The 138,038-nt window shown below is 46.2% G+C and overlaps 1 protein-coding gene and 1 long non-coding RNA gene across 6 annotated transcripts in view; one reads left to right on the top strand and one right to left on the bottom strand.

The window, feature by feature from the left end:
• Positions 1 to 20,018: 20,018 nt before the first annotated feature.
• Positions 20,019 to 102,773, bottom strand: LOC144138568 (multidrug resistance protein mrp-7-like). 5 transcript variants are annotated; one of them, XM_077670916.1, is made up of 27 exons: positions 102,524 to 102,773; positions 95,641 to 95,799; positions 91,855 to 91,956; positions 87,690 to 87,830; positions 86,389 to 86,523; positions 79,702 to 79,769; positions 77,850 to 77,969; positions 73,595 to 73,723; positions 60,144 to 60,306; positions 59,118 to 59,375; positions 54,266 to 54,469; positions 52,250 to 52,396; positions 50,485 to 50,578; positions 49,226 to 49,443; positions 47,999 to 48,175; positions 46,211 to 46,378; positions 44,901 to 45,085; positions 42,200 to 42,275; positions 39,190 to 39,397; positions 37,998 to 38,308; positions 36,522 to 36,848; positions 34,411 to 34,512; positions 32,957 to 33,151; positions 23,867 to 24,025; positions 22,284 to 22,450; positions 21,137 to 21,331; positions 20,026 to 20,657 (listed from the first exon to the last, which is right to left on the bottom strand). In XM_077670916.1, the coding sequence occupies exons 1-27, from the start codon at positions 102,539 to 102,541 to the stop codon at positions 20,507 to 20,509; spliced, it is 4,377 nt and encodes a 1,458-aa protein (XP_077527042.1). In that variant the 5' UTR covers positions 102,542 to 102,773; the 3' UTR covers positions 20,026 to 20,506. The 5 variants fall into 5 exon arrangements, with proteins under 5 accessions (XP_077527045.1, XP_077527044.1, XP_077527046.1 ...); XM_077670919.1 differs by lacking the exon at positions 47,999 to 48,175 and having other exon boundaries at positions 20,019 to 20,657; XM_077670918.1 differs by lacking the exon at positions 46,211 to 46,378 and having other exon boundaries at positions 20,021 to 20,657.
• A 34,147-nt stretch (positions 102,774 to 136,920) lies between these two features.
• Positions 136,921 to 138,038, top strand: part of LOC144139324 (uncharacterized) — a 13,594-nt gene continuing 12,476 nt past the window's right edge. Inside the window, exon 1 of the long non-coding RNA XR_013316151.1 lies at positions 136,921 to 137,076. This is a non-coding gene — a long non-coding RNA (uncharacterized LOC144139324). The remainder of the gene's footprint in view (positions 137,077 to 138,038) is intronic.

The raw sequence follows: 138,038 nt of genomic DNA, 5'->3' as shown, positions 1-138,038 counted from the left end.
GACGTCCAGGTTCCGGAGCATCTGGTACATCACCCCGTCTATGGCAGGGGCGCTCCACCGCTTGGGGCATCGAGCCAGGGGGCCCGCAGCTCCCGGAGTGTGATGCCGCCACCGCAAATGGAAACCACTGGTGGGTCCTGAGAGATCGCCGGCAGCACGTGCAGTTGGGCTGCAGTGGCAGGGGAAGCCGGAGTGAACTGGTCGGCTAGCCGCTCTGCCAAGGCCTCTTCGGTGATGCTCAAAGAAATGGCTGAGGCCAGCAGAGGACGCCGGTTGGTAATGGCAGGCTGGAACAAGGCCCAGAAGACTCTCCAGACTTTGGCTGCATCCCTACGCGTGTCCATGGGGTGGCAGAGCGACTCCCAGCTCTCCCTACGACGCTGGTTGGCGCTCCTTCTGCACTGCGCATCCACCTGCCGGTACGCTGTCCAGTCTTCCGGACGCCTGCACCGGATAGCCCGCCGTTGCAGCTGGTTCCACCTGGCCCGTAGTCTCAGTAGCTCCAGTTCCGGCAGTGCCGTGCAGAGGAGTACCTCTTCCTGTACCGTGGCTTTGTTGGCACTCCGCACGACTGCTGCCAGGAAATCAGGCTCTGGGACCTCCAGACACTTTTCCATCTCCTTGCGGTAGTTGTTCTAGTTGGTGACCGCATAGACACTGGTGTTTGCTCGCCTGCGGTCGCTCCAAGGCGTGACGCGGATGGGGTACTGGTCCGTTCCGAAGGTGCTGGTGGCGCTTTCCCAGGTGTAGGTGCAACTCTGGGACACAAGGATAACGTTCATTGGGACAGCGGAACAGTGCCTGAGGGACCAGGGCGGGTGAAGGTGGCGCTGCCTGTGTTGGCCAAGAGCAGGTCGCAGGCTGTGGTAGCATCCAGCAGCTCTCGTCCCCTGCAGGTGGTGCGTGGGCTGCCCCAGGCTGGAATGTGGGCCTTAAAATCTCCGCATATGACAACATCCGGGCCCACGCCGATGCCAGCCTCTTCTCCCATCTGGCAATTTAAAAACAGCGATATGTAAATGAAACTCAGGTTAGTTGGAAAAGAGCATCAGAACACTGCCTGGAATCCTGTTTCAGGTTAAGCTCGCGCTTACAAATGGATCCAGAATACTAGAGTGCGAAGGGTAGAGCAAAGTTTATTGATGCGGGCCTTAGGTACTGATTTCAGGGCACCCGCCTGGTGGGATAGTTTCTCTAGTCGGGAATACCCTGACCTGCGCTGACAAGGCTACGCTAATAGGAGAGGTAGTAGCTGGTCTGCTGTGACACCCACTACTTGTATGTGCATTGGTGATTAGGAATAATTGATGGGGAATCCAGCCAATACTGCGGTCGTGTGGCAATGCAACAGCACTACAACAGGGAATGAAACAGCAATTTCTTCGTTTTTCTTGTCTCCCCATTTTGAACACCTGCTTTCCTTCGCGCTGTATCCTTGTCATCGCTCGGAGATGTCCCGGCGGTGAAAACCCCGCGTAAAACGGCTTGCAGAGGCCAGCGAGGGCACCCTGCTGCTCGATAGGAAGCCGCCGTTGCCCGCGCTCTATGCGGGCGTGATGAACTCTCTAGGCCACAGCATGGTCGCACCCTCCGGACCAAACGAGCCACCTTCAGCCGTGTCTGACGACACACCTGCCTCAGCAACAACCCCATAGAACCCACCAGCCACCAAAATGCATGCGATCGACCGAACTCCAGGTGATGCTGCCGCTCCTGATGGCAACGTGCAAGAAATGGACCAGACATTCACTCTTCTATCATACAAAAAGGAGCGAACCACCGTAATTTCTGAATTGTTTCAACCGGCAGAAGCAGGATGCATTCTCTGGAAAGCCAACCCTAACGTCGTGGCGGCGGAGGTTATGGCCGCGGCACAAGAAAAAGTTCTAACTCATCGCTTGAACAAGGATGGTAGCCTAGTTGTTAGCGTACCTCCTTTCTCTACGGCTAATCGTCTCCTCCAGGTGTCAACTCTTTCTGGGATTGCTGTTCAAGCTCGGGTTCCGCAATCCTACATGGCTACCTACGGAAGGACTCAAATGGTCCCTCTCGAATATACAGATAAGGAACTTGGGATCTACCTATGTGACCAAGGCGTCCTATCTGCCCGCAGGCAAGTCTCCTACTCGCGTAACGAGGACAGTGTCGTTGCTGAAACACACCGGTGATCAGTTGTTTTTGAATTCAAGCGGGTTGCCACTTCCTGCACGACTATTTCTTGGCTTCTGTAGCTTTACCGTTACAGAATACAGTGGCTGCCACGCAGTGTTCGAATGCCAGAGGCATGGCCATATCGCTAAAAATTGCAGAGGGCCAAACCGATGCGAAGTTCGCTCTGGGCCTCACTCATACAAAGACTGCACCTCACAGGCCCAACCACGATGCGTAAACTGTAAGGGCGGACATCCAGCGTCGTTTGGAGCTTGCTCGAATAAAAAGGACACCACTCTAGCTCACAATGGGGAGCAAATTCAGGGCAACGTTCCTACTCGGGGCAAACCTTCGCCAAGCCCAGACCTTCACCAGACCCAACAAGTCTTATGCGCGAGTCGTCCTGGAACAGCCGTCTAGCAAAAATTCAAAAGTCTCTTCTGATGCGGGTTCTAAGGACGCATCCTCCCCCTCGAAACGGCGCTCTCATAATAACCATGATGAATCAACAAATCCGTCCGGCCTGACAGACATTGTGAAAATGCTTGTTCCGATGCTCTTTGCGACCATCAAGCAACTGTTACGTGCCCAATCTTCCTATCAGCGCTTCCCTGAAGTCGAGGCTGTTCTGCCCTTAGAACTTCTCATAGCACCTACATGAGGGTGCAACAGTGTGCCTGCCGATCGCAGCAATGATCGGCAGGCATCGGCAGCCCCCGCGAGGGCCTTGACAAGCCTGCGGCCGTCGCCATTGTACGAGTTGAGCACCTTGGTGAGGGTGCGGTTGGTCGCCGTTTTGCTGCTCGTCGGGTCGATGAGGTGGCGCAGGAGCTTCGACGTCTTTCCCACGGACAGCTCACCTTGCAGACCGCCGCACATCTAGAGCCAATTTTCCTTGCATAACTTAGCCGCGTATTCGGCGATTTGCTTGTTAAGCAAGGCGATGCGTCTGGCGATCTTTCTGTTGCGTCGTTGACGCTTCCACCTTCGAGTTAGCGAGTGACGGGCCGCCCACATATTGGACAGCCTGGCGTCGACGAACGGCGTCTGCGTCGTCGTCACTATTTCCTGCGTGAACTTCTGAAGGGCCTGCTTCTGGTTACGTGCCCATTCCTCGTAAGACTGTGTCTTGTACTCTCGCCCGGCGTTTTCGCCCGTGGCGTCTTCGTCTTCCTGAGTGAACTTTCTCATCTTGTCCCAGTCGGTGATCCGCGCCTTGCCCAGCTCTGCTCGGAAACGGGGACCGCGGACGGTGATGCTGATGATGCTGTGGTCCGACCCCAGGTCGACCTCTTCGCATCTCTACGACGCGTCAAGCGACCCGGCCAGCCACGACAGGTCCGGTGTGGTGTCCCTGGCCACGCTGTTGCCTCTTCTCGTGGTGACTCCCGGTTCGTTAAGTAGGACGAGGTCTTGGTCTTCCATGGTTCGTACCAGGGCTTTTCCTCTCTTGGACAAAAATTTGTAACCCCATAGCGTGTGTGGGGCGTTGAAATCACCGAGGATCAGGAGCGACGTGGTCCCCGCCAAACTCTTCGCCTCCTGCACTGCGCGGTCGAAGTCGTACTGCCTCTGTGACGGCCTGCAGTACGCACTCATCACGAATATATTTCTTGTGCTGCCAATTTCCCGTGCGTGGACTTCTACCAGCGTGTGCTCGCACCCGCTCTGCGCCGTGACGTGCTGGGTTGCCGCCACGTTGTTGCGGACGAGAACGGCTGTCCCCGTTCCCGAGGGGTCCGTGTAAGTGATGTATCTCGGGAGTCGCGGCTTCCCGTTCGTTTCTTGCAGTGCAATGATGGCAGGCGGATCATCCTGTCCGCTGATGTGCAAATTGAGCTCCATCTCCTTGTGACGAATGCCCCTACAGTTCCATTGATAGATGCCGGTGGACTCGCTGCCATCCACTCGCTTGCGACGCTGCTTACTTGGGTTCTGTACCATCCTTGTTGGTAATGTCCAGTCGACCGCGCCTCTTCGCGATCGCGTCTTTGATTCTCTCGGCGCGTTCCTTCTTCAGGGACGCAAAGCGGGTGCGAACCTTAATGGCAGCAACCCTCGTTGCTAGACGTTCGTGATTCACTTCCAGCGTGTTGAGACGATCTTCTATCCTTCCTAACGCTGCCAGAATGGCCGTCAGTGCATCCCCTTGAGGTAATTGCGTTTGCTCCTCCGCTTTCGGTGTTGCAACGGCCGCCTTGCTAACCGGGGCCTCTTCGGCGTCCATCGCCTCTTGGGTGCTTTTCTGTTTCGCGCTGCTCGCTACCGGCATCGCTGTCTTCGGGTTAATGGCGGGGGGAGATCCCCTCCGCGGCACCTTGCGCGGACCTTTAGCGACGTTAGCCATCAACGTCGGGCCCTCTTGTGGTCTCGCTTCGGTCGAGCCTGAGCTGCCCGCCAACTTCTCTATTTGGACATAAGTGCCCTGATTTGGGCATTCTGCTCCTGAATGTGTGCGTTCTGGCGCTCGATAATTTTCTTTAGTTCTGTTACCTCGCCACCGTCCTTTTGCGGGCTCGGGGTCGATTTGGGAGGGGGAAGGGACGGAAATTCGGAGTCGGGGACTCGAGCCCCGGGAGACCCACTAGCCCAGCCCACCTTGTTGCCGGTGTTCCCTCGCTGGTCTCCGGGTCCGTCCCTCGATCTCGAACGGCCACCTGGACTCGAACTGGTCCCGGACTCCGGTCCATTCCCGCCGGCTCGCCGTCTCGAACCACTCCTCTCCTTCGACGTCGCTCTGCCCGCCGTCTCCCAGCGCCGGTTGCCGCCAGCACCACCGCCGCCGCCGCTCCTTGCGGGCTTCGACTGGGAGCGGCCTTGACAGCCACCTGTGCAGCCCCGCAGCCGCCATTGCGACCGGAGCGGCTCTGATGGCGGCCGTCGCCGCTCCGGGCCGGCGTCTGCGATATTCCTGTGCGCCGCGACGAGCTGCTATGGTGGGGTCCGCCTGCAGGACCTCTCTTGTCTCGGCTTCTTCCTCTTTCGTAGCCTCCTTGATCGGAATGCTCCTTCTCTCACCGGCGTCGACGAACGACGTAGGGGGTCTTAAATCTTGCCTTGCAGGCTTTGTCTGCCGTGAGGGGATTGCCTCCACACAGGCTACACTTGGGATCGCACGTGTGGTCGGCCGTCGGCCCGGGGGTTCCACAACCCCGGCAGATCGTGTTCGAAGGGTCTGGGCACACGTCCATGCGGTGGCCCAGTCACCCACATGCGTAGCACACGTCTATCTGTTTTCTGTGCAACGTACACTCCATCAGTAGGTTGCCGTACCTGATGTAACGAGGCACCTTCTTTCCTGCGAAGGCAATTACCACCGACCGGGTCTTGCCAATGCGGTTGGCCTGCAGTGCCGTCGGGTTGAATTCGTGGACAACGTTCTCTTGGATTTCTTGAGGTGTGTCCTCTAGCGGGATATCTCTTACCACCCCCTTCACAGTGCCGTGAGGGGCTGCTTCGTAGGTATTGACCCGGTGGGTCGTGCCACGTACGTCGATCCGCTCCACGGCAGCATACCGGTCGGCGTTCTCCCTCTTGGAAGTGCTCACCACTACGATGTGCTGCTGCGCGTTCAGACAAATGACGTCTTTTCTCGATTCGATTGCGGGGATCTGGACCGCCGCCGTTAGAGCTCGGCTGAGCTCCACTCGGGTAACGTCGCTGACGCGGAGGCCTCCGCGCGGGCGCACGATGATCTTCATATCTTCGCGCGGCAGGTCTGGCATGCGCGCGCCTTTCAACAGCTTGCCCTTATTTATACGTTTCTCCTTGGGGTGACGTGTCCCACCGTCGCGGGCGCCCGCTCCCGAGCCACGGCTGCCGCTGTTGCTGAGGCCGGCGACGTCATCCGTGTCCTTAGCGCCTTCTCGACTGTTGCGAAGTGCGGGCGTAAGGCTGAGCTTGCCTTCGCCCGCCCGCCGGATTCTTTCACCGGCAGTCTTCCAGCCTTGCGATCGCGTGCACTGGGCCGGCAGAATTTCGATGCCATCCACTTTCACTCGCATGGCGGTAGCCATTTTAGGTCAATGTCCGCACACGTGAACACCGAAAAGCACTCGATATCCCGCCGGTGAACTTCTCGATCTCGGGCTAGGCCTAGCGCCGCCCCGAACGAAGCCGTAGTCGTTGTTAGGCTTAGCGGCGTGCTCTTCTCGTGGGTGCGAAAAAGTCTCTCAATATCGCCAAAAATGGGCCCCTACCTCAACATTTGGGTTCCCGTTGGTCCTCGCTACTTCATGTATCACGTCGATACACTCTCATAAGCGTGCGACTCAATTAACCGCCACAATGGGTGAGAAAAGAGCGGAGTGATGCGAACATGCGAACATGACAAGCACGCCCTTACGAGCGCTCGGCTCCGCCGTCGCCGAGGAAGCTGCAGTTCGCGCCGCACTCAAATTTGGCATTAGCGAGTATCGTAGTTGTCAGACATTTTTTTTTGTTTCCTCAAGAAAACTACTGGATATGAAACTGCGGGTTTCTGAGCCAAGGATAAAGTTAAAATAAGTTCTACAAACCAAATAAATAAAAATAGACCTGCGGCCATAAAGACTACTGATTTCCCCTGCACACACATATGCAGCCTTAAGTGTCCCAGCGAACCCTTTATTTCGTTTCAGTTAGTGCTTTAATCGATGACCTACCATAGAAAACAATTTGCAGTGGATTGTACAGTTATCAGGACTCTCCAACGCTTTCTATAAACGTTTTCACTCTTTACGTCACTTATGGAAGCGCTGAGAAATCTATACATTGCCAGCATGGGGCGGCACTGCGTGATTTGCACGTCACAGCGGATACGCCTTCGTTTCTGCTTTGATTTTGCGACCTTCTTTTTTAATTGGCTATCAAGTGCGTTCTTTGTTGTAATTTAGGGAAAGCCGGCAAATAGCTGGTACACCCCTGTAATGGCGTAATTCCAGCAGTCGAAGAACGCCGAGATTGGGAAGAAGAGATAAATATTTTGAGCAACTTTTTAAATTCTCTGATGGGCACAGAGCAGTAATTTTTGGCTGAGGTACTTCGCGACCCCGTAACATAAGTACAGGATGTGTTGGTTGTCTACGTTCTGCAAGCGTTCAAGATTTAGAAAAAAAGTTGATAAAAGTGTTTAGGGTCCCTTTAAGTTGGCCAAAGCAAAACATTTCCACAAACAAACCTACATTGTTACTTCATTTTTATACCGACCTCACAGAGAAATAAAAACCGAGCGCACAAAAAAAAAGCAAAAAAACTCATGCATTTTTTTTAACCCGTTTGAACCCGTTTAAACCGGTTCGAACCGGTTCGAACCGGAACGGAATGGTGCTCCGGAACAGAACCCGAACCGAACCCGAAAGGCTTGAACCCGAACCCGAACCGAACCCAAAAAAAAGCCGGTTCGACACCCTTATCGAAACCGAAACGCCCTGCAGGAAAGCTAACTATACACAATGGGAGGACGCGTGGTGATAACGATTATGATGATGATGATCGTTTTGAAACACAAGAAAACGCTTCCCGTGGTCGGTATCAAACCTGGATCCCTCGCGTTATGAAGCCGATGTCTACTGAGTTGCGCCATTCTGATACGGGGGAAGCAGTCTGGATTTTACACTTCGACCTTCTCCTTCTACTGAAACTACTAAATTAATGAAGTTAAAAGGATCAATCAAAAATGTCCACTTAATTCATTTTTTCCAGAGAAAGCTTCTCTCTTCAAGCATTTTCGTTGGACAAAGGAATACTTCGTTTTTTATCATATCATATCGTGGGCTTCTTGATACACTGAATTTTCGCATTTGGTCGCTTCATTCCTCATTCTGCAGCCCTTTGGTGAAGTGTCTATGGAGTGTCTAAAGAGAGCTCGAGGAGCATAGACGTGTCTAACCCTGAGATGGAGTCCTTAGTCCTTTGCCAATCACGTCGTGTCTATGTCTTTGCTCCAATTAATGAGCAGCTTGGTGAGCTGCGTAAACGTGCTGTTGTAATATTGTAATTAAAATACTCAGATTATTTCTGTATACCTTCAGTGGTTCGATTTTGTCCTCTTATTGCCCCCGTGATGATCGTTCCCTCTTTTCGTCCTTTTTTTTCTTGTCTGCTTTATCGCCCAATAGAGGCTATCAGTGTAAACGCGCTTTACTATGTATGTAATTACCATGCCCAAATAACGCATGTAGGCTCTACGTGAAACCTAATACCCGTTGGAATTCATAAGGCCACAACACATTCTCTAGGTGCTACTTGAGTGACCTACATGGTAAATGTTTTACGCTCATAAGTGTGCCAATCACTGTTTATATCTAAAACCCTGACGTCCAAGAAAAAAACAAAGGAAAACCCCCTAACGGTGTTTCATCTTTTATAAAATCATTGCACCCTTGCAGAAACACAGGAATACACTATTTTAAAGGATGTGTTATTGTTAAGTAGACACTATCAAGGGGTGTCTTTTGTTTTTGATAGACTGTAAGGGCATAAGTTATAGAGGAAAATGGAGCAAATTTGTTTACAATGTAGTGTCAGGGATCGTCCGTGGTGTAGAGGGTGCGTGCGGTACTCACATGTCCAAGTCCCTGGGTTTAAATTCGGCACAGAATTTTTTTCGTTGTTTTTATTTTAACTTGCTTACGTTTCCCTCATATGCTTCGTGGCAAGATGACCGAAGTCGACATTGCATATAGCCATAAGCGAACGTTTTTTTTATATTTACGGTAGTACAGATGTTAATCAGGATGCGTTAGGAAGCCACGCAAAGCTCCGCATGGGGACCGCGTTTCCGCCATCGCGTCCTCAGCATCTGGAAACTTTATACCTCAAAAACCGCGAAGGCGTAAGCGACCATATGCTGGAATCGCAGTCGGCAAATGGCTGTACCTTTTTCCCCCCACGCACGGAGCAAAAATTTATTAATGGTTCACACATGGTGTACAAAGGTGCTCCAAAACCAGAAAAAAATTTCAAAAGCTCTAAAAGCACTGTGCAGCCCTTTGTGTATGTTTTTGAAGGCGTTGTCTCTTTATTTGGGCATAGCTGTACATGAGGCACCCTTTGTGTGATTTCTTTGTCGCACCGGTGCTTCGTATCAGAGTTGCAAAGAATCAAGTAATGAATTTTGCACTAGATGTAAAAAGGATTCATGGCGGAACACACTACGACGCCATTTTATCTTCTTGGTTATAATGCTTGTACTTTGGGTGCAGGTAACTCACTCAAGCAGGGGAATAAAAAGGTGGAAAGCCCTCTTCTGTCTCGGATGGCAGCACCACAAAATTATCGAATACGTTCAGGCCTGATCAGAGGCATAAAGGGAGAGACAACTGATTTTAACCAGTATATTTTTTTTCCAGGTGAAACGGTATCACTTAAAACACCTTAACCCGAAATCATTTTGCTTCTAGTGTATTCGATGTTTTGAAATCGGAATTTTTACATCTACCAGACATACATGTTGCGCCAAAAGAATTGCTGGCAAACATCACAGCGCGCAGTGCGGCCACTTGCTTTTAACTGCCCATGGATATAAAAGACGTATCTAAATATTTCTCCGGCTAAAACAACAACAACGTGCAACACTTCCTATTTATTTATGCCGTTTTTGAATCACGCATTGAATCAACGGAATCGCTGGGATACGTAGTTTAGTGTCACGTGTAGACACTCCAAGAACCCACCTTTCATGCACTAAAAATGTCAGTGCAAAATTGCAATCCTTTGCAACTGTTTGATTGGAAAATCGTTGCGGTACCCCAGAACATGTGTTGGAAAACGTAATCTTGTTGGTAGCTTCAAATAAGGCACATACCTACGTGGAGATTGGACAACAGGTTTCCTAACAAAGTAGTCCAAACGGACCCATGACATTCATCTTCTTTTCTTTTGGCTACGTTTCAAATAAACACCTCAGGTTCGATGGGACTGTTTGACGGGTTCTGGACGCTGGTCTTTTCTCGAAGTTTGGTTCCGAAACCCCCTGAAGACTTGACGAAACCTCTCCTGAAGACCACTGAAGAAGCAGCCTGCACGACTGAAGCAACAAACGGCACTTCTACAATGTGTTTAGTCCCGACCCCACCCTTCCAGCTGCCCTCAAGCCTCATGCCACCGCCGCCTCAACGCAGTGGTGTGCTGCGCCGTTCCTAATTATGCGGAGTCGATTCCACGCCAAAGCCCTCCATAGAATGTATCGAGAGCAGGCATGACGAAGACCATTATTGACAACAAGGCTTTGTTGGACTTTCACTCAGCATCTATTGGTGAGCTGCAGAATCTTTTGAATGTTCTCGGGATGAAGGAATCAGCACTTCGAGACACAAAATAATTCGAGACACCGTTGATGAACAGAATTTAGAACAAAACTGGGAAGCTGATGAAGGGTATTACGCTTTGATGTGTGTGGCAAAATCCAAGCTATCCCAAAGAATCGAAGAAAATGAGCGCCAACACGCATCAAACGACCCAATGAACAACGTAGAGCCATTGAGTGCATTTCGTGTGCATTCAAGCGCCTCTATCAAGCTCCCTCGACGGGAACTAGACAAATTTGACGGAACCATTCAAGCCTGGCGTTCCTTTTGGGACCAATATGAGGCAACCATACACCGGAACTCGCAGCTGTCGACCTATGACAAGTTTAAATATATTAAAGGCTACCTTGTTACTAAGGCACAAGATACGATCAGTGGACTTTTTCTGACTGAATGTAACTACCAGATAGTTGTAGATCTACTGGAGGAATGCTTTAGACGGGAGGGCCTTGCGATCAACGACCACATGACTCGCCTCCTACAACTGCAGGCTGTTGATTCAGCGCAAGACGTTGAGGCGCTGCAACGTCTTTACAACGCCGTGGTGAAGAACGTCAGAAGCCTTGAAGCATTATGGGTGAAGCAGGAGCAGTACATTGCTCTTCTCAGGGTGGCTATCGTATCGAGAAGCGGCTAAGTACCTTCATTCGCCCGCCGCTTTTCAGCGATGAGCTGTAATGCGGAGACCACCCGTGGTGAGAAAGAATCCGGTCCGAGGAGCACCCTAGAGACCGGTCTGCCCAACCAAATGCCATGTACCGGTCATCTGGGATGAGTATGGCGGGAGCACAAGACTCTCGGTAAAAAGAAAATACGCTCACCTGATTGGAAATGGTGGAAACCTTACTGCCAACATCGTTGTTTGCGGTTCTGGGGTCAAGTCAATGGAGGTGGGGTGTGCCCGAAGCGCCAGCACTGCCCACCGGAGTCCCACCTGCCGAATCGCAGGGACAGGACGAACTCATCGTCTCCTACTCGGGACAGGCAAGATCGAACGCGCTCCTTGTATGGCTACGCAAAGGGCGACCTACAGCTGAGGACTAGCCTCCAGCGGAGGTTCCATTGCGCGCGCAGTAGTACCCGGACACCTCATGCGTCCACGGGGGTGTAGTGTGCAATAAAGGTAGCCACCCAAGCGGCAGGAGTCAGGGTCGAGTAAAACCACTCGCGAACTCGCGCATATAGATGGACAACCGGTCACGGGGAGCATTACCCCGAACGGAGACGTCCAGCCGATTGCTCACAGGGATCCCGGATGGGGTAGAGGTCAGCCCTGGCGCAGTTGGTGCACTAGCTTGTACTTCGGTACTGTCTTCAGAAGCCTGAGAAAGCTGAGACTCGTAGCACATATTCAGCGCTTCTAGACTTCCTGAAGAAGGAAGTTCGCAGCAGGGAGGAGGCCATAGAAATCGCATCGGACGGGTCAACAGTCCACAAGAAACTCCACGACAAAGCGCGACGCCACTATGTACTTTCAGCAGACACCTTTACCTCCACTTGCGGAACGGACAAAGAACCGTGTTATTTCTGCAGTTCTGAAGAACACTCCTTTACTGCGTGTGACAAAAGGTTAACCCTTGAGGAAAACAAGGACATACTCAAGCGAAGCGGCCGATGCTTTATGTGTTGCGAAAAATTCCACCGAGCCAAGGACTGTCGGAACGCGTTGTCAGAACTGCCAAGGCCGGCACTTCACGTTAATTATTCCTCTGCGACTCCAAATATGCCGGTGCTTCGGCAATTGACACCCTGAGGCAGTTCGTCGCGAAAGGATTTCAAGTGGCCAGTGCTGTGACTCAGGCCCAAGATATCATTCTTGTACAAACAGGTAAAGATTGGGCTCGTGGCTCCACTCAGCCGCGACTTGTTCGCTGCTTCTCGACGGCGGTAGTCAACGAACCTTCGTCACGGAAGCCACAGCAAAAAACCTTAGCTGCAAGGAAGTCGTAAAGGAGGCTCTGAATATGCAAACGTTCGGAGCAATGGGTGCATCTAAGCAAACTCTACGACGAGTGGACTGTGAATTATAAGCCGGCTCGACACCGAGGCCATTCTGTTCGAAGCCCTCGAGGTACCAACAATATGCAGTGGAACTCCGTTCTCAGTTCCTACTTCTTGCGTGGGAGAGGACGTTCGGGATCTTCGCCTCGCCGATGATGCTGATGCTCCAACAGATGACAGTATTCAGGTACTCATAGGATCCGACTATTACTGGAAAGTCACAACTGGAAAAATTCGGCGGCGTACAAGTGGCTTAACTGCCGTTGAGACGTCTTTCGGTTGGACGCTACAGGGCCCGGTAAAAAGCACGGAGAATATCCGAGGCGCGTTTTCCACTGGCGTCATGAAGTTATTAGCCCAGAATTGCAGTGACGACAACGAAAAACTGTCTCAACAGCTGCAAGCCTTTTTGGAGGTACAGCACATGGGTATCCTTAACCACAAGAATGAAGAATCTCTCGAGGATCTAGTTTTCACTGCATTCAAAAGAAAAATACGGAGAAAAATTGAGAAGTATGAAATTTGTCTTCCATGGAAGGATAATGCTCTGGAGCTTGATTGCAATCTAAAGGAAGCGAAAGATCGGCTTGCCAAGCTCACGCGACGTCTTCATAAAAACGGAGAGCTTCTCATTCGGTACGATGCGACGATACGCGAATATGTTGAGAACAACTTCGCCGAACCCGCAACCACACAAGAGGCAGCCGGTCCAGTCTACTACCTGCCGCACCGAGCAGTCATCCGCAACAACAGGAAAACCACCAAAACTCGAATTGTCATTGATGCGTGATCCAGTTCACCTGGAAAACTGTCGCTGAATGACCTGTTACACTCTGGTCCGAACCTGAATCCGTCGATACGTCTTTCTGCTCCTGAAGTTCTGGATGTACAGATTCGCCGTAACAGCCGACATAGAAAAAGCATTCTTGCAAATTTTGTTGTTCCAGAACGATAGCGGCGCACTTCGGTATTTTTTGTATGAACACCCGCCGACGTGTGGACAGGCCTTTCCGAAGCAACTTGTCTGGAGAATGAGCCGTGTTCCCTTCGTTGCTACCTGAAGTCATTTTCTAATGAGCGCCTTGCTACTTCAATGCACCCCATTGCGATTGACATACCCAACCTCAAAACCTCAAATGATCGATGACGTATGCTACATGAACACACTGATAATAGTAATTTAGCGCTACCAAATGATATATAACGTCCTGCACGCCGATGCACTCATCCCCGGATGCCGCCCTACTCACCCGAATTAACCTGGTGCCTTGGGAGTGGTGTGATATCTTGGAAGCGAGAGGCCGAATTCTGGGGCAGTGAACATCACCCTATAAGGCTTGGCATTGCCCGCGAACTCGAAGAGTCGGCCTCGCAGGCGCTACGTGCTTGTAAGCGTCGATAGCTTCCGTGGCAACTTCAATGCAACCATGACGGCGCCCAGCCCAGACCCCACAACTGTGAATAAACAAGCTGTGACCAGCGCCTCTCACATGCCATGGGTATCGCAGTCTCGGCCGAAGCCCCTTTAACGATATATGGAGGATTTTGCTGACCAGCCCCGGCCTGGGGGATCAGCTACGGCTTGGTACCAGCGGAGGGGCAGCGAAAGCCGCGTATGGGTTCTCGTAGATACGTCATCCAGTGTGGAGTTCACAATGAAGGTCCTCAAAATAAAAGTTGCCTCTCTAAACTCCCTCGCGTAATTTAGCCCGAATGCGTATGCAACCCCTTACTGCAGCTGTTCAAAAACACGAAAAACGATGCTTAATTGGTGTGAGTCTCTTGGCCCTTCGCCCACAACAGCATCTATTTGGCGCATATTCTGGGCACTGAAATCATGCGGCTGCCCTCCGGACGCCGCAGCCAATGCTTGCCTGGCATTGGGCAATAACTTCGGCTAATTTGGCTTCGGTGTGGTCTGCGCTTTGTGTTCTGCCTTTGACACCCTTCCTGCTAGCAACCCGTACCCGTTTCGTCGGCCGCACCACGTCCGTACGCCTCAGTTGAAAATATTATAGACGAAGGAGAGGTGGTCATTCGCAGCGTCCTCCTAGGTTCACCATCATTGTACAGTCCCATCCACCATTTAACAGACATTCACGACCCGGAGTCCGCGCCTTAGTTTGTAATACACTATAGTTCTGATGTCGCAATCAGTGGAATACAATCGCCTTAAACCATGACAGAGTTTCTGGCTGTGATTCATCAGGCAAAACTTCGGTCGCCCTCCAGCCAGAAGGCGCTACGTACGAGGTTTATACGAACCTCCACTATCAGCCCTTTCACCGACTCCTTGATTCCATGGAAGAAGCGTGGCTCTCCGCGCAAATACTGTAATCATGGCTGCGGCCATATATCGTCCCTATAGCGAAGCCAGGCAAATCGCTTGCCACTCCCAATTTCGCCCAATCGCATTAACGTGCACCTTCTGGGAACTGTTGGAGCGAATGCCGGCGACGCGACTTCAGTAGTGGAGGGACACTTTCCTGTGGTACCAGCCGACACAGATTGGATTCAGACCTCGTCTGGGGACTGAGGATGGAACTGACCACTTATTGCCAATGGTGCTACCTGGCAGCCGAACGCGGCTTGCTATGGATATTCACAAGGCATATACCAACGTCGGCCACCGAGCCATCCTGGAAGTTCTCCACGGCCTACTTGTTTTGGAAAAGATCCCCTTTCTCATCCCTACCTTCTCAATTAAAAGATCACTTGCAGTACAGATTGGTGAAGCCAGTAATATCTTTTACGACCGTCCATAGAGTGCATCCGCGTTCAGTAATTTCTTCCGTCCTTTTTAATGTAGCTATGATGCTGCTTGCCTGGCATCGGGACTACATGTCAGGCGTGCGCTTTCTCTTATACGCGGACAATATTACGGTATGGGCCATCCACCCAGCCCTGTTTCGCTAAAGCACGCGCCAGAAATAAGCGCTAATCGACACACAGAAATGGTATTAATACGCTGGTCTTGCGCTTTGTGTCAAAAAGAGCCATTCTATCCGTGGGCCGGTCTAAGGGCCGTCGTCGACTGGGAACATCTCCGATCACGCAACAACTCTCCGGCCAACCTGTGCGCATTGCCACCTCTCTTTGTATGGTAGGAGTTCATATTTTATCGTCTGTGTTTTCTGTCGCGTGGCTGCCATGCATCCCCCAACCAGCAGGTCAACTGCTACATCTTATCCGACGCATGTCGCAGAAGTAAGGAGGCTCCTGCTTCAAACGTCGTGGCTCTTGGTGCGGCCAATACTTTAGCCAAAATTTGTCTGTCAGGCTCAATTCGAGCACATGACCAAGGAGAAGTGGGCTCAACCTGAAACAATTATTACAGCTGTAATGAGTGCAATCACCTGACTCCTGAAATAACGCCAATACCATCTCTTCAGGACGAAGCTCAACTCAATACCCTGTATGAGCTTGTACATCAATGCCATTCCTCCCGTTTGCCCCAACGTAATTTTGTTGCTTAGACAGTGAACTAGAGATCTGCATGTGTCATTCACTACCCGCCTTACCGTCCCAGCCTAGGCCACCCTGGCTCTACCATCAAGTGATCGACAAAGGCGGCTGACTAGACTCACAATCGGTCGACCGGAAAAGCACGCGCGCACTCCGCAGTCATCCATGTACTGGCGGCTGTGAAGCAGCCCCAGGTGGTACAGCTATTTTAGACGCTGGTGCCGAAGACGGCATTTTAACTCAAGCGATGCAATGTCTATATCATAGAAAAGAGTCTATCTCTTGCAAACCTGCACGTATGAAATACTTCTAATCTTCCCTTCTTTGTCGGCAAAGCTTCTTGCAATCTGGACAAACTGCAGACCCTAATGCCGTTTCTCTTCAAGCCCCTGTTAGTTCTACAGAACACCTTTACACTCATTTTATGGCTGCCTTACAGGATTTGGAAAGCGTAGCCTCCATCTCGTCAGTCTTAAAAGATTCACAAAATACTCGAAACCTACACTGCCTTCTTCGAATGTTACAGATCCGGCGTAATACACTCACCGTTCATGTGGAAGAAGTGACAACTGGGCTAGTAGGTAGTCCATATGGCACATCTTGAAGGTAGCGCACTTAAACACGGACACTAGGGAAAAAAAGCCTTTCCTGACAACTGACCCCCTTGAACAAGTTGTCTAGCAAAAGGAAGATCTTTTCTCGCAACAGGCGCTCCTTCCCACCGTGTGAAACAGACCTCCCCATCGGGCTCGCTTTCCTGGAAGGAAGTCTTGCTGAGTAGACCTCTACTTGCGTTGGCCCTCTCTCCTACGGTGACCCGGGCGTAGCCACCAAGATACCATGCCCCGTTTACAAACAACTGCGCCTTCTGCACGGCTTCTACCGAAGACGCTGACAAAATTACTTCTTATGAAGGTGTCCTTAGCTGAATGCAGTGAGATCAAGGCACCTGTGCAGAACAGGCGTGCATCATGGGAGACCCCTCGATCTCTCTTGGGGGCTGGGGGGGGGGGGGGGGCAACCCCGCTTTGTTCTCGACTTCCTGAAAGAAATGGTTGCGAACTTGTACCTTAGAAGCTTTCTAAATTATATCGAAGGGGATAATATCGCAAATAAAAATACAATAAGCCACAGACCTCAGAAAAATCGCAGTGGCACCGCCAGATGAGTATTTCTCGGAGACCTTGTTATAGAAACCTCGTTTTGTTATTAGCGATTATACACTTTACTCCCACGTTGAGGTTACCTTAGCCACCAGTGCCTGGCCTTCTGTCACAAATGGGGTTCCGAAATTATCCGTGGCAGCACTACATCCACCGTGCAGATTTTAGCTCTGACTGCTAGAAAATTCCTGTGGAACTGAAGTCTGGTAACTTAGTTTCAAAGCAAAAAACTAACCATGATTTTATTCCTTACTAGGCGGCTAGTGCTTCTGAATATTTTTTATGTCGGCTGGTTCTGTAGCTTTTAGGTCGGTTTCTAGTGTCCCGTACCTACGCGACCGAAGGCTGGCAGCGCTAAGCGAATGCGCAATATTGATTTTTTTTAAATTCGAGGTTGTTTTGACTATTTTAGGTTGGTTCGACATTTTGCTATTTTACTTAGGATACTGTTTATCTGCTTTAAGTACGTTTCTGCTATCGAAAGTTCCCCAAGCAAGCGCGGGCCATTACGGGATAGGGATTGTGAATACGCCACCGGGCGGTTTGGTGGCGAGCTGTGGTGGCTCACATTTGTCAGGTCCTGCTCGCTGCCATCGCAGTTTTACTCTCCCAGAGCTAACCTTCGTATTATTTCTCTTCAAGAACTCCAGACGTGGGGTCCTTTTTTATCAAAACTTTCTGACAGCAACAAAACAACAACAACAGCATCACTAACAATAACAACAATCACACGCGCGTTTTTGGTGCTTGCACTTTCCTAAGTAGAAAGTCTGGGAGCGCTTGGTTAGCAGACGGCGTCGCATGCAGGCAGTGGGAGGGTTGCTTGAACAGCTCCAAAACGGATCACCAGCAACATCTGGTAGACCGGACGGGACAGGCTGCTAAGACCCAGGGCTACCTGGACTAAGGAGTTCCCCCACCTGGCGGTCAACCCAACAAAATTGACTGCTCCAATTATGTTTATTCCCCCTTCTTCGAAGTGCTGGTGCATAGGTGATAGTCTTCTGTCTCCCCTGGCACGTAGTTACATTTCTCCCGTCTCATCCGCCCGCCTCTCACACTGTTCCGATCCTGCCTGGGTACATCCAGTGGAGGTTTGCGGAGTTCAATTTCACGGAGTTTGCACTGCTGCGCAATCTCTGAGGACTGCTGGGTCATAGCGCTCGATCCGCGAGCACGAGGGTCGGACGTCAGCCTTGTTTGTACTTCGTTGTTAAAACATTATTTTAAGATTTTTTTTTTAAAATTGGCTCACGCAAAAATTGAGTACACGTGTACATTTTTGTTGCGAGAACACTGCAATCACCAGTTATGTAGTGACATTATTTCTCAAATACGCCTAACATTATCCTTCTGTGGAAAGCTGTTGGTGAGTATGGATCGTATTCCACGATTTATTAGAATAAACATATTCTGACTATATAAATATCTTGCCCAATACTCCATTTTAACTTTTGGCTGGGTGCCTGAATCGAGACATACATACATACATACATACATACATACACACATACATACATACATACATGCAGGCCAAAAATTTTTGAGTTTGAGTAGCCAAAGATAGGCTATAGGCTAAGATAGCCTATCTCCAATGTTTGGCTACTCGCCGAAGCTCCTTTCCTCGTTGCTCTAATGCAGTTATCAGTAAGTGCCGTTTTGTTGAGGTACCATAAAATAGGAACTAAAGCAGTAGAGTACAGGACAAAAAATTAATACAAATACAAACCCAAGTTCAAAATGGTTTTAAGCCGTTCACGGCGCAATGCTAGTGCCACATAGATATGAAAACAAAAACACACTTTTGAATAATGAAACCACAAAGAGAAATGTAACACTAACTTTCGGTAGAATAAATCTAGGTAAGTGCCAGATTCTGTGTCATCGTTATCAGGAAGATCGTTATAGAGCCTGATGGCACATGGAAATTTGTTAATTAATTTGTTTTGCCATAGATAAGCGAAAAACTAAATGGTTTACGGTTTGATAAGTAGAGGGGTCATTCAATGGGTAGTCTTGTTTTTTTTATTGGTTAAGTACATATTTGTGAAAAAAGCAAAACAGAGATCTTGCGGCGAGTGACTAAAGATTGAAGTGAATACACCTGATAAGCTTAGTTTGAGCATTTTAATAAGCGCAGCCTCGACAAAGTTCTGCGACTGGCCTTGACAACCACCTCTGAGTGCAAAAGTGTCATGTTGTGCTGCCTCAGTTACGATATTTGTACCGAGATAAATACACGCCCTCCAATTGCGGTTTGTTTCTGAACGTTACCTAAACTTAAACTGAACGTTACTTAAACGTTTTGGAATGCTACAACCAGCATCTAAGCCGCCCAAAAAGATATCCAACCACCTTATTCACAAAGAAGTGCGTTGGATTGACATTAGAGACCATTTTACAAGTAAAAAATTGTGTTGGCGAAAAAATCCGGGGCCAGCTCCACAAACGCGAATCCTGAGGAGGAGTGAAGCATGCAGTGTATAAGCGTATTCAAAGATTGTAAATATCTCTCTTGCCACACTGCGCGCGCTGAGTGGGCGCCGGAGAAGCGCCGATGCAAGGATCAATCGCGCTCTTGCTGAGGCGGTGGCGCCCTCTCTTGCGTTGAACCGGATTTAAGCCATTTGAATGTGCCATCTTCCTCAGTTCGGGGTAGTGGCAGGGGTCAACACGAGTGTAATGCAATTTCATCGCCTCGCCCTGTGTGCTCGTCCTCGGTGATCAAGGAGGCCCCGGCACCGGTAAGTGTGCCTTTTCTTGCTTAGACCGACCACCCGACCCGGTCACACCTAGCGTCGAGACCCGGTGGGTACCCGAAGGTAACACAAATTATCACTCGTCTAAACACAGCTTCTGCTTGTGCTTGACGGTTGCTGAAGCGGACAGGGAGTGTTCCACAAATATTTAACTGATATAGGTTTATTTGGAACCGGTTTTGTCCATTATACACTTTTCTTTGCGTACGCGTTAAGTTCTATCACGAGCGTTGAAAAATGAGTGTCCCGGCGTTTTAGTACCGTCACTACATGAGTTGACGACGACAGGAGACGCTGACAGCCGAAGCACCTAAGATGGTTCGCCCCTAAAAACTTAGGATTGCTGAGACTTGACCTCAGGGCATCCTCGTAAAACCCGCGACTCCACCCTATGACTACTCAGATTGAACATCAATATGGGAGTGTTTCAGGCGAATCAGTGGGGGCGCTTGACACGTCAGGAAGGGCTGGGCTTCTATCTATGAGGGAATCAAATGTCCCGTCAGAGGTCAACGCTGAAAGTGGTGGCCGTTACGGCCTCACCTACAGCTACACTACAAGCTGCGCGGTAAAATATATAACGGTTCCGGCTATTTCAGTATTAAAAGCCACACTTTACCAAATAAAAGAATGGGTGTGGTATTTTAAACCAGGCTGTTGCACAAGGTTAGGGCATTTATTACAAGCGTACGTGAAAGTCGTTATTTGTCAAGGTGGAGATGTCGATTCCTGCAGCACGTGCCATCACTGCGAATATTGAGGTAGGGTTCGCCGCTAGCTCGCCTACCGAGCCAAGTTCCGCAATGCGGCCGTCTGTCATGACGAGGATCCTGAAAAGAAGGCGGACAAGTACTCCGCTTAGGAGGCACGATAAATAGACATGTAGGCGGCTACAATATAGAGCTACAGCGGAGCACGCACGCAAGCGCATGCGTAGTATGGTTCTGGAACGTCTACGCAGTGGAATGTGCACTTCAAAAAAACAGGGCATTCTATGGAGAAGAGTACACCACTGTCATCGGAACTTTACATTACACGCACTCTTTCACAAACCCGGTGTGCACGTTAGCAGAGAAATAGAGCACTGAGCCCGGTGCTGCACCGGTAGAGCCGATGCACTGGTAGAGCCGTACCGATTTCAATGTATGCTGGTATCCGTGTGCAGAATAAGGGGACCAGATTAATCCAATATCACTGCACCCGACCAGAGTACTAGCGAATGCTGGTTGTGTGCATACAAGGGGGCCGACGCTGTGCCGGGTGTCGTGCGGGGCCCTTTCAAGACGGCCATAACGTGCATTTCACCCACCTATCGCAATGGAGCACCGTGTGAAGGCGATGGGCGACCGTCAGTACGGTGGACGCAGCGAAGCCCTCCTTCAATGTCTGCTGGATCAGTCGGTCCGTGTCCCCGTCCAGGCGCGAAGTCGCCTCGTCAAGCAAAAGCACCCGGGGCGCCCTGAGGAGAGCCCGGGCTAAGCACAGAAGCTGATGCTGGCCAGCGCTGCGTACGAAGAAAGCATGAACACAAATTTTATTATTAGTAACCGCGCCAACAAAGCACAATTGGGAAGCACACGCACCACCATATTAGGTGTCTTCTGCTTTGCAACGGCAAACCTTGTGCACCAAAAGTCATCTCTACCAGTTGGAACGTAGTTTGTTCAATATTGTTTAAACGACATTGCTGACAATCTGTCTTTGCTTGCCGCAAGAAGGATATATTGTTGAGCAAAAGCGTAATATTTTTACAACAGTCAAGGCATGGGATTGTTCTCAGGTTTATTGTTCAAAGATTGTGCTGTTCAGGCATGTGTAGGTATGACTTGTTCTTTGAACACAGACACAAAACTGTGTTCTTGACCACCTTTGACGATTAGAGAAAGTAGATTGCCACTTGACGCACAGCGAAGAACGGAAGAGACACAAGCATAAGCGACTAGCTGCTCCTTTAAAATAGATTCTAGAATAGTTAATAATGAATTTTAAAAATAAAGGTTCACCATGCTAGCGAATCCTCAAATACAACACAGTCGCACGGTTTGTTCCATATTTTTGCAAGCCGACTTCCATGGTTTAGCTCATGGCAGCCCAGGTCAGTGTAAGCTCCGGGTATATAGTATGGCACTGACGTTGGCTAATCAAGCCCACTATATATATATAAATAATACCTCGGCAACGTGTTCTAAAGCGCTTAACTGTAAACATTTTCAGGTAAGAAGCCGGAATACAAATAACAATAAAGTCATAGTGCCGGTGACTGTAGGGAAAGTTCCGGACATGTCGGTGATGTAATTTTTTCTGTCGAACGGAAATGTAACTTACTAAAGATGATGAACCACTGCGTCAAAATATTGATGCAACCCTAGTGAGCTCATAAGACTCTAATTCGGGTTCGTCACGAAGGTTGCTATAAAAAGTGTAGGACAGTAATCGAGTGGGCGAACACAACATACCTGAGATTCTCTGCTCCGTCGTCGATCTCCATAAGCAGCGCATCTGCTTGCTTGGATACGAAATCTGCCATGTGCGCCTTTCTCAGAGCTTCCCAGACTTGCTCGTCCGAATGACAGCGCAGTCCGTCCAGGTTGTCCCGCAAGCTGCCCTTCATTAGGTATGGTTCCTGCGAGAACAAAGTGATGAAGACAGCATTGTATTAACGAAATGGCCACGTACCTGCTCGCTTCTTTGCAAATTACGTCAAGAAACGATTGCGTTTCTGCAGCACTGCTACGTGACGCCTATCCTTTTCTCTCCTTGTCTCCCTCCTCCCATCAACCTATCTTTCCCTTGCCCTCTTATTTCATCCGCCATACTCCTCCCTCTTTACTATTTACTTTGTTTTCGCCTACCTTCGATTCCCCTCCCCACTCTTCCCCTTTTTGTAACCTGAAGTCTTCCGCTCCCCTCTTTTCTCATCCCCACTATAGATTTCCCTCATATTTCCTTCTCTATCCCTTCCCCTCCCGCCCAGCTCGCCCCATTGCCTTTCCGTTTCCCGTACACCCTCTTTCATTTTATTCTCCTCTTCCTCTCCTACCTCACTTTATCTCTCAGCCATTATCCTTCTATTGCTCCTCTTCCATTTCGTCATCCCCGAATGTCAATCCATTTTCTGTAAATTCCACTCCCGTGTCTTCTTTTCTACTCCTATGAGTAACCACTAATTTCTGGGTACTGGACGCTGACGCACCCATGAGCAGTCGACGGGCCACTAATCGGTTGGTGCTAGTTGTTGCCAGGGGCCCAGCAGGGGACCAAACTATTTGCGTTTACTCAGCTCAGGGAAGACGGACGCTTTTCTGAATTACGAACAAAATTGCCATCTTTACTATCAAAGCCGCGTGTACAATAACAGACACCAAGCCCAGAAAATAAAGCTCTGACTAATCTTACTGCAGCATTGTTCCTGAAGAAGAAAGCGTATGACAGCTGCATCTTAACTGTACTCAACTACGGGGCAGACACTTTGAGGCTCACTAAGAGGGTTTAACTTAAATTGAGAACGACTGAGTGGACAATGGAGCGGAAGATGATAGGTGTAACATTAAGGGACAAGAAGAGAGCGGAGTGGGTCAGGGAACAACCGCGTGTTAAGGACATATTAGTAGAAATTAAGAAGAAATGGACGGGGGCAGGTCATCTAATACCAAGACAAGATGACCGTTGGTCATTAAGGGTAACAGAGTGGATCCCTAGAGAAGGCCAGCGTAGCAGGGCGCAGAAGAAAGTTAGATGGGCAGACGAGATCAAGAAGTTTGCCGGGATAAATTGGTCGCAGTTAGCACAGGACCGGGGTAATTGGAGATTAATGGGAGAGACCTTTGCCCTGCAGTAAACGTAGATAGGCTGGTGATGATGACGATGATGATGATGGTGACTGCAGCATAGAAAAAGTCAGCGTCAGTTCAAATAACCAGGAGACGCTATTTCTCTCCCACTGGCTCTCCAGCGCAAGTCCACACGACATGCACCAGCGTGAGTTATTGTGTACTAGCAACATTGCTGGTGAGTATAGTAAGAGAAATGAGCTCCTCACCTGCGGAATCACGGTGATGGCGGACCGAAGCTTGCGCAGTGGAAGCGAAGAGATATCCACGTTGTCAATGACAATGCCCCCACTTGATGGCTTCAGGACCCTCAGCAAAGCGAGTATGAGGGACGACTTGCCCGCGCCCGTCCTGCCAACCACTCCAACCTGAGAAAGGAACGCAAGGGACGGTTGCAACCAAACGTGAAAGCTGGGGCATGGACCAAATGTTGCTAACGCCTCCTTCTAATTAAATCATAAATTCCTGGATTTGTTAGCGCAAAGTTTATGAACTTGTGTAAAGTACTTTCGACAAAACAGTTATAGTACCGTGAGCAATCATTTAAGCGGCTTTATTCAGCATATCTAAACAATTGTCATAAAATAAGGCACTTTCATCTGTTTTACGCAGAAATCAAACTTGCGTTCTGAAAAGTGCCCATAATGATGAAATATTGCGCCTAATAAATGCCTTTACGTTGAATGTGGTTGTCAACAACAATTTCACCATGTTTAAAGCAAGCATTTTTCGGATCTTGTCTTGATTGATTCATTGTTGTGTTTTACGCACCAACGCTACACAGGCGATGGAGTGCGCCGTACTGGACGGCTGCCGATTATTTTCCACCACAGGGGATCTTTATGTGGTCTTCAGAGCTTATATGATCATTTGCATTGTAGATGTTCAATTTGAAAGGAAATATAGTCGAACCTTGTTATAGCCAACACGGAAATACCGAATTAACGGATATAGCGAACTAAATACGAAGTTCGTTTGGTCAGGCTTAATTTCAATGACACCGATTCTTTTTATAACAAAACCGAAACCTCGAGAGCCGCGCGATATCGGCTATAATGAAGAAATGTTTGGTTCCCGCGAGGCTCAAAACTCGGCAGCTAGAATAATAAAAGAACTATTTTAAAAGTGAGACAAAGGAACCGCGTTTCAGTCGTTGAAGGTCCTTTATTCAGTGTAAATTGAAAAATTGCATTCCACTTAAACTATGAAAAGCCACCAGGCGAAAGCCACATCCTCCTTCAAGTAAATAAGAAGGCCGTCCTGTTTTACCGAACGAACTTTGTTCACTTCTAATTTCACTTTCTCGCGCTCCTGTCTGTTAAGTTTGAAATGCCACCAGGAGACAAATAAGGACTAGCTTGTTTCATAGTGGGATTGGAGCCTAGAACAAAGCGTTTTTATGCAGAATTGTTGCGCGAGCCAGATCGCCGATTTATTACCTAGCCCATTTTTACCTCTGCGGTTTTAACGAATATGGGATATAACGAACTAATTTATTGCCTCTATACTACTTCGTTATAACGAGGTTAGACTGTACATGAAAACGCTAAGCACTGTCTTGCTTGCCCACAAAATACCAATTTTGCGTAAAAGAAAATTTTGTGCGTTTAATTAGCTGCAAATGCCCTCATGACGTGCTCCGTGTGAAATTAAAGGGAAGGCAAATTTGTTAGACAGATCTATTGCCTAGCGGTCGTGACAGTTTGACCGGAAGAAATATAGTTTTAAGCGAGATAAATGTTTTTTTAACGCCAGCGCGTTCAACTCTGTCCACGCTCAATCTCGACCCTTGTGCACACCGCAACACGTTTCCTTCGTCAGTGCCCATTGACGAGGCAGACGGTGACACGCTACAAGAGGGATGCTTACATCAGGTCGGCTCTGGGACCGCTCCTCACGATTTTAAAGCAACTCTTTTTACCTCTACCCTTCAAGGCTTTTTCGAGACAGTCGGTGTCGACAGAAAACTCCCGCGAACAAATAAAAGTTACTGGCACCACCAGAAATCGATCCTGGAACTCATAGAGCAACAAAGCGAGAGCCCGTTCTCCTACCAATTTAGCTACGAGCCCACCGAGAAACACGAAGACAGGTGCTGCACTCAACAAGCACATCTACGGGTTTACCCCTTGCACTGTCGCTGAATGCCACGTGATAGCGTCACGCGACCGCTCCCGCCGCTGTGTGGTCCACCCGAGGCCCGTCTAGCGCCCCTGTGGGCGTCTTGCGCATGTGCAACAAGTTACAAAATAAAGGAAGCTCACACCAACGCATGGCATCTCACTTCTAGTACGCCAACGTCAGCGTAATTTTAACAAGCTTCATTTAACAAACCTTTGGCCTCCAGTGTTCACGTAAAAAATCAGAGATCCTTGTCGTCCGCCCTCACACGAAGTGACACACCAAGGAAGACATTCAAATAATCCTTGATGGCCACGGCATCCTTCCAGGCCCAGCATCAAGATCCTGGGCCTCCATCTCCAGGCCAACGCCAAGAGTGACGTACCCTTACAGCGCCTCCAACAAGTCATCACTCAAAACATACACATAACCAGGCGAGTTGCCACCAAGAAGCGAGGCCTCAGGGAATCCGATTGCTTCCGAATAATTTAAACTTTAGTCCTCTCGAGAACCACTTACGCCAACCCCCTGCCTTCTTCTCATCCAGGAGGACATAAACATGCTTCATACAAGGGTTAGAAAGGCGGTTGAGCATGCCATTGGTCTTCCAATGAGTGCGTTCACAGAGAGGCTTGGTCTTCCAATGAGTGCGTCCACAGGGAGGCTGCTTAGCACAGGGCTCCACAACACGGTCGAAGAGCTGACAGAGGGCCTACTTTCTAACCCGAAGCTCCACCTGAGCAGAACTGCGGTGAGTCGCCGCATCCTTCACCAGATTGTCTGGACAGCACAGGATGTCACTCCGGTTGATGCACTCCCAGTTTTTTGGCGACAAGAACTAAAGATGATCCCTTTGCCAAGAAATATGAACCTTATGAACCCTTAGAAGTATGATCATTTTGCTTAGAAATATGAACCCCTCATACGACGAGGGTCGCCCACAAGCCCGGGCTCAAGCGCTCAACGCCACCCTCGGTGGGGATCACGCAGTTATCTACACAGACGCCTCCCAACGTCGAGGGCAGCAATACACCATCATCGTGCCTACCTCCAGAACCAACCTCCTTGCGTGTACCGCACTCAAGACCCAAGACATGACGGCAGCAGAAGAGTCAGCCATCGCCTTGGCTCTAAATCAACCAAGGGTTAAGAAGGTGGTCAACGATTCGCAACAAGCCTACCGGAATTACCAGCCGGGTTGGGTGTCCCGACCTGCACTGTGTGGGCTAAAAATCCACTCCCCAGCCGCTTCCAGTCAACTCATCTGGACGCCCTCTCACGCTTTCACGGAGGGCGACGAATACTCCCCCCAACAAGCCTGCGCTTTTACCCCCCATGCTATGGAGCTGCACGAGGGCAGTCACCCGAGTGTCACGTTTAGGGAGATAACCCAGCATTATTGCCTTCAAAGACACCCTACCTTCGCCTTACCCGACCTTTCCAAATAATAAAAAACTACCCTACGGCTCATACAATTCGGCTCCTTCCCACACCCGACACGTGTTCACTTAATGCACCCGAATCGCTACGACGCTGCATGTAAATTTTGCTCACAAGTAGGAACACTCCGCCACATAATCGGAGTGTGCGACTTTAGTCCTGCGCACCCTCCTCTCTTTCGGTCAACTCCGCAACCATAGCAATGGGACATGCTGCTGTCCAGCCCCTTCTTCATACGCAGCACAGCTGTTGGACAGAGCACAGGCGGCGCGGACTGCATATGGGCTCCAGTGAAGAAGGAACCACTCCCTCGGCCCGCACTCTGGGCCGTTCAGAAATCTGAATAGAAGCAGTTCCTCCTTCTCCTATCCGCCTTCGCCTCTGCCTCCGATCTCGTCGCCTCCCTCCGCGGCAGCAGACACGGAAAAGATCGTCTAACACCGCGTTTGAGCTTCCTTTAATAAAACAAAAGTTTCCACTAATGTGCCACACCAATAACTCACCCAACCACCTTTCATGCATCATGCATTGATTTAACCTTACCAATAATATCTCTTTGAAGTAATAAATGGTGTGGTTAAGTGCATTTCACTTCTCTCTGGTTTCACCAATTGTAGAGAAACGTGAGTGAATTTAAGGGACGTCGCATGGGTAATCGTTGTGGGTGTCATTTACAGCTTTGCTTTCCAACCACATTCACAGGGTGGATTGGCGCAAATTCTTTCGTATTATGACTGACATAGGCAAACTGAAATAGTGTAAGAACATATTATTGCCGGGTAGACAAAAAGCAACATTGAAACGATATTTTGGGATAGTACACCCATTATTTTACCAAGTAAAGCTGTAGACCGGGCTAGTTGGAAGTTCATAGTGATCAAATGTTCCGTCCCGTGTGTTTCTGCTGCGCTGCATTTGATCATTATTTTACGGGTATATTTCTCCCAAGAGCATTTACGGAACAAAAAATTGCGGGCACATTTTCTGTTTAAGCGCTCACTTCTACCAATACTGTTCGAAAAATATCACGTGCTTGTAAATTTTGGGGGATAATAGAAAACAAAAGTATGAGCAGTTGAGGGTCCTGCCACGCCGTGAGGGCGCTGGGACAGTACAGTCCTTGATTTTAAAACTGTGTACCGATGAGGAGTGCGAACAGCGTGAACAAAACAAGGCCGAAACGCAGAGGGGAGAGAGGGGAGATGCCCTACTCAGAACATTTCGGAGCCCGCGATCCCAGTAGGTCAGCGCGCAAAGCCGGCATCAGTCTACGGGACCACAAGTAGTTTTGCGTCCGCCGTGGCGCAGGCGGTTTTATCAGCGACAGACCGAGACAGACAGGCGTAGTAAACAACAAGCAGGCGTAGGAGCACCGCCGGGAAAACGCGAGACAAACTGTCAACTATTTCGCCTAGTTTTCCAGAAGTGGCACTGGCTGGCGGACGAGACGCAGGAAGGCTACGGAGCGGGAAAGGGTAGGAGAGAGCAGCAGGTGAGTGGCTGTTTGGCCGTTTTTCGCTCATACGTTAGGCAATGATTATAGAGGCGGCGTTGACCAGCTGCATTCTCACTGAATGCCACGTGATAGCGTCCCCCGACATGTCGCACTGCTGTGCGCTCCGCCCACGGCACGTGTAGCGGCCGTGTGCACGCCTTGAGCATGCGCTAGGAGTTTCAAAAATGAAAGGAAGCTCAGACCAACTCATGGCATCTCACTTCTAGTACGCCAATGTGCTAAAGCGTGTGGCCTCCAGTGTTCACCTAAAAAATTAGAGATCCTTGTTGTCCGCCCTCACACGAAGCGACACACCAAGGAAGACATTCAAATAATCCTTGATGACCAGGGCATCCTTCCAAGCCCCAACATCAAGATCCTGGGCCTACATCTCCAGGCCAACACCAAGAGTGACGTTTCCTTGCAGCGCCTCAAACACAGCATCAATCAAATCATACACATGATCAGGCGAGTTGTCACAAGAATCGAAGCCTCAATAAAGCCGATACCTTTCGATTAATTTAGGCAGGGTTTGCAGTTGGGCAAGTCGGTACTTCATTTAACGAAACAGGCCAATGCATGGGGCAAAGAAACGAAAAGACGACACAAGCACTGTCTCATAACTGTTTATTTGAAAAGAAAGAACGAAATATATAGGCGAAATGTTATCAAAGGGTGGCTGTGGGCATGATCAGTCAACGAATTGGGTTATTCGCAAACAGACGGAATGATACATTTACTGGGACGTCCCTCCTTGTCATCTTCTCGACAAGGGGAACATAAAGATGCTTTATATACTGATTAAAAAGGCGGTTGAGCAGGCCATTGGTCTTCCCATGAGTGCATTCATGGAGAGGCTGCCTTGGATGGGGCTCCACAGCACCGTGTAATACTAATATAGGGTCATCTTTCTAACCAGAAGCTCAGATTGAGCAGAACTGCAGTGGGTCACCGCATCCTTCACCAAATTGGCTGGGCAGCACGGAATGTCAATCTGCGTGATGTACTTCCGGACTCTTGGCGACAAGAACTAAAGAGGCTCCCTTTGCTTAGAAATATGAACCCTTCACATGACGGGGGCCGTCGACAAGCACGGGCTCAAGCGTGAAACAACACATTCGGCGGAATCAGTTATCTACAAAGACTCCTCCCAACATCGAGAGCAGCAATACGCCTTCATCGCGGCTACCTCCAGAACCAACCTTCATGCGTGTGCCTCACTCAAGACCCAAGACATGAGGGCGCCAGAAGAGGCAGCCATCCCCTTGGCTCTCACTCAACCAGGGGTCCGGAAGGTAGTCAGCGATTTTCAACAAGACTACCGTAATTACCAGTCGGAGTCGGTGCCCCGAACTGCGCTGCGTGTGCTAAAAACCGCCCCCCATCCAGCTCCATTCAGTTCATCTGGACGCACGCTCACGCTTCCATGAAGGACACCGAATACGCCCACCAGCAAGCCAGTGCTTTTGCCCCCCAGGCTATGGAGCAGCACGAAGACAGTCAACCGCTTGTCACGAGCATTATCGCCTCCTGAGACAGACCCACCCTCGCCTTACCCTGACCTTTCCAGGCAACAACAAACTACCCTACGGCTCATACATTGCGGCTTCTTTCCGCACCCGACGAGTCTTCACTTAATGTACTTGAATCCTTACGACGCCGATTCTAAATATTGCTCAGAAGTAGGAACACTCGGCCACATAATCAGGGTGTGCGACTTTAGCCCTGAGCCCCCTCCTCTTTTCCCCTCAGCTACCCAAAAAGACCAATGGGAGATGCTGCTGTCCCGTCCCTGCCTGCCTACCCAACTTTCACTGGTGGACAGAGCACAGGCGGCGCGGACTGCATATGGGCTCCAGTGAAGGAACCACTTGCCTGCGTCGCCGTTCGAGACGTTCAGATGTCTGAAGAAAGGTATTTCCCCCCTCCTCCACCTTCATCCCGGCCGCCCATCTCGTCGCCTCCCTCGGCAGCGGCAGAGACGTAAAAGTGAGATCTTGTAACACCGGGTTTGAGCCTACTTTAATTTTGTAAAAGAAGTTTCCACTGATGTGCTACACAAATAAAACACAACCAACCACCCTTCGTGCATCATGCATTGATGTAACCTTAGCAAAGAATATCTCTTTGAAGAATTAGAGGGCGTGGCTAAGTGCATTTCACTTGTCTCTGGTTTCACTATTTGTAGAGCCACGTTAATGAATTTAAGTGACGCCTCATGAGTAATCGTTATGGGTGCCGTTTACAGCGTTGCTGTCCAACCACAATCACAGGGTGGATTGTTGCGAATTTTTTTAAGGGGAAGGATGGTTGGTTGATTCGTTGCCTCAGAGCTTAAAAATACCGACATGGGGGATTGGCCAATAAACTGTGTACCTAATCTGGATGTTACCTATATTATTTTAGATGCCAAAAATAGAAAAGGAAATACAGAACAGAAAATATTTTTTCAACGTGAAAATACAGTAAATACATGTGAACGTTTAGCTGACCAGCAGGGAAACCGGGCGGTTGCCGCAACATAAGAGTAGAGTGCAGACACAACATCCCGGCAGCTAACTCCTAGGGCGTAAGCGCCTAGTGAGAGAACAGCGGAAGTGCATAGCGGAAGGCGTCCTGAAATGCCAACATGTTTTTCTCTACATTAGTTTAGTGCTTTCGGTGGATGAAATTAACACAAAAAATAAATTGTGATTTTCCACAGTCTCGCAAAATGACTGGATAATATTGGTGCCGGGCTAGTATGTACAGATTCAATCAACTGTTCCTAGCGATCAGCTGGGAAAAAAGAATGGTAAAAAGATGGTCGAAAGTGTGAAACATCACACCGAAACAGGAATATACAGTGTCTACAGACAGAAACATTCCGCAAAAAACAAAGTAATAGTTTAGCGGTACAAGGCAGTAGCTGGAAGAGTACCTCTTTAACTTACATAGACAGCCTTTTGTTAATAGAATAAAACAAAAATAGTCCTGGCCTATAAAGCAATATATTTACATACACATTCTCTGTAACAGTCCTGGGTTAGATGATTCAATACGTTTAGGCGCCTGTATACAATATACCCGCCAGTTTCTGCACATACATACAAGGGGAGAGAAAAGTTACTAAAACCGTCACAAATGCCTGTTCTCTTAAAACCTAAAATTAGCAATGAGTGGTCCGGCGCGGGCGCTAGCAAGTGCTTGTCTACGTCTTTCGCACTAATAGGGCAACGCGCCAGGAACCTACATCAAGGCTCGAAATTTCGTTGTAGCTTGATGATCAAAGCTTTAGACCAGTACATAATGCAGTATGTGACATTGGTTGAAAGCGACAAAATCCGTCATATTTTGAATGGCTAGTGCCCGGTAGAATGGTGTTCGCCGAGGTGGTGTTTGTTTCAGTCGTATCGAGAGCTGGCGGCGGGCAATGAACGATTGTACTTACCCTCTGCATGGCTGCTATCCATCGCTAACATATCTGATTATCGTACCTCACCCGCAGAAGCTACAGTTTCTGCCGAAAAAGAAGTCTCGTTTAACAGAGCGATGTTAAATCAAGCTGACAAGGTTAGCCCGGAAAATACGCCTGCCTGCTACGTCAGATAGATACACAAAATGACAGCGGAATACGAAGAAAAGAAACAATGAATATAATAATGATGATGGGGAACATGCTTCTTAGTACTATTTGCAGAAATGGGTTTGATCCGGAACTTCGCAGCAAAAGGTGGGCGGAGCATTCGTGGAACAGGATGCGCGTTTAGCACATTGCTGGTTTTTCTATAGAACTGTCTTTGCCGCAATGCGCTCTTGTTGTTGCAAATGTGTATGTCGCTGAAAATTTTATAACATTGCACCTACGCATATGGTGTAAAGTGCGCCATCACCGCAACAACGCAGTACTCTGAGTTCCAAGAGACATGAAGAAGCAGTGAGTATCGAATGCACTTGCCCACGCTAAGTTAATCAGCTGCTTTTGCAGCCGATAAACCATGCATAGATGTTGCTTCAATATGCACTGCAAGTGATCTCTCTGAACTCTTCAATTTATCGCAACAACATCGGCACAGATGTTCCCATCCTAACATGTCTTTAATGGCAGAGCGTTTGTCTCGTGTTTAATGGGTTCCCTTGCAGAAAAGTTTCGCTTGCAAGATTTTATGGCATACCCTACATCAACTTGCAAAGCCGGATCTGGGAACAAAATCTCCCACTTGCCCTCACGCCTCCAAAAAAATTATAGAACATTTCTGCTTACCTTCTCGTTAGGTTTAATCACGAAAGAGAGGTCGTCGAGAACTGGTGGTAGGACTCCTGGCTTATAGGACGCAGTAAAATGATCAAACACTATTTCCCCTTCAGCAGGCCACATATTTTGGATTGTATGCATTTGGGCTGGTCCAGGAGTTGACGGTGGGTATGACTTCTCCGGCTCATGTTTGCAGCAGTCATCCTGTAACAAGAAGGCTAATGCACTGTAAAAAAAAGTTATGATATGTGTGGACGCAGAGGATAAGGCTTGAGATAAAAAGCAATCGTTCTTGAAAAAAATGATGGTAATGTGTTCCCAACGCAATAGCCGACGGAAAGTATGAAGTACTGTAATAAATAAAATGCACTGCGTACATCATGTAAATTAGCGCAGTCACTATAAAGCCCATTCTGGGAGACACTATCTCGTAAGTGTTTTTAGGCTAAAGCGGAAACTTGTAAAGGGCGGGAATAAAATATTTTCACTCTAATTGGACAATGAACTCACATTTCTGAGAAAAATGGCCACCGTACACAATCATCTCCCTCTAGGTGTCGTCAAGGGATACGGTAAGCCTAAACATCCCATGCGTCAATATGAAGCTCTATGTCCCTCATTATTACAGTAACACCTCAATGTTGCAGTGATTTGTATATCACCTGTTCTGTGCTTTAAATTGATTAGCTGTGTCTTATTCATCTCTGGATGTTTACGCATGTTGGCGTATCCTCCCTGGTCATGTTGACATCGCTCATTGGAGATGTTACTGGCAATACTGTGTTGACTTGTTTTCTTTGAAGATGATGCTCTGTCTTCGGCTGCGGAAGCACGGCAATTTTGGTCTGTCTCTCTGCCAGTTCGTCTGACACATGGTTGAGCCACTCTCTCAAATAGGAGGGACGCCTGTACACGAATTATATATAGACAAAACTGTTGAAAACCACTTAAACTGCTGCACAGATTATTCTTCTCAAGGAACGCCTCAAACATGCTTGAGGCAAAGGGAAGTACGTAATCTACATTGGGAGCGTTATTTAAATTAGGAAAGCACATTGGGTTGGTTTTGCGACAGCAAATGAAAATAACCACACGCTCAAAACGGTTTGAAGAGACCCGAGATAAAAGAAACACAAACAAAACATGTCAGGTCGCGCTGTTCTAAGCAACACAGGAAAGAAAAGATAAATTAAAGGCATGCGCTGTCCACATAAATGGCACGCGAGCCGTGCGAGCGCGGAAACCGGAATTGGATTGAAGAACCCTCTATTGCGTTTATCACATTGCATTTAGAGTAAGAACGCAAGGGAAGAGCGTGTGGGGTTGCAGGAGGAGAGACAAGAGGCAGTTACGAGACAGTGGCGAAAGAAGGCCATCGTCTTGCGGCAATTTTTGCAGAGAAGCAAGCAGATACGGATAATTTTAGGAACTAACACACCATCAGAGAAGAAAATACGACTTGCCTCAGGAGTAAGCCGGGTGTACTCCAATGCCCGCTCGAAAGCAATTGCCGCCAGGATACCAAAAAATAGGGACGCATTGACGCTCGCTAAGATAACAGAGATCTATATAGAAAAAACAAGAAACATCTGTTTGCAATTTGCCGCTGTTAGAAAAAATACACAGCCATTTTTTTTGTTCCTGGCCCACCATTTCTGGACTTCAAATCTGCGGATGGTGCAGAAATAGTAGGATTTAAGAATGCTTTACAACCAGCTATTATGCCACCATGTGTGCATAAGTTGTTTATTTTTTATGAGGCCTTCAGGGTCAAAGGCAAACCAAAAGGGAGCGGGGCGCGAACAAGCAGAAAAGGAAAGAAAACAATACACTTGTCATAACGAAAAGTGAATATTAATTGGCCGACAACGAAAGTCAGAGAATACCAGTATTTATTGAATATATGCTGGCAGTACGATTATAATTAGACATATTACGTATGTAATTATGTTCATGAAGATCGAAAGAGGCAACTACATTTTTATGGTTTCACTTGCATATCGACGCTGCGTGTTCTTGCGTCGCACGTATAGAATATTTGTGAAGTGTTAATTTCTATGCGATTGTGCTCTGAAAACTACCACATGATTAGTCTCTTAGCTCTGCTAATGTTAAGCCAGTATGTGTGAGTTTCAGAAGTCGGTTCTAATGTGGAGGCCAAAGAATTTGTACGAGTTAATTGGGGCAGAAACTATGCTATTTTGACAGCAGCATCACTGAGGACTAGTATTTTACATGTTCATAGTTTGACATTTGCTCGTGGTTACTTCTATGACCCTTTTTTGGCGCCCATTGGAGGCGAAAAGTGACAAGGTTGAACTGAAGGATGGTAATAAAAAGATAGCATATTACAAAACTTCAGAAAACGCGTCTAAGTAATTGCATGTACGATTTCATGATACGGTAAAGGTCAGTAATTACGAAAAAAAGGGGAGCAAAAAACGATTATCGTGGTACCCTTTTCTGCCTCTCGCTTTAATAGGAGTCATGACCGTTAGAATGAACAAATTGAATGGAATGGGTTGGGAAAGGTTTAATCCTTGGAAAAGCAACTCCAGAATACTAACTCCCACCGAAGAAATGTTTGTTAACAACTGCTGACAGGATGTGCGTTAAACGTGCGATGACTCTTCAGGCATGTGGTTGAACTACAATAACACCTCAAAAACGTTTAATCCTCCATTCATATGAACACCAGACTAATATTTCTCTTCACTTGTACAAATTTGTCAATTGGTTGTTCATATATTATTAGTTTTGTTGTCATATGCTACTATAACTATACATGCTACTAATTATTTTCATCACACGAACAAAATCCTTAGTTTAGTTTATGGCATTGAAAAGAAAAGTTTGCCGAACTTGCATAACTTGCATAAATGCATAACTTGTCTCAGTTGACTTTTCCCAATTTTGGTAGACAAAACTTTCAATCGGAATCTAAAAACTATGGAAGGTGACACAAAGCACATAACAAATATCAATATCATAAGGGTATGTGATCTCTACGGCAGTATGAAGTCCTGTTGAACAGACCGCCAACTGCTGCCATCTTGTGCTGTTCGGGTTTATCATTTGCCAACAGATTTAAATATCGCATTCGTCTACCGGAATTAGTGGTCTTCCACTACAACTAGTCGCGTCTCTCAGCAGCTGCTCCATTACCACTGTGGTCCACCGGTTTTCAGTTGCTCCTCGCATTATATGACCAATTGAACTGCTTCAGCTAGGAGATTGTCCTCCCGAGTTTGCTTGCTATTTTTAGGCATTGCGCCCATTATTATTTTTTTAGTGAATGTTTTGGTCCGACTGCATCATCACCCGGCAACCGCGGTTTCACTTGCTGACTGTTTTCTAACGCTTCAGCCAATATTACCTTATCTCTTCATCCAGCATCCAGAGTGGCGGATCAGAAGAAGATGATAAACGACGATGATGCGTTGTGGCGCGGTGATGCACATAAATATGTTGCATAGGCATGGTGATATTTCTTATGTAATGTTTCCAGGAATGCAATCTTCACAACACTGCGCGAGTTGCTCAGTTCTGTTTATTGGGAATTATTTGTACTCACCGACATGGCGGATGACAGAGCCAGGCCGACTCCACTCTTGGAAGTTGGGTGGTCGGAGAGTGCCAGGGTAGCTACCGTGGCCAGGATAGCGCAGAGGCCAGCGACTGCTCCAGAGACACGTGTGACGCGCACACACGCAATCACTGCCCAGTAGGTGCGCACGACATCATCCACGAGCCGATAAAAGCGTTTGTTGAAAAGCGCCACGGCTCCAAAGCAGCGTACTGTACTGATAGAGTCCCTCGTTTCAGTAAGGTGCTGCAGAACCCGTGAGAACCGGGCGCTTTCCAAGGAGCGGAGCGCGTTGGCTGTCCGGACCGATAAAGTCTGCGTGTAAACATGGGAACATTAGATGTTCTCTTTGTCCTATGACACGTATTCGCGAGGGTTTACAAGCGTGTTGAGGCACGGCCATTGAAGAAGTAGAAACCATGAGATATAATTTGATAACGCAAAAAATTATAGACAGACGACAACGCACCAGAGAAAACAAAAGGCATTATATTATTACGCAGGGTTCTGTAAGTTTCCTTTTCTAAGCAGGCATAGAGACTAGTGAGAAAATTACTTATTGTGTGGGTGAACTGTTCTGTGCAATGACAAAAAAGCCTGAGTCACAAGTAGTATTTTGTAAGGAAGAAATCTTTTCATCCCAATGTACATTCCGCCTAAAAACATATTTTCTAGCCGAACAGACTTTCAGTGAAATATTAGACGCCAATCATTGAAATATTTTGAAATATTATGTTAAAGTTCATGCCTATTTCGAAATTCTCCCGACCACCAGACGGAGTAATCCAGGCCTTTAACTAGCCGGACGTTTCTTCGACATTGTGGTAATAATAAAAATGACTGCGATTTAACACCAGGAAACCTTTCAACACTTCTGAAAACATTTTTACGCAAAACACTTCTAGCACTGTTTAGGCGAGGATCCACTGGTTCCCATTACTGGGGTTTTTAGGTTTTGAGTGAGGTCCAGTTTTTGCAGCTCCTTTCATGTCACCAATAAATACCCTGGCCCTATACACCAGTCATCTCATCCTTTAGACCATGCAATTTTCATTCTATGATTTTTGTAGTTATGTTTGGCACAAATCTTATCTAACATTTTTTTTGTTTTGGCACTCTTCGCCCCTCGCTGGCGTTACAATATAAGCATACAGTCGTCACAACACCTGTAAACCTAGTCATGGCAAGCGAAAGCTGAAGCGCACCCGCAGAAGGCCCAGGAGCTGGCACGTCATCTATGGCGATACTCAGCGACCAAGAGCAGGAAAAGGGACCATGAAACCTTTTTCCTAGTCACGTGGTACAACAGCCGAGGCCTGTTCCCAGCGGATCAAGTCCAGTAGGGTCACACATACCACATTTGCGCTCGGGCCGCTCAATGGGATTTGCGACGCCATGAATGACCCCCCGAGAAAGTTCGTAGCGAGGTTTCCTTATAACAAATCATTATTGAAGTCAACTTACCACCACCACAAGGTACACAATCATGGCGATGACACCGGAAGCACACGCCATGGGTGCCTGCGTTCCAACAACAGCGAGCCGGGCGAACGTAACAGTCACCGTCTGGATACCTTCTTTAGCGCTGAGGCAGAGCAGGGTGTCGACCATGTCCAGATCTGATGAGAAGCGATTTAGGATTCTCCCGCGAGGTGTCGCCTCGAAGAAGGCCATTGCGCAAGACAGTAGACGTCGAAGCATGGCGGTATGCAGGCGCATCGAGAGACGTCGACTTGCGACTGCTAGCAGGAAGCCACCTGCCGAGCTCAATACCACTGCAGAAAGTCACGCATGGCAAAATAACAGCCGAATATAAGTAGTGATCGCATTTGGGAGAAAAAATTGATTTGGTTCTACGTTTCATCAATGACGAGAGCGAATGGGACTGGTTTATTTGATATATTTGACTTAAAATCTTTTAAAGTTTGTAATTCGTACTGTGTGGCTTCAAGAGAAAGTAACTTCCCAGTTTAAACTGGACGGCTATTATACCTGTGAAAACAATTGTCTCTATGAGTGAACTTTGAGGTCTTTCTACTCTGAATGTCTCTCCTGTAGTTTACAACCACTGATTGGCTGCATACCTTTAATCAGGCCTTTCCCCTCGAACGTCGTCTTTACTCTTCTGTAATGGGCATCTTACCGTGACCAATTTACATTTGTTTATTACACGTTCAGCCCACATTATATTCTTGCGTATAAAGTGGTATTTGGAACTCTCATTTATTTTAGGTTGATTAACGCTTATCGAAGAGTTCTTCCACCCTTATGCTGCTTGATTTCTTGCTGGGGTGTAGCAGCTATCACTTCTGTTTTAAACGTTCTCTGCGCTTATTAATTTTCCCCGTTAGTGCGTACGGACAGAGGTCCTCATTCGAAGTTTTGTGTTGCCTTAATTAAATACTAAAAGTTGGCTGAGTAATGAGCTAGTCAAATAAAAAGTTTTACATGGTCTAAGCCCTGCTAGTGTTTATTCTTCAATGCAGATTGCAGAGCTAGTGACATATGTTTATGTACGTGGCATACTTATTCTTTGATAAACAATAAAAACGGACGCAGGTCCCAAAGGTGTAACTGTGAGAAACATATTTTTGCTCGAATCATTTTTTGCTCGTAGAACTTCCAATACAGCAAATGTTAGTAGGAGAATACCTACGGTCACAAAGGCACAATATCCCCAGAACCACGATCCAGTTTGGCGGGGTCTGGCCATCGTTGTCTGAGAAGGCAGTCGTGTCAGTCCACAGCTTAATGCAGTAGAGAAAGAAACCAATGGTAGCCGCCCTAGCAGTCATGCAGATAATGGCCACAGGAAGACATGGGCCAGACATGGTTGCCAGAAACCTAAGCAGTTCCATGGTTCCCTGGAGCGCGACGCACGTGCAGGAAATCAGGTGCGTTTTATTACGTGCCCACACATGACCACACATGCATACTTCCGCTAACCGACACTCAAAGCAGGGCTGTGCCTCCGATGGCAATAGTAATGCATGCTCCTGGACACATCTGTGAAACTGGCTACTCTCCTGACAGGGTGGTGTTAGTTGCTTTGTGATCGGGAATTTCTGACAATTGAGAAGATGTGGGGAGCGAGATTCTTGGATAAACCAAGGACCTGATATTTGTTCCTGCCCTTTATTCCTACACAGATGTTCTTCGGCTATAAGTGGCCGAGTGGCCTATGATAGCAATAGGAACAGAGTAACTATAGTTACGATGAACGGCTTGGCTACCTAAATTATCGTACAAATGATTTTTCCGCACTTGCAGCACTTAGAAAGTCAAGATTCTGAAACATGGGGCGGTATTCTCGAGTTTTGTCCCTTTTGCGTCCCTTTCAAAAGCTTCCCTTTTGGCGAGCCTTGATTGGCTAAAAGCAAACAACCGGAAGTGACGTAACGCAAGCGCAACAACCCTACTGCCAACGTTTACTGCTTAACCGGAAGTACGTCATGATGAAAGGGACTCAAAAGAGACGTTTTCAAAAGGGACAGTTACGAGAATACCGCCCATTATGTAGTGATTTACTTTCTACACGTAGTAAAGCACAAGTCTACAGGTTCCAATTCCGCCATCGCAGAATATTTGGGGTAGGAGAGAAATAACGAACAATACGCGTTAACTAAATTTTAGCGCAAGTGAAGATTTTGAGTGGTTGAAGCTTTGTGATTGGCTTTTGATATGTTAAATGTCGAGCTTCTTTCTACCCATCCGGTTATTGCACCTGTTTTCACCAAACATGTAAAATATTGCGTTATACTCTATTGTCTGTACAAAATTTGCGTTAACACCTTTTGTGCCTTTCGTCTTTCCTGTCTTTGTAACAATGGCTGCTGCTCACTATTATGTTGGAAGTCCTTGAGTATCGTAAAATGCTCAATTTATTTTTTCGACCTTGTAAACGTGTTCAATATACTTGTCTTCCTTTTTTCGGCGTTATTCCAAATCTAGATATGTACTTAAGCTAGGATCTGTATTGTGCGCCAAGAAACGGTTCCTGGGCCTCAGTCATGCTCTCATTAGCAGCTTTTTACCGAGGAATTCGTCCAGACAAATCTAGAGGATAAGCTGATATGGAATTGAACTTATGGCATATATTAAGAGTTCTTTTTAATATGTTCGTATGTTTACAAAGCTCGTTTGCCAGCTGTCATGAGTGAAGAGATGAAGCGTCCGTTTTTTCAGGATGCTTGAAAAGCATGTTTAGCAACGACAGAACAAATCGTTAAGCCAGAAGATGGTATGAGATATGAAGCTGGTAACCACTTTGTATCCAGATTAAAAACTGACGAAATGCGGTTTACAAAATTCAGTTCTGTCGCACACCACTAATTCACTGAGAAACGCCTTGTATTCTACTTTAACCTTGTACATATAACAAGAGGTCTGCGTTTAGGCCCACGTATTTCCTTCCACGACCTACATGTTTACTAGATCTATGTGAACAAGAAAAGTTAGAAGGAGAAAACCGAGTAATCTGATAACAAACATGCGAAATTTAGACCATGTTTTTAAAACCTTTCTTTTACACTGAGCGAGAGGGTTATGGTAACGTTATGATAAAGAAGTGTGATGTGGTGAACATCAGAAAGATAGCTGCTCGAGCAAAATCGAAACGCGAACGACGATGGGGCCTTTGTTTTGACGAAATGTGGGAGAATGAGTCCACGAAGCGGCAGTGCGTCACCACAAACGGCATCATTCTTGTCAGGCGGCGGGTGAGACAGGGCGACAATAAGGTAGGGAGTGTTGGTTGACTTCAGCATTGCTACATTGACAAGCAGGGCGACCAGCACCCATAAAATCGCATAGAAACTGAGGCCAATTGCGGGTTATGGGCTCAGCATAGCCCTCCCCCACCCGAGCCTTCCGAAGACAATCTTCTCCGCATGGGTAAAGCATTTGGGCAGGGTTCCACCAAACGGGGAATGCGAACACGTGAGTGGGGCCGGCCGTGTTTTTTTCTTGTGAGTAGCATGGTGGTTTCGTCTAGGACGGCGACGAAACCGAGGGTTCTATAACCATGCTGGTAAACATGCCTTGAAAAGAGGTGGAAGAAGATCGTGCGAAACCGTTCCGCTTGGATATAGTGATGAATTTGTTGCAAGGCGGTGAATGTTCCTGCACAATATAGGCCTGCGAGTTAACTAGCGAAGTAGGCGAACTGCTTGAGGGGCTTTGTACCAATCACAATACGTGGTGAGGGCGGTAGGGCAAAGAAGACCAGAGAAGACAGCAGTCTCCATAATTGCGACGCGTCCCTCACACAACGACGAAGGAACGCGATATGGCGGTTAGAGGAGGGGCCTGCGGGCAGGTGGTGGCAAGTACATTCTCTTGAATGCTTTGAACCTTTAAAGGCTAAAATAAGGGTCTGGGCATAGTACAGGCCGATGCCATTATGTTTCAGTCTTGAAAGGCTTACTAGTTCCGAAGGCTTCCTGTTGGACCCTTACGTAGCCGGGAAGACGGCCGAGAGTAAAAAAACATGCTGCACCCCTATTACTATAAACCGAAATGCACATGGGTGCTGAGCTTATGGGGAATATAGTGCATGTCAGCTCTGGAGAACAGATGTCAAAGGTGTGGCCTGTATAACACCAATACGGGGATGACGACGAAAGTGGAAACAAGAAAGTATTGTTGGAACAAGGGCTGGCCCTTACCACGTTTATGTTCCTAACTTCGTCGCTGGTAAGCCTTCCGTCTGTCATACCTTCATCCACATCATAAGAGGCGTATCTGGAGGAAAAAGCTTCATTGAAAAACACTGGTACTCTCAGTGACAACGTATATGTTGCTGTTTAGGCTAAAAAAGCGTCTAGGGAAAAAAACTTATTTGGCAATTATACTGACAGCGCCATTTTCGGGCTTTAGCTACTGCAATTAAGGGTCACAATGCTTACCACACGCCGTCTTGGGCACGCGCAAGTTTTACTGGTAGCGATTCTGGGATGGTGCTGACCTTTCACTTCATTGTAGTTTCAGATAGGAGAAGCGGTCACTAGAATGAAGTCTAAGTTTCGAAATATTCCTGAAGTTTCCTACCCATCAAATTCTTTCTTTCTAATTCCCAGAATCGTGGTGGAAGCCATAGCTTTAAATAATTTCTTATGCTGGTCGCCTATCATCGTTTTTGAGAAGAATACTAGGATGGGACCATTCGGCAGCACCAATAGTTGTCAGCCCGTCGTGGATTTTGTTTTCTAGGCTGCTGCTGTCAACAGTGGGGTAGATTAGGTGGTTTCGCAATAACGACGAAAGCACGTATTATTGCCGCTCACTGTATATGATGAAACGCTAATCAATCGAGGCCCTTTGTTGGGAGTAATATGGTTAAAACGCGGAAGTGGTTAAAGTCCAACTTGAGTCAAAGTTCAAAGTCCAAACTGCTTAGACTATGTCTTAATGGCGAAATGGGGTAGACGTGAGCTTCCTGACGCGAGAAACCCATATTTTATTCCTACCGTGGTCAGCGTTTTGTTCTTGAGGCGCTCGACGTGCATTGGCTTATCATCTTCGTTTTGTGAAACCTATTCTGTAAAGTTCTCTTTTATGCATACGTTTGGTGACGGGAAGGTCACCGTAAGCCTGGCATTTCATAAGAAGCTTCGCTTTAATGAAATACCAGGCGCAAATTCATTTCGAATAAAGTTTCTGCCATTTACGGGATTTCTACGCATGCATGATTGACAGCTATTTGATTTTATAAGCGATTCGAAAAGTGCTCATCCAAACTATTCGTAGGTATATATTTTGGGACAATTTGCGAATATTATTTGGAAATTCTGCACCCGTAGGGTCTTTTTCAATGGTGTCAAATACTTCATGCGCTCTAGCGGCACCGGGTGGCGCATAGCCTGAAAAGAGGACGCGGCCGAGCGGCGCAATTAATTTTGTGGATGCTGTCTACGGTGGGTGACTGCGCGCTCACCTCCTTTACGGGATTGGGGCCCCATCACTACTACAATTACTAGCCAAGCTGCAGCTAACTCTTTTGCTGCTTCAAGTCGCGCACGCACATTGATCTACTGTCACACTTGTCATTTTGTTGTTCTGATTGACTTTCTACGAAATGAATTTTTTATAAATTCTCAAGAAGAATCAAGGTGCTAACCAACTCACGTTTATCTGATTATTTGTCTCGCATTGTGAAGCTGTGCTTAGCGTTACGCTTTGGAAATGTATTCGTACAAGAATGGTGACAACGCGCTTTTCTATAGGTTGCTTTTCCTCATGATCCTATGCACACAATGAGAACATCGCCTGCAAAATATTCGACATCTGATACGGGTTATTGTATGCGATTTGTATTCGATGTGATAGTTTTAATATTTTTATTGCATTCGGTATTGAGCCTATTGTGTTCTTGTTCGAGTCGGTTGTGAAGATGGACCACGCACTCTCCCTCCACCCTGCCACTTGGTATTGAATGCGCTGCGGTTTCCGAATCAGACAGAGGCTAATAAATGGGACAAGGTCTAATTTTGGCGACACCTTATTTGCGCAGAACAAACGCTGATTTGTAGAAATATGGGGATTAGTGCAAACTCTATATATGTCTATGAATTTTATAACGGGTAGGGTTCTTGCTAGTGAAGAAAGTTTCTTCAGTTGGAAATAAAATTCGCATGAACCTAATCATCTTGATTAACAGCTGGGTAGAGGAACAAATTGATCTTTAGTACTGGAAGCTAATTATATTAAATTTAAAAAAACGACGAATTTGAAATTGTTATATTTAAATTCTGCTGTCGATTGTCCAAATTGTCTGCCCTGCTTTTTTCACATTGCGTTTAGCGCGCTGTTAATCATGGCTCTTTCTATTAGGGATCATTTTGTCACGGGCATTTCAAGGCCAAATGAATAGCAAAACGAGTCATATGTAATAACAGAATATTTTCTAAAGGCGTTTCCTACATTTTAAGTTTTACGCAACGAAATGCCACCCCCTGATAAAGGGTTTCGGAAGGAACAATAAGCCTATTATAAATTGTTCTAAAGTACAAGACGTTGAGGAGGAAATTTTACTAGCAATCAACATCTTATTACAGCATCAATCATGATCCCCTCCCCCCCCCCTCTACCCGAAAATTTTTGAGACCTCCTATTGCCGTGAATCCGGAAATGAACTAACTTTTGGTGCAATTAAATTTTATTTTCCTCCTCTTCACAGGGGCCTAAGTCCACGTCAGGCTTTTTGCTTTCCGTCAGTTCGCTCATTTGGCCTTGTTCTACTTTCATATAGGAGTTAAAAAAAAGGGCGCGTGTACTGGTTTTCCCAGCTCCAGTTTTGCCAAGATTGTTTTCTGCAGAAGGTAAGGCTTTAGCAGCGATTCGTGTGAAGATTGTTATCTCTATATTCACCCGCTTTCAAGATTTTTCGCCGCTGATGACTGTGGCTTGCTACCGAGCAGCAGGGTTTTCGGGGCCCTGTAGTCGGCGGTCATTTCGTAGAAGGAATTGAACGGTATTGCACTCTTCTGCCACAGAAGCAACAACTTGTCCATGCGTGCCAAAAACATGCCTTGGTTGGACACGACGATGCGAGTCTGCAATAAAGCAAACACGACAAAAAAGTTTCTTCGCAAGATCTATTACATCTTCACACATTTATACATCAGAAACATTAGGAAAGCCAACGTAAGCAACAAAAAAAAAACAGTGAAATGACGATGTAAATGTTCATTTCACATTACAAAGGAAGTGCGGATGAAAAGGTATTCTGAGCTTCCCATCCCCTCGAAACAAGCTACTTATGTCACAATTCTGCGCATCTGAATGATGTTTTAAAAATTCTAGTACTCTACTTGTCTTGAAACCGACAAAACTGAACGTGTCCAAGTCAAATACCATTGAGCAATGGCATAAACACCAACATTTTAATGGCAGACGCTTGCGAGTAGAGTGGCGCCGCTTGTGCAATCGCCCCTACCTGGGTTGTACCTTAGAGTGAACCGGATTTATTGAAATTAGTTAGAATGCAATTCTATTGTAATTGCAACAATGTATTAAATAGTTAATAAATATTAATGTTAGAATGCAATTCCACGTGCAAAGACTGTTTTCAACGTAGCCTAGATCATTCTGCTGGCACATGGCATCAGTAACGTTAACCACAGCGCAATAATTAACGCAGTAGTGGGAAATGCTCTCAGACATTTATTGATGTCACTGATGTTAACAAAAAACAGTACTGGACATAATACCGACCCTGCAAAGCCAATGACGTGATGAGTATGAATGATTCTCATTTACACTTTTTATAGCTCGCACTATTTATGGTTAGAAATTTATTATTTTAAGCATTAAAGAACATGCTTCTGAAGGCGGATGAAAGACAACCTATGCGGAAACAATGCTTGTGAGACCTTACTAAATCTTTCGCAAAACTGAAAATAATTCCAGGACCCCTAAGGGCTTCGTAGAGGTTGTGAAAGCGAAAACAGGAATGTCCAGTTGAACACCCGAGACTTCTTCCTTCTGCCTCGTGTTACCGAAAGGCTTTTTTATCGTTATTGTGGCTGAGACGATTTTCTCTAGACTCCGTCCGATAAGGCATTGTCAATGGCCTCCCCTAAACATGGTGTAATTAATTCGACGAGGTCGTGCTTTCTTCCTTATACTGAGTGCCAAACCTATTTTAAATTTTAACAACAGGTCGAAGCACCCCTTGCCTTCTTCCTGAGTAATCCTTTTGGACCGATGACCTGCGCGAACACCTTTGCTGCCACGTGCACGTCGAGAGCACTCAGTGTGTCGTCCAGGAGGTAGATGTCGCTGTCGCTATACGCGGCTCTGGCCAGTGCCACCCTCTGCTTCTGGCCTCCGCTCAGTGTCTCCCCCTGCAATCAGGTAGAATGAACATAGAGCTTTTCCCACCCACAAGTACTCTGACAACTCTTGTGCGTTTGTTTGCGGCGGGAATCAATCCATCATGTAAATTACAGCGAAAGCTCTACTACATCATGTCTTGCAAAGCCATTCATTGCGTCGAAATGAGCTTGAGCAGTCGAAGCTCAGGTGTGGATGATGTGACGTCCCGTCTCGTGATCCGCTCAAGAGAGGTGTCGCCGCTGAGCTAGCTCCGAAAATCGCCCCTGCGGTACCACGTGACTAGAGAAGGTTTACTGGCTGCTCCCCCGGCACTTGGTCCCTCAGTCTTGCTATCTTGGGCGCGCCGGCTGGGCCATCTATGCGAGCACCTGAGCTCGGGCGTCATGCTGAATACAATCATCCAGTAGATTAGCTAGACGGCAGGCTGAGAAATTTCAAGCAAGAATAGAGTTGGCTTCTGAAACACCGGAGGTAAGGTATGGCCTCATAACAAAGCCATTCAGAAACTTAGTAAGCGGAGAAGCATGCCGAGGTCGTATCTACTGTCGCCGTGACAAGTAGGTTTACAAGGGTTATACCTGACCCATTTCTAGATTTAAAGACGGAGTTTGGTTTATGTGCTAACAATATTGATATGCTTCAATTGTGTGACCAGTGATATTAGTTTGGGTCTTGCTTTATATACGTCGTGTTCGTGTTGCATGATGCTTTTTGCATGGTATACTGCTTCCCGGGAACTTCAATGTGGTTCGGAAAGGCGATGCCCACAAAAAGAGTTCGGTGTTTGCTAAATGCACTTCGCATACAAAAACCGCCAGAATCATATTTTGTTCACATGTGCAATGAAGCCGCATGGCTTGAAATATTTATGCAAAAGCCTTAGTTGACTCGATAGAGAGAAAGTCAGGCGTCCTGAACAAAATATAGAGCACAGTATAGCTTGTAATTGGCGCACAAAATGGCCGTGAGTTTAAAGAATATAGAACAAGTCGAAGAATACTCGGACATACCAGATTTTTCAGGACGGTCCTCTAAACAATATTAAGGAGGCCGTAAATATGATGAAATGCAGCTGTGTTAAATTTCAGAGAAATAGTGGTTGGTAACTCACTCAGCTCCGTTTCAGCTCCGTAAGATGGCTTTAACTGAAAAAACGGTCGATTAGTTGAAAAACTTTCAAATTTCGCGATACAGTGACCTAATGTTGTCACGGGTGACGTGATATGGGTAGGCACTAACAACATACTTATCGGTGTGTGAACTGCACATTAGCATTCAAGTGATCCTACCCAACGGAACTTAAGGTCCTACTGCAATCGACCACTCATGTTTCATGGCGGTGACTTAGGTCCGCGGCCACCATTCACACGCGCGAGTTTCTGTGATGTCAAGAAAATTCGCGGAAGCTCTCTAAGGAGCCGCCACTGCTTCATTTTATTTCTTTATATATAGATTATTTGTTCGATGTGTGCAATACATTTGTATCACTGTTAACGTGACAGGACAACGCAGTTGTTTTGAAACATGCTTCAATTCTGTCTTCACGGCACCTTTAAACAAACGGCTATTTCGGGAAGCAGCACGCATCGAGTCTTGAAGAGTCAACATAATCGGTAGAGTGTGGTTACCTTTTCTCCCACTTCCGTCTGGTCACCGGCCGGAAACAAAGAGAGGTCGCTCGTCAGCTCGCATGCCTCCAGGACTTCGGTGTAACGAAGCGGTTGCATTGCTTTTCCGAAGAGCACGTTGTCTCGTATGGACATGCTAAATATGCAGGCATCTTGGGGAACGTACGCCATTCGACCCTGGGACATATGAGGAGCGACTTGCAAGGAAACGTCGAGGTTTCTAACCTGCTTAATGTAGCCATGCGGCCGCACATCAGAAACTACTCAAATGGCAAAAAACAACACTCGGAAAATAACGTCATTTTCAGTGCGAAGTAATAAAGAACAAAGACAGGCTTTCTGGCTTCTTTTTTATGTCATTTATTACCGTATTCTTCTATTCGCACTTCTTTGGAGCTGTCTCCAGCTTACAAGACAACTGCATACGTTGCAAAGAGCACCGTTGCTGTAGCACAGACCAGTGACAAGGAGTATATCTTTTCACTAGCGTTCAACACTACTAACCGGTGGCTGCACGCCTTGGACAAGGTAAACTTGTTTAGCGCAAATAAAACCGTAGGCATATTAGCGGCAAAACGTAAGTAGATAAGCGATAAAATCTGCGTAAATGTTAGATTCGTCTCTACTTTACATTGATAAGAATGTTTTTTGACACAAATGTCACCGTTTTAGGTTAATATATGTTTTCTATTCTATTCTAATTCTATTTAAAAATAAGACATAAAAATAAAAAATCGTCATTGTCGTATGCCAGCAACTGGTGACATTCGAAAAATTGATACCACTTAGCTGTGTTTGTTATTTGCGTTTTCGCTGCTTTCTGAATTGAGAACTTGCAACGGAAAAACGGGGGAGCTTGGCACCATAGTCTACCAGCTGTGCTTTCGATCGGGGATATCTTTACCTGCGAATGACTAGAGCATTATCTCTTTATGCATGTTCTTTACTTCATGCGACAACAAGTATTCTGTGCTCCGAAAATGTCAAAAGTAAGTACGAATCAGGGTAAATATTGGGCAAACAAACTTAAACAATCCCGGGAAACATAAACGAAACAGCACTGAAAATAAACACCGTTTATTCTATTTGTGACATTGCCTGAGGCGAGCGAACCACCTAAGCTGGCGTTTTTCCGCCTAGCAGACTTTATTAATTTTTCGTGACATCCTGCTGCATAGCACAACAATAGCTAACTTCTGAGCAGTAGCAAAGATTTTTTGTGCTTACGGAAATGCGCGCAGTTCCTTCGGTGCATCGCAGATCACCGAGAATGGCTTCGAGCAAAGCAGACTTTCCACTTCCAACCAATCCGACCACTCCAACTAATGCGCCCGGCTGGATGCAGAGGCTGATGTTCGACAGCGCCATCTCTCCTTCAGCAATCTTTCCCTTTCTTCTCTGGTGTCCGGTCCAGGCAAACTGACACTTTTTCAGTAATACAGTACCTTTGAGCAGAAACGAAATATTGCTTATAGCTTTCTTTTCTGCAAATATTTCTAAATAATTAGACAGGGATGTACGGGCTGAGCCACTCCTTTGTTGCTATTTATATGGACAATTAAATACGAAGAATTATTCTTAGCTACCTAGTTTGTAAGAGCACCCACTATCCGGCAAAACGTTTTTCGGTTTCCCCGAGTAAAAAAATGACTCATAATTCAGACCCAGCTCCATACAGTCACGATTGCCCTGGCCAGTATTTAGCCACAGGAATGTCATGACTGGACGGAGCGGGCCTGTCACATATACCCAGGAATTGTCATCGGGCGGTCGAACAAAGTCGTGAAACCGCGAATGTCTAGCAGTGGGTGACAGTGCAGCTCAGCTCTGACCCACATGGCCAACTCTGAGCCGTTCACTTAAAACTCCCCCAAAACTTTTTAAGCCGCCAGGAAACAGTTTTCTCCAAACCAAAACGAATGTTGTCCCATTTTACGCCTTCTCGCCCATTATGTTAAGAATGGTTTTTCTATACTTCATTCATGTTGACTCAGCGTGCAGTGTTTTCCCGCATCAGTCGTTAAGCGCTCGCCTGGTCGCGTGGTTCGCTTACGCTGACTCGTATGCGCAGATGGCTATGGCCCCGAAGGGCAATAAGGCGGAGCCGAAGCAGCCGTTTCACTTTCGCCTAGCACGTGTAACAGCAGCAGCGAAGCTTGCAGCAAGTGACGCGATAAAAAAGAAACCGGTAGCTTCCACGCCAGAGGCTGAAGGTCGTTGTAGTGCGATGAGTTACCATGAAAGATGCAGCGTACTAAAGCTTTCGCTCTAAAATCTCACAGGCTGTGATTGTGCAAACGAGGTCAATGCCGGTGGCCCCTTTATGTCAGCCGGCCATATATCCGGCGCAAAGCTTTCAATGTACATTCCCGTCCAAAAATATCATGTACCCACCCCGACATGTTGTAAATCAATGTCTTTGCAGGTACTTCGAAAGTAAGATCGTGTTGTCCGCGGAAATTTTGAAGAGGCTGTTCTCTACTTACCTGGTTTATACTTTGCGCAATGTGCTGCGTTTAAGTCAGTATTTCCTTCTTCGGCGGTCAGAGCTTTTGCCAACCTCTTCACTCCCTGCCATGCCTACACAAACCAGGAGCCCCGTTTTTGAACGAAAAAAAACATATCGCTATGTTCTGCTGAATAACGCGCCCAGAAGAGATTTTCGTAACAACAAATTTGAATAAAAAGCCTGCAACATTTCATCGCAATTATGTGTAAATAGTTTGATTGTGCTGGAAGAACACGATAGGGCAAAACTGGTAAGCCGGAAGTGCAGGAATTTAAAGGAGCCATGAAGACAAAATACAAGTTGGGTTTATTAGAAAGACTGCATAGTCCCGATAACAATGATACCAATATCATCGCAATCTTCGAACAAATGATGGAGATATTAAAGAAGACGTTAGAAGCCGTGGCGAGCCCCTAGCCAATGTCCCGCAACTTTTCTATGACGTCACGGAACCTTGTTTGTGCGATTGCCGGCCACCTAACTGACCTGTCGCGACGACACATGACTGGACGTCTGTAATGGGGCCTCTAGTTTCATTTGACCGCATCACTTCAATGCTAACGTGCAGTTAACGCACAGAAAATTATGTTTTATTGTTTGGCCGTATGACGTCATTCTTGCTCATAACACGTCACTGTGGCGCAAAATTTGAAAGTTTTTAAATACTTCTTGCTTTTTTTTCGGTTAAAAAACATCTTTTGTGGCTGTAATGAAGCTGAGTAAAATACTGAATCCTAGTTCTTTCAAATTAAACGAAGTTGTATTTTCTCTTCATGGCTCCTTTAAATCTTCTTACAGTGGTATTGACTTGTCAAATGTGGCATACAATATTGAGGGCTGTTCCATGACCGCCTAATAAGAAAAAAAGAACTAAAAAGATATAACCAAGACACCGAGACGTGCGGGATAGATCAGTTTAGTGAATGCTTGATGTTCAAAGAACGTAAAGCCGTTCCACTCTATGTGAAAGCTGTCGGAAGGGCAGAGCAGTGATTCGCCATAATGGGCTGCAGCACCGTTATCCGCTAACTGCTACCACCCAATGCAATTCAAATTTCCCGCCATCGCAGTGCTCGCGTATTCCCAGCCTGAAATTATGCCGACGGGAGTTCTGTTCTTTTTGTGCTTGCTTTTTCTCCCGCTCATGCCGGCGTTGCACTGCCACTTTTTTTTCGCTTACTCTCGTAAAAACCAAGCTCAATGAGCGCTCCTAACTAAATCAACGCGCGCTCTGCCGGTTAAATACGTATATGTCGCCTCAAATGTACCTACAGTTACCTTAGCTCTAAAAAACTGGGAGATGCATGACGAACGCCAGCGGTTCACGTGCTTCGAACGCTTACGACTATATAAGCCACTTGCATTTCGAAGCCTCTGGGTTACGCAGCCACGACAACGGCTACGGCGGAACGCCGGCTCTATTCGGGTCAAGCGAGCGGGCTACGACGACAAGGCGCGGCCCTGAAGTGCTCTGCACTTAAAAGGCGCATAAACACAGCAGGTAATAAGACACGTGAGTCTTGAGGTTGCTTGATTGTGTACTTTAACTGCGAATGAGCGCGTTTTGAACATATGCGCCCACTGATTTCGTCGTGCAACGTTATCGAACGCGATAACTTTTCCAATATCAAACAAGGTGAGTTTCTAGTTGAACATATACATTAATTCTTAAACTTTTACTTTCGAACGAGCCGAGAACTCAGACAACAGCAGCTAATTGTCACTGCCCTTTGACGACGTACCATGCTCCTGTAGCGAAGATTCACAGCGAGGTTCACTAACATGACTTCCATAATGGAGAGCATGTAGAGCGAAGAAAACGAGAACGCTGGGGTCAACTCCACCGTACCATTCACGGCGACAAGTGTTCCGAAGAGAATGACCGTCATCTGCAAACAAATGAGAATACAGGGGCACCTTCGTTTAAAATACTTGGTACGCGTGGCCGTACAAACAAGAAAAGTGGCCGCGTATCTGCTCATTTACCTGAAAAATTCGTCGCCTTCAGCGGGCTACGCCACGTAAATGCCTCTCTTCTCTTTTCCTCCAATCTCTCTTCCACTACCCCTCCCGTCTCCCTCCTCATACGATAAAAACGAGGGAGGTTGGCTCAAGTAAATTCTATTTCCCGGCGCTCCACGGCGCATGCACCATCTATCGGAGCCTTTTGTTGTTGTTTGACTTCATCGAATGCAACCACACGGCCTAGGCGCAGGCGCGAGCTTTTTTTTCTGTTTCTATATCCGAATATTGTATTCGACGTGTACTTTTATTGGCTCACAAACATATTAAGCGTCCATATCTTTTAAATTTCTATAACATTACCTAATACCAGTTATGTATTGATGATATCCCTAGAATATGCCTAATATTCTCGTTTAGCTCACAAATGTTGGTAAGTATGAAGTCTGTTTCCACATTTAGTGGTTTGGAAAGGTTTTGCCTGCATAAACTGGTAGTCTCAGAATTATTTTATTTTTTTTGGCATTCTGGCTGAATCGAGGGACAGACAGACAGACAGACAGACAGACAGACAGACAGACAGACAGACAGACAGACAGACAGACAGGCAGGCAGGCAGGCAGGCAGGCAGGCAGGCAGACAGACAGACAGACAGACAGACAGACAGGCAGGCAGGCAGGCAGGCAGGCAGACAGACAGACAGACAGACAGACAGCAGACCAAAAAATTTTAAATCCAACCGGCCCGAGAAAGACTACCATCCTTAAAATACAGAAAAATAACCATGGTCACGATAGAAACATGGTTGCCGGGACAGAAAAAGAAAGAAGAGGACAGGCGTGAGGTTTATTTGGAATAGCGTTGTTTACACACATAAGGTAATTCCAGTGGTTCGTTAAGCTAGTGTCACTAGATAAGGTTGCAGAGCATCGGCACTCTTTTCTCATATCGTTCCATCCTGCCGCCATCATCACTGGTCAATTAGCACCACGAGACATTCGTTTACACGGCGACGGTTCGTGGGCGCCGCCATTTTGTTGTTTATGCGTTTTAGTCGCTCAACTCTGGTAGGCTTAGCTTGTCCTCCCGGCTCTGCGGCTGCGTGCGACTGACGTCGTTCCGAAATCGAATCAAATATAACGCGCGTAACGGCATTTCAGCTGCGGCATTGTGTCCGAAAATGCCGTTTTGCTGCATCTTCGCGGTGTTGTTAAAAACGACCCGGTCGAAGCTAGCGGCGTGGGCGTAGATACGGCTATCTCGCAACACTGATAAACGCCAAAATGCCGCCGTTACTAACTTGCGTACGTCAGTGGCAGAATTCTGATACCTTACCTAGTGACACTAGGTTAAGCATATGTGTGGTCAATGTCCGTATCCTAGTTTTAACGTTGAGTGGTTGTATGGAATCGACCCGAGCCATCAGTTCAGTCTCACAGTTAAAAATAGGGAGTGTCACGTTACAGACCTAAAGTATTTGGCTTTGTTTTTTCAGAACAACATCCCGCCAAGCCAAATATCCATCTCTTCAAGATGCTGGCTTCATTGTTGATTTGTTACGGAGAAACGCTGAAGAGCTGGAGGGGGCGCTTTGTCTGTGTTTAGAGTGAATGAGGTCGTGCGAAACCGCTAATTTAGGTGTGTAGGCGAAATACTGGTATGATTTGGGCCCATAATAAGGATCCCTTGAATCCGAAATTATTCGCGATTCCTCCATTAAGGCGCGTCATTGCCCAGGTGTGTCTTGGGAGTGCAATGAACCCCAAAGGTGAATTTGAAAGAAATTTTATGCTTACCGCGGTGGTGGACGAGTTCTGCAGAGAGTCGATAAAACCGTCAAGCAGGTTAGTGAGGAATATAAAATAATTTTCTTTTTCGCGATATCTGTGCACGGCCTCGATCACAGGGTCCTCCCATGCGTAGAGTTTGACGAGACGCAGACATGACAGGGTGTCGGCCATTTTCCGCAAGCGGCCATCGCGGTAGCGGTTTATTCTTTTCTGTGGATTAGACGGACCAGGAAGGAAAAAAAACAGGTAAAATGCCCCTGAAACTTTTTTCTACTTGTTACCACTAAGCAGAGGTCAGTGAAATTTGGTTTGTGACGATATTACAGGTAACTTTTAAATATCCCCATATCCTGCGAGAGCAGGAAGAGGAGAACGAGACGGAGGATGACAACCTCTGTTATAATCACTTTAACAATTTGCTAACATCGCGTAAGAGTGCCGGATGAAATTTAAGTTGCATCCAATGTGGAAGAGGGAGACGGGAGATAGAGCACCGTATGGGCCGATTTTTCCAGGCCGAGCCCGGGCCTGGCCCATTTTCACGTTGGGCTATCCGCCCGAGCCCGAGCAAGCGCTGTATGGGGGGGAGGTGGGGGGATCCGGGCCTGGAAGTAATTCTACGTTACCCGCCCGGCTAGGCCCGGCCCGCCATTTTTTTATCTTAGGACTGAGCCCGGCTCGAGACCGAAAAGGACATTGAGAGTTAGGTATTTCTCCGTGATGTGGGAAATTGCGCTCTATTGGGAATACAAATAATGTTTCCATATACTATGGGACCTGGGTCTGGGGAGGGCTCCGGGTGTTAAGAGCCTCCTATTCTTGTAACAGTTAAGGTACATGCACACTAGCGGTGCCTTGCCGTGCCGCAAGCCGCTTACCGACGTCGGCAGCCGCTGGAAACCTGTTTTCGCCGAGACCAGCGTGTTTCTCTTGCCGCAGAGCAAATGGATCCGAGACCCATTTCTGCTGTGCCGCAGAGCGTAAAGGCCAATGAGCGATAGAGAGTGGGTTGACGCACTGGTCACGTCCCCGCCAGCCTGTTCCCGCTTCCCCACCGCTGCTTCCGCGAACACGCGCCGTCTCAGCAAGAATGCATTTCGCCTGATTTAATTCATTGGATTGAATAAACTTCATTTAAGATGGCAGAACGACGTTTTTACGCGGCGCGAAGTGGGCCTGGGTGTCGTCCTGGTGGCTACTCAGCCGAGAAGTGAGCTCGCCGTTGCCGACTCGCGAGTCTCATGCCTTTCGAGTGCCCGCAGTACCTTCGAGTGTCCGCAGCTCCTTGCGGCTTCTGCAAGCCGTGGTGGGATGGTTCTTGACGTCGCTTCAACAGGGTTCGTGACACAGTCCCAGAAGATGTGCTTCGAGGTCTGCAGTCTTCCTGCAGCAGAGCTGGCACTTGTCGGTCGGGTACGCCTCCGGGTACATTCGGGGCAACAGAGCCGTGGTAGGTAAGGCTACTCAGGAAAGCGAAGGAGAGCTCTCGCTCCTGAGCGCGCCCCCAGAAGGGATGTAGCACGTGACCACCGTGGCGGCGAGTTGGTGTGGCCTTCACCGACGGCGCGCCGCCACGCCGCTGGCGGTAGTTGGCACGGCGGCACGGCAGATTCGACGCTAGTGTGCACGTAGCTTTAGATAATTCATAGCAGAACGAAATCAGGAATTCAGATAGTTGTGTACTAATGCGTAGCATTCTTACGCCGCTTGTATACAATTTGATTTCCTTAGAGCCAGATTTGGCTATGGGTACACGAATACGCCCTATCATTTTATTGTTTAAGTTTTCTTTTGTTCCTTCACTCCCATAATGTATATTTCTACCATTATAGTGATTACGTGTCTTTAATTCGTTGAATCTGTATTTGTCCACACATGCAAAGCGTAACACAGGGTTGGCGCGCTTTCACGAGTTTTTCCATTCGTATTTTCTGCGTTCTTTTCCGGGCATCTGTAGTAGACACTGTTTTTCGTAGAAAGAGTACAAGATGAATATTTTTTTTATTTCGTCAGCTCATTCTTGTGCAATTCTTATGCCTGTACATTTCTTGTCACTTTCTTGTTTATCAAAGTTTTGTTCGTCCAACCGTGTCTATTTAGGCTATTATAACGGTTCAATGTGTTGGCCAAATATTTTCTTTGTGGAAATGCAAGGTCGCGGTTCGCTTACTCTCGCTACATTTTTATTCGTATTTCTGGGGTTCTTTCCCGGGCTTTTTAAATTTAGCGTTCGTATTTGGGGGACGTCAGGGTGGTGCGACGAGAATTGGAAAAATTTACAAATTTTCCTGAGCGAACCGCCGCTCTGTTCGCGCTCAAACTTCACATGAAGTTTGCATTTTGTGGTCTATTTTGTTTGACATCGGAAACAGCGGCGGCGCTTACCGGTTTATTCTGAAAATAAATATAACGATTTTCGCCGTGGAGAAAGTGGCGGCCGATTTGGAGGTGCGAGCAAGCGCAAGTTGATCTTGGCACGACGGCGCCACCTAAGGTATCCAGAGCGAAAGGCACGTTTGGGATTCACGGTAGGAAGAGGCCAAATGGTGTAGCATACCATCAGAAAATGTGAAAGCAGGTGAGGAAACAAATACAACGTTTATTGCCAACGATTAACCGTATTTACAATGATTGGTATCAGATGTTAGGCAAGCCTTGTGATTATCGTAAACTAGGGACTAAAGATATTTTCTGGTCGTCCGCTACACCATTTGGCTCGTTCCTACCGTGAATGCAAAACGTGCGTTTCGCTATGCATGCCCCAGGTAGCGTCATGGTTCCAAGATAAACTTGGGCTGTTTCGCACCTCCAAATCGGCCGCAATTTTCCTATAAGCAAGAATCGTTTTTATTCATTTTCAGAACAAACAGCTAACTACCTTCATTTTTCCCGGTGTCAAACAAAATAGACCACAAAAGGCGACCTTTCTGTGAAATTTGAGCGTTAACGGAGCAGCGGTTCGCTCACGAAAAGTTTTTAAAGTGTGACATTTATCGTCGCACCACCCTGTACAAGATTGTGGTCCCTTTTTGACTTCGTCAGTTCATTTTCCTTAAAGTTTTATTTTTTCTAGTTCTTGCGCTTTTGGGCCCCTGTTTTGCGCCCCCGCCAATTTCAAATATCTGTCACTTCAATTTAGCCAAAGTCCAAAGGCAACGCCCGCGATACGAAACCGAAAGCAATGCTGAGAACCCGGACTGCGATGAAAGCGCAGTGTGATACACGCCGTTTTCATAACTCTCGGGAGCAAGGTTCGATTACGACCACGGGAAGGGTTTTAGGGGCGAATCACCTTAGGACGTCGCTTTGTACGGGCCTGGCGTCTGTGTACACAGTGTTGCGCATCCGCGAGGAGCATTGGATTGAATTAGATTACATTGGATTTGAATGAGATTAGATTGGATTGGATTTAATTGGATTGTATCGGATTGGACAGGATTCCAATTGTATGTACTGCGCACACGCGTTGTCACTCATTTACATGCGCGAGTGGGCAATGCCACGGGTGATTTACGGTAAAAACGATTACCAGTGCTTCGCCCACTCATCATGATTAACTTCATGGAGATGCATGATTTTTTTTCAGGCGCGCACTCATTGGCCCCTTTGTCCTCGCCACTTCCCCTTACACTCCTTGGCCTAGCATTTTTCTCCTCACCACTTTGCTGCGCCGAGTTTTGCGCGAATCCAGGCACGAATTGAATCCAAGCTGAAACATCTCTGCTGTTCAAAACATTTGCGCGGCATCTGCTTACAGCGTGCAAAAGTCGTCGAAAAGCGATAGTCCTGTGATGCTGTTGCCGTATAAAATCATCCCTTCTCTTCCAAGACCCCCTGTCACGCTTTTCCCCTCTCGTCTAGCGCCTCTCACGTTAAGTACGGCAGAGGTTCTCTCCGGGCAATTCAATTTTAGCGCATTTCAGTGCTCCCGCCCCATCTAATGGAACGTTTCGTTATGCTGGACTTATCAAAATACACCAATTATGTATCGCATATCAAACTAAAGCTGTCTTATGGTATCCGCATACTAATTAAAGCTCGTACAAGTTTTAGTTTATCAACCTTAATGTCGCTTTATTATGCCTTTATTCACACTCACCTCACTTACTGTATTGCATCATGGGGTTATACCTATCATACTCATACCGCTCCTATTCAGCCCATTCAAAATCAAGCGATACAAAAAATTTGATGTATTTCGTATATATTAGCAGCGCCGTTGAGCTACTCAAGGCAAATATGTTACTACCAATAGGCAATCTTTTCAAATACAGCCTTAGTATCCTTATGTACCAATCAGTTAATAAACTGATGCCTTCAATCATATTTACCCCGAAACACTAATTAATAACAATTGTATCAGGTTCCCCTCAAAAAATTACTTTTTACTACCAAAAGCGAACACTAACTATGGCAAACACACTGCTTGTTTCGCGGCAATTTCAAACTGCAATAGCCTTCCTAGTGAAATTAAAACGCGATCATTTATAAATTGCTTCAAAACTACGTTTTCTTCGCTTCTTCATAACACTTAGCATTTTATAAACACTTTTGACTACTCTTTTCATTCTGTAATTCCCCTATTGTTCATTTGTGCACTGCTCTATCGTTCAAGCATTCTTTTCAAGTCCTTTTGGCCGGAGTGCTGAATAGAGAGGCAGACCGACAGTCATTCTGACAGACAGACATGCAGACAGAAATGAAGAAAAAATAGAGATCAACAAACAGACCAAAATTTTTGGGTTTATGCCTCCCAAGAAACACTACAGTCTTAAAAAATCTCACTTCGACAACCGTGAGCTTAGCCCCCATTGTCATGCTAAACCGACGAATGCGGTAGACGGTGATCACTACTCACCCAAAGGGCGGCCTGTAGCTTGGATGCGGCCACATATAGGATCAAGCAGGCCAGCTGCCAACCAACACATCCGGCGACTGGCAAAGCGCCCACTCGCTTGGCCAGCATCCACAACAGCAGCGGAAGACAGAGGATGCCGCAGCTGTCTCGAGCGAAGATGCTGACGGCAATGTTCAGCTTGTCAACGTCAACAGCCACCACGGACACGAGATATCCAGCCGGAGCCTCGGACAGGGCACTGGCGCTCATGCGTGTCATCTTTAAAAATGGTCCAGGTTTAACACACCTAAACCTAGCTCCAACGAGCGAGCGAGAGAGATGGCGATCTTTAATGAAGTCTGGCTATGTTGGCCGGGCTAAAATGCCTTACCCGCTGCGCCAGTGATTGACGCGATGAAGATTATGGCGATGATGTTTAAGAACTTGATGCGCAGAGAAATGTTGAGTTATTCACAGAGACTGGTCTAGACCTGTGTATTGCAGGTACTCTATCAGAGCTTTTGTCGCCCGTAAACCACGTTTGTGGCATGCCCACGGTCCTCAAACGTCTTTTAGCTACGTCACCACAGCAACATAGGCAATAAATGTGAAACCATATTTTTGAAGATTACGCCAGCATCATAGATTTAACGTCATGAAGACGGATGAAACGCAGAGCTGTTGGCGCTGCTTTAACACACCTAAGCCGCACACATATTTCCTCCCTTCTAGGAGAGCACGTGCACGACACATCTTACATCAGCAGCAGCCTCAGCCAATCCCATACGACGCACCTCCTCTCCAGGGCAGCCACCCTGCGCCGTGCGCTCATATACAGCTGTCCCTGTTCCACAATTCTACCGGGTTGTTTGCCGTTAGGTGGCAGGTTAGAAAAAAAGCTGGGTGACTTCCTTCCGACGAACAGTAAAAAAAGAGACAACACTCCAAAACTAACCAGTAAATCCGCCTCGACAAATCATTGTGATCTCCTCCTTGAATAGTTAAACCGAGTGTTGTGCTTTGTGAAGAGTCACTAGCGTTACTAGCCTTTGAAAACACGGCCGCTTGCGTGAGAAACTTGAGTTGAACACATAGTCGACGTGCCACGTAATCCACAAATCCCGAAAGAAAGACTTCGGCAGTGCAGGCCGCTACGAAGAGCATCGTCACGGTAGTCGCTTCCCGGTTTCCGCTGTTTTCAATCATGGCTCTGTATTGGAAGAGACGCGATTTAAGTTTGATATGAAAAATGCTACACCTTTGTATGCCTGCACATCGAAGAAAGTACATTTAATTTATTGTAACACGCACAAATGATTGCTTAAGCAAGCATGAGGACAGAACACAAGTTTCGTTCATTCTAAGGAGACCGCTATGTAAGACTAAAAATCTCGCCAATTTAACACTTCCAACAGCTGCGGCACACATAGACAACCCCAGGGGAAACGCTGGCGATACATCAGCCACTTTACTGTACTCCTTATATGAAGTCACAGGGACAAGTACGTGCAGATCGGCGGCCCCACACAAAAGCAACTACAGCAAAAAAATTCAGTGCCCTTTTCACACTGTGTAGAAGGATTACTAGGGAATCAAGGCGCAGTCGAAGGAGCGGACAAAACAAAACATGTTTGCTTGTACTTTGCGATTGAACATTGTACTCAACCAATCAGATGAGAATCTTTGAACAGCTCGAGCTTTCTTCTACCGGAGGAGGAGGAGGAATAACTTTAATTGCACAGCATGTCAGCGCTAAACGCGCTGGATGAGAGTGGATCCCTCATCACAGGATTCCATATGCTGCCTTCGCCACCTGGCCACTGGTAACCAGCCGTAGCTGATCCTCCAAGGCGGGGCTGGACAGCAAGATCTCCCATCGCTCGCTAGCGGTAAGGGTGGGGTTCTTAGTGGAGGAGTTGCTGATGAGGGGTGGGTGTTTTGGGCTGACGTCGGACTCTCCTATCATGTGGCGAAGAGTACCGAGCTGCTTGTATAACTGGCAGGTCTTGCCGTACTGATGTGGGAACATGCTATTCAGTAAGCGAGGGTGAGGGAAAGATCTTGACTGAATCTGTCGATACAGTACTTGCTGCTCCCGCGTGAGTTCTGGGTGCGGGGCAGGACGTTTCTGCCTATCCTCTCGATAGTGCCGCACTATCTCTCTGTAGGTCACCATAGGTTCACCTCTGGCCTCCGCCTCAGCCGTTGCCCGGTACGCTAACGCGCGGGCCTGTCGGTCGGTGGGCAAACTCATTGCCCTCCACCAAGGAGTGGGCTGGAACCCATACTTATTCAACATGGCTCTGTGGAGGTGTTTTGTCTCTCAGGATGCGAAGTGACCGCCGGGACACCCAGCCTGACTGGAAGTTCCTGTACGCCTGCTGTGAGTCGGTGACAACCTTGGAAATTCCCGGAAGGGTCAGGGCTAGGGCAATTGCCAACTCTTCCGTTTCTTTCACATCTCTGATTTGAAACGATGCGCTTGTCAGCAGCTCGCCCCTAGTTGTCACCACCGCCACTGCTCTGGTCGTCCCATTGTTTTTGGAGGCGTCCGTGAAGACGACACCGTCTTCGCTCTCCAGTAGCCTGTTGAGGGCACGAGCCCTAGCCTCACGCCTGCCGCCATGGTGAGCCGGATTCATGTTCTTTGGGAGATGCTTGGTCTTGATTGCGTCTAGCCATTTGTCCGCAAGCTGTTCTCGATCGGTCAGCTCTGCCACGCTCCAGCCCATTCTACCCAGGATACAGCGTTCCGCCTTAGTGTGACTCAGCCTCTTTTTTTGGCTGGATAGGCGGCCCTCAACCCGCTCGTCCACTGTATTGTGTAGAGCCATCTGGAGGAGCTTGTCCGTCGACGCACTCATGGGAACTCCGAGGGCTTGTTTCACTCCCTTGCGTATTACTGTGTCCACCTGGCTCTTCTCTCCCTTGTTCATCAGGAGGTAAGGTGTGGCGTACGTTATTCTTGACACCACAAAGGCTTGTACAGCCTCAGAGTGTCGTTCTCCTTCAGTCCTCTCCACCTTGTTGCCACCCGCCGAAGAATGTGCAGGATCTGTCCTGAGGAGTGCATAAGCTTGCACACAGACGTAGCGGCGTTGTTGTCTGCCTGGATGGTGAGCCCCAGAAACTTAACACTGGGCCCTAGAACGATGTCTTTGCCCTCTAGGGCCACCTTCACGTCTTCCTTCTGTGTCTCGTGCGCCCGAGGGCGGACACTCACCAGTTCAAATTTTTGAGGCGAACATCGCAGTCCACACTCTTTCGCGTATTTACTAACCACATCTGCGTCTGCTTGCAGCGTATCTTTAATCCACCCTAAGGAGCCCGCCTTCGTCGTCCAGAGCGAAATGTCCTCGGCGTAGAGCGCGTGCCCCAAACCATCGACTACTCCGAGCGCCTTGGGCAGGCCTAATAGTTCCATATTAAAGAGAAGAGGCGACAGGGCGGATCCCTGTGGGGTCCCCTTACTTCCCAACCCTATGGGTACAGATACCTCTTCCCCCACCTTGATTCGAGCGCTGCGGCCTGTCAGGAAATCCCCCACATAGTTGCATGCTCGCTCTCCGCAGCCTGTGTCCTGAAGGTTGGCTAGGGTGCTAGCGTGGGAGACGTTGTCAAACGCTCCTTTGAGGTCCAACGCCAAGATTGCTTTAGGCGATTGCTTGGTGGCTTGTTTCATGACCTTTTCCTTCAGTTGCAGCAGTACGTCCTGCGTGCTTAAGTGCCTCCGAAATCCGAACATTGATGCCTACGATGCAGGAAAGAAACGGACGGGATCCCCATGCTTGTCCGGTAGAAGATGTTTTTTTAATAGGCTGCAAAAACATCTTCTACCGGACAAGCATGGGGATCCCGTCCGTTTCTTTCCCGCATCGTAGGCATCTTACCAACGCTTCGTGCGGGCGAGGAACTTAAACACAAGACTACAGTATGAAGACCTCCAGTGACAGTCACAGAAATTGAACGTTTAGTGGTTCAGCGCTGGGCATACATGTCTGACCAAACTTTTCTCGCTCCTTTTCTTTCTCTTTTTTTCCCAAATATTATTTTCAAGCTCACAGGACAGCGAACTTGGAGCAAGCCAGGTTAACGTTCCTCTCTTATTTTTACGTCCTTCCTTCCTTACACCAATCTAAACCGCTTTACCACGGAGGGCAGGGAGACGTACATGTTTAAATCTCCCACCAGCCCAACTGTCACTCAATCGGTGAGGGCATGAAGATTAGCTGCGCGTGCATGAGCCCAGCCCGCACTGCACTGCATCACCCGAGGCATGCGTAAGTTCGCAACCGGTTATGTGCCCGTGCTGAGGCATGAAAGGCACTGGCGAAAATGTGCCCCGAAAGCGCTTCAAACTGCATACGATATATTGGCTCACATCGGCGTTCCGAATGGACAACTTGCTGTTCCCCCTGGAGGGATTCACCGCTTCTCGGTGGATTGGAATTAGATGCGGCAATGGCAGCGCCATGCTATGAAACAGCGACTTTCTGTTGTCTGCGCGCCCATTCGTGCTTCTTTATGCCCCGACACTCCTATCATTCATGCGGTTCTGCCTCCGAGCGAACGCGACGCGTTCGTACACAGTGAGTTAGAAGTGAAACTCCTGATAACGGTGCCAACGCCGTTATCAGTTCATTGCTCAACTTCTGAAAGAAGCATTGGCTATGACTAGGAATATAAAATTTGTAACAGGGTCTCAACGGTGGCGAAGAGGAGCGGAGAAGTGGCGCCGAGTAAAAGGGCTTCACGGGAACGATAAGCAGGGGAGGAAGTTAGGTACGTACAGAATCAGGGTTGAGGCACAGAAAAGAAGCCTCTTCAATGATGCAACAGGTAATGTTGAAGAGGCATAAACTTTCAAGTTCTGTGATGGTTTTGCGATACCAACATATCTCAGGGACTGTATTTGTCACAGCGACTTCCCAAAGTTTAGCTCTTTCAATAAAAAATTACGGATTTATTGTTCTTTAGGTCTATGTAATTTTGGTAAAAGTGCCGGTAAACGAAACCGCAGTAATTCAGAAGTCCTAAATCCCTATAATGACTGTAGCCAAATGCCGCTTGGGTCGAGTGCTTTCTTAGCTTTTCCTCGTTTTGTGAATATTTTCGAGTCACAAGAAACTAATTACAACCTAATTCGCCTTCACAGCCTTGACACCTTCACAGCTTTGCCACAGCTTCGACATAGCTATTGGGAACGCGGACGCGTTTGAGTTTAAATTTTTTTGAAGCAGTTTTAAAAGGACACTAAGTAACGTTATAGTTGATACATGAGTAAAGGAAAAAATCAACTTCCCCTCTGTTCATACGACAACGATGGGGGAATTTACTCCTCTGCGATCGTGCACTCTAGTGCTTTACTGATACAGCATTACATGGCTTACTCTATAGAGTTCAACCATCGTCGTCTTTAGACGAAGGGGTGCATTTTATGTCTAATTTTGCACGTCCATGCACCCCTCTCCAAACGCAAACTCCTTGGACTGGGTTGGAAAGACGCAACCGCCTAGACTTCGGCTTCATACCTGAAGGACGCAGGTTCGAATCCGACCAGGGGAAACGTTTTAATTTTCGTTCACTTCACCCACGATCATCACCATTGTCAGATAAATTTCACTTTCCAGCAGTGCGTTTTGGCTTAACCCCAGACGACATGAGTAAAATGCTAAAGGCTTCGCTTTAAACGTGGCGTTGATTGGACTTTTGGCTGGACTACAGAGAAAGTCAGTAAGAGGCTGAAAGCTTCGCTACAAAATAGCATTCATTGGAGTTCGGCTGGACTACAGACGACATCAGTGAGAGGCTAAAAGCTTCGCTTGAAAATGGCGTTGATTGGAGTTTTGAGTGGACTACAGACGACATCAGTGAGAGGCTAGAAGCTTCGCTTTAAAAAGGCCTTGATTAGAGTTCTGGCCGGACAAAACACAACAGTGAGATGGTGCACGTTTCGCTTTAAAATGGTGTTGATTGGAGTTTTAATTGGCGTATTCATGGGAGGTTGGGGCCAATAGTACACCAGGGTGGCCAATCCTGCTCTGGTGAGGGAGTGCGTTACCGGCAATGGTTGCCGGGAACAGGCCACACCCCAAGCCTCCTTCTGCAATTTCAACAACACGCGGATTTTTTTTTAAATCCGGTGGGAATTGTGCGACACTGGGATTCGAACCACGGTCCTTCTGCACGCGAGGTGGATGCTCGACATCTACGCCATTGCTGCATTGAATAGGAGATCTATGGGAGAGGCCTTTGCCCTGCAGTCGGGGTAGATAGCATTAATATTATTATTATTATTATTATTATTATTATTATTATTATTATTATTATTATTATTATTATTATTTCCTGTTATCTATTTCCTGTTGCCTCCCTTCATTGCTCCACCGTTCCGTAAATTCCAACAACACGCAACCTCATTACGCTTTCGCCAGGGGAGATTATGCTGGGCTGTATGGCTATTTTTCCGCTGCCCCTTGGTCGACCGTCATTGACCACACTGATGTCAATGAACAAGTCGACCGTTTCACAGAGATTGTGCTTTCGGGTATGAAGGAATACATCCCGCAATATTTACCGAGGAGGTTCAAGTTTCCACACTGGTTTTCTTCTGAATTGCGGGATGCCCTGAAACTCAAGGAACGTGCGCACAGAAAGATGAAGCGCTCTGGTGCCAACCAGTTTGCTCAGGAATTCCGGCGCCTACGTGCCCTTTGTAAAATATTGCACAAACGTGATCATACTTCGTACCTGGCGTCGGTAGAAACTAAAGCAACTCACCAACCGGGAGCCTTCTGGAAATACATTCATTCTAGATCTAGTACAACTAAAGATTCTATTCGTCTTCTAGACTCCAACGGCGATGAGGTTGTCAAGGTGGCCGACTGCTTTGCTCGTCAATTTTCTTCTTTTTTTGGGATTAGCGGTGGTAGTGACAACAGCAGCGCCCCTTGTCACCAGGGTGAGAACTCCGGTTGTTTACAACTGGACGAGAACATCATTCGGACCAGCATCAAGCGGCTCAAGCCCTCGCTTTCTTGTGGGCCAGATGGTATTCCTGCTGCAATCCTAAAAACATATGCAAATATATTCGTTCCTGTGTTCACTTCAATATTTAATAACTGTCTCCGGTCGGGAACGTTTCCTCGCTCATGGAAAATCTCTCGCGTATTCCCTGTTTTCAAGTCAGGCCTAAAAACTGATGCTATAAACTATAGGCCTGTCTCGCTGCTTTGTTCTGCCTCTAAAATTTTCGAGTTATCTCTTCATACGGTCTTGTCTTTCTCATTTAAACATGTCCTCATCCCTAATCAACATGGATTTAGGCGTGGTCGTTCAACTTCCACGAACCTTGTATGCTTCATGGAGAAGGGTGTCCCAGCAATCGTTGGTAGAAGCCAACTGGATGTGGTCTACTGTGAAATGAGCAAAGCCTTTGATGTTGTCAACCACTCGTTATTGCTTGCAAAGCTCACTCTGTTAGATGTACACGCTTCTTTGGTGGGTCTTATACGTTGTTATCTCAAGGAGCGATATTGCTATGTAAGTGTTAACGGTCAAACATCATTTAGGTACAAAGCAACCAGTGGTGTACCCCAAGGCTCCGTCCTGGGTCCCCTTCTTTTTTCCATTTTCATTAACGATGTTGCTTCTGCCATTCAAAATTCTTCTTTTTTGTTGTACGCTGATGATATAAAAATCTTTAGAGAAGTGCGTAGTGTTCAGGACTGTAATTCTCTTCAGGTTGATATTGTGTCATTCCATCGTTGGTGCACCAAAAACGACCTTATTTTGAACCCTTCAAAAACTAAAGTTGTCTCCTATAGTAGAAAAACTCAACAACTGCAATACCCCTATGAAATTGCAGGCACCACACTGCCGAGGGTGACCGAAATTCGGGACTTGGGAGTACTGTTTGATTCGCCTCTGACTTTCTCTTCCCACATTGCACAAATTACCCGTCGGTCTCTTCGTTGTCTGGGTGCTGTTTGCAGGTATTCTAGAGAGTTTAAAGGTCCGCTTCCTTTCTTAAAGTTGTATTCGGCTCTCTGCTTACCTCTTCTTGAATACGGGTCTGTTGTCTGGAATGGAACTTGCAAGTCCAATAGTGACCGTATCGAAAGGGTTCAAAATAAGTTCCTTTCTATCTTTAAGCACCGCTTCCGTCATGTGCAAGACGACGCAAACGGCATCATGTCTCTTCTGAAAAGCATTCCTTCCCTTCGGTGTCGACGAATGCGAGCTGATATTATCTTTCTCTATAAACTTCTTCATGGTAATATTTTGTGTGACGATTTGGTTACACTTATCAATGTCAATTTGCCAAATAAACTTTTCAGAAAATTTCCAGCTTTCAGACCAGTTGCTTTAAATAGCCGACGCTCGTCCATTTGCCGAATACAATGTGCATATAATGAATATTCCGTTCGGCTTGATATATTCCAGAGCTCCTTTACTTTGTTCTCTAATGAGTTGAAAACTGTTGTAGCTTAAGTCCTTTATGTCATTCCAAATTTATGTACCCTATGTATTATGTGCAAACTGTTCTTGCTTGCTTTTCACTTTTTCTTGTTTTGTGTTGCTTGAATATTTGTACGTTTTTAGTGTCAGTGTTGGTAATGCTGAAGCTTTTCCCCCTTTTTTTTTGGAACTTCCTAATATGTTGTTAGAAAACCTTGGCTATATACGTATACTCTATGTCATGTTGATTCAATATTTGCTTGTATAGTTCCTATTTTTCACATCTTCTGAACGTTTCGCTGGCCGAGTGGCATGGCTTGCAACACTAAGCCTGCCTTTTCTTTTTTGACTTTCTGTTCTTTTTTTTTCCTTTTTTGCTTTCAAAGATTTCTGTAACTATTTTTACTTTATTGTTTATGTCATACATATAGTTTGTGTATGTTGTCTTGTCTTAATTGTAGTGTTTTTTTTTGTATGGTGTACCAGTACCAAGACCCTAGGGTTGTTCCTGGGCACCGAAAATAAAGGTTGATTGATTGATTGATTGATTGATTATTATTATTATTATTATTATTTCTGTTTCGCAAACATGTCTGTGAGTTTGTATTGGCGTAACTGCCAACTTTTCTTCTTCTGCATTTGTCTTTTATCCTTGAGTTCATGCACTTAAATGACTTTCATTCCGTAACTTCAACATAAGCTATCCTTTCGTTGTTTTTTCGTATTATATTTTGTACTTGAGAGATGTGTACATTATGTTTCGTGTCTTTCTGTTTCCGTGCGCCAGCACAAAGGCCCCCCCGGCTGTTCCTGGGCACGCAAATAAATGATTGATTGATTGATTGATTGATTGATTATTATTATTATTATTATTATTATTATTACGCTTACGCTTATTGTAAGATGTCTTCTTGCAATTGACCAGACATTACAGTTTCTATTGATTGTGTAATGTTGCCTAAAATTACAATATGGTATTTTTATTCTTCTTTGAAGTTGTAGCTTCTTCATATTTTTTGCTCGCTCACTGTTCTTTTGCCAGCTGTTGATGCATTTCATTGCTGTCTTATACCTTTTCTGTGCGCCAGCATGACTTGATTGTGTAAAGTCGGTTGGATTGCACTATTTTATTACTAATCTTCTTTGCCGTTTTTTGTAAGTCTTTCTGTCTTTTTTTTCTCTTTTTTTTTTTTTGCTCACTGAGTGTTTATTAGCAAATTGTTGATGTACTACAGTGCTGCATTTTCCCCTCTGAGTGCTCCAGCACGAAGGCCTCCGCTGTTCCTGGGCACTATAATAAACATTGATTGATTGATTGATTGATTATTATTACAACCGCTTCTCGGAACGCCTTGACATCTTTCAAAGCTCCTTTACAATTTACCGTACTGCTTTGTTGAACACAGTATGTTAAACATCTATGATATCTCTGTCGTTCGTTTTTCTTTTTTTTATTGCTGAAATTTGGTTTCTCTGTGGTTCTGTTTAACCACTATAGTTGCCTGTTTTTGAAACTGTTTACTTATCATGGTTGTCTTATCATTTGTCTCTATACTTTGTCATTGTTCTTGTCGTCTTACTGTTAAACTTTGTTCTCTGCTTGTTGTGTATTCATTATAATAAGCTGAGCCACAAAGGCATCTTCTTTTTCTTTTTTACCTGTACCCAGGCTCCGCCTGTGCTTTATTTCTGTAATTTTCGCTACTTCAATTTGTGTGTGTTGTCGCTTGTTTATTTCTTTCAATATGTTTCTTGTATTTTGTTTTCATGTAACTATCCGTGCGCCAGCACCCAGGCCTCTGGCTGTTCCTGGGCACGTAAATAAACATGATTGATTGATTGATTGATTGATTGATTGATTATTATTATTATTATTATTATTATTATTATTATTATTATTATTATTATTATTATTATTATTATTATTATTATTATTATTATTATTATTATTATTATTATTATTATTATTGATTTCTCTTCTGAAGCTCTACACAACTATATGTCGTCCTCAGCTTGAATATGCATCTGTTGTCTGGAACAGCACGAGCAAAACAAACCGTAAGCTTGTAGAAAGGGTCCAAAATAAGTTTATATCTATCTTCAACCATCGCTTTGGCGATAGTAGTAATTATAACCCTGGATCGCCCTCTTCATTGACGCTATCATGCTTAACTTCCAGGCGGAACAAGGCTGATGTTCTCTTCCTCTTTAAAATTATGCACGGCATAGTGTCTTGTGGTGAGCTGCTACAGCATGTTCGTCTTTATGTGCCGCTAAAGTGGACCAGGAAACATGATACCTTTTGCAACCCCAATTGTCTGCGTGTCTTGTGCCCTGTGTGCCGACTGCAATGCACGTACAATCGGTACTCGGATTACCTTGATATATTTAATGATTGCCCTACTCTGTTTCGCAAACATGTCTGTGAGTTTGTATTGGCGTAACTGCCAACTTTTGTTATTCTGCATTTGTCTTTTATCCTTGAGTTCATGCACTCAAATGACTTTCATTCCGTAACTTCAACATAAGCTATCCTTTCGTTTTTTTTTGTATTTTGTATTTTATTTTGTATTTGAAAGATGTGTACATTATGTTTCGTGTGTTTCTGTTTCCGTGCGCCAGCACAAAGGCCGACCCCGGCTGTTCCTGGGCACGCAAATAAATGATTGATTGATTGATTGATTGATTGATTGATTGATTGATTATATTATTATTATTCAACAGAAGGGTAATAGGTTACTAGATTTTTCGTCTTTCACTTCCATGGCACAGCGTAATCACATAAAAAACTGCAGTGGAAACATTCTGGACCTGTGCTTTTCAAACTTCGATGGTGTTAGTGTGTCGCGTTCTGATTGTGCTTTAATAATACCCGACAAATATCATCCTCCTCTTTCTATTTCCTGTTGCCTTCCTACAATACTCCACCGTTCTGAAATTTCAAGCAATGCGCAACCTCGCTACGCTTTCGCCCGGGGAGATTACGTTGGGCTGTATGGCTACTTTTCTGCTGCCCCTTGGTCAACAGTCATTGACCTCTCTGATGTCAATGAACAAGTTGACCGTTTTACTGAGATTGTGCTTTTGGGTATGAAGAAATACATCCCGCAATATTTACCAAAGAAGTTCAAGTTCCCACACTGGTTTTCTTCTGAATTGCGGGATGCCCTGAAACTCAAAGAACGTGCGCACAGAAAGATGAAGCGCTCTGGTGCGAATCAGTTCGCTCAGGAGTTCCGGCGCCTACGTGCCCTATGCAAAATATTGCACAAGCGTGATCATGCTTTGTACCTGGCGTCAGTTGAAGCTAAAGCAACTCATCAGCCGGGTGCCTTCTGGAAATACATTCATTCCAGATCTAGTACAACGAAAGAATCTATTCGTCTTCTGGATTCCAACGGCGATGAGGTTGCAGATGCGGCCGACTGCTTTGCTCGTCAGTTTTCTTCTTTGTTTGGGCTTAGCGGTGGTAGTGATGACGGCAGCGTCTCTTGTCACCAGGACGGTAACTCCGCTTGTTTCCAATTGGATGAGAACATCGTGCGGACCAGCATCAAGCGGCTAAAGCCCTCGTTGTCTTCTGGGCCAGATGGTATTCCTGCTGCAATTCTAAAAACGTATGCAAATATATTCGTTCCTGTGTTCACCTCAATATTTAATAACTGTCTCCGGTCTGGGACGTACCCTCGCTCATGGAAAATTTCTCGTGTATTCCCTGTTTTCAAGTCAGGCCCAAAAACTGACCTCATGAACTATAGGCCAGTGTCGCTCCTTTGTTCTGCCTCTAAAATATTCGAGTTATCTCTTCATGCGGTCTTGTCTTTCTCACTTAAACACGTCCTCATTCCTAATCAACATGGCTTCATGCGTGGTCGCTCAACTTCCACAAACCTCGCATGCTTCATGGAGCAGGCTGTCCCAGCAGTCGTTGGTAGAAGCCAGCTTGATGCGGTCTACTGTGACATGAGCAAGGCCTTTGATGTAGTCAACCACTCGTTATTGCTTGCCAAGGTCATTTTGTTAGATGTTCACGCTTCTTTAGTGGGTGTTATACGTTGCTATCTCCAGGAGCGATATTGCTATGTAAGTGTTAACGGTCAAACATCATTTAGATACAAAGCAACAAGTGGCGTACCGCAGGGCTCCGTTCTGGGCCCCCTTCTTTTTTTCCATTTTCATCAACGATGTTGCTTCTTCCATTCAAAATTCATCTTTTTTGTTGCATGCTGATGATATGAAAATCTTCAGAGAAGTGCGTAATGTTCAGGACTGTAATTCTCTTCAGGCTGATATCGTGTCATTCCATCGTTGGTGCACCAAAAATGACTTAATTTTGAACCCCTCAAAAACTAAAGTTGTTTCCTATAGTAGGAAAACTCAACAGCTGCAATACTCCTATAAAATAGCAAGCACTGCACTGCCGAGGGTGACCGAAATTCGGGACTTGGGAGTACTATTTGATTCTTCTCTGACTTTCTCTTCCCACGTTACACAAATTACCGGACGCTCTCTTCGATGTCTGGGTGCTGTTTGCAGGTATTCTAGAGAGTTTAAAAGTCCTCTTCCTTTCTTAAAGTTGTATTCCGCTCTCTGCTTACCTCTTCTCGGATACGGTTCTGTTGTTTGGAATGGAACTTGCAAGTCCAATAGTGACCGCAACGAAAGGGTTCAAAATAAGTTCCTTTCTAACTTTAGGCACCGTTTCCGTCATGTGCAAGAAGACGCAAACGGCAGCAGGTCTTGTCTCAAAAGTATTCCTTCCCTTTGGTGTCGACGAATGAGAGCTGACATTATCTTTCTTTATAAACTTGTTCATGGTGATATTTTGTGTGATGACTTGGTTGCACTTATCAATGTCAACTTGCCGAACAAACTTTTCCGAAGATTTCGAACTTTCAGAACAGATGCTTTAAGTAGACGACGCTCGTCCATCTGCAGAATAGAATGTGCATATAGTGAATATTCCGATCGTCTTGATATAGTCCAGAGCTCTTTGTCTTTGTTCTCTAATGAAGTGAAAACTGTTGCAGCTTAAGTGCATTTATGTCATTTATGTGGCGTATTTCTGTTCCGTATTTATTCTATGCAAATCATCATCTTGCTTGTTTGTTTTTCACTTTTCCTGATTTTGTGTTGCTTGAATTTCTGTCGGTTTAAGTGTCAGTGCTTGTAACGCTGAACTTCGTTTTTCCATTTTGAAACTTCCTAAGATCTTGTTACAAAACCTTTGTTTTATGTGTATAATCTATCTCCGTCATGTTCATTGAGTATTTGCTTGTGTATTTTCAATTTTTCACGTGCCCTCAACGTTTTGCTGGCCGGGTGTCATGGCTATTAACACTAGGCTTTTTTTTGCTGTTTTGCTTTCTGAGATCTCTGTAACTATTTTTACTTTATTGTTTCTTTCATATATTAGGTTTTCTGTGTTGTATTGTCTTGATTTTAGTTTGTTTTTATGAATGCTGGTATATGGTGTACCAGTACCAAGACCCTAGGGTTGTTCCTGGGCACCGAAAATAAAGGTTGATTGATTGATTGATTGATTGATTGATTGATTGATTGATTGATTGATTGATTGATTGATTGATTGATTGATTGATTGATTGATAATTATTTGAAGGCCATAGCTTGCAACACTGTTTTTTTGCTTTTTTTCTGAATTTCTGTAAGTATTTTTAGTTTATTTTTTCTGTCATATCGAGGACTTTGCGTGTTGTGCGTGCTGTTCTACGTTTCTTTTAATAATGTTTTGTATATGGTGTGCTAGCACCAAGACCTTAGGGTTGTTCCTGGGCACCGGAAATAAAGGTTGATTGATTGATTGATTGATTGATTATTATTATTATTATATTATTATTATTGGAGCTTTGGCTGGAATACACATGACTTCAGTGAAAGGCTGACGGCTTCGCTTTAAAGTAGCATTGATGGGAGTTTTAACTGGCCTACAGACGTCGATGAAAGGATGAAAGCTTCTCTTTAAAATAGCGTTGATTCTAGTTAGCGCACATGAAAAAAATCGCTCGTGACAAACTCACTCGAACAGTGGCGCGCGGAGTAGTAGAGTGGTAAAGTAAGCGAATGCCGTCAGTAGCACCCAGAAGACCTCGCACCACAACACTCGCAAGAAGGCACACAGAACACGTGTTCCAGCACTTGGGCCAGTCCTGGAAAAGAATGCATTGTCATAGGCAGGCATCCCCTATACCTTTCTCCACGAGGTTTCTCATTGCACTGCAGCAAAAAAATCAGAGAGAAAGAACTGTACGCCAAAGAAAGTGATATAAAATAAAATCTCGATAAACAGGAATCGCTTAAACGGAATTGCCGCGTAAACGGAACAGTAGCCTGTAAGTTGGTTCGTTTTTTATTCAGAAAACGTAAAAAAAACTACCGGTAATCGGAACTGAAATTTCCGCGTCACCGTGTAAACAGAACCAGAAATCTTGTGAAACCCATTGGCATGAGAATCAGTTTTTTACTGTTCCGGCTCTTTCGTTCTGGTTTTTTTTTTTTCTCCGAGTTTGTTTTTTTAGCCTCGTTGGCCTCGCAAGCCTCGTCTCGTTAACGGTCAGCCGTGTTAGCGCAACGAATGCAACATCGCAGTTCTTTTTCCAGTCGTTTGAACTCGATTCAAGACGCCGAGGTTACAGGGCTTAGTTTCTGCCGCCTCGTTCGTGCCTTCATGGGGCTATTCGCCCTTCATTACCGCGCTGCCGCCTTCTAAATTCGCTGGCTCGCAAACATGTGCGAAGTTGAGACCTCTACCATCCGTGAAGATGCAGTTTCAAGGACTCAAACAAAAATAATTGATGCGTTTTGAAGTGCACAGCGACTCATTGTTACCAAATCAACGTTGTGAATGCTGTGCCTAAACCTCTTGTGGTTTTCTTGCTTTCTGAAACATTATGAGCTACATGCACCTTCTAGTGCTTAGAGTTCCATGAAATGGTATAAGAGTGTGTGCGCACATAAATTTGCACTTTCACACATATATCTCAATAAACAGAACTCCTGTTAAACGGAACTAATTTTTACGGTCCCCTGAAGTTCCGTTTATTGAGAGCTTACTGTATATGAATATTATAAAAACGTTACCAGGTCATCTAAGCATTTTTTATGATCTAGGTTATGGAAGAACGCGAGTGTCCAACTGCAGAACATTTAGTTTTATTACAGTCGTTACCTTTTCTTTCCGCTTTTTCTTCCTCCATATTTACTCACAATATTAACACTTGCTGGCCGTAATACGTGCGGCATTATCAGATACCCCGGGTTATAGTTACTTCTGCAGTGTACCGCGCACGTGAGCCCGCGCCTCAGGAGCAGCGCCCGGCGTCGTCCAGGCTTGGGCGTAACGCTCGCAAAAATGGTGGTGGCGGCAAAACGTTTATTGAGCCAAAGGGAAGGGGTAGAAGGGCATGGTTAGCCTTCTAAAATACAAAAAAAAACAGTCTACGCGAGTCTGTTCCTCAATAGAGCAGCTCAAAGCAGCTCGCGCTACAGACGCCTAGTTGGCGAAGCCGGTTACCGCCGGTTCTAGCGCGTGCTGACGTGTTCCGCTTTGAAGAAATGTGAAATCCTGCGGGCAAAACCATCCGGGCCCGCCACTCATGCATGAGGAAGACGACGATGTAGATGGATATGACGATGACGACTACTACCCCAGTCAAACGCGATGACGGAACATGTAAATAAACAATTTTAAGCGTAATGCAATGGGTAATGGTGTGTTTAGTCCTTCATGGAAAGAAATCCTCCCGGTGAACCAAGGTTCAAGCCTTGCGGGACTTAGTGCAAGCTTCACCAATTTTCTTCCCCACATAGCTATGAGCCATACGTGTCGAAACAAAGCTTATTAATTTGGATTTAATTTTGTAGCATCGTAATTTCTCGTGCCCGAACGGCTCGTGCTAAGTTGAGGCAGCGTGTCTTCTTGTCTTTGCTTTTTGGTTCGTTGAAGCCGCTCGGGATCCATCTCTTATGCGGATACCCTTATCACGTCTCTCTTCCACGCCGCCTACAACTCGTCTTTTCCATTTGCTAATGCAACTTCAAATGAGTCGTGTATGTCTAAATAAAAGAACAGTGGTACTCTCGCTCATGAGGTTTCTTCAGGGTGAAACAATGTGGACATGCATCAGCTATGCCAGCAGATTTAGTACTTTGGAACGGTATATATACTTCTTGGTGAAGCATTCTTTCCCAAGTACTTTATTCTTTGAGTAGTGGAACATTTTCTCTGGCATCATACCGCCATTTTCTGGGGCATATTTTGGGCAGGACATTGAATTGGCGACCTATATACGTACTCGAGCTGGTATGTGCGTAATTTGGTAGGTACGTCCTCGAAGCTGGCCCACGGAGGTCGAGAAGTTTGTCAGTTCATTTATAAGAGGTGGACGTGCGCTGCGTGCACCGGCGCGCGAGCCGAGATCGTGCGCTGGACGGCGGTCGAGGCGGGGGCACCATCGCTCGGTTCAGTAGGGTACCTACCCCTTGCATGACAGACATCAACGGACATTGCGAGCGCAAGAACAGCTCCGGTGTTAGTATTTCCGAGGTTGCTCCTAAAGTTGATAAGAATGAGTGGGCGAAATCCTGATTATACCTTTCAGCAACCTACCATTGAACCTTCGGTTGACCCTTTCGTCTGCGCTCGCCAACCCTAGACCAACCCCCTGGACAGCACGCTCCGAAGCCCGTTGCGCTCGCTAGCCACCGCCAGTACCCGGCGCGCGCTGCGTCACATTCTCTGAGAGCCGTCATTCAACCTTCTTCTCACGCTGCTGTTTGTCTTTGATGACGAGCTTCCCAATGCTCATGATCCCCATCTCGCGAAAATTAAAAATTTTAATGGGTAGCATTCTTTTCCGAGTACCCCCACGGCCAAGAGCGTGTAACGCACTGCATTTCCACAAAAATGTAGATTTCGCGAAAGTTCCAACTGTAATCGTTAGAATAACGGAAATGGATATGATTGGTCGTACGAAGTTCTGAAAAACTAAAAAATAACAAAAATATAAAAAATTAAGGAAAATGTCAAAATCTATACCGCATGGCATTTCCACAATAATGTAGATTTTGCGAAAGTTTCTTTTGTAATCGTTGTATTACCTAAATGGAAATACTTAGTTGAACGAAATTTTGAAAAGTTTTAAAAAAAGAAAAACATTAAATTATTACGGAAAATGGCGAACCGTGTAACGCCCTGCATTTCCACAATATTGCAGATTTCGCGAAAGTTCCGAACGTAATCGCTCAATAACGTAAATGCAGATAATTGGCCGAGTGAAATTTTAAGACTAAAAAATAACAATATTATAAACAATTACGGAAAAATTGAAGCCGTGCCACTCAAGGTGAAAGCTGTCGGAAGTGCATAGCAGTGATTCGGCATAACTGGCTGTAGCGCCGTTCTCCGCTAAGTGTTTTTTGATTGTGGGGTTTAACGCGCCGACGCAACGCAGGCGATGAGGCGCGCCGTAGTGGAGGGCTCCGGATTAATATTGACCACCTGGACCACCTCCGCTAAGTGTTACCACCAAATGTAATTCCAATTTCCCGCCTTCGCTGTGCTCGCGCGCCCTCTGCCTGAAACTGCGCCATTGGGAGTTCTGTTCTCGTTGTGCTTTTTTCCCCGGACGTGCCGGCGTCGCAATGCCACATTTTGCGTTGTGGCCGGCGTCGCACTGCCACAATGGGCGTCCTTAACTAAAGGAACGCGGGCGATACCGGTTAATTAGGTATATTTTTTCTCAAATGTACCTATAGTTTTCTTTGCGGTAAACAACGGGCAGATGTAGGACAAGCGCCATCGTTTCACGAGTTTCGAACGCTTATGGCTATATAAACCGCTTGGCTTTCGAAGCCTCTGGGGTACGCCGCGAACAACAGCATTACCCCGGGACGCCGCCTTGGTGCTCTTGTACTTGGTTGCAGCGAGCAAGCTAGGACGACAAGGCGAGCGTCTAAAGTGCTCTGCACTTAAAAAGAGTTACCGCATGGCATTTCCACAATAATGTAGACTTCGCCAAAGTTTCACCTGTAGTAGTTACAATAGTGTAATTGGAGATAATTGGTAGAACAGGATTTAGAAAAAAACAAAAAAATGGCTGGAAAAACTCACACTCACGACAGGTAACATACGAATTCTATGCATTAGATGATAATTCTCTGAATTTCTGCAGAATTCTTTTTTGGAGGACCTACTTTCTCCTCGACCCAACTCGCGTGACTGAAACAGTGAGATTAGGCTTTCGCGCTAAATTAAAAGCAGCGTGCATGTCTTACCAGTTTTTCTTCGGTGGCGTGTACAGGCGGCTGATCATGAGCCGGCACTTGACCCGCCTTATTGTTGGGCGAATATCGTTTTCAACAAGCTTTGATAGACGCGCTACGTTTATGATGTGCCTCCATGAAACAAAGCAAAAATATGCGAATATCAGAAAAAATTGTTGTTTTCAAGCTTTTTGACACTAAGCATAACAACAACTACACTAGCAGTAAATACAACGGTTGAGGTTGCTGCCGGGACTTGTACAAAAGCGACCTGAGTTGCAACCACTTGTCTTTAAAGCCGAATTGCTTATTGTGCTTAGTATGGTGCATAGGCTGTGTATTGTGTAGTTGATTCTCTCTAATACAGTGAAACCCCCCTGATACTTCCCCCCGGACTTACGACGACCCGCCTCTTACGACGGATCACCGCGGTCCTGGCAAACTCCCCGCAGAAACAATGCATTAAAAACCCCGTTGATATAACGCTCGGGTGCACGCGGTCCGCTTCGTACGACGGACCCTGGCGCGGATAACCCGGCGCTTTTGCCATATTTTACACCATTTCGCCGCATCCTCCTGACCTTCTTTATTCTTAACCCCCGTTTGACGCTGCTTGATGTACAAAGGTCCACAGGCGGGCCACACCACTTACTGAACAGACGCAAGCAAGCAGGCGGGTACTCGTCAGTGGGAGTTAACCAGCGACGGCACCACGCGGCAGCAGTACGCCAACGCGCCAACCACGAGAAGTCTGAGTTCATGTGGCAGGTTGACCGTGAATTTAAAGCTGCCGTTGCACCGCCGACGAACGCGAAAACACACACGACGCAACCCCATGGCGGTGACCGAACAGCCGCTTTCCCCGCCCGCTCGATCTAAGTTTCCTCGTTCACTATGCTCTTTCTCCCTGTATATTTGCTCTTTCCTTATCAGTGTCTTTCAAGGTCACGTTGTCACTCCGCTCTTTTCTTTGCTATAGTGCTTCAATTCACGCGCGGCCGCCGCAAGGGTGGAACAAAATACAGGAGGCAATGAGTGGATATGTGTACCCCTTGGCACGGCCCTGTTGGGTCACTCCCTGGCTGCCGCAGCAAGTCACCGTAGCAAGACCGCGCTATAATTTCTGGCGCAGCATGGTTTACTCGAGAAGTGTGAATTATTTTATCTATTTCGCATTGCTTGGTCTTGTGGGAAACGAAAACAGCTTTGTATTGAGCACTATGACCCAATAGCGATAGCACGGGACTGTTCAAAGGGTGTCTCCACCCACCATGTACCCGTCTCTTGTTCATCTCCACCCTGTACTATCGTTCGTTTCCCTTGGCCTTGCAGTTTCACACTCGCCGTTTCTCCTCTGAATTTGCTCGACCACGTCGGCCTGATATCGCGTAGCGCGGTGCTTGGTTGACGGGCTAACTCGACACCATAAACAGCAGGGGGCACAACATAGCGTTGCTTTTCTTTAAGTTTTGATTTCAGCTTAAGGTTCGCCAATCAGGCGCGAATGCGCTAAATATGGTAGTTTAAATACGTTTGTAGCCCACCTGTCACGTGAGACCGTCTACAATGCCGGCATTTACCCGTACCCCGATCGTACGACACCCCTGTCATACGACGCTTTCTCGCGGTCCCTTGAAAGTCGTATTATCGGGGTTCCACTGTAGATGTAACTTAATCACCATGACCAATGCGTATTATCACAATCCCCAGTGAAGATAGGGTTAAATAACTGGTAAAGAAATCACCGTTTTCCAGCATTAAGTTAATGATTCGAGATATTGAATACCCTTCCCGAGGTTTTCTGCGCTGTAAATGCATCCCCGCAGCAAGAAAACGATGATAAGTTCAATAGGGCTGTACTTACCTAATCGCAGACAATCCCGCCATTCTACCAAATGGGCTAAACGATTCTTCGTCTGTGGCTGCATTTACCTTTGCGAAAGGTAGGAAAAGTTCAGAGCACACGTCAAAAAGGAACGTCCAAATTCCTCGCATTTGACAGAAATATTTATTCTTGTTTGAATATCTGATAAACTATCTTATCGTCACTAACAGCTAGAGCCCTATCTGATCAAGGTTTGCGCAACATGCGCAGAGCTAACGAGACGTAGTCAACTATACTTTTTTGTGCAGACTGCAAGGCACGGACAAACCCGGTATCTGATGAAGGATGGATGAGATATTGTAAGAAGAAACTTTGCAGCTATATTGTGCCATGAGCCTGCAAAATGCCAGCCTGCTTCGAATCCCATAGAAGAGGTATGTCAATGGTCTTAAGAACGGCCGACTCACCAGCCTAAACTTTGTAGTGTATACCCTGTCAAACAAGTTGTTCTTAACTCTTTCGTGACCACTGAAAAATGGCTAATTTTGAGTGCTTCCTTAAAACTTTTGTGGTCTTGAGCTACTGGAAACATTTAGCACTGCCATCCATGAAATTGTAGTTTATAGATGTCTTTTTCAAACACATAACCGCAGTTTTGTGAAAGGTGTAATTATTGGCAGTTTATTGTTCAACGAAACAAAAAAAAATGGAGAAAAAAGTATACACAAAACACAAATAGGCATGTTTACTAAGCCTAAAAATTATTTCAGGAACTGTAAGATATGCCAATTGTTTCTACGTTTCTAAGCGATCATTCAATATATATACGTCAATGCTGTACGCCAAGTTCTGAATTCTTGCGGGCCCACCACCCTAACCACCATGACGGCTGTGCCACTTCGCGAAGCCACTCGAGCGTCAGTCGGTCTCTATAAAATATGCATCCAAGCATGTTTGTTTGCGTTCTAACCCCAAATCCTTATCACTGCAGCGGTAAAAACCAAGAAAGAAGTCAGCGCTCTTCAGAAGTAGCGTGCGTAAACCCGCAGCGCTAATTTTACACCAGCGCCTGGCAATCTTGAAGGGGATAATGCGTTAAGGCGCGGCGGTGCATTAGGCAAACTATCCCTGCCGCATGTTGTCCAGACCCCACTCATGAAAGTAATACCGCAGTCGTGAGATATTAGGCACGTTTTTGTTTATAAATACAAGGCGAAGACAAAAACGAACCTTCCGTGGCCGCACCTGTCGAAGTGTGGGGCTGTTGAATGGGTGTGTTTGGCTGTGTGTGTTCATCAGAAAAGGGTGTGTTCATCAGAAATAAAATCTGAAGTATCCAAATCGTTGCTGGAGTCATCACTGTTGCTAGAATGAAACAAATCAGCAGCAGCAGCGGCCGAAGTACATGATACAGCTGTCTGCCTGTGCAGAGCCCGCGGGGAAACAGGACGCCATTTTCATCCGATTTGCCGCTAACTTGTATTCAAATTTCATTCGCGACGCCGTTTACCCACGTTAAATGTAAACAAACGGCAATGAAAGTGAGAAAGGGGTTTCCAATGAACACGCCAGATGGCGTCAGTTTTCTGACTAGCTTAAGGCCCCCCAAAATACTAGACTAGCGCCGTTTTTACTTTTTTGCGGGAGGATAATTTTGAAAATCATCGTTCCCCAGTGAACGATGGCCTACGGCGTCGTCACGAAAGATTTAAGCCACGTAAGCGACACCCAAGATATCGAATATTCAAGAGAACATGGTGACTTTTCAAAACGCTCCTCACAACTGCGAACGCACGCATGTCTTCCATTAATTAAAACAGGTAGTCGAGAAATTCGTATATTGAGGCATTGCACATCATGCTTATATATTTGGAAAAAAGCGCATGGTAAAGTGGTCGCAGCATCAGTAACGGCAACATTGAGACACCAGGGAATAACACACGTACAAAGCGTTCTTGAGTACATGTGCTGGGAATGTACGGTCACAAAAATCCTTGTGAGATGAGTGAGGAGTTTCCATTCCGGTGGAGCTTCAGTGAAGGCTATACCACCTCAGCTATATTATCTACTACTTTTGTTTACTGAGTGTTTGAAAACTTCATGGGAAGATGTGAAGGATGCCAGAAAATATTTGAGCCAGTTCAGATTATCCTTTTGAGCCAGTTCAGATTAGCCAGTTGATTTGATCCTTTTTGGTAGATCAAAAAAGGCCTGCAAATAACGCTTCAGGAGCTGTACTATAGAAAAAAAGTCGTATGGGAAAAAATGAGCAAAAAAACACAAAAAGTGTAATGTTAGACCGATATGCCGAAAAGCTGCCTAGAGGAAGTGGATAGTAGAAGAGTTCATACTCTAAAACCTAGAAAAAGTGCATGATAGGCTATTCCGGGCAAGTTGTCAGTGCTCATCCACGCCGTGAAAGAAATCACGCGCAAATAATAATCAGCTGTGGCGCTTCTAGCAAGCACCGTACATTTAGGTCAGGCCACCTCTCTGATCCAAACAACGGCATAGAACCAAGCCGCACCAGCGTTGATGGTTAGTTTTATGGTAGAGAAATTTGGGGTCTTAATTAGGTGCACCTAAAGGACGTCAGGCCCACGAGTGGTTGAAAGGAAGACCATGTGAGTCAGGCTTATTGTTAGGAAAGCAGCGACTTGAATTAGGAAACATAACTGGGTAAAGGAACCCTGCAACACTTCGTTTAAACGCTTTCACTTCTTCCGTCTTGACTGAAAGCCTTTTGAATGCTATAGTTATGAACAGCACGGAGCGGCACTGCAGGGGATAAAAAACTATCGGCCTTCTGTGGTGGTGGTGGTGGTGGTGATGTTTATTCACGGGTGGACCTAGCCTTGCGTGGTATGCCGGCAATTGCTCACCCGATCAACCCCTTTTTACCGCTATGCGCGGGAATTCACCATGACTCGCTGAGGCATGTGACACGTAAAAATTGCAGGATCAAACGAAAGATGTCCCTCCTCGTGATCCAATGGCCTTCCGGGAAAATTAAATCGTTCAAAGACGCATGCGCAGCGGCCATCCTTCGCAGTTCTTTAAACAAAGCTAACCGCTCCTTCGCATGCTCTCGGCAGTCCATAATAAAATGACCGATGTCGCCTGTAGCACCACACTTTCCACACAGAGGGGAAGCGATAATGTTCAGCTTATGGAGCCACGCCGGTGTCCGCGCTGAGTTGGTCCGGATGTGGAACAGTAAGGTTGCCTCTGTCCCCTTCATTCCTTTTGTGACACAAGGTCGATGTTATGGTCGCCAAAGAAAGCGGAAATGATCTTGTATGATTGTTTTTAAAATGCGCCGTTCATCTAGAGCCACCTTAAGAAGACGAGTGCATGATGTCGCTTCACGAGCCAACAGGTCCGCAGCCTCGTTTCCAAGCACTCCTACGTGGGAAGGGACCTACTGGAAGCGAACGCAAAATCCGTTTTCCTTTATCTGCTGAAGAAGACGCAGGGAGCGTTGGCAAATTTTATCTGCTGGAAATTCAAGCTGCAAGAGTTGTAGGGCCGACTTGGAGTCCGTTAGAATTACCGCATGCTGCACCCGAAGCGATTTGATCTTTTTCAAGGCCGCCTCGATCACTAAGCACTCTGCCGTTGTTGATGACGTCAACTGGTCAATGCGAGCCGCCCAGGAAACGTTCATGCCGGGAATCACAAAGGCCGCTGCGCTGGTATCGGCTTCTCTGTCGACCGATACGTCCGTGAACACATGAACACAATCTCTGTACGACCGGTCCAAGTGCTCAAGTGCTAACATTCTCGCTTCCATCACTGGTGTATATCTCTTCGAGCGGATGCCCGGCATGGTGAGCTGACACTCCAAACTCTCGAAAGACCACGGTGGCTCCAAGCGATGTTGGTTCTTCGCCGTTGCGGGTAGACAATGCTGAGAGTGTTGAGCGCCGCGTATATGCGAGATTCCACCCTTAGGCGGAGACGCCTGAGCAAGGCCTTTCCGACTGCGGACTCTCCCAGCCGGACAAGCTGCAAGAGCAACCGCTGAGACGCCATCAAACGAAGAGGTGGAAAATGGGACTCTTCCAGGATTTTTTGTTTGCCGCCGCCTGGGGAACTCCTAGGGATATCTTAACGCCCTGTCGGTGCAGCGCTTCCAGACGAGCATACTGGGACTCCAAGGGAGACAAAACAGGTAGCTGGTAAAGAACCCGATTCAAGATGAGCGCCGAGTGGAGCCTGAGCATAGAAGATGGGTGACTCCCCCAGTTAGATCCAGCAATTCGTCGAAGCACATTTAAGCTGGGAACCATGGACGTAACAAGCGAATCCACGGCCTGCCTCCAGAATAATTTATAGTCGGTGGTGACGCCGAGAAACTTCACACGAGTAGCTTGCCGGATTGGCAAGCCACCTAAAGTTAACTTGAGGCGCGTCGCTTTCCGTTTCTTTCCGGGAATAAAAATAAAGCAAGACTTTTCCGTGGAGACTGTTAGTCCCACCGAGGAGAGATATGCTTGTACCGTACGAATCACTCCTTGAGCAATCACAGCCAACCGCTTGTGTTGATAACCTGAGATCCAGATGCATATGTCGTTGGCATATATTGATAAGTGCACTCACTTGCAGTCCTTTTTTACGGCTCGAGGGAGGCCCGTCGTAGCCGCATTGAAAAGTGTAGGAGACAGAACACTTCCCTGTGGCACACCTCGCGATACACTTCTAGTGCTACTTAAAACATCTCCTAATCGCACCTGCATAGAGCGACCTGTGATGAAAGCGTGCACGAAGCGGAGGAGGTTTCCTGTCACGCCCATTTGTGACAGCTTTGGGATGATGCCGCTTTGTACGACATTGCCGTAGGCTTTAGACAGGTCAAAAAATAGCGCCAGTGTTGATAGTCTATAGGATCGCTGGTGTTCCACATGACTAACAAGATCGAGGACGCTGTCTTGTGCGCATCTGCGTTTCTTTGTGGCTTTTTTATGTAGCTATCAAATGCGGTTACTGCTGCAAAAGAGAAGAAGCTGCCAATAGTTGCTAGATTGCCGTAATGATACAATTGGAGTGCTCAAAGAACGCCTACATTAAGGAAAGAGAAAATCTCTTGATCAAGGTTCCACGTATCTGATGGGCACAGAGTCGTTATTTTCGGCTGAAATATTTTTTGACCTCCTACTCTAAGTACTGGATGTGTTGACTACGTCCTGAAACATTTCAGATTTTTAAAACACGTTGAATAAAAGTGCGGCAGGGCCTCCTAAAGATTATTTTATACAGCTGTGCTTGGCGTGTAATGCATTGGAAGAACAACCAGTGGATTGTTGTCGTAACAACCGGCTACCGGGGGCAGGAAGGCATAAATTTCCATGGACGGATGAGACGGCAAAATTCTGAAACCAAGATTTTATTAGGATAACGCAGAAAAGGAACGTTTTTAGGTCTACAAGGGGATTCTTTATTCGGCAGCGGACGTGTATAGGCGGATGATGAGGATTACATTGATAATGATGATGGCTGGTTGCATTGGTAGAGAAGGAGATGTTGATGAGGAGTGCAGAAAAGGCGTTGTCTACACCGAGAAACTTTGAAATGAGCTAATCTCTGTCACGTAGCACTTATTCCACGTGGGAACGGTAAATTACGGACATGGGAGAAAATCTAATTTTCTTTCAATGAGTCTATAACTTTTGATGAACAAGCTAAACGTAGCGTAGTTATGAACGGCAGCATTCAAGGAATAATAATAAAAGTCTTATAAAACGTAGGGGGGCGAATCCATGCAAAATACTGTCGCATTACAAAGCATGTTTGCCGACACCAAATAGACCTAAATCCGTATCTCCAACAGGCCGACTTATCCATTATGTAAATGCACTTGTCTCCAGACATGCATTGAGTTTCTTTAATTCCCAAAGAATGAATTCTCGGTGCGTAAAAATGGCAAGGTAGTTTTATTAGGACATGCGCCTGCAAAAATAAGGCTTAAGAAAGCCGGCCGGAAAAAAAGATGGCCTTTCGAGAAAGGTTGAGAGGGGCTGCAGACAGCTTTGCACTGTAGCTGCTGCTGTAGTGGTACGAGGTGGTCAATATGTTATATATCGTCTCCCAGGGGAACAACATGAGACAAGGCCAGCTCGACGGCATTGCAGTAAGCATGGTCTGATATGTTTTTATATAGCGGTATATCACTGCCTCTTTTTTTGGAGAGATTGAAGTTTAAGGCGGTGCTTTTCTGCATTTTTTCATGCGCTCAGATTAATAGTATTATCGTGTTCCCCCGTGCCTAAATTGTGCTGTTTTCTCAACTAAAGTTTTGTTTCCCTTCAAGTTTACGTTTCTTGGTGTTAAGATTACTACTTGCAGAGTATAAACAGCTTCTTGTGCTGTACAACGGATGTTTTCGCACATGCTCACATATCTCGCAAAGCATTGACGGCATGCCATGGAACATGGCTGCAGTCTATGCCAATCCTTAATGGTTTTTTTCTGTGTTCGCCTGGGTGTCTTTTCGATACTGGACGAATAAAATATAATATTTTATTCAAAATGAGTGCCGATTCACATCATTGATATTTGGCCATCCTTATCTCTTCCTTGCGTTCAAAGTAGCACCTATCCAAGTTTTCGCTGGTTGTTGCCATAAAAAGACTACTGAACTCACCGTATACATGGCTCTTGTAATATTGTCAGGGCTCTGCTTTTCTAGGGGTGTCAGTTAAACCAACTGATCACAAAAGTTCTAACCTGCGTCGGGGCTTTGTCGAGTACTGGGCCACTTCGAAAGCAGGCGCATAGAAAACTTCCGCAAGCTGCAAATGTCACCAATAAGCGCATGGTCGCATTAAATACATCTTGATTTTGGTGCCGACGATTATTCACCTGAAAAGAAATACAATTACATTGAGTGGGGTTGTGGTTGCAATTCAGTGAATTTTACTCCGCTAGCCAGCCGTTCAATCTCTGATAAGTTAACGAAACAAAAAATGTACATAGAAAAATAGGAGACTTGTCGTGCTGCTGAAATTACCATCCAACCACGCTCACCATCCCGTCTTTACCTTCACTTCAAGCGGCAAAGCTGATCATATTCAGCGTTTGGCGATAGGGGTCGTTTTTTTTGCCAACATGCCTCGCTTGCACACCTTTCGGCGGCGAAGGGCGAGAGTGAAGTGTACGTCTTGAATTGACTTGAAAACGCCTTGAAAACGCCTTGAACTGATTTACGCAAGACACCTGAGACCAAAATTTCTCTTTTAGACAGTCAAACAAACGCTGTCACTCTTAAAACTAAGATATCAAAGTCTCGTTACAATGCGGCCTAGATCAGAGACAGGCAGATAGAGGAATACGCGATTCACCGTCGCTGTCCGCTGCCGAAGGGTCTGCTAGGGAGATGTGTTATGCATAAAAGGTGACCTCCAGACCTAAGCGCTCAATGCTACCTGCTTTGCAGCTTGAAGTCAAGGGAAAGACACTGCCGTATACGGGGTTGGACGCGCACGCGCACAACGGTGTCTCGACACTGGAAGTGCAGCGTCAGATGGTGCGGCGACGCATTTTGCCACACGCTCTCGTGCCCCCCTTTATTTTCCCGCCCGGTCTACATGTAGTTTCTAGAGGAACAGCCGTCAATGGTCAAGACAAACAAAAATTATTCGTAACTGTAGCCGAAATTTTTTTTGGCACTAATGGCTTGTGGTAAAAAGCTTCGCTGGTCATATCCTTTCGCAGGGCGGACATGTAGATTAAATTCTTTTCCTTCGCGATGAGCCCGTATGTAGATTTTACCCTAATACACAGCAATGTTAGACGCATAAAGAATAAATGCGACAAATATGCAGTAGTATGACGCAGACTGGGAATGAATTACAGGTAACCAAGCTGTGCATCTAAGAGCAGCAATAAAAACTACCAGTGATAAGACTCAGACTTGAACTGAATTACGGATAACCAAGCTATGTATCCAGGAGCAGCAATAAAAACTACCAGTGATACAGGACAATGCAGATTACCGGATTAGATGTCAAGAAAACCTATGTTCTCACCCGGTGATTTGCTAGTCCTTCCGTCCACAGCCGGAGATCGGTGAGAGTAGCAACGAAGCAACAAGCATGGACCAAGCATGGCAAATTTGAAGCGCAGAATCCTCTCCAACGCTGACATACCACACTTACTGTGATCCAGCACTGGTAAAACAGCAGAAACTTGAACTTAGACTTTATAAAACCGGTCTGTCCGCTACATTTACAGCACCCTTCACCCAAACAGAGTAATCACTGTGAAACAAAGGTCGTTTATCTTCCGCAGCCTTGTGCGTAATTCACCACCCGGTATTTGCAGGAACCGTTACTGTCTGCCCGTTTGGAACAACGCAGTGTTTAGACTGCCGTGTTATAGCACTGAGCTCCCCGCTGCAGCAATGGCTAGAGTGCCGTGCGACGACTTTAGAACTTTTAAGACTGTGCTGACACGCGCTAGAACATGTGCCCTTGTGGTGTAGTGGTTCTGTGTTATCTTCCTGTTAGTAAGGATGGTACTTCGACTCATGCTCTTGCAGCCGTTATTGGTTTATCTCTTCAGTTTTAATTACAGTTTTCATGGCTTGGGTAGATTTCTGTGTTTTAAAAGATGTTTCTTCAGTTTGTCATATTAAGTTGGGATAGACTACGATACGGTAATGGAGGGCGAATTAGTGTCAGACGCAGCTTTTTTTCGTCGAAACACCAGTAGACGTCGCTTTAGTGCAGTGCTTATAGTACCGTCGTACGGCACACTAGACACTGCCTTGGAACAATGTCAGCCAGTGTTTAAAATTTTACTTGGCCTTTCCAGGTACTTTTTCGAACTTAGAGTAAAACCGTATAATTTGTCGTACCAGCCGCGGTTCCAAAGGACAACACTAAGCTACCAAAAAACACACCTATACTTGAAGACCTGTCCTCAAGGTCTAAGCACAAGCCTACCCAGACGGGCACTAAGTTCAAAATGATGATGATGATGATGATGATGCTTGGTAAAATGACGTAGCCAGTGAGGGGATCGGCCCTGCTGTCCGCCATGTCCTAATCCATCTCGTGCCACTGTTCCCACCATTATCATCCTGATACGCAGTAGTGTCCATAGCCTTCACGGGGATTGACAGCCCCTTTTCTTCTTTAAAAAATTTATCTTTAACACTAAAACAATAAAAGCTGTGGCCGACCATCACGCCTGCGGTATGCTACCTTAACATACAAGGGTTTTTTCGAGCTCTGGGATCAAATTTTAATTGATTAAGCTTAATAATAATCGAACCTTCATTAGTATATGTTATAGTACAGGTGGAAGTGTATGACGGCTTTTCTTCAGAATTCGCATTTCGTAAAACGTCGGGATACAGAATGTAGCTGTGCTTCTCTATTCAGAAATCGCCTTCTTGCTTTTGTCATATCGTAAATATTGAAGGGTACATCAACAGTTTTGTAATGTAATGAATGCGAAATCGTTAATTTCCTAGGGCCTCACACAAATGCCCGAATTGTGGTACTACCTTCGTCAGGACATAGCTTTGATTTGGATGCAATTTCTTTCCTGATTCATCTTGCCTTTATTTGACGCTGGTTTTAGCCCAGAGATAAACCCTAATGTTTTTGCTGTTCTTGTCGTGTATTCCACTGCTAGTCACAGCTCGAAACTGAATCTCTCGTTTGACCCTGTTTTTGTTTTTTTACGCGTCTGCATTTTGTGCTGTGTTTTAGCCTCTACTTCTCATCTATTGTCAAACAACAATTTGTAATTGCACGCAAGCCGCGATATTTGTTTACGTACTCGTGTTTAGCCTGAATCTGCCCGAAGATATCTGTACGTGAAGTAATTCTCAAGGGTATGATAACCAGCCAGGAGTGGTAGTTGTTTGAACAGGTTTTTTACATTGTTTTTTTATTTGTTAGATACCGTCAACGGCCTTTTGACTGCCAGGAATGCACAGAACGTACAAGTGATACTGCAATCGGCAAACACAAGGGATATACTGGACACACAAGTAAACCGATGTTTCAAGGTACCAAAAAAACAAGTATTAGATAATTTATTTATGTGGGAGAAACACATTTTCAAAATGGTGATTGTGCATGTAATAAGAAAACACAATAAAAAGCACGTGTAACAATAGGTTTAGCTAACACAGAATAAAAATACAGTAAAAGTACATATTGCTTTCATTGCTCTCACTGGTCTCAAATCAGAACATACAAAACGAACGAAAAATTGAAATACAAAAACAGGAGAGCAAGAGCAACTACCAACATATTTGATTTAATCTTAGCAAACGGTTCGAACACCCTCGGCTGCACAAAACCATAAGACCAAAAGCCAGGACGGTTGTCACATACCAGACAAAAAGCCTACTTAGTTCAAAGATTAAAGGCAAACGCCGACAAAAAGAAATCTAAGGATGACGCATTGGCTCCGCCATAAGAAAAAGCGATCCTGTCCTATATAATACATTGAAAGAACGAGGAACGAGGAGTTGTTAGTAAGCGCTCGTGTTGTGTCCTACCCCTTTTGTCCTGTCTAGTTTGCGCTGCTCCCCCAGAATGAACGGTAAGCGTTTGTTTTACAGGTGGAACTAGGATTGTCTTATCCTGATATAGTCCTTGATACTTTACACGGCGCTGGCGGTATTTCTAAGTGCAAAAAAGACACGCAGAAGAAAAAAAACGCGGATGCGATTCTGCTTCGAACGCTGTGAATTAGCGCTTTCAAAGTAAAGCTTTAGTGCTCTCACTGATGGCTGGCTCTTGCAACGCGAAAACCCCGAAGTGAAAGAAAGAAACGTTTCCGGTTGCCGGAATCGGTTGCCCCTCGCGTTATTGCTCCATTTCGACGTGGAGCAATCCGACTGCTCCATTTCTACAGGGTCGAAGTGGTTGGGAAAACTTAGACGCAAACCGAAGAATACGTCACGAGCAAGCTTCGTGTTCAACCATCGTCGTCGTTTGATGAAGTGGTCCATAATTTTTTTATGTTAATTGGTTCTCGCGCTTCTAACGGGGGCGAGAAAATACTTTCAGGAACCCCTGAAACGCTGGACGGCTTCCAAAAACCGAGTTGAAGACTCATAAAGCTTTGTCGCGCCAAAATAGTTTGTTAGGCTTGTTGCTTTGGCTGGCTTAATACCTTGAAAAGCATGTTACTGAAAATAAGGATTCAGAGGCAGACGAAACTGTGCTCTACTCATTACTCAGTTGAGAGTCGAACGCACCCCTACATCTGCTGTGTCCCTGTTTTCAGTCATGTGCTAATTAACATTTTGAACATTCCCACAGTTTACTTATGCTGTGATTATAACATGTAGGTCTTAAAAAAAATGCGTCTGTCATAGAAACGTATTTACGACATCTAGCGAAAACCGCCTTGCTCGTTACTGTTATTAAGGGTGGTATGAGTAGTTCTGCTGAAAGCCATTTTCTGCAATTTTGGGGGCAAGGTGACCTTAGTAGCGCTTGAATGACTTTCTTAGAGATCTAACATCATCCGAATGTCAAACTTCCAGGCGTTAATCTGACGAATGGCAAAGCTACACATGGACTCTGGTTAGTGCCGTGAAATAGAAATTAAAGATAGGGTGTGACTCATTAGGTTCAACCACGCGGAGATTTTCAACGTGCGCCGAATTGTCCACACACCGGCATTTTCGCTTTTCCCTTCCTTCTCAAAAGTAGCCGCTGTGGCCAGGATGAAACTTGCATCCCTGGGCTCCGCTGCTCAATGCCTTACACACTGAGCCACCCTTCATATTCTAAAATCTTCGGATCCAAAAGGTGAAAGGCGGACTCCAAATCACTCTCTGTAACATACTACCCACTTTGAAACGAGTAATAGGTGCATGCTTGGTCGGCAAGTGATTCAGATATTGCCTGCTGTAGCTGACTCTGAGCTTTGTCGCTTTTGTGGGCCATGGAACATGTGCACGCTAAAAAAATGTTGACGTTAGAGGCTGTCATGCCCAACATGTTCTTTCTGCCAACCGGCGCATGTGGCTGGCGCGCCCTGTTCGCTCTCAGCCTGACTCAAAACCGCGCAGTCATACTCACGTGACATCTATACGCTGTAAAAACCACAGCCGCATCGCACGTGTGCATAACATAACTAAAACTTGGGGCAGGGCAAACAACCAAGCTAACTCCTGCTCGGTGAAGCCATAATTGGCGCAGGCACATGCATACTCACGACTGCAACTACAGCGGCAACATCTGTGGTCGAAATGCCACGTGCTGTGAGCGTTGTTGTTTTTGCGGCGAAATATGTCGTCGCCGTAAGCAGGTTGCAAAGCTGAAACATCGAGAGAGGGAGAAAAAAAAACTGATGAGCCACTCTTTCTGTTATGGTGAATGACCACGAAGCTTTTCAGCCCACGCAGAATTTAGGTGAAAGGTGCGAGCAACTGTCATTTTTCCTTAGCCACGGCGGAAATCATCCTTACTAGAAGCGCATACTTTCGCATACCATACCAGACACATCTCATACACACACGCTTTAATTTTCATTATACTGATCTGAAAACCGAGCCAACTCAACATGCATATCTAGTGGTGGGACATGTGTGTTTGAGGTCTAAGTCATGTTTTGATCTCACAAATGATCCCTTTTAAGGACTTATCTAGTCAAGATGCTCATCCAAGTGACGAGAGGTTTAACTGTAGCTCCAAATGATGTTTCGCACAGCGGGTGGGTAGGTCTGTCGCTTGAAAGAAATAGTGATACGTAGGACGATATATTCAGTACTTCCAAAAGCCACTAGGAGAGAGCCAGACAAAATAGACAAGAATGGGGAAAAAGAATTGATAATTTTTGACGGAACTGGTAGGTAAAGATTACAGGTGAGAAGGGTATGACGTCGCTCACGCGCTCGCTCGCTCACTCACTCACTCACTCACTCACTCACTCACTCACTCACTCACTCACTCACTCACTCACTCACTCACGCACGCACGCACGCACACTTCTCTTTCGCCTCTTTCTATCCTCCTCATCCCCAACAACTCTTCGCGATAACGAGGAACGATAGCCCGCTATTGTAAAACAATTGCAATGACCTGCCCGTCGTGAGAAAAAGGATCATGGTACATTAGGAAGAAGCAGAAGGAGGAGGAAATTTGAATGTTTATTTGACGAGCGTTGGTGCTCTGTTAGGGAACCTGCCGGGGGGGGGGGAGGAGGGGGGGTGTCCCTCTACCGGAATATCCTGGCCTTGGCTGGTTTACCAGGCCCTCTTCACCAATATTCGCTGAGTATCTGGGTCCGGGCTTTTCAGGAAGGCCACCTGCTGCTGGTAAGAGGGGGATTGGGGGGATATTCCTGGGGTTTGTCCGCACTCCCATGCTTGATGGTACAAGATGCCGGGTAAGGGACGGAAACTACATGTACTGCGTATAGGGTGGGGCAGATAGCATGAAGTGATAAGCATGCAGTGATACGTTTGTAGCCTTTGGAGGCTGGTGGCTTCTCGCCTAGATAACTCTGGAAGTGGAGCCGGGAATGTTCCACTTCGGCGGTTGTCGGTCAGAGTGTCTCCATACTTATGTCTCCAAAGGAACCTTGATAGGTTAGGGAAAATGGCGTATCTTTCTTCAAGACCGCCTGCTGCCCTCCCCCTTCTACTCCCCCCCCTGTATCCTCTAACTTGTGCAGCACGCGTAAGGAGCTCAATACCGCTGTAGAGGGTAGTAAGGAGAGGATGACTTGTCGCTGAGTTAGGAGATGATGATAGCTGTTACGATGTTGGTGCTGCGGCGTTCGCATGCATATACTAACGGGGGAAGACATTATTGCTTTGAGCCAAGCGTAAATCTCGTCCCAAGCGCGGAAATAAAATCACTGTAATTTTGACACGGCTCAACCCTACAGCGTGCCCAGTGTTCAAGGAAGCACAATTTAAGAACTCCACTGCTTAGCCTACATTATTTGGATCGTGGATCATGCTTTGTGTCTCGCAAGTGTTATTTTGCATTTAATTCTCTAAACACGGTGGTGGCATTTGCACATCGGCTAATCTAAAAAATGCTGCTTTTATAGCGTGAATGATAGTTGGGGTAATGTTGCAAAATACGGGCATTGATTCGCGGCACAGAGCTGAAAAGAAAGGGGAGGGGCGACACAGCACGCGAGTGGTGGCATCATCCGACAGAAGGAGAGAGCGACAGACACTTTTTCTGTTCAGCCCCTTTCCGAGGCCCAGCAGCCAAATATTTGAGGTCTCAGCGGTGAGCCTGAGCCGGTGCCAATGCTGCCAAGCCCCCTTATCTCATCGGCCTGTGGGAGAAGAAACGCCACTAACACCGGACCCCACGTTCCCCGATCCCCCGGCGCACTCGTGAGGGCGGGCCACTGGTGCTAGCGCATAGAAGGGACGGCGCACCAACCGCAGTAGGGTCTTTGTGTCGCTGCTGTGTAGAGCTGCCTCTCAGTCGTGGTGACTCTTAATTAAAGTTAGTGGTGCCTTCGGGCAAGCCCTGATTATGTTTGCTAGCGTGGCTTCAGCAGTTGTACATCTCGTACATGGGTCGGTATAGATCTTTGGGTATATGGGGATGAACAGTTACGGGCCACTGGCGGGGTTGGATTTGGTGACACAGAGTTCGCACCGAGTGCGACCTGTTATGCTCGGTTACAACTCAAGAACGGCACCACCTCATGTAGTGTTTGGCGCCGGACCCATGACGTTAGTGCGCGCGCGTTTTGAAAGGGGTTTGCTATGAATGCGTGATATCGTTTGCCTTGTCTCATGCAGTTTGTTTGTCGTCACTGGAGTCGTTTATAAGCATATTAAGTCCAAAAAATCACAGGAACGGCTCACGCCATGTTCAAAATATTCCCAGTAACGCCCTACTTGCGCCGCGCAGAGAAACATCCGGCTACGGTGATAAGGCACGAGCGGCAACTTCCGGTGTCGTTCTTAAGTTGTCACCGAGTATAGTAGGAAGGGATCAAGTCCAAGAGCGGCTAGCCCCTGGCGACGGTAGAAGCGCCCAGCACCCGACATTTCAATGTGTCTTGTGACCTGCCATGCGCGTTGTAAACAGGAGTGTGCAACGAGTGCTGGGTCGAGTATGCGGCAAAGGTAAAATCTGAATGACCGGATGAAATGGCAGCAGGTGGTAAAGCCAGCAAAATGCACCACTGAGATGGTTACATCTCAAAGCTCTGTTGACCCAGTCGATGGGGAGCGTGTGCGAAACGTCACGTTTCAAATTCGTAAGACAGGAGCAACTCGTGCGCATCTGGCCGAAGGCAAGTTCTGAGGGAGGGGTGAGATGCTCACTCATTTTTAATGATCCACCATTTATTCGTCCAATATTTTTGAAATTTTTGATATCGCAGAATATGTATGATTCGCGTGAAGGATAAGATTGCTGCAACATGCACTGCTAACGATTGATCTTTGTCGTCGTTATGATAATCATGACCCTGTTTTCGATATAGCGTAACAACACTAGATAATGGAAGCAATGTTTATCGAGAAGAGAGATCGTCAACCTTTCCACGTGAAGGAAGCTGTGTGTTTTAAATGAACCTACACCTTTTTTCGTCTTATTGTGTATATTTGGACTTCAATGAAAACGAGTAAAATTGTCTTATTTCAAAGCAGTTAGTGCGACCCTCGCAGAATTATTTTTCTGTTCGGGGCAGCAAAGACATATAGAAGCAGAAAGCTACAACTAAAATTTTCGAACACACTTGAGGATTGTTGAGGATTGAGGACAGATGTGTAACATCTGTGAACATGTTAACTTAAATTCACACGGCAAAACACGACACCCATTTCAGCATTAGTACGTTTTCTTGGTAACTTTAATCTGGTATGAGAGTTAGACGGCGAGCAAACACCTGGTGTGTGCATTCGTAGTTTCATTACGGCCCCACAAGGTGAATCACGCCGTATTTGTTGCATTTCCTTTGCTTACGTTTCCTCAACGTGAACTGAGAAGACGTCGAGTGTTTCCGCGCACTACTTACAAGATAGACGATGTCGCACAAGGTAACACAAATAGTCCGTCTTCGAGAAGAGCTCTGCCTTTGAACTGTTTGAGTGAGCTCGATTGCTGACAGTAGTGACGCTCCGATGAATGTCCATTTGAGCAGACAAGAAGCCTGGATTTCGAGTCGGGAAGTGTCCTGAGGGTAAAATAAAGATGTAAAATCAGTCAGATAGATTTTACTGTGTTGTAAATTTCTTGGCTTTGGCGTAATACATAACATCTCTTGAAAAGCTTCCATAATTTTCGCAATGGTGCCACCCTTCTACCTTGGTTGTGAGGAGATCCGGTTGTTATGTTTACCCATTTTGGTGAAGACCCTCACGGGGAAATTTCCACAAAGAATGAAGGAGCATCAACGTGATGTGCCCAGAGAAAACAGAACAACAAAAGCGTTAGCACAGCACTCCTGCCAGCATATTCACCGCATCACTTGCGACTACGCTGCTATCACAGGAAAATAAAGAAATTTGGCTGCTTCACTTTTCCTCGAGACACGGAGAAGTCAAGCCACACCACATACTACCAAGCGAACTGATGGCACCTTCCCTGCCATCTACTCGAGGTTTTTGATGACCTCGTGATGATATCTTGTGCATATAAATTGATCACGCCGTTTTGCCCGCTTCATTGTGAACACGGAACCCCTAAGGGTTCCGAAAAGAGAAACATTCTTTTTTGCATTGGTCAGCGACTGCGATGTTACACTCCGAAAAGAGTGTTTATCTTGTTGACAAACCGATCCTATACGAAATGCGTTCTACGTGTTTATTTTCATGACCCTTAACATAGGTCCTTGCAGCAGAAATCGGATGCAGACACGCAGAACGGTACAAAACATTGAAGGGAGCGGGACTGACGATAAGCAGAACTGCGTTGTAGAGTAATGAGAGAGACGTTAATGTGGTCGAACTGATTTGGACGCTGTGTGGCTCGTGCGGGCAGAGCGGGACTGGTTGTGTTCTTTCTTGTTGTTTTTCTGTTGATACCCGTCAACAAGACGGTTTTGATTGGTTCTTCGTGACAAAAACTGTCGAAATGTGTCCTCCACATATAGCCGTGGATGTTGCGCCATCGTGGGCCGCGTCAAGGGTGCTTGTGTATGGGCTGTACAGGAAGCCACCGAGTCTTTTTTTCTCTTAATTTTGCGCACGTTTGTAACCCTTGTTTTTGCGTGAGCTGTGAATAGGTGATAGGTGGGTTACGTTTACACCGGGATTTCCAGAAACGAGATGAAAGGAGGAGGTGCTCCAGCAGGGCAGCACGTAACATCTGGAATCTGTCTCTTAATCGGAAGAATGCGATTAGCAACCCATCAATGGGCGTGGGAGACGGCTTAGAATTGGAATGCTTCCGATCGATTTTCATGAAAGATAGCTTAAAATGCGAGCAGCATCACGTCGATAGTCGTGGGAAATAGATTATAATTTGACCAGCAGCTCGCCGACAGTCGTGGGAGATAGCTTAGAATGCAAACTTCCATGAGTCGATAGTCGTGGGAAATAGTTTACGTCTGAAAGGTACATATTTCTTCGGTTTAAAACTACAACTGCAAGGCGTACCTCATAAAATATTTCGCTGCAAAAATACTCTAATCGTAAAATGAAACTCGCGCAGAGATAAATACCCCCAGAACACATGCAGCGGTATTCGATTAACTGACTCCCCTGCGCACGTCACGTTTTGGACTGCTGCTTCGCCACCCCTGTATTCTTTGACTTGTTAGGGGCACAAGTTTTATCCAATAAACTCGTTTTTTCTTCAAGACAACTGCGTCATATTTGGCTTCGTGACATCTGGGGCGGTGCGTGGTAGCAGGGTTACATGATCATCGGTGATCTTTACAGCAGGACGGTGTTCGGGGTTCAGTTCCGGCGTCATGGAGTGGTCGGAGGAAAAAGTTATCGACTTGGTGTGTAGGTGAATTATTGCACCGTTGTTCGTCAAGAAGTCCATTCCGAGAATTACGCCGCGGGAGAATTTAGGCAGAATGACGAACCCGCCAGGGTACGTGGTGCCGCCTATGGTGACGCGTGATGTGCACGTTCCACTTGGTGTTACGAGATGGCCTCCAGCTGTGCGTACGTGCCGACCGTCCCATCTGGCCGTAACTTTCTTCAATTTAAACTTAAATGATCCACTCATTACTGAGTAGTCGGCTCCCGTGTCTATGAGGGAGACTACATCAAAGCAGTCGATGGACAACTGGGCGTCGGACGCCGCTTTCTTCAAGATCCAGGTCCGTTGGGGCGTCGTATCTTGGCTTGTCAGTGCTCACAGTGGGAAACTATGCGTGGTCGTTGTCGTCGTCTTCTCACCAGCAGGCTTGGTCATGTTGTCTACGCGTATCACCATGTGGCTGTCGTCGTGTTGGGGTGTTACGGCAGGGTTAAATCGGGTCGTCCGGCTGAGGGCATGTCGGGAATGACGGTGTTCGCAGCGTCCTTGCGTCGTTGGAGGGTTTTCGTTTTTCCGCCATTGTGCAACTTCACCTCCAGAAGTTGCCGTTTTTAGCTTCTTCCGTGTGGGCTGGGGGACCTTCCATGTACGAAGTCAGCATTTGTACGGCGATTTGGCGACTGGTGTGGGTAGGGAGACGGAGCCCAGTTGAAACGGGCTGGTCCACAGTTGTTTTGCGATAGATTCTCATCGCTCTCACGTGGTAATTGACCAGGGAGAGGGCGAGGTGCGTCGATGGCGAAACCACACAGTTCGAGTCTCTTGTATGGATAGCGACGATATGTCTGGTCGGCCTCTCCGTAGTGGTAGCACAGAGGACGATTATCGGGCGTTCGCCACACGTCGGTCTTTCTGGACGTCTGCTCTTTGAATACAGGGAGTCGGCGGGCGACAGTGTACGGCGGTATGGCGGGGCCTCTTCACGATGCGTGAAAGCCGGGCGGGGTCGACGAACAGCGGCGGAGTACGTCATAGCTTGTGGCTCGCGGGATGCTTCGGATGGTGTTGAAGTCCCGAAAGAGTGTTGAACTTAAATTTCTTCCCGGATCACGTCTATCAAAGAAATGACTTGGGGTTGGAGGCGTCGTCTGGAGAAGTTTCCGCAACTCTTCGCGAACGACAGCGCGTATTGTTTCCCGTAAGTCTTCCGTCGCTAATCCAGGGGCGTTGACGGGGTTCGCCAAACACGCGTTGGGTGGTGGATCGTAATGTGTCTGGCGTATGTCGAGGGTCCTGTCGATCATGGAAGCTTCGGTAACGAATTCAGCCACTGTTTAGGGGGGGGGGGGTTGCGAATTAGTTTAGCGAAGAGCTCTTGTTTAACGCCCGCATCAGAAAGCGCAGCTTCCTACTTCTGCAATTTTGGGGTCAGCTCGTCGGAACAGCATCTTCATCTCTTAAACGAACACTAGACCACCTTCATCGGCGCGTTGGATTTGCGTCTGCAACAATAGCTCAGGGCGTTCATTACGCACGGCAGTTGTTATTGTTTTCAAACATTCTGTCTTGAACATTCTTCATGATGTTAGCGAGGTCTCGAGATTTTCGAACCAGACTCGAGCGGAGTCTTCAAGGTACAAAAACACTTGCCTCCAGGTTTCTTCGTCATCCCACCGGTTGAAACTTCGAACCCACTACAGCTTCTCGAGCCACTCTTCCGGGTTTTCACATGGGGATCCTCGGAATGACGGGGGCTCCCGAGGTTGCAGCAGAACGACGGGAAGATTGGGTAGGTTGACCATGGCTCTGGTCGCGATGTCTTTCTTCTTCACTTTCTCCGGTAGTAGATTGAGCTCGGTTGGGAGACTTTGCTGACGGCGGCTGGTACGAGTGGGGCTTGCTTGGCGAATCGCATAGGGTGCAGGGTGCATGTACCCCGCTCCTTCACCAGATGTCCCGAAGCCAAATATGATTCCGCAGCATCGCGACGACGGACGGGGACCGAAGTCGCCCACGTGGTTCACCTGAAACCTTACTACGCAAGATAACGGACTTCTTTTTGATGTTTGTTCGGACTGTCTTTTATTTTAGCATCTGCTCGATGCACTGTTAGAGGGGGGGGGGGTAGTGCCGCGAACCATCTATTGCGTTTGTTTATTTGGGTTTTGTTTTTTGCGGACCTGCTGCGCCGAGCTGTGTTATCTGTGTTATCCGTGGGCCAAGTGAAGCGTGCGTTCGAATATTTATTTGTTATGCCACGCGTGTTATACTTTGATAAGGAGAGTGCTTCGAACTAACCTTACCAGCCTAGAATATTCTTTAATCTACAGTGTTCTGGATAAAATTCGACGGTTCGCGAAACACTCGCGCCAGGAGGTAAATGCCCGCAAAGCAGACACCGTGGTATTCGATTCACCGACAATCGCCTGCGCACGTCATTTTGTTTACTGCTGCTTCGCCACTACTGTATTCTTTAAGTTGTTAGGAGCACAAGCTCGCTCTAATAAACTTGTTTTTCCCTCAAGACAACTGCGTCATATTTCACTATACGACAATATTTCCCAGGACAGCTACCACCAGCAACAGAAAAAAAAATTAGATGCAACGCATCTCTTTAACTCGCCTTGTCCCGCGTTGTCGCGGCGTAGTCCGCATCCCTCCCCCATTCTCCTCGCCGCGGCAGCTGCGCGCTTCGCCGCTCTCACCGCAGCACCATCTGTGCGTCAGCGCGGTCAGCGCGCAGCTTGCGCTCGGCTGCGCTCGCTCCCGTCGCCGTGCCAGCTGTGCGTTAGGACGCAGCTTGCGCTCGGTTAAAAATTTAAACCATCTTCCCGCGAGGGGAACCATGGGGTAGATGCGACGCATCGGGGGTGAATATGCTGCGTAAATAGGATACACAACAACAGCAATCCACACGCTGACATCGCTAACATAACGGAAACGCAACGGCAACCCCCGATGCGTCGCATCTACCCCATGGTTCCCCTCCCGGGAAGATGGTGTAATTTTTTTGAACCTGAGCGACGCTATAAGTACACGAAGAGTATAAAACAGATATCATAGTTTCTTTGGTAAGATGACGTCATTACCGCGTTACAAGAGGGATATAATTAGCAATCAATCAATCAATGAACACAGCTGGGGCCCCGTCTTGCTGGGTTACCTTCAACATTGCTAGATGATGCCATCCTGTTCGCATCTAGAGAGCTATTTGAGGGTTTAGGCGTAGGGCACGAACTCTGCGGCACGTACAACGCATTCTCTGCGCAACAGCATGCAAGTTGCGAAGGCAGAAAAAGCACATAAACACGCACCAAAAATTTCTCTGCAGGCTCAATATACGTTTTTGCACTCCAATCTCCATTCAAAGCATTCACTCAGGTTTGAGGGCACGTAGGCCCGGCAGAGCTGCCTCGCAGTACGGAATCGACTTCTCTACACAACGACACGCGGTGCAGACCACGAGTGTACGTTGGATTATTGTGAGGCAAGGCGACGACACGTGGCGGCCAGGTAAGACGACGAGCACCGTGAGCACTATTAATACAGGCTGCTAGCAAACACACGGGGATGCTATTCGCTTTGCTTTGATTCTCAACCGTGCCTACGGTCCGCCAATTTGGCAGTGCTACAGCCCTCCAAGCTCAAATTGATTAAAAAAAGTTACATCACAAAGCAACCCTAAGCAGTGGGAGCTAGAACGGTCCGCTGTTCACGAACCTAATACTTCGCGTATAAATAGAAATGCTTTTCAACTTCGGTGTGAGGGAGCTGACCGCGAATTAACGCTATGAACAAGGAACGTTCCCAAGGGTTGGATCCCAGAAGTGTCTCAAACGTAAATGTTGAAACTACTGTAACTGTTTAAAGATGAATATACTCGACGGTGTTCTGCATAATTGCAAAGGGGTCTTTTGGACGGATACGATTCGCCCATTTCAGAAGCTTCACATTTGTGATCAGTTCTACCAAAGAAGTCGCACCCAGTCCATCATTCTGTGTTTTCTGAGCTCTGTGTGGAAGCACATTCCACGTTTCAGAAATGATCTCCACTGCAGGACATGGTTACCCGAAAATCAAGGTAGAAAGACTAACCGAAACTTCGAAGTCGTAGGTGTGATCCATCGAACGCCAAAGTGTCTTCTGGCTCTTGCTGCAGCTTCATACGGTACGGCGTAGCTTAAGCATGCTTTGACATGCAAGGAACGCAGCCGTCCACAAAACAATAAAACAAAATACTAGCAGCTGTTCGTGAAGAGTTTGTTTGCTAATCATTCTACGGGATGCGCTGTCTGTAAAATATAGATCTGGCCGAGCAAAGGGAGATTGCAGCAGGCCTAATTGCTAACTGCCTAACTAGTGGAGCAATGTATGTTACACGGTATGCGCAAATCGGAGTAGCTGACTACGGTTTTACACGTTTTACAGATAGCAGATTCTGTAGAATGATTTAAAAAATCTTCATGAACAGCTGCTTGTTTGGGGTTTTACTATTTCGTGGACGGCTGCATACTCGTATGTCAAACCAGGCTTAACTACGCTTTACCGTATGAAAGTGCAGGAGGAGATAGAAGACACTCCCGAATTCGATCGATTTCACCTACGACTTCAACGTCCACGTTGTGCTGTGTATTCGACAAAAATACCGTGTTTCTCTAAAGAAATCACTGCTTTTGTTAGTGGACCATCGTGCACCGTTGGAAGAGATATAATCTCTCCGGAATGGCATTGACTTTAAAACAAGCATGTATGTTTTAGAATACGACGTGATTGAAAAGAAAGTACACGGCCAATGTACCATTCCAACGTTTGCTAACATTGAATATGTGAAACACCTTGGCGCCACTCTAACAAGAACGACAAATAACTTGGAAACATGTACATGTCCCTGCTATGGGTGGAAACATTGAATCCAGAAGAAATAATATCGGGTCGCTTTGAATTGTGCCACAAATACCACTCACCTGTAAAGTGTCATCCATGCCTAGTATGTGACGAATTGTTCCTTTGCACAACTGACACAAACTATAGGAACGAAGGACAAAGACGAGATGAGCGCCTCACGTATTGCTAAGCACACTTATAGGTTGTAACAAAAAATAACCTAAAGCTATGTGACGCTTTTGGAGTTGTGTTCGTTGAAACATTTCTCAGGCCGACTGCGAACTATTTTACAAAACCTCAGCACGAGCGTGAGGGAACCACAGAAGCATCTGCCCAGTACAACGCTGGCATATGGCGGTGCAATTTTTTTTTGTCAATTTTATTTGCTCTGGCTTTATCGCCACCGGGGAATGCAACAAGGCTACAAAGGGCCACGCGTACCGAGCGTCAGGGGCCGTACAAAAATATCCCGTACCAACAGCTGCCACTTCGAACGCATGGCGACAGCCAAAGGGCCGCACTCACGGCGTCCGAAACGTTTCCGTTAAACTTCGCGCTTACAATTGCAGTAAAAGGCTATACAAATCACCGTTGCAACAAAATATTAAATACCCACGATTGAAAAAACATTGGGGAGGAAAGAAATTAGACAAAAGTGAAAATTCAAGGCAATAAAATGCGGTTTTATCGATGCCCCCCATTAGTCATACCGACACTGAAGACGTATATAAACAAGTCGACTGTGTGTGATGTCGTTTTCCTCCATATGGTTTGCTGAAATACGGATGTAAGAATGTTCGGGCAGCTATAAAGAAAACATTTCGACTTTCGCAATACCTCAGCCCTATTTAATGTCAGAAAACTGTCATCGACTGTTGGTTATTCCGCTAACTTATCACTGCCATGCTGTGCCAACTGACCGAAAGCGCACACTACCTCATAATTACAGAGTTTATACACGTTCCCTAGAGGATAATCTGTCACTATGTGTCCCCGTGATTATGGTAAGGGCAGTGCGACTCTGAAGGAATAAATGGAATTGTCTAGTTCAGTCCTGGAATAGCCGGCCATCGCCTTGCGGCGACGATAATTAGGTTTCTGTCGGGGAAAGAGAAAGGAAGTGTTCCGTCACTTATAAATTGTATCATTCACACAGAAATGCGTTATATAAGCAAAACGTTTTGAAAATGCTAAATCTGGTGGCAATGTTATTTAGTATCAACATTGTCAAGCAAAAACAGAACGTTGGGCATAGTTGAAGGGAAACATCAATACATGAGCGATATTCGCATGCATTGTTCTTGTAAATCAAAATTTATCGCTGCCTCATTTTTTCTATAGCAATACAAATGCGTCTTGAAAACAATGTCTTGACCCAAAAATACAAACAGCGCTCGCCGCGCCCCCTTGACGTGGCACTCCAAGAAGTACCACAGCAATATCTTCGACCAGTGACAACAGTTACTGTTACAACTAACAAATGTTACTGTTACAGTCACAACGCTTACAATGATCAATAACAACAGAGGTACAACAGTAAAACATGTTCCAGTAGATGACGCGAGAGAAAAAGAACACGGCTAACTGAACGTAACTTAACAAGCATCCACTGTACTTACAGTGGGAGGAGTGAAAGGGAAAAAGAACAGGCATTTACGTGGCAGGGGCGACAGAAGGCTATCGTCTTTTGGCGATATTTGCAGCCAAGTAAGCAGATACGCGGTCAATTTTCTTTACCGGCTTTGTATCTCCGCCCTCGGTTACTTCTGGGAGGGCCAATTCACGCCCCCTTGAAGCTCTGGTTTGGCATCTGCTTCATGTCTCTTTGCGGCTTTCTGGCGCTCTCTTCCACTTCGGCGCCGCGTTTCCATGGGCGACTACGTTTCCCTGAGGCGGTGAAGATGGATGGGTGATAGTATGTCCCGCTTTACACGCCTCCCATGAAATTTGAAGAGCAAAAGTCGCGGAGAAGGTTGCGCCATCATTTTATGTTGAGTCGTGAGGTTTTGCCTAGATGGTGCCGACGTCTTGATATGGGCCTGGACGGCACGTGTCCTGGGTTACAACTCGGTCTTCGCATTATTACTATTGTTGTTTTTGCTTTGCGTGTTTTCTCGCTCTTCATTTCTGTGTTTGATTGGCTTGACCAATCGGTGGCGTTAGTGATAGTAGCAGAAACATTTTGTAGTTGCCGTGGAAGAAAACGGAAGAAAGCACACACGGTGCCCTAATTTCAACATTTATTTTTACAGCGAAGTTGTCTGTGGCTAGGGCCGAGCAGATTGTGATCCACAACACAGCGATGTAGACAACAACAATGATGATGATGATGATTGCTATTGGTTTCTCCTTTGAAGCGGGGTGATGACATGTCGTCTTACCAAAAAGGACTAATGTAACCATGTTTTACACTCTTGGTTTAATACTAGCGCTGCTTAGGGCAGGCACTAAAGCTTATTAGGCACGAAATACTTTTTTCCCCTGTTACAGGTGGTAACTGTCCTAGGCAATATTCTCCTCTCTGCTTTTCGTCCACCAGCATTCTAATCTTCTTTTCGACCCCTCGACAGCCTTGAAGATAACTTCCCCTGTGATACCCTTGAATCCTAGGGCTTCTGGAAGCCCAATATTCCCTTCATGTAGATTTGGATGGATACCCTCACATTCTAACACTATGTGCCTCATAGTTTCTGTTTTTTTTCCGCAGACCACGCATACCCCATCATTTTTTTAATACTTCCCCACAAAACTCTTAGTTCGCAGGCAACCTGCTCTAGCCTCAAAAAGCAAAGCACTGCCCTGGGAATTATAGTAGAAATTTTCCTTTATAATGTTCTATTTCTCAGCCCTGTACATCTCTAACGACGTTTTAGCTTCCATTTTTTCCCTCCATTTATTCGTTTCAATCTGCCTTGCCTCTTTTTTGGTTACCTTGGCTGTTTTTGATTCTCTACTGTTCTTTCCCTTTCCCTTTCATCTTTCCCTTTCAACTTGATCTTCGACTACGTGACGAAGGCTGCAAACTTTTTGCCGGAGAGGTGGGTGACTCATGCTATTCTCTACGCCCCCTGGGGTATATCAAAGGCCGGCAAGTTGCCTTTTTTGCCGCAACATGGAGTACTCTATTTCCAGTGGGATGCGATACAAAGCGCGAATTGATGTCTCTTAGCAAGAAAGCGCTCAGGCTGGTAGGACATTTTTAAAGTAATAAATGCATGTTCATGACTGCAACTGCGAAAAGAAAGTTACACCATCTTTCCGTAGGGAACCATGAGGAGGATGCGAAGCATCATGGGGGTTCCGTGTAGGTTCCATTGTGTTGCCGTTATGTTGTTTCATTTATCGGAGCACGAATGGGATCGTAGTGTGAACCCCCATGTAGAGAAAGAGAAATGTCGCGAAATGTAGAGACAGCGAAGAGACCGACACCCACGTTACCTGATCGGACACCTCCTGGTTTTTCGTGTTTCTTTATTGCGTGCTCACGCCCCTACCCCGCTGCCCGCCCTCTTCGTCCTCTTCTCTGGTTGAGCTACAAGGCGCGCGGCGCTTCCCGCCACAGCTTTCCCGCAGGAAATTCAACATCCTCCTCTAAAGTTTTCAGTTCGTCGTTTTCGTTGCCGTTCAGCTTCGCGTCCCTTCGTTGTATCAGTAGCTTCTTGGCGTAGATTGAATGAGTGGAGGACATAAGGTGCGTTCTTAGTACATGCTCCCGTCTCGCTGTGTAGCGCAGTGAGAAGAGCGCCCCGTACCTCCCGTTGGGGACAGAGTCGTGGGATCGAAACCGGGCGCCGCCTAACAATTTCTTTTTATAGTGGACTGCGCTGACGTCAGGCCGAACTCTGACGGGGCTGAAGAGAAGCGCATGCGCAGTAGAGTGCGGACGGCGGACAACGACAACAAGTTAGGGAGGGGCACAACCACGACCATGCTTCGCAACCACGACTACGGCCATGTTTAGATGCTTCGCAACACAACCACGACCATGTTTAGATGCTTCGCATCTAAAACAGGACCAGGGAAAAGAACGCACACCACGTTGTATTGCGTGTGTTCTCTTCCCTGGCCCCATTTTTTGTGCGCAGTTCCAGCTATGAAGCATTTTCAATTACCTTTGTTTTTTACGCTGCTTCAAACGCTTGTTGTCTTCTGGTCTTGTTGAAAGGCAAGCAGTGAGTTCGTCACTCCAACTCCACGCGCACTCGAAACAAAAAACACGCCAAAACTGTACTTAACAAGTCCAGGCATGCAAAACGTCGGTGCATATGGCTGGCGATGGCGGATTTTCAGCGGAAATTTGAGAAATACACCATGAATTTGCTAATCTACAGCCAATCGAATAACCACAGCTAAAGTAACGTATCGTATATACACGGTTGCAGGTCGACCCATTTCTTCAAATTAGAAATTTTAAAGTTGGGGGATTCACTTACAATCGAAACTGAAACTAGTGCCTCCGAAAATAAGAGTTGCTTTCCGACTCTACCGATTGCATATAATAGTTCTTCCTAACGGTTGTTCGCCATACTTCTTTTCTGGTCTTACTGGGCTCACACTGGCTGAAGACGTGCTGTGGGACAGCAGCAGCTGTGACGGCAGCAGCAGTACTAGTAATACACTAGTGAGGACGAGCTGTAGGTCAAGAGACCAATATATTTTGGTTGTAGGATGCGCCCGCGTGCTCTGGGATATTTAAAAAAATTTGGACGGGCAATGTGTGTGTGTGTGGGGGGGGGGGGGGGGGAGTAGTCGACCTACAATCCTAAAATACAGTAATGAAAGCGGTGCATAATGAGGAAAATCGAAGAGAGCACGGTTGGTTTTCCTGCATCTGTCACTGATTTGCGAGCTTTCGCTCCCCGTGCACGTGTAGTATTTCGCTCAGGTGTTCCTGGCAGTGTAATCAAAACGACGCGCGGGCTTATTAGCATTGCTCAAGGCGTCAAGAAGCGTGCGTGAAAGATATCGGTGTAAACTCGATCTTTATAAGATAACTTCCCCACATGGCTCGTTGCACCGTGAAACACGTCCATCTGCGGTGGGAATATAAATAAAAAAAAACGGCTCTAACTGCTGTTTTATTGAAACGATCCCGAAACAAATCATATGACAAGGAGCCGCTGACACGACTGTCACATTACGCCGAGTTTCACTTACTCTTCAAAATTACATAGTTCTCGGTGAAATTGCCATAATTCTAGAATTCTCGCCTGCTGTCAACAAATGACCATCCACGGAAGTGAAGTTTTAAATATAGTGAAATTCCAGTGTGCAATCAATACTATCGCTTCGAAGGGAGGGAAACTGACACTCCCACGTTTGTCCGCTGGAATAAATCTCTAGTCTGTCCAAAGTTCATTCAGCTACTTAACTAGGAAGTGTAATCAATCGCAAATTACAAACAAACGTGTCTGGTTTTGTGCACTGCTTGGACTACACCCCGGTTAAAGCTGGTTCGCGGCAATAGTGTCGGCTCACATCGAGGCTCGACAACACAGTTTCCCTGGTCATCTTTCTTCACAGAGTGGAAGGTCACCGAATTTTTTTCACTATATGCTACCACCACACTTAAGTACATCGACATTTATCGCCGTGGCGCGTCATATCTTAGTAAACCACGAGAGGACCACCAAAGTCAACCCGGAAGGGAGCACCATGTGTCTCTTCGTGTTTTCCTCTCTTGCTTTCCGCAGCGCTTTGAAACCCTTCAAAGTACGCAGCAACTCTCCCAGACAACAGCTTTATTTATTAGTCACCTGACTGGTACGTCTGCATTCAGCACGCTCTAATTACGCCTGGGGCCGGAGCGCGTTTGTCTTCGCATGTTTCTGAGACGAAGGCCACAGCGCATGCAGTGTGGCCTCCTACACCCCGTCTACCCGCGCGTTTTGAAGATTTTCGAACCGATTTTCGTTTAACGAAAATGTCACCTTTCAGGAGATACACAACGTTTTGCAATAGGACTTGGTTGCCATTTGAGTCAAAGGAGCACAACTACCGGTTTTTGAGGTTTTCAAGGGCTTTTGAAACGCGTTCTTTCGTACCACAGGGCACAGTTTCTGCATGCTGCATTTTCCGAAATGATTATGTACGTTTACACTTTGTTTTTGAAGAGCACATTCCTGTTTTTTTTATTTGTATTTTTTATTGTTCACTTTACAGCTGCAGTAGAATCTCGATAAAGGGAAATTGCTGAAACTGAATTGCCGCTTAAATGGAACAGTAGTAAGTTGGTTGGTTTTGTATTCAGATAGCGTAAAAAAACTCTCGGTAATCGGAACTAAAATTTTAGCGCCCCCGTGTAAACGGAACCAGAATTGGAACTTCTTGTGATAGCCATTAGAATGAGAATCAGCTTTTTACGGTTCCGGCTGTTTCGTTTTTTTTCCTTCATGGTTTTTTAGCCTCGTTGGCCTTCTAAACCTCGTCTTATAAGTGGATAGCCGTGTTAGCGCAACGAATGCAACATCACAGTTCTTGTTCCACTCGTTCGGTCTCGATTCAAGACGCCGAGGTTACAGGGCTCAGCTTCTACCGCCTCGTTCGTGAGATCGTGGTGCTATTCGCGCTTCATTACCGCGTTGCCGTCATCTAAATTCGGTGGCTCGTAAACTCTCGTGAAGCTGAGGCCTCTAGCCTACGTGAAGATGCTGTTTCAAGGACTAAAACCAAAATAATTGATGCGTTTTGCAGTGCACAGCGACTCATTCTTGCCAAATCAACTTTGTGAATGCTGTGGCTAATCCTCTCGTAGTTGTCTTGATTTCTGAAAAACTGTCAGCTACATTTACTTTCTAGGGCTTAGATATCCATGAAATGGTATTAGGAGTGTGTACGCACATGAATTTGCACTTTCACACATCTATATCACTAGAGGGAACTCCTGTTAAACGGAACTAATTTTTTCGCTCCCTTGAAGTTCCGTTTATGGAGAGTCTACTGTACAAGGTAACTTTGTACTCTCTACACCGGCAGAAACCATAGTGCCTTTTCTATTTTGAGCACGTTTTGTGTTAGTATATAGGTTGTACTCAATTTCGTCTATCACGAAGGTGCGTTTTGTCTCAGTTTAACTTTGAAAACAACTGTCTTGCCCAATTACTGGAACAAAGAGGGTAGCAGTGGCGACACGACAACATGGCGGGTGAACGTCGAAACTTTGAACTGCCTTTGGGCATTGTCTTGTAGATGGCGGAGATCCTTCCAGTTTGAAGGGAATTTAAAATTACCAAGGCCATTTGCCTAAAATGTTCCTTCAAACGCTCGCGTAGCATGGGTAATAGCCAGCTAGAATTAGTCAGCTGAGGCGCTGCTGGGATTTTGTGCCTGTCTCCCATTCCACAGAACCGTAGTCAAGATCCCAACCATAGGCAAACACGTAATTTACGTTCGAATAGAAATAGTTTGTTGGACCGTCCGGGATTCCGTCTGCACTGTCTTTGTCAAAATTTTGGGGGCCAAGCCGGAAAAGCTCAGGCTGCAAAAACATCAATGTACAAGCTTACGTCCCGAGCGAGGCTGAAACTTTTCCTGCAGGGAAGCTAGAGAAAACACATTTCTTTCTTATAGCTTTAAAATATTTTGTAACATTTAAAGCGAAAGTCGATTCTTTGAATTTTTTTTCTGGTCGAGGATGCTTTGGATTGGCCTACAAAGTTTTGACAAAAGGTGTACATTGGGTATTAGGAGTTAGGGGCGGGGAGTCCAAAAAAACTCGTCTTGGGGAGAGCCGAAGCTGATAATGCTGAAAAACGAATGTATGTGGTCGAAAAACTAAGATAACGCCCCAAAACAACAAACACCGTGAAAGGGGTTGTGGGATTAGTGTCTGCTCCGCGTTTCTGGTAGTAACTCGTACCTGGTCCGCGTGCATTACATGTGTGCAGTAGTGTACACTCGGGTGTAGAAAATGCAACAATAACGGCAATTACATTGATTGAATTACTGATTGAAATTCTTTACTTCTATATATTTTCCGCAGAGCAGCTAAACAGCTGTGCCCGAATATCGCATTACGAAGTATCGTAATCTCCAGCCAATTTTATTTGCAAGTGATAATCATTCGAATTGCGTGCGCTATGACGTGTCATTCTGGTTCCGAGCAAATGTTGCCACTATCACCACGAACGGTTTACTATTTCCCGTTTCGAGTAAGTGTTGCCACAGTTACGGCGAACGCTAGACTTTTTTTTGCCAATCCTGGTCTATCTGCCTAAGTGGCTACGCTAGGCTTGAAAAACGTGCACAGGGGACGTTGGGCGGTCGCCGCAGAGACACGCACACATGAGGGCTAAAAATTTTCTTGGTTTTGTTAACTGTCGGGAGGCCGCCGCGAGAGGTGCGCTCACGTGCGGGCGCTAAAGTGCTCGCTCTCGTAGATTTCTTTGTATATTTCACCAAGGACACGATAAATTACGATCTGCTAAGCAGTTTTGCTGTTAAAAACTAGACATTAAATTGGCGCAGCTGGCACTGTTGGTGCAAGGCTAGAGAAACAGTAGAGCTGGAGGGCGAACTAGCTTCTCCCGACGCTCAGAGGGGATCGCAGGAGAGAGGAAGTATCCGGTCCACAGCAGCGCGAAGCCACTTTGGATGGCACAGTAAAGCAAACACCATTAAAGTGTTCACAGTGTTTTATTCAATTGTTGTCATCCCTTTCCTCGTCGTCTTCCGATGGCACAGCAGCGTAGAGGGCAAATCTTATAGCGCATCCTCGCCTCGGTTAGACTTCCACTTCTTTTTCAGCGGGTCCAGTGGCCGTTTCCAAGTGTGTATTGTGAAGTGATGGCTTCATAGATTCGTCGTCATCGTCTTCGGCGGAGCGGATCCGTGGCGCGCCGGTCTCTACGCGACGACGACGACGAAGGCGGGAGCTCCTCGTGCGGCCTAAATGAGCCATGAAGGCAAAATACAAGTTGCGTTTATTAGAAAGACTGCTTAGTCCCGATAACAATGATACCAATATCATCGGAATCTTCGAAGAAATAACGTAGGTATTAAACAAAACGTGTGAAGCGGTCGCGCCCCCCTAGCCAATTTCCCGCAACTTTTCTATGACGTCACGGAGCCTTGTTTGTGCGATTGGCGGCAGCCAAACTGAGCTGTCGCGATGACACATGACTGGACGTCTGTAATGGGGCCTCTAGTTCCATTTGACCGCATCCCTTCAATGCTAACGTGCAGTTAACGCACTGGAAATTATGTTTTATTTTGGCCCGTATGACGTCATTCTTGCTCATAACACGTCACGGTGGCGCAAAATTTGAACGTTTTTAAATACGTGTGTTTTTTTTTCGTTAAAAAACATCTTTTGTGGCTGTAATGGAGCTGAGTGAGATACTGAATCCTAGTTCTTTCAAATTAAACGAAGTTGTATTTTCTCTTCATGGCTCCTTTAAGCCCACGCGCACGAGTGAACGATGCCGGGGGGTCGCCGGGAGGCACGCGCTCCCGTGCGCTCGGGGTTTTTTGTCTCCGCTGGACGGATTTGTGTCGTCCTAAGCAGCACTGCTGTTAAAATATTCGTCGGATTCTCAACAAAACTTTCCAGAAAATTTCCCCCAAACAAAATAGAGAAATAATTTGAGAATGAATTTAAGTGAATGTTGTCTCAGTCAGAATCGTAGTTGCGAGACGAGGACACCCCCCTCCCCCCCCCCCCCCCCCCGGAGGAAAATTGTTTTGAGGCCCAGATCTCTGAATCTCTGTACACTTCACTGCGTGCTCTTTTTGTACCTGATTAATCCTTTACGTGGATTCCTGTTAAATGTTGGGTGTTATTCGTCGACAGCTCTCTTGACTTTACATAGCCTTGCAGACGGACACCCCGTTCATTTTAAACTGAAACCAAATTTCACTACTACGTCTGGCGCATTGCAGCATCTGCTTATATGGCATCCTAATTCTTTATCTGTAAACTATCCTCCTGAAAAGAGATTGCAATATTTCTGCTCAGTTAGGGCTTCTCATTGATAACATTTATTCTTACCCCGCTCTGCCAGGCCATGCTTAATACCAGCGATACGAAGTGCGATTATCTTTAAATTCTTTGCGCCTATAAAGGATTCTTCTTCTCTCTTTCTGCCAAAATTTCAGCCATGAATTCTCCTAAAAACGAACATTTCTTGCACGATACATCGCCGCCGCCGACACGACTGTAGCTCGAATACTGTAGCTTGCAAAGCGGGACATAGCGATTGTGCTGTCGCCTTCGACTTATAAACTCATGTTAGCCACATGCATTGAGTAATTTCTATGATAATATGAGCATGCTAACGAAGAGATATCAATTAGGATAGCAGCAAAGTCCGCTCCGGCTACACGTCCTCCCCTTGGGGATGCGGACTTGCGTTGTGACAAGCCATGCAAGGAAGCAAAGAAGAAAACAAAACAAAGGTGGAAGGTTTACAATGATGATGATGAGAAGGAGGACGATAAGAACAAGATAAGAAATGGTTCATTGTCCCTTGTAAATGCATACTTTCTCAATGGGGTGACATCGACTGGTTCACTGGGTGCAGTCGGCGGCTTGTAAAAACCATGTCATATTCGCAGATTTCAATTCTCATCATGTAGACTGGGGATTTCGTACAGGTGCTTGCGGGAGGCGTTTATGGGAATGATATAGCGACCACTCTTTTTCCTGTCAGAACTCTATAGCGACTACATGCCTGCGCGGATAAAGTAAGTCGGTATTGGACTTGTCGTTTGCAAAGCCAGGTCTCGTGGCTGCGTGATCTGCGGCAGAGTGTGTGACATCTAGTGACCACACCCCCGTGGCTTTTGATATCCGCGCAAGGAAACACGTTACCCGTAGGGAGCACTCCTTTGTGAATACGAGTGGCTACGAAAATTAAATTCGTTCCGCCCTAGCTTTGTTACCCACTCACAAAATGACGATCGTGCCAAGGAGCTAGTATCAATATTTCAGGATTCGGCATCCCGAGCTAAATTTACGATTTCTTCGCTTCAAGGAAAGACAAGCAGTCCTTGGCGGAATGACGAATGTACCAGGGATTTCCGACACAGAAACGCAGCGGGAAAAAAATTACAGTATAACGAATGTCCCGAAAATTGGAGCAATTTTAAGTACTTTCGCACTGTGTTTAAACGTACTTTTGCACGGGAAAAAGAGGTATATAACACAAGTCGCTTCTCTTTCCTCTCGAAAACCACCTTAACTGAAATAAATAACAGCCAAAATGGACCTGCACTGGCTGAAAAACACGGTGTAGAAAAAGTTTCAACAGAAATAACCGACACCGACTGAAAAAAGGAAAACTGACAAAGACGTGCAAAAAGCAGTAGCTGAAACTGACCAAAGGCAACGAAAATGCCCGAAATCCCATTTATAATACATAAAGATGTCAAATAGATTGTATGCGTGATAAGAAATGTTAATATTCAAATATGACAAACCCTCGAAAATGAAAAAAAAAAGCGGTAATGGGATTTGAACCCCGGGTAGGATGTTTGCTTCGCAGGCGCGGACCTACTATTCTGCGATACCAAGCGGTTCTAAGAGATTAAATTGAAGGCCACAAGCAGGTGGACATAACTTCACAAATGCCCCTAGATGGCGTCATGCGTCGCTTGTCTGTGCTGACTAGGAAACGCCTGTACCGCTACCCGGTACTGGCCCCACCGGCGTCTGGCTCCCCTGCCCTGCACCAGGCTCCTCTGAACTTTGAAGAGGTTACAAAGGGAGAGCTATACGATGTGTTACAACGTGTACCAGATGCAGCACCAGGCCCAAATGGTATTACTGCCCCAATGGTAAAGATGATGTTTACGGAGTCGCCTGAAGACCTCCTGAATATTGTCAACCATTCTCTGCGCACCTCCCGGGTTCCCTTGATTGGCGTCCGTCAAAAGTTGTTCCCATGCTTAAAAACCAAGGTGAGGTTTTTATTGGATAACATTAGCCCGATAAGCTTAACGCCTAACCTTGTAAAAATTGTTGAGAGGATTTTATTGGCCAGAATAGAGAAGTTTTTAAATGGTGCTAACATTTTGAGTCTTTGGAAGGTGGGCTTCAGGCCTGGCTGCTCTACATGGTCGGCGCACATAGACCTAGAGAGCCGCCTTCATCTGGCTCGTCTTCCCACAAAGGCCGTAGCCCTCGTGACATTGGATGCGTCCAAAGCATATAATTGCGCAGAAGAAGGCATACGTTTAGAAAAGATGTATCGATTATGTTTTCCAGAACATATTACTTCTTGTGTTCGGATGTTTTTAAACGCTCGCAAATTCCCTATTGCCCAGTGCGGAGTTACCTCCTCAAATTACAATCAAACGCGAGGCTTACATCAAGGATCCCTTCTGTCTCATGTTTTATTTAATGTGTTGCTCAGCTAAGTTCCCATTATTGCGGGCGTACCGTCGTACTTGTATACTGATGATCTGGCATTTTTTAGTTCTTCAAATAATATACATTCCTTGTTCCTGTCACTGCAGCTTTATCTGCTGACCTTAGAGTCATGGCTGTATGGCCTCTCCCTATCCCTAAATGTCGACAAGTGTGCCCTCTTGGCATTCACATTGCAAGACACCGTTTCGATTGGTCTGACATACCGAAAGAAAATAATACCGCAGGTTACCTCTCTGAAATATATGGGAGTGATGTATGAGAACACTCTCAATTGGTGTCCTCATATTTACTTATTTGCAGTGAAAGGGGGGAGCGGTTTCGCTGTTAAAAAGAGTTTGTAATAAGAAGTCGAGTATGCGCAGAGACGTCCTCCTTGTGCTCTATCTCCTGTACCAACGCCCTATTCTGGAATTCACCTGCATCCTTTTTTCCAGTTATCCGTTTTCCAAACTCCGACTATTGATTACTCTAGAAAGACAAGCTTTGCGATTGTGTTTGTGTTTGCCAAGGTACGTACCCATTGGGGAATTGTACTGAGAGGCTCGAATCCTTCCTCTGATTTCTCGCTTCAAGGTGTTGGTAGTAGAGGCATACCTTCGTGCAATGAAATTGCCTATGTCACGATCACAAATCGTTTTTGTACACTTCCCAACGTCCTGTTTTCGCCAGCCATGGCCTACGTACAAGCGTCCGCAGGTGCGTTTCGTCCAGTCCTCGCTGGTGAACTCCTAAATGAGTTCAAAATATCCCCAGCCAACTTCTTTACCACTACATATATCAATAAAGCACTCACTCAAAGCACTCACCTACGCTTGACTATTGCATTGCGACGGTGGACATTGATTTTGACATCTTTCCCTCCAATGTCAAATGATTGACGGAGAGGACGACATCGGGCCTTTTATCAAACCACCTAGAAGATTTCCCGACACATATGGTTATAGCCAGAGATGCTTCTGTTCGGGACAAAAAAGCTGGTGTAGGTATATTTTCTTCTGCGATTTACTGAGAATTTCCACTGCGTCTTCCAAATTTCACATCAATATATTTGGCAGAATTTTTGGGAATCGTGCTCGCTCTTCGAAAGCTCAGCGAAGACCATTCGCAGGTGATCCGATTGTGACGGATAATTTTTCGGTTTCTTCTGCTTTATCTTCTCCAACCGTAACTCCACTTCTTTGATCGCTGTCAATACTGATACCAGCCCATCTCAGGGAAACCCGTCTGATGTGGGTCCCAGGGCGCAGAGGTCTTGAACTTAACGAAACCGCTGATTAACGAAACTTGGCAGGGGTAGCCCTGAATGGTCCTCTGGTTGACTCTGTTACCCCGATAGCATATGTTGTTGCAACTAGGGTTCGAAGCTTCATTTCGCTGGACAGCTCCCACCAGACAGTATCGATGGCTGCCCTGACATTGAGCATCTCCGGTACTCTTGGTAGTGTAACGTCGCGCAGTCTTGACTGTGCGAGGTCACACTGACTTGCTTTCGCTGCCGAACGCCTAATTTGAATTTTTATCTTCACTGCGCACACATACCGACTTCGCCCATGTGCGGCTTCTATGAAGAGGAGGAAACAATTGAGTAGGGGTGTGCGAATATCAATTTTTTAATTTCGAAGCGAATTCGAATAATAAAAACAAAGTTCGAATCGAATCGAATATTTTTCGAATATTTTTCGAATACGAATACTTATGGTTTTTTGTAAAATTAATGTTTTCACCATCTAGAGACGCAAAAACTGCAACTTTATTGCACAACAAATCGCACAAAGTAAAATTAGGAATTACACAATACCATTGCACTCAACAGATTAAGGTCTGCACTCACTTAAATGTTAACATGGAGAAAGGTTAACTGCTCGACATGTTCGGGGAGAAGTGACAACCTCCTGCTCGTCACCACTTTACCAGATATCGAAAACAGCCGCTCACTTGAGACACTAGTAGCTGGCATGCCAGAGCCCGTGCACATTGCCGCGCGCTGATACAGTAAAATCTTGATGATACTAGTCTCGCGGGACTGCGAAAAATATTCGTATCATCCGAAATTCGTATGAACCAACACAGACCAAAAAATTTAGCGCTGAAAAAAGTTTTCGTTTATTTCTTTTCCTACTTTTGCGTGAAGAAATTCGTGATTTTTCTGCTTTTTGTAACCCCCGTGTCGCAAAGCAGTCCTTTCTGGAGCACGTAAAGCTTCGCGCTCGTCTCCTCACTCGGTGTGCCCAAGCTCGCTACACGCCCCAACAGCCAAGCGTGAACCGCATGGTGCGGTTTTGCACGCGATTCGCTCGCCTCGGCTCTGCGAGCGCTGTATTTTCACGCCCACATCGACGATTTCGCGCCTGCGGTAGCGCCTACCTCGGTCAGAAAATGACGCAGTACGCGCGCGGCAGAATGGAGGAGCCTGACTACTTGCGATGAGATCGAGACAGCCGGCTTGGCTCCGCCAGAGACGGTTAGGCTTAGCACCCCGGCAAATATTTTATGGGCGCTTTTACTAGCGGCGCGGATGATGTTTTATAGTACCGTTATCGCATGAATTATCAGCTCCTTTACCGCACAAGCAACTTCGTGCCTCCCTTGAGCCGCATTTTAAAGAGCGCTTAGAAGCGGTCGCTCGAGCCCCCGCGCCAAATCGCGGCTGGAGCCGACGCCATGTTGACGTCGCCGGCCGCGCCGCGCGCAGCGTGGGGGTGGTTTCGCGGCGGTGTCGGCGCACGTTGGGCGTGCGCAGAGCGTTTTCGCGAGCAAAAAACAACAGCCCGGCCGTTTCTGGAGAAAGAGTGACAAACAGGGGAGCGAGAGCCGTCACTTGCTCGTTCAGCAGTGGGGTGCCTCGCCGGCTCGTTCGTACCTTCCGCCGGGCCGCGCAGGTCCGTTCGTAACAGCCGAAATTTTTCCCATTGCAAACGATGCAATTTCGCCGGGACTTTTCTGAAATTCGTATCATCCCGAAATTCGCACCCCCAGAATCGTATCAACGAGAGTCCACTGTAAATAAACACCGATACAGACACGCTCTGAATTTTTTTTTTAGTTTTGGGTGGTTCGAATATTTTGAACAATAAAAGTGTCGTTCGAATTGAATCGAATACCAAAAAATTCGAATCGAATATTCGAAGTTTCGAATATTCGCACACCCCTACAATTTAGCATTTCCTGTTGTCTTGCCGGCGCTTCTCCTCCCTCCGAAATCGTTAGCTGGAGGTTCCCCTCCGGTGCCTGTGTCTTGCTTTGTCGGTGCCTAATTTATTGTAATTTGGGGCAGTGGGACTTGGTTGGTGCAACGGGGATGTTTGTCGCGCTGTTCACTCTTTTATTGCGAATCAGGTCGCATGCCTTTTTAGTCAATCCCACGAAGCAATTTTTAATAGTTGATTAAAATACCTGTTGTTACAGCGGCATTGAATTTTATTGTATTTTTATTTATTTTTAATAGTTAGCATCACTGTACCTGCCCTTATCTGACTTCTATTTCCCTTATTTTGAATTCATAAGCTTCTTTAACAATGAAACCACTATCAAACTTGGCCAATCCCCCTGACTGTGTACGTGCCATTCTTGTTATGACTCCAACTAACCAAACAACCAAGTTCGCCGATTGGACACACATGATTCCGCATTCACTACATCATGAAACAGTGCCTACATGTGCACGTGTTACTAACCACAGAGCTGTTGTAGTTTGAGCCTCTTCATCCGTCTGTTGACGATCGTGCGTCACGCGGGTGTAGGAGCAGGTTCCCATACCCGCTGTCGGCTTCTGTCAGAGGGTCCGGGAACCACTTCGCAGAAACAACTTCCCGGATCCACCGATAGAGGGCGCAGTGATCTTCCAGGAGCTGGTTTCTCTCCCTCCAGCTGGGAGAGGTACAGGGGAGGGAGCCTTCCGCTGATGAAATTTATCTTCCGGTGCATTTGCGTGAGGCGCACAATTTGCACAGGGACGGCGCTGGCGTTATCAGATGCGCGCCCGTTGACGTTCGAGCAGACACAACGTAGCCATAGATCGGCTATTTAATCAGAGTTCCCACTGTGTGAAACTCGGTTTAATTTTTCGGGATCAACATCATCCCTCTGCCACGGCCCGCATGCTTGCGTGTGATCTGCCGAATAATTAAAGGACTCATTATCAACGTGCTTTCGACCCGTCTTAAGTGCACGTAGTGGGCTCTTAATCACAATGATCCCCTCAACTTAAGGCGAAAGATTTCAAGCCATTCCAAAATATCTATACGTGCAGCAAAATGACAGATTGCCGCCCTCCCGATATTCATCGGTGGACGCACGGCTCCCTTTACAAGAAACTCTTGGAATTCATTTCGAAAAATGGACTGTATAGTCACTGTGTGTGTGGTTTTTTTTTTCATTATGTGTCGTAGTTCTGTCATTTTTGTCCATTGTTCCCTTGTTACTTATGCCCTGTGGCAAAATGGCTCAATAAGAAAAAAATACTCTCCGGTTGTCCGTTTCTTTCTTTGCCTTTTCTGGTGCACTGGGCATGTATAGGCGCGATATTGTGAATAGCCACATAACGCCTCCGCCAAAACGACAGCACCACGCATATCCAGCTCTCCACATTATTCTCACTGCTTTTAGCTAAAGGCAAAGTTGATATGTTATTATCACCCTTTTTTTTCGAAATATTCATGACCCGAGCCCGTATCCGTGAAGAAAGCTCGATTGAACGCGCGAAGCCGCCGACACGAACGACACCGACGAAAGAAGATGTTTCAAGGTCCGACCGCTGTGTCCCTGATGGAAGCGTCTCTAATGATGCTGGTGAGTTTACTACAGTTCATCCTACTCATTCTGAGCGTGTCTTTGACGCTACGCTTGAAGCCTATACTTCGTTTCTAGGCATAGCGACACATCAGCCGTGACCATTGACCTTGTAATACGCGGATACGGCACAACACTTAGCCCCACGATGCCTTGGAAGAAATCGTCATTTATGGAGTAAAAAACGGTGTAGGCCTGTTATGCGCGTTACTCTTAATTCTCATTTCAAATTTTGGGCCATTTCACGTTTTCAAGCAGTACCTGTGCTATGAGGCTTGCCGTAGTGGAGAGCTGTTGATTCATTTTGACCACCTGGCCTGTTTTAACATGACCCGAAATGTCGACACACGGGTGTTTTCGCTTTCTGCCTACATCAGAAACGCGGCCACAGCGGCCGGGAATCGAACCTCACCCGCGTTCTTGGGCTCAAGCAGCACGACGCTTTAGCCCCTGATCTACCGAGACGGGTAACCTGCGTAATTCTAGGCTCCGTGATAGCAGAAGAACGTACAGGGCGTGGTTTTATAATAAATTTAACCTCGCCCAATTTATTTGTGTAGGTGGGAATGGTGGCACTGACAGAAGAAGCAAATTTCATTTGAAATAAATAAGTTGGCTTGCAATGCAGGAATAAATAAAATTCTAAAAATGCATATTCACACGGTCCTCTATATGTGCAATGGGAGAAAGTGATAGGTCTCTAAATGGTTACTTGGAAGGTGTTGAAGTCTGACGTGGAGGGATTATTTAATAAATTCAAAGAGAACTAAGTTTCCAAAAAAACTTACATTGCAGACGCCGCTTTAGATACGCATTAATCTGTGATGCTTCTGATTTTCATCCCGCGTGTTTAACTTAGCGAGGACGAGATTGAGCTCCTTCCGTATGGTTGAGTTATATTTTAATGTAAACGGCCTACAATAGTAAGGCACACCTTCGAGCTGGATATACAGTCTAGTCCATTTATAGCAATATCCAAGTGCCAAGGAAATCGCATCGCTATAACCGATAATTGTTACAAGGGGGTTGCGAAATAAAAAGACGGAACAGAGCTCAAAACATTTTATTCTCAAGCCAGCGAGGTCGTACTACTACTAAATTGCGGAAAAGAAGCCACAGTCGGTCACCTTTGTTTGCCGCGTGTGAAGCTAGCGCAAATCTTTTCCAACGGCGTCTATAGGTGCTTCACCTCGCTGAGGTAAATGTCCTTGGCGAAAAGAAAGTCCCCGAGGGACTGTGTCACGCATTGGTCCTCCTACGAAGACACTACCTGAGTAGGCTGCGCAAACGCGTCATTAGATCCGTCACTGCGAACCTTTGGTGCACAATATCACCGGATTCAATCGTTACATCCGATATCGTGGCACTGGAGCATTGTAATAAGCGGTTTATTTTACCATAGAAAGAATACAAAAGTTGACGGTGCCAGAGCCGTTCATCGTTATATCCGAAAAATTGTTATAAACGGTGTCGTTATAAGTGGACCCGATTGTATCTAATATTTAACGCCGTGTTATTTAAAGTGGCCCTGCAACACTCTTTTCAGCTTTTTTTGAAGTCTTAAATGCTTGCATAATGTAGTCCACCAACATGTCCAGTACGTAGATTAGGGGGACGCAATTTAGCTCAGCCAAGAAATACTGTGATATGCCCACCAGATAACTTGGAAATTTGCTGAAAAGATTTTTTTCTGTTTGAGCTCATAGCATCCCAGCAAACCGCGCAAAAGGAACGGCCTTCTAAGAGTCAGACAGGGAGTCAAATTCTAGATTCTCTTAAAATAAATTACAGAGGTGCGCACGGGACGAAAGTCTCGATACCAGCACCGGAGATACGGAGCCACGTACATATCCCACCACTCCCAAAAACATGCATATGGTTCCTAACGTGGAACAACGACAGGCCAGAGCCAGGGCTCTGCCCAAAAGCTCTGTGAAATCCGAGGACGTGATGTACGTGGACGCCGCCGAATATGCCAGCCTCGCCACTGACAGGTGGAATGATTACGCGGTCATTTTATGTCTTAAGTGGTAACTCCGCAACAGTGGCCTATAGTGAAAGCCGTAAAAAAATATTGAGTACCATAGCCCGTACTGCGGTACCAAAATGCCAAAACTTTTCTCCCTCTGACTAGCTGTCCGTCATTCAATGCTGAAACATACAAGGGATCGATATGGGGTTACTGAAAGGGAGTAGGCGGTGTTGACTGGAATATGAGAAGGCATAAAAACGTGGGAGGCTAGATAAAGGTTCAGAACGTACTAAGGAAGATGAGAAAAGGGAGGGGGGTGGAATAGAGATACACCAGGAGAAAACGATATAAAAAACTGCAGCGACTAGACTCTGGAGGAATAGTACCTTAAAGGGGCCATCCCGGCAAAGCACACGTTTGGTTTATTCAAACGATTGATTCGTTAGAATCATACTGAACCCGCATTTATTGTAAGCTTCAATCAAATTAACTATGTAATAAGGAAAAACGAGAATGGCCATGCGACCCATTAGCTCACTTCCCGCCACAGGACCTATTATATCACATGTCCACCTGTGTGCTTATCTGAGGCCGGCGAAGGCAAACGCCATGAAGTCCAACGAACCTGTAAAGCATTCCGTGCCATCTCCCCTAACGTTGAACCTGGGGATGGGCAAGCATGCAGTGTATAAATGTATTCTTGGGAGACCGTGCTGCTCAGCTCCAGCCCAGAAGATCAAGTCTGGGCCGTCCAGCTGGCTGAGGACGCTGCCAGAGCCCAAGGGCTCACGGCCGACGACTAAGTTGCACAGCTGGCAAATTGAATAAAGTTTACTCTCTCTCTCTCTCTGGCGCCTCCATCCGCGGAGATGAAGCCGTTGGCGGCAGAGATATACAGCTTTGCTGCAAGTCTCGTGTCTTTGTAGCACGAAGCGTTCTACCACGACGCGTTGGAAAATGAGTGACGAGGTATGTTCTTTTAGTAGGCCTTTTTCCCACGTAGATGAAACATTTTGGCATGAGGAGGTGAAAAACGAGTGTATTCTTTTAGTAGGCGTTAAGTTCCAGCGCGAGGCGTTTGAAAACGAGTGTCCAGGTGTTTGTTCCCGTGACTACATGATACTACTACTAGGACGACGACAGGAGACGCCGACAGCCCGAGCCCCTAAGGGGCTTCGACCCTAATTAGGGAGGGCTTTGAAGCTTCTAGAACGAGCTGCTTGAGCTTAAATTTGGGTCCCATTCATTTTATAGCAGTAAGAATAGTGGGGTGAACAATTAAAGTTACGAACGAACGCATAAACATCGAAGCAGTTAGTCCGGCACTTGGTCGGCTGACACTGCCTCAGATTCGTTGGTCTTGTCTGACACAACGCTGACCAACTGACATAAGAGGCCCGGTCACTTACGTGACCCTGTTTGTCGAGTAATAGCACTACGTTTTAGGAAACTATTAGTAGGAACCGTAAAAAAATACGGCCGGTATAGATACAGATACAGCCGGTACAGAAGCAAAGTGCGAGCATTGTCACTTCAGCGGGTATCTTTCCATCAAATTTCCAAGTTATCTGATGGGCATACAACAGTGTTTTTGGCTGAGCTAAATTGCGTCCCCCTAATTTAAGTACTGTACATCTTAGTGGACTGCATTATGGAAGCACTTAAGACTTCAAAAAAAAGCTGAAAAGTGTGTTGCAGGGCCACTTTAAATAACACTTGATATAGCATAGTGCGAGCATTGTCACTTCAGCGGAGTTGCAGCGCCATTTATAAAAGTGGCTGACAAACAAGATAACGAAACTGCCGCCATTGAGATGGTATAAGCCCTGGTCAGTAGCCTATCTTTACTTTCAAGGCCCTTCTCTGGATAAGCCATTGTCGACGGTAACATAAACACAAGTTTTAGCGGGAAAATTGAAATTTCCGCATAAATGTTTAAATTCTCAGTGAATAAAGCATCGTTTTCTTCTGGACATGTGCTGCGGGCACTTTAAAACAGTAAGCCTGCCGACTAAAACGAACTTGTATTTTGTCTGAATCACCCTTTATTGGTGTAGTGGATGCAAGTGGGGGATAGGATGACAGGTGTAAAGGAGAAATAAGCGCAAAACGAAACATAATAGGCAATACAGGAGATACCGCGAGAAGTAAGAGAGCCAAAGAAAACTGAGGCACGGGGAGGTTGAGGTTTAAGCAGGGAAAGAGGGAAGGGGAATGAGTGAGAAAAATGACCTGCCGGAGTTCTGGTGCTGTAACGGTAGTTGGGCCCGTCAAGTTGAAATTGAGCAACTGTTTCTCTCATTTCCCTTCATAAACATTTGCGGGAAGTAAAGTTGTTTGATGTAATTTTGTATCAAATTCAATGATAAGAGGAGTATAGCGGAAAAAGGACGCGAAACAAAGAACCGTTGAAGATGATGGGTTTGTTGAACGGCGTTTGTTGAATGAGCAATGGCGTTTGCTGAAAGCAATGGCGTTTGTTGAATGAGTTTATGCATAACAACATAGGCCGGAATCTGACAGAGGAAATAAATCATGATAGCAATACCCTCACCCTGCCCGATGATATAGCAAATGCTTTCAGTATCTTTTTTTCTGCCCCACCGAGCTCAGCTGACCCGCCTACTTTAGATTATCCGCGACTCGTGCCCCAGTCATTTTTCTTATTACCTACTACTCCCAGTGAAGTACGTTCCACGATTCTTAATCCTAAAAATACGAGTGCGGGCCTTGATAATATGCATGCAAGCTACATTAAAGCCATTGTCGACATCATTTCTGATACTTTTGCGCATATCGTTAACCTTATATTTGAGACGGGCATTTTCCCAAAAGAACTGAAAAAAAGCAAAATAATCCCTGTGTTTAAAAAGGGTGACAGAACCTTGATTTCAAACTACCGACCGATCTCAATTCTTCCATTTTTCAGTAAAGTTGTTGAAAAATTATTCGAACAGCGTTTATCTAATTACCTTGAACAAAAGAATATAGTAACTAAAAGGCAATTCGGTTTTTGTCATGGCTTATCAACCAACCTTGCTCTAATAGCCTTAACTGACAAATTTAAAAAAGAAATCGACCAGGGAAAAATTGTAGGGTCTGTGTTCATAGACTTTACCAAAGCCTTTGACACGATTACCCATAACATACTTTTCCGTAAGCTTGCTTCATATGGAATAATCGGGCCCCCGCTTAAACTGATTCAAAGCTATCTGCTTAACCGTGAACAAATTGTCTCTTTATCTGATGTGCTGTCAGATACCAAAATAATTAATATTGGGGTTCCTCAGGGTTCCATTCTTGGGCCAATTTTATTCTTGTTATATATTAACGATCTACCGCACTGCCTCAGCCGGGAAATGGAATGCCTATTGTATGCTGATGACACCACAATTTTTACGTCCCATACAAGTACTGAAGCCATAACTGACAGATTAAACTCTGACCTCCGAAACCTTAACTTGTGGTGTCAAAAAAATAATTTAAAAATTAATCCGGCGAAAACTCAATTTATGATATTTGGGTCCAGGGTCCAGCACACGGATAGTATTACTATTATGATTAACTCACACCCAATAACAAGTATTGCTCAGAGCTCTTTCCTTGGTGTTCAACTAGACAGGCACCTCAAGTTTAATGTACATATTTCTTCCTTAGTAAAAAAAAACAGCCTTTGGAATTCGGGTACTGGTGAAAGCTCGGCGTTATTTCAGCTTGCCCACGTTAATTACTCTTTATAATGCTTTCATCCATAGTCACATAAATTACTGCATAACATCTTGGGGGAACACTTACCCGTCTCACCTTGCGTCACTGCAGCATATTCAAAACCAAGCAGCCCGAATAATCACCTTTAGCCCGAGATGTAAAAAAAACAGCCTTTGGAATTCGGGTACTGGTGAAAGCTCGGCGTTATTTCAGCTTGCCCACGTTAATTACTCTTTATAATGCTTTCATCCATAGTCACATAAATTACTGCATAACATCTTGGGGGAACACTTACCCGTCTCACCTTGCGTCACTGCAGCATATTCAAAACCAAGCAGCCCGAATAATCACCTTTAGCCCGAGATGTAAGCCCTCTTTTGCGATCACTCAACCTTCTCCCAATCAGTGAGCTCGTTCTGTACAACTTAGGAATTACCAGTTATAACTTACTCAGCCACTCTCACCTTCTTTATGTAATAGGACGAACAAGTCTTACCAACAACAACAACACGGTTTTGCAATGCGAAATAATTTCTTGCTGCCTCCAGTCCGCACGAACTACGGAAAACAGTCGGTTGAATTCAACATGATAAAATTGTGGAACAACCTGCCGGTAGCCTTAAAAAGCCGAAAGCCATTATCATCCTTTAAGAGATCACTTAAATGTTTCTTTCTAAATAGTCCTTCATTCACTCTCACCCTATAAATCCAAGGAAAGCGTATATATTCCGGGAAAATGTATGTCTCCAGTTAACTGACGTTGATTTCTGTGTTGCAATTTTTTTTAATCCATCCCAGTGAAAGCATGTTGCCTGATTGATCCCCGTATGCGTTTATTGTGTAATATTATTTTACAATAATTATGTTTTCATGCTCTGTTTTCTTTGTGAAGGCTGAACAAATCAGCCTAGGCTGTTTTGCCACAATTAAACTGTTTTGTTCTATATTTCGACACTGTTGATGTCCAGTGAAGCGTCATTTTTTTTTACCTCCGCTCTGAAATTTTGGCCTAATCAGTAATGAACGATCATCGCAATTGTTCATTATACCGTTATACCGTGTCCATTTCGTTTGTGTATAAATCTACATTATATTTCTGCTTATCTCTTCTGACTACTCTTGTTTTACCGTTTGTTTATGTATTTTTTAACAAGAGGTCCCCCCACAGTGATAAACTATGGGACCTCTTTCTGTATTCTTTACCAATGTATGTACTGTATTATATGCAATCTTCCTAATAAACTTCAAACTTCAAACTACGGTACTACGTGAGTCAAGTGGCGGGGGGGGGGGGGGGGGGGGTTGGGGAAGGAAAGGCGGCGAGCGTGAGGCTAACAGAGCGTGGAGAAAAGTAGGGGGAGTGGCAACGAGGGAGGGGACTGCAACACAAAAGATTTGACGACTATTGTGCGTGGTAGAAGGAGCAAAGATAATAGGAGGACGAATGAATAATGTCCAGGTCAGGGCAGGTGGTCAAGAACGGGACCAAGAAGAACGGAATGAAAGGAAGAGGAATGGCGAATTCGCGATTCGGGGGAAAGAAGGCCTGCTTGTTATGTCGGATTGGCAGTGGAAACGCTGTTGTTCTATTCGCTATTTTCAGAGGATACGTGGCTAATTCTTTTTCGCCAGACTCTCAACCACACCATCAAAGAATAATTTAAAGCGCTCTTTTATACATTGTATACTGAGCATAAATTCATGCAGTGGCCAGACGCAGGACCAAACATAGAAAATCATGCTCATTTGGGCTAAATTTCGCAATTTGATTAGGGATGTCACTTAGATGTGTCCAGCACGAGTCTTAAGACTGCAGGCTTGAGATGGCCCCACGACTAACGATAACTCGGAACACAGAGCTATACGGGAAGCGCTGCCGTACTTGGTAAAATACGGTATCCGCTACGGGTAGGATTCGGTGTCAGTTCCAGGCTTAGCGGATTGTGGGTATCTGCCTCAATGCGCTGAGATTACACGCTAGTCATTGTTTTTTGGTATCTTCTGGTTTTGATATTACAAGATTGGAGATATTTCTACCTTTTGGTTGGTACTTGCTTGCCGCCATTCCTTTCACCTTCGTCACCATCATTGTGAATATCTCTTAACGTCAACGTGATTCAACATTTTAACCGAGCTCGCTTTTTATAAAATGCTAAGACCTAGAAATGATGAAAAAAGCCATGGCTTCCACGAACAATGCAATAGCATCCAATCGATTTCATCAGGGCAGGCTCATAACTGCTAAAAATATGGAGTCCAGCGTAAGGAGCAGGCAAGGTGCACCATAACACAACGGGTGTTTTAAGCGCATAGCGAAAGAAAAAAGAAAAATTGTGGTTGATCCCTCTTTCATAGGAATCGGCAAAACATGAAAGTGAAAGGGGTGTTCACAGGAGCAGTTGAATATTAAAGGAACCTCGTTAATGTTTGAAGGGCCCGCGAACCTGACCCCTCAAGACGAAGTGACGCCGACACGCAAGAAACAAACAAACCAAAAATTGGCCGCGTATCTGCTCTTTTCGTTGCAAATGACGTCAAAAGACGATAGTCTTTATCCGCTTTTGCGAAGTAAATGCCTCCTCTCGCTTTACCGCTCACCTTTCATGTTGTTTCTCTTGCGTCGCGCTCCTCCCAAGGTAAAGACGCCAAATGTTTGCTTAAATCATTTTGAATTTCCCGCGTTCCACTGCTCCAAACCGGTTGTCTCGATGCGAACGCTGCCGTACGGCGAAGACGCGCGTTAATCGAGGCACCCTACTTCAACGTTTATAGAACCGCGTTTCCCTACTCCACGAGCGTTGAAAGCAAAACCTGGAAACTATCTAGTGGAACCTTGCTTAACTGTTGCCGTTTGATTTCTTAAAATGGCGCAAGAAGCTATAGTGGCGCGGGCTACAGCAAGCGACGGCGGAGTGAATTCTTTTTCTGCAGTTGATGAAGTATTTTTTTCTCAAAAGTCAAGCATGTTTGAATTTTTATAAAAGAACACTGCTATTATCACTTCTGTATTGATTTGTTGTCTCATATTTGCGTAATGTCTTGTTCTTCTTCAACAATGTTGACAAGTATGAACATTACACCGGATCAAGACGGGTAGATTTAGCTGTGACTATATAAGACTATTGCGCAGGCATTGTTTTGCTTTGGCCGGGTGGCTGAATCGAGTCACAGACAGACAGACAGACAGACAGACATACAGACAGACCAAAATTTCTGGGTTTAAGTAGCCTAAGAAAGACGATCATCTTTAAAAAAGGGCCCATCTCCCTGCGAGGGGGACTCGAGTAAATGCGTCGCATAGGGGGTGGGTGTATTGCGTTAACGTTTAGTGTTTGGGGAGTTGGTGGTAGTGAATGCGTTGTATCAGCAGCTTCTTGACGTAGTTTGAATGAGTCAAGGATATAAGGCGCGTTCGTAGCCTTTCATTCTGTGTCGGTTTTGTGGCGCAGTGGGAAGTGCAGCATGTACCTCGCGTTCCGCCCACAGGTAGTGAATGCGTTGTATCAGCAGCTTCTTGACGTAGTTTGAATGAGTCAAGGATATAAGGCGCGTTCGTAGCCTTTCATTCTGTGTCGGCTTTGTGGCGCAGTGGGTAGAGCACCATGTACCTTGCGTTCCGCCCGCAGAGTCGTGGGATCAAAACCTGGCGCCGGTGAGTATTATTTTTTTGTATAGTGTAGGGGGAGGGGTGCGGACCTGTTGTTGAGAGCGAGGAGGGTAGCGTGATGAGGGAGAGGAGGAGTGGGGGAGAGGGCGCGCCTGCGCGCTGAGCTGTTGCAGACGGGCATCGGACGCTACATGTGAGTTAAAGAAATGCTCTGCATTTAAAACAGCGGAGGGTGCTTCAATTCACACGCGTCCCCCGTACACGAAGGCGCTGGCATCGAGGTGCCAACTGTCGGCGCTCATTGGTGTCATGATGCGCTACTTCGCTTCGCCTCTCCTACGGCAGCACCATCTGTATAAGCGATATGGAAGGATATAAGACGCGTTCGCTCGCGTCTCAATTCGTAGCGCAGTGGGCAGAGCGCCACGTACCTCCCGTTGTGGCTAGAGAGTTCGTGGTTTCAAAACCGGTCGCCGCCGCGTCAATTGCACTTTTTCGGGAGCGCCACTTCCGTGACGAACATGACGTCACTCAAATCTTTGTGTACCCGGACATAAAACACTTTCGTGTTAAAATAGAAAGAGGCACGCTAGACTGCTTACGTGGGGGAATACAAAAAACATCATTCTCTTCGAAGCTGGGCAACCGGTCATGTTTAATTGTAGGTCTGTGGTAATGTCATTTTCGGTTTGCGACAATGTCTTCACCAGCACAGCGATATTTTTCTGGCGATCTATCTTCTGGTCTTAGCGGTTGTGGTGGTAACCGCTAGTTGTGGTGTTAGGTGCCGCGAACACCTTCCTCTTGCCTCACCGCGCGCTATTTTTGTCTTACCTTGCACGTTACTTCGACGCGTACTAGTGTTGGCCCTAATTTTAACGGTTGTCGCAATCGTGTCAGCTTGGGAGTCGACCCCATACACTCTAAGAAGTGCCCTTAAGGCGTCTTCACATCAACGCTCTAGAATGACCAATCGAAGTGGCCTTGCGAGCAAACTCCACGATTGGCATGTTCGAGCATTCAATTTGAATGAAAAAGGGCATCTGCGCAGCGACATTGTGCAATGCAAAAACGGCATTCACGCCTTGCGTGTGATCCCTGCGCACTTGCATTCTTAAAGCGAAGCTTTATCGGTCTCACTCATGGCGGTGTCGTAACCGAAACGTACTGCAGGAAAGCTAACTATACACAAAGGGAGGGCGCGTGATGATTGCGATGATGATGATTATTTATAAACACGAGAAAACGCTTCGCGTGGTCGGTACCAAACCTTAAGCCCTCGTGGTACGAAGCCGATATCTCCCCCATTGCACCATTCTGATATGGTGGAATCAGTTTGGGTTTTAAACTTCGACCCTCCCCCTTCTACTCGAACTTATATTAATCGAGTTGAAAAAATCAATCGGAAATGCCCACTTAATTTCGCGCACAGAACCCTTCGCATATCGAGCATCTTCTTTGTTGGATGAACGGGGCTTTGAAGTTTTAGTCATACCAGAGGTTAGGCTTCGTAATTCGCCGAATTTCCATATTTGGTCACTTCATTGCTTATTCTGCAGCGCTGTGGTGAAGACGACCTACGGAGTGTGTAAAGAGAGCTCGAGGAGCACAGGCGTGTCCAGCGGTGAGATTGTGTCCTTTGCCAAACGCGTCGTGTTTATGTGTTTGCTCCCATTAATGAGCAACTTGGTAATTGGCGCAAACCTGCTGTGGTAATGTTATGTTGATTGCAGGGTTTAACGCACCGACGCAATGCAGCAATGAGGCGCGCTGTCGTGGAGGGCTCCGGATTAATTTTGACCACCTGTGGATGTTTACCGTGCGCCGAAATCTCGTACACAGAGGCGTTTTCGCTTTTCGCCTCCATCAGAAAAGCGGCCGCTGCGGCCGGGAACGGAACCCGTGACGTTATGCTCAGCAACGCAACGCTTTAGCCACTGAGCCACCATCGGTAATATTGTCATTAGCATGCTCGGATTATTTCTGTATGTCTTCAGTGGTGCGATTTGGTCCTCTTCTTGCCACTGTGATGATCACTTCCCGTTTTCGTCGTTTTTTCTCTCGTCTTCCTTGTCGGCCAAAAGAGGTTATGAGTGTAAACATGATTTGCTACGTCTCTAATTATCATCCTAAAATTACGCGTGTAGGCTCTACATGACTCTAATAAGCGTTTCAATTCATAAGGCCACAAGACATTCACTAGGTGTGACTTTTACAAAGTTTACAAAGTGTGCTACATTGTAAAATTATTTACACCCATAAGGGTGCCAATCACTGTTTATATCTAAAACCCTTGCGTCCTAGCAAAAAGAAAAACAAAAGTAAACACCCTTCACAGTGTTTAATGGTTTATAATATCATTACACCCTAGCAAAAACACAGGAATACACTACTTTAGGGGGTGGGTTAGGGTTAACTACGCACTTTCAAAGGGTGTTATTTTTTGTTTTTATAGGCTGTAACGGTGTCAGTTATAGAGAAGAAGGGAGCAAATCTATTTACATTGTAGTGTCACGTAGAGGCCGTGGTGTAGGGGGTGCTTGGGATGCTCCGATTTCAAGGTTTTCGAGTCCTTGTGATCAAATCCGGGAGAAAAATTTGCTCTTTATTTTTATTCTAACTTTGCTTGCGTTTTTCACATCCTACTATGCCTGCTTGCGAGATTGCCGAAGTCGACCTTGCCCATAGCCAGAAGGGAACATTTTTGTTTTCCTGTTTACGATAGTACGGCTGTTCATCGGGTTGTGTTAACACGGCCCGCAAAGCTCGGCATGGGGACCGCGTTTCCGCCCTCGCCTTCTCTGCAGCAGGAAACTTCATACCTAACCAAACTGGAAAAACGTAAGCGACCACATGCTGGCATCGCAAACTGCAGATTCCCGTACACTTTCCCCCCATGCGCGAAGCAAAGATTTTAAATATGGCTCGCAGGCAGTGTAAAACGTTGCTCGAAAATTACAAAAAAATTCCAAAAGCTCTCAAAGCCCTGCAGCGCTTTGTGTATATATTTGATGCTATTCTCTTTTTAATTAGGCAGAGCTCTAGATGAGGCACCCATTGTAGAATTCCTTTGTCGTACCTGTGCTTCATATCAGAGGTGCCAAAGAACGCTACGCCAGAAGCGAGTCATGGATTTCACAGTAGAGGTAAAAAGGATTCACGGCGGAACACTGTGCGGCGCCATTTTATTCTTTTGGTAATAATGCTCGTATCTGAATGCAAGTAACTCATGGAAGCATGGAACGAAAAGGTGGGAAGCTCACTTCTCTCTTGGGTAGAAGCAGCACATAATTGTTGGATAAATTCAAGGCTGATCAGGGGAATTAAAGGCAGAGACAACCGATTTTCTTCGAGTAGTTTTTGTTCACTCCGGTACTCACCTACGGGGCAGAAACTTGGAGACTCACTAAAAGGGTTCAACTTAAATTGAGGACGACTCAGCGAAAAATGGACCGGAAGATGATATGTGTCACTTTAAGGGACAAGAAGAGAGCGGAAAGGGCCAGGCAACAAACGTGTGTTAGGGACATAACAGTAGAAGTTAAGAAGAAATGAACGTGGGCATGGCATGTAACGCGAAGCAAGATATCCATTGATCATTAAGGGAAACAGAGTGGATCCCTAGAGAAGGCAAGCGTGGCAGGGGGCGGCAGAAAGTAAGATGGGCAGATGAGATCAAGAAGTTTGAGGGGATAAATTGGTCGCAGTTAGCATAGGACCGGGATAACAGTAGAATAATAGGAGAGGCCTTTGTTCTGCAGTAGGCGTAGATAGGCTGATGGTGGTGGTGATGGTGGTGATGATGATGATTTTATTTATCCCAAATGAAACGGCATCTTGTAAAACACCTTAACCCGAAACAGCCTTGCTTATAGTGCCCCAGAAGTTTTGAAATCGGAATTTTTATATCTACCAGACATACGTGTTACACCACAAGAATTGCTGGCAACGAGGGCAGTGAACCGTGCATCAACATACTTTTAACTGCACGTAAAAATAAAACAGGTATCTAAATATTCGTTCAGCTAAAGGAACAATCATGTGCAACCTTTGCTATTCCTTCATGCAGTTTTTGAATCATGCGTTGAAATCGACAGAATTGCTGGTACACGTAGTGTGACATTTAGACACTACATGGAACCACCTTTGAAACTTCAGAACTTTTCGTGCAAAATTAAAATAGGTAGCCGGTTAAAAGCGCAAAGGCTCCTGGGTACATATTGTTTGCTCCAGCCGAGTCCCGACACTTTCGGTTCGAGAGCTCTCCTGGTCTACCGTACGCCGGCGGCCTTCACGCGCGCGTGTGCTGGTTGCTTATCTGTTCCCACAGAAAAAAAAACGGTCATGCATCGTGCATTCAATGTATAACAACAATGAATCCTACTAGGGGCTTCTCCGAAAGGTAAGCACTCCGTGGGGGAAAAACAACACGTCACACGCGCCTGAAAGCAGCCGGCGTACGGGAGGGCAGGAGAGAACTCGAACCGGAAGTGGCGGTAGCAGACGACGCACCTATGAGCCTTTGCGCGTTTTACCGGTCACCTATTATTTCCCCCTGTTTGTTTGAATATTCCTCGCGTTACTCCAGCACATGAAATACTGACTTTTATATGAGCAATAGGACAAGCGCTCCGCAAAAATTAGTCGTCTGTCCCTTCAACACTTTGCTCTGAACTTCTGTCTCTTTCTGATTTGTTATATTTACAGCCCAAAAAAGACACACAAGGACCAGTAACGGACATACGGAGCGCTCACCTCCAATTGATACTTTATTGAGGCGGGAAACATGAGTGTTTCTTCAATCTCACTAACTGCAAAGGAAATGGCTTACTTACACGAAGCCCGTGTTGTAACTGGACGGCAATGGTCAGATACAGAGTGGTGCATTTAACATCTTGTTTATTTGCTTTTATAATGTAGTGTCACTATATTTCGCATGTATACATGTTTCCCGCGTCAATAAAGTATCAGTTGGAAGTCAGCGCTGCGTATGTTCCTAACTTGTCTTTGTGTGTGTCTTTATTGTGCTGTAAATTTAACGTGTTGAACCAACTACCCCAGACGTCAACCTTACTAAGTTATCTTTCTGATTGCCCTCGTGTGGAGTTGCGCTTTCGTGAAGTTTGAAAACAGCGCCCTATTTGCAATTTACATGCAAATGTCAAAGAGGCCAGAGGTACTTGTGGGAGACTAGCTTGAGCCTCCACTAAAACATGCACCGTATACTCGTCGTGTTTCAATCGGTACGAAAGTTTAGGTCGTTGGACTTCGCTGTTCAGTGCTGCCCTCTTTGTTTTCTATTCCCCCCATGTGGGTGGTTACACTATTCCGGTAGTTGGTAGTGGCGCATGCTGCAAGCTTGTTACGGTCGGCTAGACAAATGTTTTGTACATTGGAACTCTGAACATGGAAGCATCGGCAAAACCACGGGGGGAATTGCGGTTCGAATGGGTTTCGAGTTTCCCGTGCGCGTCGGCATTGCACGTGTGTCAAAGCCGAACAAACATGCTTACTGTTTCGCGTTGATGGTGCCATAAAATACAGCGGCCACAGCTGTACAAGCCGCATGCAAGCATTCGCTAGACGGCACCTGCTGGTGCAACGTCCACGTATTTTGTAATGTATCTGCGTAGGTTTTGCGGCAGTGCTCAGCGGCAGACAGTTGGATTGTTTTGGACTGAAGCTGGACTTTAGAGGGTCCGGAAAGTGCAGTAAGAAACAGCTACAACTGAGGCTGAGCTTCATCGAACGCACCTTATACGTACACGTATGTTTAATGTAGGTTCTATTTATATAACCTATATATTTTGAATTTTATTTTAAAATAAATAAATTTAAATGTGTAATGTTCTTTGTATTTATGCAACCTTTTCTCAATTTTCGTTCTTTTCAGCTTTAATTTTTAAATTTTTTTTACCGCTCACGAACACTTGTCCCTATAACCACCGTCTCTTCGGCAGAACGAACCACCCGCGGCCCACACATAGACCTCGGAAAGTGAATTCAGGTCATTATCGTCATCAGAGCTCCTTCAGACCGGCTTTACTGTATGATGATTAGCATATACACATCACACGCTAAAGTCAATGATTTCAAGTTTAGCTCTGAGAAATATAAATTTCAGTACTTTACAAAGTTTTATCAGCCAAGAGGATGTGTGGTTTTACGTAGACAACAATCGAGATAATTTGCAGCCATCGTAACTGATACCGGGGCGAACCCGGCTAGGCTGGCTTCATTTATTTATTAGGCAATACAACTGTAGTTTCGAAAATTACAGTTTTTAAATTCAGGTTGAGCATATTTGTGGCCCCACTGTACTATTGAACTTTGTTGGCGCATTTTTTTCTCAGGATCGGTATGCTGTGTGTTGTTTCGAATTCTACCTTGAGGTATTCTTGCAACTCACTTGCCAGCTGTTTTATGATACGACTGCCGTCCAGGAACAGCTGATCCCGGTGCGTTCGCTGCTTGTATTTCACTACTTGACGGCAAACGTCATTGATTATAGAATAAACCACAACCCACAGACGTTCCTACTGCATAACGCAGGACAATTATACTGCATTGTTTAGCTGTCGGCAGGATAGCTTAGTCTGAATATCCAGCTAATGCGACCTGTCACTTATACAGCTCTCTTTGTAAAACGAACGCCTTGTCGTCAAAGCCAGACAAAGCAAAAGTGACTGTAACGAGAGGTTATTTCAGTTCACACAACGCCCCCTCACGTCGAAGTGGGAAGCATTGACCTTTTTGGAAGGCAAATTTTGGTGAATCAAATTTTGGATATGTATACATTTTTCGCACCGATATTTTACAATTAAGTTTTGTTCGTTTTTTGGAGCCAGTGTAATTGAATTCGCACCTTTGGAGCCAGTTTAGAGCCAGTTTGGAGTCAGTTTGGAGCCAGTTAAGGAGCCAGCGGGTCACTGCCAGGCACCTCCTGGGTTTGTAACAGGAGTAATAACCTTCGCTTAAATGTAGGCAGCGACGCGCAGTTCATTGGATCAGTGCCTTACGTGCCTCTCGTGTTGACGATGCCGGCAGTGTAACTCCATGAGACTACGCTCAGCAGTATTGGTTGCCTATGCACCGCGTCCACTCTATCGCTTCGAGAACGAAGGAAAAATAAATGAAATTCCCCATGAAAGCAGTCTTCTGCCACGCCCACGAGCCGGCCATTTAACGCCCGATAATTGGGCTTCAGCATCACGCCACAACTAAGTAGCTCTGACTCTTACGATTAAGTCCCCAAAACCAATCAGCGCCAGTCGTTTGGATCTTTGCTCATCGAAGTCAGTAGAGACTCACGAAAGCTCACTTGTAACAGGGGAGCTGTATAAACTTGAGTTCTGTCCGTGCGTATCGTTAACTGAAAACATTTCTCCAAGAAAAGAACGCTTCGCGTGGTCGGAGTCGAACCTGGGTACCTCGCGTTATGTAACCGGCGTCTATCCGATTGCGCTATCATCGCATTCGGGGTGCACTGCATTTCTCTTGGGTTCGTAGCACGGTTGTTGTATCTGGACTTAGGCTGAGTTTCAAAAGTGCACTTTGGCTTCAAACATTCGCAGCATGGATTTTTGACACTAGGAGGGCGATTCTGTACTTTGATTTAACTTAGTTATAAATTGAGAAAGCTTCGCCTTCTGACCATCTTTGTGTCATGAAAAGGGCAGACCTAAAAAAAGCCAAGTTGAAGCTAGTGAAGGCCAGTAGTTCCACCGTTTCATCAGTCTTCCCATCTCAATTGCAAAGACCGCCGAATATTTTTGTACTTATGTTACACAAACTTCTTTAATCAAAAAATTCAAAAAAGCAATCACGCTCGGTGTATTTACAAATTAAGTATTCTGCAATTCGCAGTGTCGTAGCAATTGTCAAGTATATATATTATAAGGTTTCTCTTACCAAGTGGCACTACCAAAAGATAGTTTATGAAATTCCTTCAACTGGTGTGACGTAGTACCGCAACGAGTTTTGTAAGGGAATCAAATATCGCTAATTTCATCGTCGCATCTCGATGCAGGAGTCCTGACGACTCGAAGCCAAGGCTTCTTATCTGCTCAAGTGGGCATTCGTCGGGGCGTCAGTGCTCTCAGCAATCGAACTTCCTCAAACAGTTCAAAGGCAAAGCTCTGCAGGAGGACGGCCTGTCTGCATCACCCTCTGCGACATCGTCTATGTTGTAAGTAGCGAGGTGGTGGTAAAAACGTTTTATTGAGCTGGAACGGAGGTATTTGAGCCGTTCCTCTCTTGCCGGGAGGGGCATCCTCATTCAAGGAGGCCCTGGGCACGTGCGGCCAGTTGCGACCGGGATATCAGCTCTTGCTGGTCACCCAGAAAACTTACTTCTTTTTGTTTCAGTACTCGGGCATCAGGTCCGACGCACACATGTGATAACGATGTTGTTGAAGCCTACTGACATATCGCTGCAAGTCATCCCTCCACCGGAGCTGCCTTTCAGAGCCAAAACTGAACAAAGCACTCAAAGATGCCCCCAAACACAAGTACAGGTGGTTAAAAGGACCGACAAGCCATTTTCGTCAAATATATTTTCTTTATCTCGGACGAAAGGCCTTACTTGAAACCCCTTAGCATGAAACAGGTTTACTGTTAGCGCCTTCTAACTTTTGAATTCGGAATTTTTATACCAACCAGCCGTACGTGTCCCGCCAAATGGAATGTTCGCAACCATGGAAGTGAGCTGTGCGGCAAAATACCTCTAACTGCATGCGAGATGCAAAAAGGGTATTGTAAAAGTTGTCTCGGGCTAAAACAACAATAATATGCCACCTTCTCCTTTTGCTTCGTGGGGTTTTCGAATCACGCGTTGAAAATTAACTGCGTTGTTTGCACACGTGACGTAGTGTCACGTTTGGACAGCACGTGTTGCCACCTTACAGACTTCAGAAATTTTAGTGCGAAATTAAAATTATTATCCTCGGTTTATTTAAAAAATTCTTGCGATTACCCCAGTATAGTAAACGCTGGCTGTCATATGAGCTGGACGATATGGAGCGTGCTGCCGGTGTTTTACGTATGACGAGTGGCCTTTTCATTTCGAAGTAATCTGTGGGCGGTGTACGCCATTGCCACATTGACGTTGCTCCACCCGCACCGCCCGCCACTACTGCTTGAGCCGTGATT

This window comes from Haemaphysalis longicornis, unplaced genomic scaffold (assembly GCF_048455015.1).
Source record: "Haemaphysalis longicornis isolate Haplotype H1 unplaced genomic scaffold, Haemaphysalis longicornis Haplotype H1 scaffold_5, whole genome shotgun sequence".
Lineage (NCBI taxonomy): Eukaryota > Metazoa > Arthropoda > Arachnida > Ixodida > Ixodidae > Haemaphysalis > Haemaphysalis longicornis.
This window is presented reverse-complemented; position numbering and strand designations above follow the sequence as displayed.

Excerpts from the sequence above, each read along its gene's own strand:
- LOC144138568 (XM_077670916.1), bottom strand. Across the intron at positions 86,524-87,689 it reads AAGGACTAGCAAATCACCGG|GTGAATAATCGTCGGCACCA; the intron begins GTGAGAACATAG and ends ATTTCTTTTCAG. Across the intron at positions 54,470-59,117 it reads AGCTACAGGCCGCCCTTTGG|AAAAGAATAAACCGCTACCG; the intron begins GTGAGTAGTGAT and ends TCTAATCCACAG.